General features: G+C 46.8%; 2 protein-coding genes across 13 annotated transcripts; one reads left to right on the top strand and one right to left on the bottom strand.

Moving 5' to 3' along the window:
- Positions 1 to 53,010: 53,010 nt before the first annotated feature.
- On the bottom strand, positions 53,011 to 67,915 carry THAP12 (THAP domain containing 12). 2 transcript variants are annotated; one of them, XR_009155421.1, is made up of 6 exons: positions 67,742 to 67,915; positions 62,661 to 62,781; positions 62,308 to 62,415; positions 58,962 to 58,998; positions 54,177 to 56,563; positions 53,011 to 54,103 (listed from the first exon to the last, which is right to left on the bottom strand). XR_009155421.1 is itself a non-coding variant. In XM_058185971.1 (5 exons), exons 1-5 carry the CDS (start codon positions 67,828 to 67,830, stop codon positions 54,621 to 54,623), a joined length of 2,298 nt encoding a protein of 765 aa, XP_058041954.1. In that variant the 5' UTR covers positions 67,831 to 67,915; the 3' UTR covers positions 54,131 to 54,620. The 2 variants fall into 2 exon arrangements, 1 of the variants encoding a protein (XP_058041954.1); XM_058185971.1 differs by lacking the exon at positions 53,011 to 54,103 and having other exon boundaries at positions 54,131 to 56,563.
- A 13,796-nt stretch (positions 67,916 to 81,711) lies between these two features.
- On the top strand, positions 81,712 to 133,687 carry EMSY (EMSY transcriptional repressor, BRCA2 interacting). 11 transcript variants are annotated; one of them, XM_058185964.1, is made up of 23 exons: positions 81,712 to 81,841; positions 93,982 to 94,090; positions 95,871 to 95,970; positions 98,876 to 98,950; positions 100,258 to 100,433; positions 101,175 to 101,324; positions 103,030 to 103,292; positions 105,990 to 106,287; positions 107,031 to 107,246; positions 108,433 to 108,582; positions 110,044 to 110,094; positions 110,315 to 110,488; positions 112,237 to 112,272; positions 114,285 to 114,421; positions 115,193 to 115,366; positions 116,799 to 116,997; positions 119,977 to 120,141; positions 121,995 to 122,150; positions 123,638 to 123,697; positions 125,039 to 125,193; positions 127,282 to 127,824; positions 129,729 to 130,211; positions 131,964 to 133,687. In XM_058185964.1, exons 2-23 carry the CDS (start codon positions 94,021 to 94,023, stop codon positions 132,153 to 132,155), a joined length of 4,023 nt encoding a protein of 1,340 aa, XP_058041947.1. In that variant the 5' UTR covers positions 81,712 to 81,841; positions 93,982 to 94,020; the 3' UTR covers positions 132,156 to 133,687. The 11 variants fall into 11 exon arrangements, with proteins under 11 accessions (XP_058041947.1, XP_058041946.1, XP_058041945.1 ...); XM_058185963.1 differs by having other exon boundaries at positions 101,172 to 101,324; XM_058185962.1 differs by having other exon boundaries at positions 100,258 to 100,439.
- Positions 133,688 to 142,319: the final 8,632 nt, after the last annotated feature.

The following is a 142,319-nucleotide window of genomic DNA, read 5'->3' as shown; positions in this document are numbered from 1 at the left end:
AGCCTCGAGATCCCACCTTCGTCGCCAATGTTAAGTTCGGGAAGTAACGAGGCTGGAGACCAGGGTAGTGACAACAGCTCTTTAATATAGGGTGAACCCAGCAACAGGCTGGGGGAAAAACCTCTCCTTTTATACAGTTCTGCTGGAGGCTTCGTCCAATCAGCAACGTGCTGATTTCCCGCTCAAATATTTAAAGGCACAACTGTTAATACATAACACCTTCCTTCCTTTCTTCCTTTATTTTCCTTCTCTTTCTCCCTCTGCTTCCTTCCTTCCTTCCTTCCTTCCTTCCTTCCTTCCTTCCTTCCTTCCTTCCTTCCTTCCTTCCTTGTCCCTCCCTGTCTTCCTCTTTTCCCTGAAACATATCCCAGCACTTTCCCACAACCGCTAAGGGAAACTACTTCAGGACTCCACGTTTCAGGAGTTTCCCCTGATAGTTTCCCCAGGAGCAAAGAACGCAACCCTGCCTATCATCTACCCACCTTCAGTCTGTGTGGTATTTCCTCTCCCCAATCTGAAAACAGGCGTGCTCTGCCTGCAGAGACTCTTCTAAAGAATAATCAGGATTCCCTCCACCTGTCCATCGACCTGAGGGTTTCAGGCCCGACCGAGTGGCACCTGACTAATGAACATCAGAACCCTTCATAAAATAACTCCCCCGGGAGCGTTCGACGTTTGGGAATTGTCAGAAGTCCTTGGCTTCTTCCAGAGGATGAGTTGGCACCGGTTGGTCCTGTCAGGAAACATGGGAGCCTTCCAACACGCAATGATTCATCGTTTTTTAAATGCCTGAAAATTCGATTAATAGCCCGTCAAGCTCCCTTCTACCTGCCAAAATTCTGGAGTGGATTCACGGAGTCTGTTTTCCTTCATAGGAAGAGAAACTCGGGAGCAGCAGCTGGCTGGCCCGTGCTCCTTGTGGCCTGATTTAGGCATGAGAAGCACTGAACAGAAAGGGAGGAAGCGTTGACCTGCGTTCAATCCAAAGGGCTCTTTCCCAACTTTAGCCGTTTTAAGATGGGGGGGACTCGAACTCCCAGCCAGCCTTGGTATCGCTTTCTTCTCTGGATTACCTTGAAAAGGTGACGCGATAGCATCTTCCAATCTTTGAGGGGCTGTCTTCCTTCCTTCTTTCCTTCCTTCCTTCCTTCCTTCCTTCCTTCCTTCCTTCCTTCCTCCCTCACTCCCTCCCTCCCCTCACTCCCTCTGTTATGTATCTTTAAATGTTTTGGCGGGAAACAAGCACGTTGCTGATTGGTTGAAGCCGCCGGTTAAACAGTATATAAGGAGAGGTTTTTCCCCAGCCAGTTTGCTGGGTTCACCCTATATTAAAGAGCTGTTGTCACTATCCTGGTCTCCAGCCTCGTTACTTCCCGAACTTAACACTGGCGACGAGGATGGGATCTCGAGGCTAAGGAGCACCAGAACCGAGCTGAAGCACGGAAGAACCGAACCCAGCAAACCCAGGGCAGAAACGCGGAGATGGCCAGTTACACTCCGCGTTTTGCTTGACCAGCCAGAGAAATGGGAACGACATGACCCGTTTCGAAAGCTTCCTAGAAGCAAACGAACTGCAAGGAGTTCCAGACAACCGCAAAAGGGCATATTTCTTGAGCCACTGCGGTCCCGAGGTCATTGACATTGCGGAAGCCCTGGCAGAGCCAACGCCGATACAATCGGTATCGTGGCCAACTCTGCAAACCCTGCTAAAAAACCATTTCGCGCCAACGCCGTCCAAATACGTGCGGCGTTTTGAATTTGGAGAGCGCCGACAGCTAGAAGGCGAATCCATCAGCGACTACATGGCCGCCCTGCGGAAAGCCTCCAAAGACTGTGGGTACCGAGACCTGGACGAGGCGCTGCTAGAGCAACTCATCCGTGGGGTCAGAGACATGCGTTTGCGGGCGGCTGCTATCAAAAGCAATCTAGCGCAGCAAACGCCTCTGACGGCCAGGCGCATGAAATCCACCCAAGCGGCAGAGACCCCTGCAAAGCCACGCGGCAGCTTCAAAGCAACCGTGCACCAAGAAGAGATCAGACCGATCAGGCGAGGATGAGGAAGGGTTTGTACCGAGACGTGGCAAAGAAGACCGGGAGGAATGCGGAAGTTGGGAGGACAACACCAACAATGCAAATTCAAGGACGCTACATGTCGGTGCGAGAAGAAGGGGCACCTGGCTCAAGTCTGTCGAGCACCCCAACCTTCCATGAAAATTCAAACCGACCAATCAGAGCGCTGGATCGGCCAGGCGACCCGTGATTGGCTCAAACAAAAAGGCGAACTTGAATCGAACGACCGTGATCATAGGCACAGCAACCAAGGTGGAGAAGAAAATCTTCACCAAACCCAAAATAGAAGGAGTGCCGTGCCGACTAGAAGTGGACACCGGTCAGCGATCACAATCATGTCCTGGGACACTCTTAAAGCTGCCAACAGTAGCAAAAAGCGACACCTGCAAACACAATGGCTACGAGTCCACGACTATCAAGGGAATCGCATCCCTGTTCAAGGACCACCTCCGTCCGAGTCGATACGGACCACAAGAAGACCCTGCCCATCACGATCAAGGACCCTGCCAAGTTTGTTGGGACTAGACTGGTTCTGTGCATTGGGCATGGGAGTGACTGGCATCTACAAGACTTAACCTAAAGATGCACTCAGGAGTGAATTCAAGATGTGTTCAAGGACTGCCTGGGCAAGGGGACCCCTATTTCTTCAACTAGACCCCAGGTAGCCCCTATCCGGTTAAAAGCAAGGAGGTCCTTTGCCCTTCCCAAAATTGATAAGGAAATAGACATTAATAATCAGGGATACTGGTGCCAGTCGACATGCCAATGGGAGACGCCAATCGTCACCCCAGTGAAACCAGATGGGTCAGTTAGAATTGCGCTGATTACAAGGCAACGTTAAACAAAGCCTTGAAAAGCGCCACCAGTTCCGTGGTGCAACACTTGCTGCACTCACTGGGCAGAGTTTTGCAAATTAGATTTGGCCAAGCCTATCAACAACTGCCTGTAGACGCCAGAAGCCCAAACGACAACTCAGGGGCTTTCATGTACCCGTTACAGTTTGGGGTGAGTGTGGCAGGTCTATTTCAAAATTAATGGAGCGACTGCAAGGGCTGGGTAGTCCTACTGATGATGTTTTCGGCAGAAAATTTAGAGGAATTGGGGAGCGTTGAGAAAAGTTTTGGGCATTTTCCGTCAGCCGGTCTAAAGGTTAAAGTGAACAAATGCCAAATAGGGTAGAATCAGAGAATTCTTGGGCTACAGAATAGACAAGAGGAATTCACCCCACTGAGAGCAAGGTCAAGGCATAAGAAAGGCTCCAGCGCCCAAAACAAAACAGAGCTACAGGCATTCCTGTTTAGTGAACTTTACGCGTTTTTAAAAATAAGGCAACGATTGGAACTACATAAGTTGGGAAAGAATACTGTGGTCTTGGGGAAAGTCGGAAGAAGGCTTTCAAGCAGTAAAAACCTGCTCGAGCAATAGCTGCTAATCCAGTATCACAGCAATGCCATTGGTTCTAGTTTGTGACGCCCCTTACGGAGTGGGGGCAGTGCTCAGCCACAGACTCAAATGGCACAGAAGCCCCAATAGCCTTCTATTCCAGAACGATGTCCTCAAGAGGAACTATAGCCAGTTGGAGAAGCCAGCTATAGTGTCAGGGTAAAATTTCATGTTTGGCAGAAACTTTGAAATTGTACAGACCACAGACCGTTAGTTACTGGCTGGCGATCGCCCAACGCCTGTGGCACTTTCACCCGATTGACCGATGGACTATCTTTTGGCCGCCACTACAAACTGCTGCATCACCAGGAAAAGAGTTGGGGCATGCAGACGATACAGATGCCCACTACCAGGCAATCGAGACCCCACTCCGGGACGCCCATTATTAATTGACTTTTCTGGCCCAGTCACATCTAAGGAAGTGGCTCGGCATCTTACCGACATTATCTTGAGAACTGTACTGGTTGGGTACAAAGAGGGTGCTGCGCCGGTGAGCTTTTTAAGGAATTTGTAAGAACGGGAACTCGCTCAAGGTGCTATGGGGATCGAGTGATCCCGGAGAAATTGAGGAAAGGTATTGGACCTCCACGAGGGTCACCCAGGATCGAAGGATGAAGGCTAGCAAGTGTGGTGGCTAATGGACTCAGAAATTGCTGAGAGGGTAGGGAAATGCCAGGCCTGCCAAGAGTCCAGATACCCCCAACGCCCCAGTCAGAATGGGAAACCCCAAGGGCCCTGGTCTAGAATCCACATTGATTTTGCTGGCCCTTCCACGGCCAAACCTTCCTAGTGGTAGTCGACGCTTCTAAATGGCTGGAAATCATTCTCATGAGATCCATGACAGCCGAGGCTGTAATCGCAGCCCCACGGCACCTGTTTGCAACCCACGGCTGCCCACGCTAGTATCCGATAACGGCCCGCACCACGGCAACCCAGTTTGAGGAATACTTGGCAGATGAGGGCATCCGACATGCCCTCTCTGCGCCTTTCCACCCTGCGCGAATGGCCTTGCAGAGCGCTCCGTCCGGAGCGCTAAAGAGGCATTGTCCAGACTCAAGCCAGGCGACTGGCAAACAAAGATAGATTTCTTCTGGCTGCTCAGCATAGAACCCCAAGCACTGCACAGGCAGAAGCCCAGCCGAATTATTGATGGGACAAGCTCCGTGCCCACTGACCGCTTAAATCAACACACCAGAGGGTTACAGAACTGAAAAACAGAGAAATGGGCATAGGCAATCGAGTGTGGGCCCGAACTATACGGCCCAAGTTGGCTGGCAGGGCAAATCATAAAAACAGTCCAAAGTCATACTTGTTGAGTTACAAGACAACCGAGTATGGAGGCGCCACATAGATCAAATAAGAAAACGATACCGAACAAGAGCTAAATGAAACAGACCATGACCATATTATTTGAACCCACAGCTGACCAAACCCGGGAGGCGCAAGACTTAGCTGAGTCCCAGGAGGTCCAGCGACGCCATCAGGTTCCCTTGAAACAGCAGGGACGACTCTGCAGTAATCCAAGGCCGGATGGCCTAGAAAAGAGTCTGGTAATCCAGGGCCGGATGGCTAGCAAAAGAGCTGGGAGGAGCAACAGCCCCTCCGACCAGCTCAACCCACTCCAGGACTGAACCGCGCGGGTCCGAAAGAATCAGGAGGCAGGTTATTTGCGTGACTACGTCGAAAAATAACATGTAAATAATATGTAAATATAGGTAAAGTGTTTTCTGGGAGGGGAGGAGTGTTATGTATCTTTAAATGTTTTGGCGGGAAACAAGCACGTTGCTGATTGGTCGAAGCCTCCAGCAGAACTGTATAAAAGGAGAGGTTTTTCCCCAGCCAGTTTGCTGGGTTCACCCTATATTAAAGAGCTGTTGTCACTACCCTGGTCTCCAGCCTCGTTACTTCCCGAACTTAACACCCTCCTTCTTTCCTTCACCTCTCCCTCCCTCCCTTCCTTCTTTCCTTACTTACTTCTCTCCTCCCTCCCCTCCTTACTTCCTTCTTTCCTTCACCCCCCCTCCCTCCCTCCCTTCTTTCTTCCTTCCTTCACCCCTTCCTTCCTCCCTCCCTTCCCTCTACTTCCTTCCTTCCTTCCTTCCTTCTTTCCTTCCTTACTTCTCTCCTTCCTTCCTTCCTCCTCCCTTTCTTCCTCCTCCTCCTTACTTCCTTCTTTCCTTCACCCCTCCCTCCTCCTCCTCCTTCTCTTCTCTTCCTTCCTTCATCCCTTCCTTCCTCCTCCTTCCTCTACTTCCTTCTTTCCTTACTTCCTTCCTTCTCTCCTCCTCCTTCCTCCCTTTCTTCCTCCCTCCTCCCTCTTTCCTTCCTTCCTTCCTTCCTCCTTCCTTCCTCACTCCCTCCTCCCTCATTCCTCCTTCTTTCCTTCACCTCTCCTCCTCCTTCCTTCTTTCCTTACTTACTTCTCTCCTCCCTCCTCCCTTTCTTCCTCCCTCTCTCCCTCCTTACTTCCTTCTTTCCTTCCTTCCTTCTCTCCTCCTCCTTCCTCCTTCCTTCCTCCCTCCCTCCCTCCCTCCCTTCCTTCCTTCCTTCCTTCCTTCTCTCCTCCCTCCCTCTCCCCCTCCTTGCCTCCTTCTTTCCTTTACCCCTCCCTCCCTTCCTTCCTTCACCTCTTCCTTCTTCGTTCCCTCCCTCCCTCCTTCCCTTCCTTCTTTCCTTACTTACTTCTCTCCTTCCTCCCTCCCTCCTTCTTTTCTTCATTCATTCATTCCAATATCTATGGGGTTACCACCAAGAAGAGGGGGTCAAGCTAGTCACCAAAGTACCTGAAGGCAGGACAAGAAGCAATGGATGGAAACTCATCAAGGAGAGAAGCAACCTGGAACTAAGGAGAAATTTGTGAGAACAATTAATCCAGTGAAATAACTTGCCACCGGAAGTCGAGGCTGCTTCATCACTGGCGGTTTTTAAGAAGAGATCGGACAACCATTTGTCTGAAATGGAATAGGGTATTCTGCCTGAGCAGGGGGTTGGACTAGAAGACCTCCAAGGTCCCTTCTAACTCTGATATTCTGTTATTGGGTATGTCTAGTTTAATGAAAAGAAGGACTAGGGGAGACATGATAGCAGTGTTCCAATATCTCAGGGGTTGCCACAAAGAAGAGGGAGTCGGGCTGTTCTCCAAAGCACCTGAGGGTAGAACAAGAAGCAGTGGATGGAAACTAATCAAGGAAGGAAGGAAGGAAGGAAGGAAGGAAGGAGGAGGAGGAGGAGGAGGAGGAGGAGGAGGAGGAAGGAAAGACGGAAAGAAAGAAGAAAAAAGAAGGAAGGAAGGAAGGAAGGAAGGAAGGAAGGAATCTACCATTTTTATCTATCCATAGTTTAATGAAAAGAAGGACTAGGGGAGACATGATAGCATCTTCCAATATCTCAGGGGCTGCCCCAAAGAAGAGGGAGTCAAGCTATTCTCCAAAGCACCTGAGGGCAGAACAAGAAGCAATGGGTGGAAACTAATCTAGGAGAGAAGCAACCTGGAACTAAGGAGAAATTTCTTTTCAGCAAGAACCAAAACGAGAGAGTGGAGAATATGGTACCAGTATTTTCCTGATTTTCTCCTGAAAATGTTCAGGCACGAATGAGCACCAGAAAGGCAAGGAGCAAATCTCTCACTCAGTGCCCATTTGCAATTAAATTCGCCAGTATTGAATCAATAAAACCTCAGCGCTGGACCAGCTCTGAAAATGAGTCATTGGCAGCTTCCAGGAAATGTAACGTATGAGGCTTTGGAGGGGGACCCATTTTTCTTTGTTTTTCTCCATTTGTACATGGAACTTTTTTGGGGGAAGAGGTGGGGGATGGATTCATTTGGAAGAAGGGAAAGAAGCAGCGATTAGTTGAAAGAAAACCAAACGCTGATGGGAATTGTCCCTAATTCTTCCTGGAAGCCATTAACACCTCCGCTGAAAAATTACAATATTTGTGTTGCGGAGCTGCGGTTTCTACAGGATGTTTCAGCAGTTCTGAGAAGGCTTCACACCAGTCATGGAATCCAATTTTTTTTACTACTGGTTCTGTCTTGGGCTGTGGCTTGTAGTGGCGGGGAAGGTATGAATATTCCTCCCACTCCAGGGAAGAATGATGCAAAATTCTTCCCACTCAGGGAAGGATGTTGCAAAATCCCCATTCCTCCCACTCCAGGGAAGGATATTGCAAAATCTCCATTCCACCCCACTCAGAGGGAAGGATACTGCAAAATCCCCATTCCTCCCACTCCAGGGAAGAATGATGCAAAATCCCATTCCTCCCACTCCAGGGAAGAATGATGCAAAATCCCATTCCTCCCACTCCAGGAAGGATATTGCAAAATCTCCATTCCACCCCACTCCAGAGGAAGGATACTGCAAAATCCCCATTCCTCCCACTCCAGGGAAGAATGATGCAAAATCCCCATTCCTCCCACTCCAGGGAAGAATGATGCAAAATCCCATTCCTCCCACTCCAGGGAAGGATATTGCAAAATCTCCATTCCTCCCCACTGGGGAAGGATGTTGCAAAATCCCCATTCCACCCCACTCCAGGAAGTTGCAAAATCCCATTCCACCCCACTCCAGGAAAGATATTGCAAAATCTCCATTCCGCTTCTCCAGGAAGGATACTGCAAAATCTCCATTCCTCCCACTCCTGGAGGAGGATACTGCAAAATCCCATCTGACTCCAGGAAAGATATTGCAAAATCTGCATTCTTTGGGAAAGGATACTGCAAAATCTCCATTCTCTCCCCAATCCTGGGACCAGCCAGAGGAGATATTTGTCAGTTCTCTGAACTATTCATTGCCACCGGTTCTCCAGAACCTGCTGGATTTCACCCTGCTCCACACCCATTTGCGCCACTCAGGTGACCTTGATCACAGACCGGTAGCCTCCCCACTCTTCAGGCAGCAATTTGGATTGGCTGTCTGAACCCCCAGCCAGCAAAGCTGGCTGGGGAATTCTGGGAGTTGAAGTCCGCCAGGCTTAAAGTTGCCAAGGTTGGAGACCACTGCTCTACAAAAATCTGAGGACCCAGATTGTTGGGGGGGCAATAAGTTGACTTTGTAAATATACAAATAGAATGAGACTATTTCCTTATACACTGTAAGCCGCCCTGAGTCTTCGGAGAAGGGCGGGATATAAATGTAAATAAATAAATAAATAAAAAACCCGATGCAAATGACCAGCTGTCTGCAAGGAATATCAATCCTTCCGTTCCCCACCATCCAGTCAGAGTTGAAGAAGCTTCTCGGATGAGAAGCGAAACGTCTTCAAAGACAAAAAAAACCCACCAGAATGTCCAGTTGCCTCTTGTAACAAAAGCACTTTTGGGACTAACTAGCTTGTGCCTTTTTTCTTTAAAACAAAATGAAGAGGAAACCAGGAGAAGAGGGGGGGGAAGAAAAAGGAATAAATTGAGGGGCACATTTGAAGAGGCTGTTTTTATTTCCGGAGAAAGAAGAACGTTGTTTCGCGGGGCACGAAAACATGCAGCTCGATCACGTTTGGCTGCTCCAAGCTGGCGTCCAGATGCTGTAGCCGGACTCCAGATTCCGCTTTCTTGAGGGATGTTTGATCAGAAATAAAGCCGAGTGGAAAGTCGAATACAAGGCCACCCAGGGAGAACGCCGGACAGTGAAATCTTATTCATCATCGTCCTCGACTTACGGCCACAATCAGCAGTGAGTTTCACATATTTTTACCACCGGTTCACACCGCTCGTGCACGCTTGTTTCGCTCATGGGCGTGTGCCAGTAGTAGGTTTCAATTTTGTGTTTTTTTTAATACAAGTTTTTATTAGGTAGGTTTCAATTTTGGTCGCTATTTTGGTTCACTCACAGGAGTGTGCTCACTTGTGCATGTGATGCTTCTGTGCATGAGCAGAGATGTCCGGACGGATCACTCCCACCGCTGCCGATTCGCCTGATCCGGGGTGGACCGGTAGCAACGCATCACTGGCGTAAGCCTTCTGCACATGTACCCAGCCTTCCGCATTGTTCTGTTTCCCTCCCCCAATACTCCCAACAAAGAGTCAGTCAAAGGCCTTCTCTTCTAATTTATTTACATAGATAAATGTTCTGCATTTCTGCAGCCTGCCAAGTCTCTGGAGATAACGAGGAAATTATAGATAAGGCCAGAGTTACTCACGAATATATTCTTCCCTCCATTGAAACAGTTTGCCCGCGCAAATTCACTGCTTTGTCCAAGACAAAAAATCAGGAAGTCCCGCCTCCTTTTTATAGTCTCTGCAGATGTCACTGCATGACCATCATTCTTTGGCTTTGTCCCAACGCTTCCTCTGCTGCGCGCGCCAGTCACGTCTGCGCAGTCTTGCATCACTCCAAAACTGTTCTTGGGGCGTTGCCAAATCAGAAGAAGGCTCGAGAGAATCAGGCCTTGCCGGCCCCTCCTCCTCCCTTTGGGTGGGTGCCAGGGAGGGAGAGGGCCCAGGAGAAGCAGGCCTTGCCAGGTCTTCTCCCTCACTTTCTGAATCATCCGAGTCCAGGAGTCCGAGTCCAGGAACCTGGGTCACAACACGCATGCTCACTGCACCCAGTCTTCCTTGCATGTGCTTTGCTCATGCGCACACCTTCTGCGCATACACCCGGCCTTAAAAACGTGGCGCCCAGATCGGACGAACCGGTAGCAACCCACCACTGGCGTCCACCTTCCACACATGGACCCGGTCTTCCTTCTACACGCTTTGCTCTCACACACGCCTTCCGCGCATACGCCCGGCCTCAAAAACATGGCTAAACAGAGCGGCATTACCTCCGGGCAGACCGGTTCGGGTAAACTGGCTGAATACCACCTCTGACCATAACTGAGTCCAAAATTTCTACTGCTAAGCAAGACAGTTCTTAAGTAAGCTTTGGCCCTTTTTTTACAACCTTCCTTGCCACGGCTGTTAAGTGAATCACCGCCGTTGTTGAATGAGCAAAATGGTCATTAAGTGAATCCTGCCTCCTCGTTGATGTTGCTTGTCTGAATGTCTAAATGCATTTTAATTATAGTTTATACATTTTAAAGGGTTTTATGTCGGTCTTGACCGTTTTAGTAAATCGGCCAATTAAATATTCATTTTAAATGTGTTTTAAATTTGTTATTTATATTATGTGTACTCTTGTGTTCTTAATAGGGCCTCTGGTGGCTCAACAGGCTAATGCAGCCTGTTATTAACAGCAACTGCTTGCAATTACTGCAGGTTCAAGTCCCACCAGGCCCAAGGTTGACTCAGCCTTCCATCCTTTATAAGGTAGGTAAAATGAGGACCCAGATTGTTGGGGGGGCAATAAGTTGACTTTGTAAAAATATACAAATAGAATGAGACTATTGCCTTATACACTGTAAGCCACCCTGAGTCTTCGGAGAAGGGCGGGATATAAATGCAAATAAAATAAATAAATAAATAAATAAATAAATAAAATACAGCTGTAAACCGCCCTGAGTCCTTCGGGAGAAGGGCGTATAGAAATTGGATTATAAATAAATAAATAAATAAAATAAAATGTCGCAAAAGTGGATCGCGTGTCCCAGGGACACTGCGACCATCCTAAAGAGGAGCCGATGGCCCAGCGTCTGAATTTTGATCGCCGTTTTGGCCGTGGGTACGTTGCAACGGTCGTAAGGGTGAAAAACGGTCTAAGATCTCATCCAACTCTGTTATTCTGTTATTTCGATAAGGTCTGTGTTAAGGAAAGTTTTTTTTTTAAAAAAATTATTTTTAAACCAACTCATTTTTTTTAAAAACAAAAAAGAAAACCTGAACTCTCCTGCAATTGCACAGATGTGTTTGCCATCTGGTGCAAGACCTTAAGTAGAGAGCGATGATTTAGAAATAGAAATTTAGTACGTCGGAGCAAAAATTCCCTCTGCGTTTTGTCCTTTCTCAGCTACCTAACTGACAACGGTCAGGTCTGTCTGTCCCTCTGCTCAGTCTAGACACCCTTTTTAAAAAAATCCCCAATACGGTTAGTCCTCGATTTACAACCAAAATTGGGACCTGAATTTCTGTTGCTAAGCACGACCGTTGTGAGGTGAGCTTTTGCCCCATTTTTACGACCTTTCTTGCCATCGTTGTTAAGTGAAACATTGCAGTTGTTAAGTTAGTAACGCATTTATTAAGTGGAAATGGGCTTTTTGCCACGGTTGTTACGCCAATCCTTGCGGCTGTTAAGCGAATCATCTGGTCGTTAAGTGAATCTGGCTCCCCCCCTCCACGTTGACTTTGCTTGTTGAAGGTCGCAAGTGGTGATCGCAAACCTTCCTTTGTGTGTCCTCGACTTACGACCGATCACTTAGCGAGCGTTCGAAGCTACAACTTATCTGAAAAAGAGGAGCTACAACGTGGATCCGAAGCTACGACGGTCACGCTCCCTCGGCAGTCATGTGACCACACTTTGGGTGGTTGGCAACACGCAGTTATATTTATGGCTGTTTGCGGCGTCTGCGGTCACGTGAAATCATGGGTTTTACCACGGTTTGGCTGAAAACCGGCACTTCCGGTTTCCTGCCAAACCACGTCCATCGCAAGCAGTGGGTTTGTTCTGTCTCCTTCCCCATTTCAGACCCATGAGCTGGCCTTCAGCCAGTGGATTCACAGCTCTTATCAGTCCTGGCAGAGAAATCGCAGCTGCCTGCCAAAGTTCAAACAAATGACTCACGTAGCAAGACTTTCAGCTCTTTTTGAAACGGTTCAGCTAAACTTTGCTTCCCGTGGAGTGAGAGCCCCTTATATATCCTGTGGGGTGGTGCTCCTGCCCCACCCTTCCTTTTGATGATGCCGCCTCTCTAATCTTCTGAAGCACGGGTCAATCCAAGCTTGATTATTATTATCAGCTGGGTCTGAAGGCGTAGCCTGGGGAAGGGAGGAATCAGGGGATGACGGCCTCATTACGTCCTCCGACTGGTCTGGTTCTGGCTCCTGGAGCCGAGCCAAAGGAATTGGTGCTCCCGAGGTAAGCCTTACCGGCCCTTCCCCCTTCACTCTCGGAGTCACTTTCAGGCATGGGGCCAGGTCTGGGGGCTGGAGTCACAGCAGCTTTGCAGTTACGACCACTGTGTTCACTTAACAACCGCTGCATTTGCTTAGCGACTGCTGCAAAAAATACATATATCATAAAATAAACAAACCATGGCTTATTCGGTAAACCTCATTCGGCTGGGCATGAAGCCCTTTTGTGGTCCATCTCTGTGGAAATTCAACGACATAGCTTCCCTCTAAACAAGTCGTAATACAGGTAGCCCTGGACTTACGACCACAACTGAGCCCAGCATTTCTGTTGCTAATTAAGAAATCGATTAAGGGAGTTTTGCCCCATTTTAGAACCTTTCTTGGTGCGGTTGTTAAGTGAATCGCTGCGGTTGTTAAGTTAGTCACACGGTTCATAAGTGAACCCGGCTTCCCCATTGGCTTGGCTTGTCAGAAGTTCGCAAAACGGGATCGCGTGGCCCTGGGAGATTGCAACTGTCATAAGTACATGCCAGTTGCCAAACATCTGAATTTGGATCACGTGATTGAAAAAATGGCAAGACAAGGAGCAAGGCTATCAATGTTGTTTTCCGACAAAGAGCCCAAACGCCGTTGCTGGTCTTTTAAGCCTTATGGGAGGGGCCAATCATCTCTTGGCCCTATTCCCGAGTCGTCCTCTTTGCTTGAGCTGCTCTTGCCTTCTGGCAGCTCTTCTCATGCGTGCATTAGGAACAGGCTCCTCCTGTTCCTCTGCCTCACTACTGTCAGCCTCTGGAGGCTCTGGAGTCCGCACGTCACTCCCCGATGGCCCTGGCCCCATCTCTGCCTCTGATGCAGAGCCCGCATCCGGGCCCAGCCTCCAGGACTGGCCCACGCTCTTCCTCAGCCTCATCACTGTCTGACTCAGTTGCCAGCTCCAAGCATCTGGATGTTCGGGAGATGTCGGCAGATCAGAAAATGAAGAGATCGGGTCAGCGGTTCCCGGAGCGTGCGGTTAACACAGCCGGCTTCGGGGGGGGAGAATAACAGGATAACAGACTTGGCAGGGACTCAAGTCACTCAACAGTGCTTCCATGCTCACTGTAACAGTCCAGCAATACTTGGAAGGGACCTTAGAGGTCAACTAGTCTGACCCTGTGCTCAAACAGGAGGCCCTTTACCCATGATGGCGAACCTATGGCAGGCGTGCCACAGGTGGCCTGCAGAGCCCTCTCTGCGGCACGCGAGCCGTCGCCCCAGCTCAGCTTCACCACGCATGCGCGCGCCTCTCACCGGCCAGCTGTTTTTCGGCTCTCTGCCGCGCATGCGCAGGGGGTGGCGGGGCGCATGTGGGAGGGGCTACACGCGGGTGGGGGTTGCATGCGCATTGCATTATGGGTTATAATTGCAAGGAGGTGTACTAGGCCCAAAACTGGCCGCGGAGAGGTGGGGGCACCACAGCCCCCCCCTGCGGCCCGTTTTTGCTCCCAGGAGGCTGCAGGAAGGCTTACTAGGCCTAAAACGGGGTCTGGGGGAGCGCAGGTGGAGGGGGCAGTGCACATGCACGGGGGGCAGGGGAAGTGTGGGGGGTTGTCCATGCAACAGTCATAACTGCGAACAACAGTCGTAAGTCACTTTGTGCTGTTGTCACTTTGAATGGTCACTAAGTGAACTGTTGTAAGTCGAGATTGAAGTGTCCTGGGGTCGTGTGATCACCTTTTGCAGCTTTCCGAGAAGCAAAGTCCAGAAAAAGAACCGGAAATAAGGTAGTAGACCCTCCCCCCCAAAAAAAATTAAGGTAATATATTCAAAGAAAAATTCAATAGAAATGTACTTTACATCAAAACCCTTCACTCTAACTTAATTCCTGACTTAACAATGAGGAGATTTGCTTAACAATCGCGGCAAGAAAGGGAGTAAAATGGGGCAAAAACTCACTTACCGTACATACTCGAATATAAGCCGATCCGAGTATAAGCCGAGGTCCCCAATTTTACCCCAAAAACTGGGGTAAACTGGGGACTCGAGTATAAGCCGAGGGTGGGAAATGAGGCAGCTACCGGTCGGGGAAACCCTCCCTCCCTCAGCTGAGAAGGCTGGCGGCTCCCCCGCCCCGCCCTCTCACTGCACCGGCAGGGCTTCCCCGCGCTAATGCAAAAGCCCGCCAAGTTTGCGCCGTCCGGTATAATGTGAAAAAAAGAAGAAGAAAAAAAACTCGAGTATAAGCCGTATATACTCGAGTATAAGCCGTATATACTCGAGTATAAGCCGAGGGGATGTTTTTCAGCACAAAAAACGTGCTGAAAAACTCGGCTTATACTCGAGTATATACGGTAATCATTGTCTTGCTTAGCAACAGAACTTTTGGGCTCCGTTCTGGTCCTAAGCCGAGGACTTTTTATATATATTTCAGGGCTGATCGAAAACCTCAACATATAACAATGCATTTGCAACGTGTTTTTAACCGGCTGGTTCTTTTGCAGCCAGCTAGCTTCATATTTTAATGGGATTCACCTTTGCCAAGTTTTGGGCATATCTGAACCAATCGAAAAGCGGGAACGGCTCTCTGGGCTGCAAATGCACTTGGCATTCAAATGGCTAAAAGCCTGGTATTGCATTTAAAGCCACTAATAAAATAAGCACCTTTGATTTATGAGTTTTTGAGTCTTTGGGAACATTTGAGTGGTGACGGGATCCTTCGGCTGTTGGAAAAAAATGTTTTTTAAGAAGAGATTAAGGACTAGGGAGCTTGCATGCTTTCAATATTTGAGGGGCTGCCCCAAAGAAGAGGGGGGAATCAATCTATTCTCCAAAGCCTATGAAGGCAGGACAAGAAGCAACAGATGGAAACTCATCAAGGAGAGAATCAAGCTGGAATTAAGGAGAGATTTCCTGGCGCTCGCTTAACAATTGCAGTGATTCACTTAACAACGGTGGCAAGAAAGGTCGTAAAACGGGGCAAAACTCACGGAACGACTGTCTCGCTGAGCAACGGAAAGTTCGTGGGCTCAATGTGTAGTTTTCAAGTCGGGAACTACCTGTGCTCGTTCTGCAAACCACTCAAATTGTGAATTGTTATGAACTCGGATGATGTCCACGTGCGCGGCGCAACGATTACGATATTTGGTGCGTGAATATACCATATACACAGCAGAAACTACGGCCATGCGGCTTGCCTTTTTTGTTCCCACACCCGTGCGCACAGTTGCACGGCATGGGGAGGTTTAATGGCTTTTGTGGGACGTAGCAAAACGAAGCCGTTCCTGCCTTGAGCTTCAGGAATTTGCCTGAAATTCCGGGTTTTAGCACCCAGGGGCGAGAGAATATAATACTAGCTATCAAGTCGCATTAAATGCAGATCCAGCTGTTCGTGACCGGGGCTGCAAGTCAGAAATCACAACGGTCCATTGCCTCTCACAACAGCCATCCTCGACTGCCACAGTTGTGCATTGGGTGGATGGCCATCTTGTAATTTTAGGAAGGCTCCTTTGAAGCAACGGATGGAAACTCACAAAGGAGAGAAGCAACCCGGAACTAAGGCAAAATTTCCTAACATTGAGGGTAATTTTACCAGTGGTTTACAGAGGTTTGTAAGAAGAGATTGGACAATGGCTGGTCTGAGATGGTATAGGCCAGGGATGGCTAAACTTTTTTGCCATCGCATACCAAAAGTGTGGGGAGCACGGAGGTCGTCATGTGGGTGCGTGCCCACACCCATAATTCCATGCATCCCGCCCCCCATGCATGTGTGCGTGACCCCCTCCCCCGTGCTCCCCCCGCTTTTGGCACGCGATGGCCTGGTAGGCCTGTTTTTTGCATTCCCCAGGCTCCAGAGCCTCTCTAGGAGCCTGGGGAGGGCAAAAACAGCCTTCCCCACCCCACTGGAGGCCCTCCGGAGGCCGGAAACAGCCTGTTTCCCAACTTCCGATGGGACCAGAAATCAGCAAGTGGGCCATTTTTGCCCTCCCCTGGCTCCTAGAGAGGCTCTGGAGGCTGGGGAGAGCAAAAAACGGGCCTTCCCCCACCCCTCCAGAGGCAGGAAACGAGCTGTTTGCCAACTTCATGGTGGCCTGGAAGGCCCGAAAATCAGCTGGCCGGAGCTGAGTTCACGTGGCCACCCCTATTTGAAAATTCCAATATGGTTATCAACAATAGAAGCGTTGATAAAATAGAATAGAATAGAATAGAATTTTTATTGGCCAAGTGTGATTGGACACACAAGGAATTTGTCTTAGTGCATATGCTCTGAGTGTACATAAAAGAAAAGATACCTCCATCAAGGTACAACATTTACAACACAATTGATGGTCAATATATCAATATAAATCATAAGGATTGCCAGCAACAAGTTATAGTCATACAGTCATAAATGGAAAGAGATTGGTGATGGGAACTATGAGACGATTAATAGTAGTGCAGATTCAGTAAATAGTTTGACAGTGTTGATGGAATTATTTGTTTAGCAGAGTGATGGCCCTCGGGAAAAAACTGTTCGTGTGTTGTTTTTTTAAAGTTTTATTTTTACAATCATATGAAATAATTCATCCAATGTACAGTTATATACAATTAGTCGGGCTTGCCCAGTCACCACCCCCCTATGTTTTAAAGTTTTTGATGTTTTAAAGTTCGGTCACTAAATGAACGGTTGTACAGTAGTGGCCAAAATTGTGGAAACCTTTTGGGAAAAGTGTATTTTTGAGGTTTGATGGCTAATAACACCACTTTTTTTTTTCTGGAGTTTCAAGAGAATCCTATTCCACTGCTGGAATGGCCTGGGAATAGCCCAGACCTTCACCCAATGGAAAATCTATGGAGCCAATTAAAGAAACTGGTTAGTCAGAAGCGACCCAGCAATAAAACCCAGTTAATAGAAGCCATCCTTCAATCTTGGTTTCACATTCGAACAGCTGCAGAACTCAAAGACTTGGTTCGCTCCATGGGAAGACGTTGTAAGGCCATCATTCATGCTAAAGGTTACCCAACGAAGTATTAACTGACATGGGGATCATTTTTGTATATCTCATTTTTTCTACGTGTTTCCCTTTTCTTCTTTATACTGTAACTGCTCTTCCAATAGCAAATCCTTCATCAAAGTTATTGCATGACATTCTTGATTAAATTGATATATAATTTCATGGTACTACCCCCCCCCCAAATGTGGTGTTATTAGCCAGTTTTAGAAAATACACTTTTCCCAAACAGTTTCCACAATTTTGGCCCACTATTGTAAGTCGAGGACTACCTGTAAGACTATAGCACGCTAGCGCTATTTCCAGATGTGGGAGCTTCACAGGGGTTAGAAGAAGAGCAACAGGTTGAGGATGGCAGCCCTGAGAGAAATCAAATGATGAATTGGTAGCTCCTTGAAGTTCCAGGTGTTCCTTCTTGGCCCGGCCAAGAAATTGATGGAAACACAGATAACCACCATATCTTCAAGGAGAAAGAACATTCCTAACCGAGCGTTGTCCAAGAAATGTCTTTGAATCGCTTTCCAAGTTGGCCAGAGTGGCTTGATAACATCTGGGCTGACATGGATCATGGAGCTGATAAGCTGAAACAATTCCTCTTTTCCCAGATGTTAGAGACGGCCCTACCTGCAGTTCATTAGAGAAAAAGGAGATTCCGTTAAGAGATATGCCAGCCTGCACTGGAAAGTGTGACTCTCCAAAATAAGAATTTATGACTTCTTTTCTCCTCTAACCGAAATGAGCGAGCCTCCTCCTTTCTTCCAGATGCTCATGAGAAAAATTGGACTTTCTCTCTCCCTTTTTTTGGTATATTTTTTTTTACACAAACAAATACATAATATATCAATCCTTCCGTGTGTCATCTTGGTGTTTTTTCAGTAACTTCTTCTTCTTTTTAATTACTCCTCCTATCTTCATTTCTTCCTTTATAGTTTCCATTTCTCTATTACAATATTTCCCCCCCCCAAATTCAATTCATTTAATATAATGTTCTCCTATTTCGTTATCAAAATCTTTATTTATTTCTCTTTTCTAACTAATCATAAAATGTCCCCCCTATCTTAAAATATTCCGTATCTTCTCTCTCTTTAATCGTCAAGGTTAGTCTATTCATTTCTGCACAGTCTAATTTTTTTTTTAATTACTTCCCCTTCCGAAGGAATTTTCTCTGCTTTCCATCGTTGTGCAAATACTATCCTCGCTGCAGTTATTATATAAATAATCAAACATACATTTTCTTTATTAATTTTCTCTGGTAGGACACCCAGTAGGAACAACTCCGGTTTTAAATCAATATGTTGTCGCGTCATTTTCTCTGAAAAGGTAAAGGTTCCCCTCGCACATATGTGCTAGTCGTTCCTGACTCTAGGGGGCGGTGCTCATCTCCGTTTCAAAGCCGAAGAGCCAGCGCTGTCTGAAGACGTCTCAGTGGTCATGTGGCCGGCATGACTCAACGCCAAAGGCGCACGGAACGCTGTTCCCTTCCCACCAAAGGTGGTCCCTATTTTTTCTACTTGCATTTTTTACTTGCTTTCGAACTGCTAGGTTGGCAGAAGCTGGGACAAGTCACGGGAGCTCACCCCGTTACATGGCGGCACTAGGGATTCGAACCACCGAACTGCCCACCTTTCGATCGACAAGCTCAGCATCTTAGCCACTGAGCCTTTTCCTCTAGCCAAATCTTAATTCTGTTCCAATAAATTCTAGCTTCTGAACATGTCCACCATATATGATAATAAGATCCTGGTATTTGGTGGCATTTCTAACATTTAGCTGATACGTCTTTAAACATTTTTGCCAATTTTTCAGAGGGCATATGCCATCTATAAAACATTTGATATTGATTCTCTTTCTATGCAGTGGGCATTGTTAATTTATAGTTCCTTTCCCATAACTGTTGTCATCTACCGAGCTCAATTGAGTATCCACAATTTTTTGCCCAAAAGTCATTGTTTCTTTTACTTGTTCTTTTTCTAATTCCACACTAAGTAGAAGATTATAATTTTTTTAAAAATTATTTTTATCATCTGTTCCCGTGAATATCCTATCCAGCGCTCTCATTTCTAAATAAAAAGCATATAATCTTAGATCTTGTTCATATCTTGCTTGTATTTGCAAATAAATATACCAGTCTATCACAATCCCTTGTTCTTCCAGTTCTTGTTTCCCTTTCAGTTCCCCCTTATCTGTAAGTAAATCTTCATATCTAAAAACCTTTCCAAAATTAACCATATTTGGGTGTGATCTCAAATGGACAGCTAACATCAAAAACATCATTAAAAAAGGACAACAAAGAATGTTCTTTCTGCACCAACTCAGTAAGCTCAAACTGCCCAAGGAGCTGCTGATTCAGTTCTACAGAGGAATTATTGAGTCTGTCATTTGCACCTCTATAACTGTCTGGTTCGGTTCTGCAACCCAACAAGAAAAACACAGACGTCAGAGGATAATTAGAACTGCAGAAAAAATAATTGCTACCAACCTGCCTTCCATTGAGGACCTGTATACTGCACGAGTCAAAAAGAGGGCCGTGAAAATATTTGCAGATCCCTCGCATCCTGGACATAAACTGTTTCAACTACTACCCTCAAAACGACGCTATAGAGCACTGCACAACAGAACAACTAGACACAAGAACAGTTTTTTCCCGAGGGCCATCACTCTGCTAAACAAATAATTCCATCAACACTGTCAAACTATTTACTGAATCTGCACTACTATTAATCTTCTCATAGTTCCCATCACCAATCTCTTTCCATTTATGACTGTATGACTATAACTTGTTGCTGGCAATCCTTATGATTTATATTGATATATTGACCATCAATTGTGTTGTAAATGTTGTACCTTGATGAACGTATCTTTTCTTTTATGTACACTGAGAGCATATGCACCAAGACAAATTCCTTGTGTGTCCAATCACACTTGGCCAATAAAAAATAAAAAATTCTATTCTATTCTATTCTAAATGTATTTGACGGACCGAGGGCAGATACTCCTGGACTTAACAAACTTTGGTTTATTGGCCATCAGGGTTTGTGTTCCCCAAAGACAGGGATCTTGGGACCGAGGGAGGGGGGTGGAAATGATTGAAGGGCTTGTCAGCATGAATGCCCAAGACTTTGGCATCCTGAAGTTTTTCCAACTTGCAGACAAGACGGGTCGGGGAAGGGAAAACCCGCGAGCAGCATGGGGGAGAACAGTGTGTTTATAATCATTAACGGCTTTGCCCTTTGCAAAGGACAAATGGAATATACATTGACATGCGCCAAGGGACCGCCTGGCCTTCGCCGAGTTATTTATACGCAGCCCTGCAGATGGCATTTCTTTCAACGGCCTCCGAGAAATTTTATTTTACGGGGCTCGGCTGGTGCGGAGATGCCGCCGAAAATCTTTCGTTGATGTCTTCCAGGTGTCTGAGAGACAATTTTAAAATTAAAAAAAAAATCTCTTCCAGGACCATCAAGTTGATAAGGTGGACATTTTAAATGGTCTCCAGGGTTGTTAATGAAAAGGAGGACTAGGGGAGACGTGATAGCAGTGTTCCAATATCTCAGGGGCTGCCACAAAGAAGAGGGAGTCAAGCTATTCTCCAAAGCACCTGAAGGCAGGACAAGAAGCAACGGATGGAAACTCATCAAGGAGAGAAGCAACTTAGAACTAAGGAGAAATTTCCTGACAGTTAGAACAATTAATCAACGGAACTACTTGCCACCAGAAGTTGTGTATTCTCCAACAATGGAAGTTTTTAAGAAAATGTTGGATAACCATTTGTCTGAAGTGGTGTAGGGTTGGACTAGAAGATCTCCAAGGTCCCTTCCAACTCTGTTATTGTTGTTGTTGTTGTTGTTGTTGTTTCATCTTCTCTTTTAGGAAAGCTGGAAGGTTTTTAACGAAGTTGGCAAGAAAAGATAGATACCGGTAGATACCGATACGTGCCTGAAGTCAAGTAGTCCCTGACTTAACAAACATTCATTTAGAGACCATGATTAATATTCTAACACTTGGCAACTGACTCGTATTCATGACGGTCGCAGTGTGTGTCGGGCAGAGCTGGGATTCCCATTCTGCAGCAACCGATTCACCCAGCGCCAGAAAGGTGAGCGCGCATATGCACGAGCTCGCTTCACTCGCACACACGCCGTCCGCACATGCGTGCGGCGTCGCAAAACACCACAATTCGCTCACGCGTGCCATCTGCGCCTGCCTGCGACATCAAACAACACAGCAATTCTCGCTCGCGCGCCATTCCCACACATCAAAAACACAGCAATATAAGATGGGATTGCGCTCACCCACAGGTCAGCTCTACCAGTTCGCTTGAACCCGTAGAGCCGAACCGGCTGAATGCCATCCCCTTTTGCGACTTTCTGACAAGCAAAATCAATGGGGAAGCTTAACAACCGTGTTGCTAACTTCAAAACTGCCGTGATTCCTTTAGCAACCGTGGTAAGGAAGGTCGCAAAGTGGGGGGGGAGCAAAACTCACTTAACAACCATCTTGCTTAGCAATGGAAGGCTTGGGCTCAATTGTGGTCGTAAGTCGAGGACTATCTCTATTCCTGGAGGATCAGATCCCCCTTTGGTCTAAAGAGGCAGACAGCTTTGACAAGAAATGAGGTCATACAATGGGGTCAAATTCACTTAACCACTGTCTCGCTTAGTGACAGAAATGTGGGTCTCACATGCTGTCATAGGCTGGCTGGGGGATTCTGGCAGTTGATGTCCACACATCCTAATAACACAATAAAATGAACATCAGAGTTGGAAGGGACCTTGGCGGTCTTCTAATCCAACCCCCTGCTCAGGCAGGAAACCCTGTAACAATTCAGACAAACGGCTGTCCGGTCTCTTCTCAAAAACCTCCAGGATTGGAGCATCCAGAACTTCTGGAGGCAACGTTGATGGAAAAGATCTGTTTTAAACTTTTAAACTTTTTAACGGGTCTGGATGGGGAGAAACAGGCTCAAGCTCAATCCCTCCAAGACTGAGTGGCTGTGGATGCCGGCGTCCCGGTACAGTCAGCTGAGTCCTCGGCTGACTGTTGGGGGCGAGTCACTGGCCCCGATGGAGAGGGTGCGCAACTTAGGCATCCTCCTGGATGAACGGCTGTCTTTTGAAGACCACCTGACGGCCGTCTCCAGGAGAGCTTTCCACCAGGTTCGCCTGGTGCGCCAGTTGCGCCCCTTTCTAGACCGGGATGCCTTATGCACGGTCACTCACGCCCTCGTGACGTCTCGTCTGGATTACTCCAATGCCCTTGAGGGGCATCCGGAGGCTCCAGTTAGTCCAGAATGCGGCTGCGCGGGTGATAGAGGGAGCCCCTCGTGGCTCCCACGTGACACCTATCCTGCGCAGACTGCACTGGCTACCTGTAGCCTTCCGGGTGCGCTTCAAGGTTTTGGTGACAATCTTTAAAGCGCTCCATGGCATAGGGCCGGGTTACTTACGGGACCGCCTGCTGCTACCAAATACCTCTCACCGACCCGTCCGCTCTCACAGAGAGGGACTCCTCAGGGTGCCGTCGGCTAGGCAGTGCCGTCTGGCGACACCCAGGGGAAGGGCCTTCTCTGTGGGGCTCCCACCTCTGGAACGAACTCCTCCAGGACTTCGTCAACTTCGGACCTCCGAACCTTTCGTCATGAGCTCAAAACACACCTATTTATTTGCGCGGGGCTGGGTTAGTTTTTTTAATTTATTGGTTTTAATGGGGTTTTTAGTATTTATATTGTTTTAATAATGTGGCTATTGAATAAGTTTTTTATGTGTTATTTTAAATTGTATTTATATGTTTGCTTTTAATTGCCTGTGAACCGCCCTGAGTCCCTAGGGAGATAGGGCGGTATATAAATCTGAAAAATAAATAAAAATAAAATAAAAAAAATCCTCATTTTGGTGGGGGGTTGTTTCTCTCTCTCTGTTTTGAAGTCCAGCAAATGCTCCTGGAATTATTTGCTGATCTTTGCAAGCTTGGGACTAGTTTCCCCCACCCCACCCCGCCCCCGCTTAGATCATCTTGGGTAGTTTGGGCTTCTCGTAGGATGGGAACTCAGCAAACTAAGAAGAAGATGCTTTGGAAAGCTTTCAATGAATGGAGGCCACACAAATTCCCGAATTGCCTTAGATCTTCAGAGTGTCCCGTCAATGCCAGAGGGAGGACACAAGAGTTGTGACCTAGCTTGGCTTTCGTGCCTACCCCAAAGTGATGCAAATCACTTTGCATATTGTCTGTTTCGTTCCAGCTGGGCAGGGTCCGCTTTTGCAGCTCAAAAAAACCACAGTTTGTTCATCCTTCGGCTCCGGAGCGGTTGAAAGTAACGACGACGTCGCGGCTTCAATGTGGCTTTTGTCCTTTCTTCATCTTTTCTCTCTCTTTTTTTTTTCTTCCTTTTTTCCAAAGGGGGCCTGGTATCAAAGGGACCGGGCGGGAGATGTGTACCCTGTGTGTTTGTGTGTATATGTGTAGTGTGCGTGTGAGCAAGCAGAAGCCAAAAACGGAATTCATTTGAAGGCGATGCCAACCTCCTGGGCCGCTTGGCAAATCGGCTGCCCTCCCTGCGATGCAACAGGGGCCGCCGTAGGGAGGAGGGGGGGAGGGGGAAGAGACCTTGGGTGGGCCCAAATGGGTTGAATCAGAACAGAGGTCTTTCATCTACCCACTAGAATTTTTTTTTTTTTTAAAGGCTGGAGCCAAAAGGGAGTTACGAGAAGAAAAAGTGAAATGTTAAAGAGAGTTCCTGGGAAGCTTGCATTGAAATTAGCAGAGGCCTGGTTGTTGTTAGTTGCGAAGTCGTGTCTGGCCCATCGTGACCCCATGGACCATGTTCCTTCTTGTCCTCTACCATCCTCTGGAGTCCATTGAAGCTCATGCCTACTGCTTCAGTGACTCCATCCAGCCACCTCGTTCTCGGATGTCCCTTCTTCGTTTGCCCTCCATCGTTCCCAGCATTCGGCTCTTCTCCAGGGAGTCCTTCCTTCTCATTAGATGGCCAAAGCATTTGAGTTTCCTCTTCAGGATCTGGCCTTCTAAAGAGCAGTCAGGGTTGATCTCCTCTAGGACTGACCGGTTGGATCACCTTGCAGTCCAAGCTTACATCCTGCGACGAGACCTCTAACACCATCAAACAACCACATTTGCCTCTCCCAGGTCCTTGGGAAGGACTCAGCGGGTGGACAAAAGAGCTAAATCCAGTGTCCACATCTGGTTGACTTTGCTACCAACCATAATAATAACCATCGGCATTGACAAATTCGCCATCGATCAATTGCAAAAGGCAGCTTGATTTGAAACAGCTTACATCCTGCAATGTGACCTCTAACACCATCAAACATCTGCCTCTCCCAGGTCCTTGGGAAGGACTCAGCAGGTAGACAAAAGAGTGTCAACATCTGGTTGACTTTGCCACCAACCATAATCATAACCAATGGCATTGACAAAATTTGCCATCGGTCAATTGCAAAAGGCAGCTTGATTTGAAACAGCTTACATCCTGCAACGAGATTCGATTTGAGAAGTGAATAAAAATGCCGAATCCAATCTGGATGACAAAGAATGATAACGGATGGGGCTGCCTTTCGCTATTGCCCCTTTCCAAGTTCCCTGCTCATTTTAGAGTTCCTGACTTCCCCATGGAGATATTTGCTTTTAATTAAGGGATGCTACGTGAGCTTTCCCAGAAATTCAATCTGGAGCCCAGGAGAAAGCCGCTTTATAAACCAGAGTTCTGTAAGAGAAGATCCTGGCTTGTGATAACATTCATTTGCTCGATAATGATTTATAGCCCAGTAATCAAACACAAGGAGGCCATTCCTTTCTTATTATGTCCATGGTCACAAAGCCGAGCAAAAACCACTGTGTTCCCATCAGAGCTTGCTTTATTAATTGACTGGCCTTGAATACTTTATTTGGCCAAGTGGGATTAGACACACAAGGAATTTGTCTCCGAGACAGAAGACAATCTGTGACCCAACCTATTATTTAACCTGGTTACTAAATGAGCCCTTTTTCTGGCTTCCCACAAAACCCTGGACAGTAAACTCACTTCCTAAGTTAGGTTCCCATAGTGGGCTAAGCCAGAGGTGGAAAAAGGGTGAAAAAAAGGATGTAAAATGGGGCAAAACTCACTTAATGTCTCACTTAGCAACAGAAATGTTGGGCTAAATTGTAGTCATAAGTATCCATCCAGAACTATCCATCTGTCCATCTATCTATCGATCTATCTATCTACCTAGCTAGCTAGCTACCTATCTACCTATTTACCTATCTACCTACTTACCCTGTCATCTATCTATCTATCTATCTATCTATCTATCTATCTATCTATCTATCTATCTATCTATCTATCCATCTGTCCCTGTCCATCTATCTATCTATCTGGTTTATTTATTTATTTATTTATAATTTAATTTCTATACCGCCCTTCTCCCGAAGGACTCAGGGCGGTTTACAGCCATATTAAAACCAACACAGAGTACAAACAACAAATTTAAAAGCAGAATTAAAACCAAATATTAATAGGCCAAATCAAACTAAAACGGTCATAAACCAACATAAAACCCATTTAAAATTTCGATTTAAAATTTCGCTTAGGCCAGTCCCGCGCGATGAAATAATAAGGTCTTAAGTTCGCGTTTGAAGGTCCGGAGGTCGGGGAGTTGGCGCAACACCGGAAGCAGCTCATTCCAAAGGGCCGGTGCCGCCACAGAGAAGGCCCTCCCCCTGGGGCCGCCAACCGACATTGTTTGGTCGACGGCACTCTGAGAAGGCCCACCCTGTGGGAGCGCACAGGTCGATGGGAGGCTATCGGTGGCAGAAGGTGGTCTCGTAAATAGCCCGGTCCTAAGCCATGGAGCACTTTAAAGGTGATAACCAGCACCTTGAATTGCACCCGGAAGGCTACCGGCAGCCAGTGCAGGCCGTGCAGGATAGGTGTTACATGCATTCTGGACTAGCTGGAGCCTCCTGGTGCTCTTCAACCATGTGAGAGCATTGCAATAGTCCAGGTTGTCTGTCTGTCTGCCTGCCTATCATCTATCTATCATCCATCCATCTATCCAATTTCATATAGTTATTTCTTGCCTATGCTTATATATATATGCTTACATATCGTATAGTTATTTCTTGCTTATGCTTATATATACTGTTGTGACAAATAAATAAAAATAAATAAATAAATAAAATAAATAAACACGGTTTGCCTAAGAAAAAAGTTTCTTAGAAAATTTGCCACAAAGAAGTGGGAGTCGGGCTGTTCTCCAAAGCACCTGAGGGTAGAAAAAGAAGCAATGGGTGGAAACTCATCAAGGAGAGAAGCAATTTAGAACTAAGGAGAAATTTCCTGACAGTTGGAACAATTAATCAGTGGAACAACTTGCCTGCAGAAGTTGTGAATGCTCCAACACTGGAAGTTTTTAAGAAGATATTGGATAACCATCTGTCTGAGACGGTGTAGGGTTTCCTGCCTGGGCAGGGGGTTGGACTAGAAGGCCTCCAAGGTCCCTTCCAACTCTGTTGTTGTTGTTATTATTAAAATGCATCCATCGATACGTAAATCAGAGGACGAAGTTTATGTTACAAGAGGTTGCCAATGACAAACAGTAACAAAATTCTTATATATTTTTTTTTTAAAAAATCCATAAAAAATACCCCCTTCCTAATGCAGGGAGTATATCTGCGGTTTGCTTAGTGCCTGCAGCTCTGGAAATTGCAGAATGCCTTCCTGAAAGCGGCCCCAGATAGCCTTCTGCCTTGTTCCTGGCAAAGAATCAAAGGGGCGCGAAACATTAAGACTCAGCTATGGGAAGGGGTGGGGTGGGGGCTTCAAAGGAAATGACCTTGAGGCAGCCAATACTGTTATGGCCTTTGAAAGTATGTAGGCCATCAGCTCTTAGAGGGAGCCAGAGGCTTTGGATGATTAGCTGCGTTTCTGGAGCAAGAGGGTGAATCTGGGTGTGGAAAGAGAAAGGGAAGGAGAGAAAGAGGAAAAGGAAAAGTAGAAGAAGAGCAAAGGGAAAATAGAGGAACAGGGAGGGAGAGAAGGAGGGGAAGGGAAAGGAAGGAGGGAGAGAGGATAGAAGGAAGGAGGGAGCGAGGAGGGACAGAGGGAAGAAGGGAGGAGGGAGGGAGGAAGGAAGGAAGGAAGGAAGGAAGGAAGGAAGGAAGGAAGGAAGGAGGAGGAGGGAGGAGGGAGGGAGGAGGAAGGAAGGAAAGAAGGAGGGAGGAGGAAGGAAGGAAGGAGAAGGGAGGAGGAAGTAGGGAGGAAGGAAGGAAGGAAGGAAGGAAGGAAGGAAGGAAGGAAAAAGAAGGAAGGAAGGAGGAAGGAAGGAAGTGGGAGGAAGAAAGGAAGGAGGAGGGAGGAAGAGGGAGGAAGGAAGGAAGGAAGGAGAAAGGAAAGAAGGAAGGAAGGAAGGAGGAGGAGGGAAGGAAAGGAAGGAGGAAGGAAAGAAAGAAAGAAGGAATAAAAATGGGGAAGGGAGGGAGGGAGGGAAGGAAGGAAAGGAAAGGAAAGGAAAGGAAAGGAAAGGAAAGGAAAGGAAAGGAAAGGAAAGGAAAGGAAAGGAAAGGAAAGGAAAGGAAAGGAAAGATGGACTGAAAGCAAAGGAAAGTAGAGGCAGTATGGATCTGATATTTCTCCCCCTTTCTTCATTCTCCAAAGGAAAGGACGGGAAGGGCATTTTTCCATTCTATTTGAGACTGGCATTTGAGGACTTCAAGAGAAGGATTAGCAGGGAACCATTCATAGTAGTCCCTGCCTCTATCTAGAGATAAAACGTTCTCTGCATTTCTAATTTTAAACAGCCTTTTACCCAACCCTCAGAATCACTTTCAGGATGATGAGGATTATATTGGAGGTGGGGAGGAAAGGGGAGGGGCAGGCCGACGCTGGGGAAACACCATTGCTCAAAGGGGCAAGTGCCAAACAACCATTTGGCTGAAATGCTACAGGGTCCATAGGCCTGAGCAGGGGGCTGGATTAGAAGACCTAGAATAGAACAGAACAGAACAGAACAGAACAGAACAGAACAGAACAGAACAGAACAGAACAGAACAGAACAGAACAGAAAGGAATAGGAAAAGGAATAGGAATAGGAATAGGAATAGAATAGAATAGAATAGAATAGAATAGAATAGAATAGAATAGAATAGAATAGAACAGAATAGAATAGATAATAGGAATAGAATAGAATGGAACGGAACGGAACGGAACGGAACGGAACGGAACGGAACAGAACAGAACAGAATAGAATAGATAATAGGAATAGAATAGAATAGAATAGAATGAAATGGAACGGAACGGAACGGAACAGAACAGAACAGAACAGAACAGAATAGAATAGATAATAGGAATAGAATAGAACAGAACAGAACAGAATAGAATAGAATAGAATAGATAATAAGAATAGAACAGAATAGAACAGAACAGAACAGAATAGAATAGATAATAGGAATAGAACAGAATAGAATAGAACAGAACAGAACAGAATAGAATAGATAATAGGAATAGAATAGAATAGAACAGAACAGAACAGAACAGAACAGAATAGAATAGATAATAGGAATAGAATAGAATAGAACAGAACAGAACAGAACAGAATAGAATAGATAATAGGAATAGAATAGAATAGAATAGAACAGAACAGAACAGAACAGAACAGAATAGATAATAGAAATAGAATAGAATAGAATAGAATAGAATAGAATAGAATAGAATAGAACAGAACAGAACAGAATAGAATAGATAATAGGAATAGAATAGAACAGAACAGAACAGAACAGAATAGAATAGAATAGAATAGATAATAGGAATAGAATAGAACAGAACAGAATAGAATTGTTCTGTCCCCCACCTCAGTCCGGGAGGCACACTCAATTAGCCAGCAACTTAGTCCACGGCAACTATCAGCTCTGGCAGCAAACCAGCGTTCTTCTGCCAAGGATTTCTTTATCTCCTTGATGGCGGTGTCGCAGAGCTCGTTACCGGAGCAACCAGGAAGTCAGGAGCAAACAGCAATTCAGGCCAAATGCTCAGTCAGATATTTCAGCTCAAGTTTTCTCCAGTCAGTTGATTTGTTCGTCACGAAGTAGTATAGCAGCCCCTCCTGCATTTATACCCTGTGGGGTGTGGCTCCGTGACTCAGCACTTTCTAGGCCTGCCCCACCCCTTCTTTTGTTGTTCCCGCCTCTCTTGTCTACGAAACCTGAGATCTAACCAGGGCTGATTGTCCACAGCTGGGTCTGGAAGCATTTCCTGGGCGGGGGGAGATACAGGAGATGGAGGCCCCGTCACCTCCTCCACCTGGCCTGCCTCTGGCTCCTGGAGCTGAGCCAGAGAGGCCGGCCCTGCAGAAGGGAGCCCTGACGGCCCTTCCCCCTCACTCTTTGAGTCACTTTCAGGCAGGGGGCCAGGTCTGGGGTGGAGGGGGGGCTGGAGCCACAACAAGAATAGAATAGAATAGAACAGGAATAGAATAGAGTAGAATAGAGTAGAATAGAGTAGAGTAGAGTAGAGTAGAACAGAACAGAGCAGAGCAGAACAGAACAGAACAGAACAGAACAGAACAGAACAGAACAGAGAATAGAATAGAATAGAATAGAATAGAATAGAATAGAATAGAATAGAATAGAATAGAATAGAATTCTTTATTGGCCAAGTGTGATTGGACACACAAGGAATTTGTCTTCGGTGCATGTGCTCTCATGTGCATAAGGAGAATAAAATACATTCACCAAGAATAAAAAGATGCAATACTTAGTGACAATCAAGGTTACTAATAAGCTATCAAATCATACTAGGAGACAAATAAAAAACAATATAATTTGAAAGATACAAGCAACATGGTTATAGTAATAAGTGGGAAGAGATAGATAGTAGTAAGGAAGAGAAGAAGAATAGTAATACAGTGTTAAATTACATACAGTGAAATGGCGTAGGGTCTCCTGCCTGAGCAGAGGGTTGGACTAGAAGACCTCCAAGGCCCCTTCCAACTCTGTTTATTCTCTTATTCTGTTAACCTATAGACAACATAAGGATAAGAGGAGCCAACCATTCTACAAGGCCGTTCTCTGGCTATCCCTCCCACCTTCCTTCTTGGACCCACACAGCGGGATGCAAATTTTCTCTTTTTCCTTCTTCTTCTTTCAAAATTTCCCCCCAAAATCTGTCTCGTCCGCATGTCAGGCCTCTGACGTGTGAGGGGCCTTGGGTCACCGCCAACAAATATTTTAATCGAAGCCTGCAAAATCCCCATTCCCATCCCACTCCTGGGGGAAGGATACTGCAAAATCCCCATTCCCACCCCACTCCAGGGGAAGGATACTGCAAAATCCCCATTCCCTCCCCACTCCAGGGGAATGATACCGCAAAATTCCCATTCTCACCCCACTCCAGGGGAAGGATACTGCAAAATCCCCATTCCCTCCCCATTCCTGGGGGAAGGATACTGCAAAATCCCCATTCCCACCCCACTCCAGGGGGAAGGATACTGCAAAATCCCCATTCCCTCCCCACTCTGGGGCCAGCCAGAGGTGGTATTTGCCGGTTCTCCAAACTACTCAAAATTTCCGTGACCGGTTCTCCAGAACCTGTCAGAACCTGCTGGATTTCACCCCTGGTTGGAAGTCAATACTAGATGAATCATTGTAAGACGAGGATTACTTTCAAAGTAAACCACCCCTTTCCTATCACTGCTCTCAGGCAGAGGTGGGTTTCATGTTATGTTACTACTGGTTCGCCGTGTGCGCGCCTGGTTCATGCGCACGCCTGCCTTCTGTGCCTGCACCTGGCCTTCTGCACATATGCTTTGCTTATGCTTGTGCAAACGCCTTTCACGCATGTGCCCAGCCTCAAAAACATGCCTAAATAGGATGGCATAGAGCAGTGGTTCTCAACCTTTATAGTGCTGCGACCCCTTTAATACAATTCCCCACGATGTGATGACCCCAACCGTAAAATTATTTTCGTTTTGAATTGATCGCGCCTGGAGCCGTATTGGCTAGCGATCTGAACTGCTTGCGATTGCCTTGAGGACGGAGGCATTAAAGCGGAGACTCCTCCCCTATTAAGTTTATCGCGCCTGAAGCCAGATTAGGCTAGCGATTGGGAGTGATTGCAGCTGGCTTGAGAGGGAGACATCAGAGCAAAGATTTCTCTCTTTTTTAATTCATCGCGCCTGAAGCCGAATTCGGCTAGCGATTTGAAGAGCCTGCAGCTGGCTTGTGGAGTCAACCATTGGAGCGCGATTCTTCGACTCGCAAGTATACTTCCCATATTTCCGATGGTCTTAGGCGACCCCTGGCAAATCGTCATTCGACCCCCAACGGGGTCCCGGCCCACAGGTTGAGAACCGCTGGCATAGAGTCATGATTTCTGCTACCGGTTCGGACGAACCGGTCTTAACCAACTGAATACCACCTCTCATCTCAAGGCACAAATATATATACAACAACCACGTGGAACTGGAACACTGAGACAAAATTCAACTGTTCATTTCAATTCTCAGCCAGAGGAAGGAATTCGACAGAGTTAGAGGTATCTTGTCTATCAGGTTTTTAAAATTCAAATTCCATTAGTAAGAATCTTGAAGAAACCTACGGGGGAGATAAATAAGTTCAACAAGGCCGCGTAGTAGAAACCTCACTGAAATTCTCTCGCCTTCCAGTTCCTGAAAAGTCAGATTAGAGAAACCTAACAGGCCCTTTTCACCTTAAAAAAAAAAAAATATTGTCCTATTTTGAGAACACTCTGGGAGTTTTCAAACCCACTTGGAAACCTCTTCATCCGACGGGTTTTCTGCCATCTTGCCGATAAACCCAGATTTGCAAAGGTGTTTGGACAGTAGGCGATAGAAAAAGGAGGTCAAAGTTACTCTTCACTCCTCTAGCAGATGACAACGCTGAAAACCGGAATTTTCTAAGTCCTTCTGAGGCGTTGCTTCGAAGAGCCACCAGATGGCAGCAAAATGTCGGCATTTGGGATCTCTGTGGTGCCCCCTAATGGTCGTGTGGAATTTTGCAACAGAGTTATTTTAGTTCTTTTGGGATTCATGTCCTCTGCCAAGTTCAGGAAATGTCCCGTTTCTCATCAACTCGATCGCAGGTCATGTATATACCCTGTTTCAGGGGTGAAATGCTCCTGGTTCAGACCGGATCAGCCGATCCGGTGGCGATGGCAGTGAGTGGTTCAGAGAACTGGTAGCAAAAATCCCTGGCCCCTCCCCCCACATCACCCAGTCACCCACTTGCCCACTTGCCCGCTTGCCGCTTCTTTCCGGCTCGCTCGCTTTTCCCGCCCGAATGGTAGGAATAGGTTGTAAAAAATGCTTTTAAAAGGTTAAAAAAAGACTTGCAATCGTCAGAGCCTTTTTTTTTTTACTTTTAAAAGCATTTTTTTACAACCTATTTGGCCGAATAGGCTGTAAAAAAATGCTTTTAAAAGTAAAAAAAAAGATCGCATACCACAGCTGATCACGCCCCCCCCATGGTGTTCTACTTACCCCATGCCTCCTTTTGGCATGGATTGCACCAATTGGTGCATGGTGCGCCTTGTGCATGTGTTGTGTCTGCACCCTCCGAGCCAGGCCTCCTGCCAGAAAGTGACTTGGAGCCGGACCTCCTGCCAGAAAGTGACTTGGAAAGTGAGGGGGAAGGCCCGTCAGGACTTACCTCGGGAGCACCGGCTTCCTTGGCTCAGCTCCAGGAGCCAGAAACAGGCCAGGTGGAAGAGATAATGAGGCCTCCATCCCCTGACTCTTCCCCCCCCCAGGCCACGCCTGCAGACCCAGCTGATGGCAATCAGGCCTGGCTGGACCCTAGGTTTCGTAGTTAGGGGAGGCAGGAACAACAGAAGCAGGGGTAGGGCAGGCCTACGAAGTGCTGAGTCATGGAGCTACAGGATATAAAGACAGCCAGAGCTGCTGTGCCTCTTCGTAGCAGGCAAATCAACTGATTAACTAAGAGCAACCAGCATCGAAGGAGATAACAGAGACACTTGGCAGGCGTTCGTTATTCTGCTGCCAGAGCTGATAGTGCCGGCTAATTAAGCCATCACTTGGATGAAGGCGAAGGAGGACAGAACAGTATGTGTGCATGCAGAATGCATTTGGCGCACAGTGCGCATGAGAAGCTAGCGAACCGGTATTAAACCGGTTCAGATTTCACTACTGTCCTGTTTATCCGAAAATAAGACCCAACCGGAAAATAAATCCTAGCATGATTTTCCAGGATGCTCGTAATATAAGCCCTACTCCCAAAATAAGCCCCAGTCAGCCAGATGGATGCATTTAGCACCATGTTTCCCAAAAAAATAAGCGCTAACCAGAAAATAAGCCCTAATGCATATTTTGGAAGCAAAAATTAATTTAAGACCCGGTTTTATTTTCGGGGAAACACGGAACAATTGAGATCGATTTTAATTTAAATTTTAAGATCAATCCAGTGCAAATGTTTTCCTAAGCGAGGAGGGCTGGTGCCATCTTAATGCTTCCCATAACATGTCAAAGCTGTCAGGTTTTCCACACTTGTCCGGAAACAAATTTAAAACAAATGTTTCATGGCAGAATTTCGTCTCCCGTGACTCAAATTACCAGCCAGTCCAATTCAGCAAATGTTTTCTGCAACATTAATTGCATATTTTTTTCCCCCTTGCAAGGGTTCTGCTCCATTTCTTTCTTTCAGATGAGTGCAGATGAGATTCCTTGTCCGATTAAAGAGCCGTTCAATCGTCTCCTCGGTTGTTCTAAATGTCTGTTTTTGTTCTATCCTCTGGTGGGTGCAGCCTTTGAATATCGATACGCTCTCATTCCCTCAAACTCCATTTTCCTTTGATTCGATGGAAGAGTGTAATAGAGAGCCAGTTTGGCCTAGCTAGTAGTTAAGGCACCAGACCAGAAAGTGGGAGATTGTGTGTTCAAGTCTCGCCTTAGCCATGAAAATCAGAGGTGGGGGGGGGAACTTTGGCCAATTAGAAGTGAGTTCTAGTCCCGCCTTAGGCAGAAAAGCCGGCTGGGTGACTTTGGGCCAGTCACCAGGAGACGGTGAGTTCTAGTCCTGCCATAGGAATGAAAGCCAGCTGGGTGACTTCGAGCCAATAACCAGGAGATGGTGAGTTCTAGTCCCGCCTTAGGGATGAAAGCCAGCTGGGTGACTTTGGGCCAATAACAGGAGATGGTGAGTTCTAGTCCCGCCTTAGCCATGAAAGCCAGCTGGGAGCCTTTTGGCCAATCACCAGGAGACGGTGAGTTCTAGTCCCACCATAGGAATGAAAGCCAGCTGGGTGACTTTGGACCAATCACCAGGAGATGGTGAGTTCTAGTCCAGCCTTAGGGAGGAAAGCCAGCTGGGTGACTTTGGACCAATCACCAGGAGATGGTGAGTTCTAGTCCAGCCTTAGGGAGGAAAGCCAGCTGGGTGACTTTGGGCCAATAACCAGGAGATGGTGAGTTCTAGTCCAGCCTTAGGGAGGAAAGCCAGCTGAGTGACTTTGGGCCAATAACCAGGAGATGGTGAGTTCTAGTCCCGCCATAGGAATGAAAGCCAGCTGGGTGACTTTGAGCCAATAACCAGGAGATGGTGAGTTCTAGTCCAGCCTTAGGGAGGAAAGCCAACTGGGTGACTTTGGACCAATCACCAGGAGGCGGTAAGTTCTAGTCCCGCCATAGGAATGAAAGCCAGCTGGGTGACTTTGAGCCAATAACCAGGAGATGGTGAGTTCTAGTCCTGCCTTAAGCACTAAAGCCAGTTGGGTGAGTTTGGGCCAATCACAAGGAGACCAGGACTTCTAGAGCCAGGAGACAGGGAGTTCTAGTCCCACCTTAGGCATGTAAAGCTGGTTCAGTGACTTTGGGTCAGTCCCTCTCTCTAAACCCAATCGACCTCACATTCCCCATTGTTCTGGGGAAAATAGTACGAAGAAGGACTATTAGATATTATCACCTCCTTGAGTAATTTGTAAAACTAATAAAGGCAGGAGATAGATAGATATATGATAGATAGAGCGAGCGAGCTTCTTGAAGGAGGACATTTACAGGTAATCCTCGACTTACGACCATATTTGAGCCCATCATTTCTGGGTTTTTTTTTCTTTTGCCTCCATTTTACGACCTTTCTTGCCACAGTTAAGTGAATCCCTGCGGCCATCAATTTAATAGCACGGTTATTAAGTGAATCTGGCTTCCCCATTGATTCTGCTTCTCAGAAGGTCACAAAAGGGGATCACGTGACCCCGGGACACTGCAACCGTCATAAATATGAGTCAGTTGCCTCTGAATTTTGATCACGTGACCAAGGGGAGGCTGGCAACGGGCGTTAAGTGTGAAAAAACAATCCCAAGTCAGTTTTCCAGCACCGTGGTAACTCCGAACGGTCGCTAAACGAAGGCCGTAAAGTAAACCACTTGTACCCCCAGCCAGTCTGCAAACATCCCCAAGTTGACTTCCTCGCTTCCCAAAGGATCCGATGGATTTTGATGGGCTCCAGGAGATCTGGGAATCCCAGAAGGGGATCTTCTCAATGACTCCGCCTCTCCACCAGTCATGAGTCAGATCAGAACCAGCCCAAAGCTGAAGAAAGACCCCCAAAATCCCTCTCTGCAGACAGCGGTAGGCTGCTGCCGGTTCGGACCGGTTCGAGCAAACCGGTGATTCAGCTGGCCCCGCCCTCCTGGCCCCGCCCTATCCTGTCCTATATTTCTTTCCTTCTGGCGCAGCTGATTTCCGCGCCTCCGCTGTTCTACTTCCCTGAGCTTCAAATTGCTGTATTTTGAACGCTGCGTGCAAGTGCGTTTGTTGCACGCAAAGCTCACACGTGCGTGCGAAGCGTGCGCCCACCGAACCGGTTGTTAAACCGGTTGTGCGCAGCCCACACCACCGTCTGAAGGCACCAACTGCTAACCCTCCCCCCTGTTTTCTTTTGGATGCCGGTTTTCCGGCAATGGGTAAGGCACAAGAATTAAGCAGAAAATCTGTGATACTCATCAAGGTAGGTTTAGGATTGTGAGCCTCCTTTCCGTCCCCCGCCCCCTTTTGGTCAAACAGTCCGAGCAAAGTGTGAGGGGGAAAGGACCCCTCCCCTGAGAAGGGGCTGGGAGGAAGTGGAAGGGAACCTGATTGAGTTTTAATTGACAAAAGCTGGAAATATGCCGGTTTTCTCGCAGGCAGACCTTACCAAAAGTTGGCAAGGGTCCTCGAACGTGACAAGACAGAGACCCGAGAATGGGTTTTGGGGAGGGGGAGTTGCCAGGTTGGAGAAACCCAGGAATTCTGGGAGTTGAAGTCCACACGTCTTAAGGTTTGAGAGAGACCCAGGAATTCTGGGAATTAAAGTCTACTCGTCTTAAAGTTGCTTAGTTTGAAAAAACCAGGAATTCTGGGAGTTGAAGGCCACACATGTTAAGTTTCCCAAGTTTGAGAAACCCAGGAATTCTGGGAGTTGAAGTCCACACGTCTTAAGGTTGCCAAGTTTCAGAGAGACCCAGGAATTCTGGGAATTGAAGTCCACACGTCTTAAGGTTTGAGAGAGACCCAGGAATTCTGGGAATTAAAGTCCAAACACCTTTACATTGCCAAGTCTGAGAGACGCAGGAATTCTGGGAATTGAAGTCTACTCGTCTTAAAGTTGCTTAGTTTGAAAAAACCAGGAATTCTAGGAGTTGAAGGCCACACATGCTAAGTTTCCCAAGTTTGAGAAACCCAGTAATCCTGGGAGTTGAAGTCCACACGTCTTAAGGTTGCCAAGTTTCAGAGAGACCCAGGAATTCTGGGAATTAAAGTCCAAACACCTTTATATTGCCAAGTCTGAGAGACTCAGGAATTCTGGGAATTGAAGTCCACTCGTCTTAGTTTGAAAAAAACCATGAATTCTGGGAGTTGAAGGCCACACATATTAAATTTCCCAGAGAAACCCAAGAATTCTGGGAGTTGAAGGCCACACAAGTTTGAGAAACCCAGGAATTCTGGGAGTTGAAGGCCACACATGTTAAATTTCCCAAGTCTGAGAAACCCTAGAATTCTGGGAGTTGAAGGCCACACATCTTTAAATTGCTAAGTTTGGAAACCTTGGAACTCTGGGCGTTGGAGGTCCATAAAGTTGCAAAGTTTCAGAAACCAGGGAATTCTGGGAGTTGAAGTCCACACCTCTTAAAGTTGCTAAGTTTGAGAAACTTCGCACTAGGACACCGCTGCCCATGATCCCCAGCCTCCATTAAAGACCTCCTTCGCTGGACTCACCACTTTGGGACAGCCGATTCAAGATGTTCCTCCTGTCATCTAGATTAAAGTGAGTTTCCAGATGGCTTGAACTCCCATTGGCCTAAATCATTCGCTCTTTTGAAGTTAGCGAAGAGCTGAGTATCGGTGGTCCTTGACTTACGGCCAAAATTGGGATCAGGATTTCCACTGCTAATCAAGGCTCGTTGGTTTGTGAAGCGAGTCACTTTTATGACCTTTTGCTCCACCGTTGTTAAGCAAATCCCTTTAATCCTTAAAACTGAATCATATGGTCACTAAGCGAATCTGGCTTTCCCCGTTGAGTTTGCTTGTGGGAGCTGATTGGGAAAGTCACAAACGGTGATTACATGACCCCAGCGCACTGCAAAATGTTGCAAATACATCCTGGTTGCAAGCTTAGAGAGATCCAACTTAGAACGAAGGAGTTCCTGCCACAATTTTTCCTTTTGGGAATTATAACGGATTGTACAGGGATTGAGACTAAATTGATTCTGAATTTAATAACAGCAGCAAGACTGTTGATTGGACAATACTGGAAGAAAGAAGAGGTACCTACAATAGAAGAATGGATACTGAAAGTTATTAATTTGGCTGAGATGGCTAAAATCTCAGCTTTTTTAAAAGACAATACGCAGGAAAGATATTTAATTGAATGGAAAAAATGGATTGATTATCTACAAAATAGATATCAGATTAAGAAATATCAGATTGCCTTTGAATAATTAGAAAGTTATTTTATGTAATGAGGAGGGGGTTGGGAGACGAAAAGCTTTGGATGTGGTTATTTGGATTGGAAGGGAAAATTTTATTCTATGTTTGGTTTATGTATAACAATACCTTGTGATTGATCCGGGGGGGGGGGGAAGGGAGGGGGGAAGGGGGTTTTTTGGGAGGGAGGGGGAAAAAAAGGGGGGTAAATGTTTTTGTTTTTTAAAACTCTTTCAATAAAAAAAAAAAAAAAGAACGAAGGAGAAATTTCCTGACGGTGAGAACAATTAATCAATGGAACTACTTGCCACCAGAAGTTGTTCTAACTCTGGAGGTTTTTAAGAAGAGATTGCACAGCCATTCGGCCAGACTGGTACAGGTAATCCTTGACTTACAATGATTTTGACCATTCGACGGCACTGAAAAATGTGACTTACGACCATTTTTCACACTTAGGACCGTGGGAACATCCTCATGGTCACATGATTAAAATTCAGATGCTTGGCAACTGGCGTGGACGTATGACAGTTGCAGTGTCCCCGGGTCATGTGACCCCCTTTTGCGACCTTCTGACAAGCGAAGTCAACTGGGTAGCCAAATTCACTTGAATACCGTGTGATTCGCTTAACAACTGCAGTGATTCACTTAACGAACGGCGACGAAGGAAGGCGGTAAAATGGGTCAAAACTCACTGAAGAAGTGCCGCAGAAATTCCGAGCTCAGTTGTAGTCGTACGTTGAAGGCTACCTAGCTAACAAAATAAAATTCAATGTAGAGGAAAGTCAAGTCTTACACTTATGGGCCTCTGTGGCTCAGACTGCTAATGCAGTCTGTTATTAAGAGCAGCTGCTTGCAATTCCTGCAGGTTCAAGTCCCACCAGGCCCAAGGTTGACTCAGCCTTCCATCTTTTATAAGGTAGGTAAAATGAGGACCCAGATTGTTGGGGGCAATAAAAGTTGACTTTGTATATAAATATACAAATAGGATGAAGACTATTGCTAACATAGTGTAAGCCGCTGAGTCTTTGGAGAAGGGCGGGATATAAATGCAAATAAAAAAAATAAAAAATAAAAACTTAGGCAAGAAAAACCAAAGTACACATATAAACTGGGTGAAACAAGGCTTACTAGCAGGAACTGGGAGAAAGATCTTGGAGACTTAGCGGACGGCAGGCTAAATATGAGCCAGCAGTGTGTGGCGGCAGCCAAAAAAGCCAATGCAGTTGCATTAACATCTGGATTAAATCAAGCTCACATGAGGTGCTAATACCACTCTGTAAAGCCTTAGTAAGGCCACACCTAGAGTACTGCATCCAGTTTTGGTCACCACACTATAAAAAAGACATTGAGACTCTAGAAAGAGTGCAGAGAAGAGCAACCTGGATGATTAGGGGACCGGAGGCTAAAACAGACGAAGAACGGTTGCAGGAACTGGGCATGGCTGGTCTAGGGAAGAGAAGGACCAGGGGAGACAGGATAGCAGTCTTCCAATATTTGAGGGGCTGCCACAGAGAGGAGGAAGGGGGTCAAGCTATTTTCCAAAGCACCCGAAGGCCAGACAAAGAACAATGGATGGAAACTGACCAGGGAGAGATTTAACCTGGAACTAAGGAGAAATTTTCTGACAGTGAGAACAATCAACCCATGGAACAGAAGTTGTGGGAGCTTTATTCCTGGAGGCTTTCAAGAAAAGACTGGACTGCCCTCTGTCAGAAATGGTGTCGGGTCTCCTGCTTGAGCAAAGGGGGTTGGGCTAGATGACCTCCAAGGTCCCTTCCGACTCTGTTATTCTGCTATTCTGCACTTACTCGTTCCAACTTTCGTTCTCCAAAAGGAAGTAAGGTAGGAAGGCCCGATGCGCAAAGACCCCGTGTCCGTTTTACTTGCTGGGGCTCCCACTTCTACTAGCCCCATTTCACTCGGCTTCCTACCAGGCTGATACGCCGAGAGGCTCCTCCGCGGAGGCCCAGCGAACCGAGTCCGAGCCGCTCCGTATAGAAGGGCAGCAAAATAAAAAGCCATTAACCAACTACGGTGGTTTGGCACATGGGTCAGCCGTCATGTCTGAATCCATGTGCTTGGAAAGCCTGGGGCTAGAAGGGTGATTCCTGCCTCATTGACAAAGCCCGCCTGGCTGAGGCAGGCATTTTGCAACCCATTTACTCCGGGTTGGAAGGTTAAAGCGGAGAAAAAGCTAGCGCACGGGTGAAAGGAATCGGGGACGAGGGTCCTGGGATGGTGGGATACACGGCACGCTTCGTCTGAAAGGCTGCGTCTCTCCTCACAAGTTTTTCGGGTACATTTCCAAGGCTGAGCGAGGAGGCGGCGAAGTGAGGGTTTTTTTTGCTCCGTTTTACGACCCTTCTTGCCACGGTTGTAAAGTGAATCGCTTGCAGTTGTTCCGTTGCTAGGAAGACTGTTACTAAGTGATTCTGGCTTCTTCCCCACTGACTTTGCAAACCAGATGTTCGCAAAATGGCGATCGCATGACCTCGGGACACTGCAACCCGTCATAGAGCACCAAGGACTCTACAGTTGTCTTCCTCCTCCTCCTCCTCCTCCTCCTCCTCCTCCTCCTCCCTGCAAACAGCACGTTCTTCTGATGTTCCCACCAGCACTGATGGTGTTCCCTAGTTGGGTAATGAAATGTCTACAAGAAAACAACCAAGTTCAGAGAGCACCAAGGGCCCCACAGTCTTCTACCACCACCTTTTCCTCCTCCTCCTCCTCCTCCCCCTCCTCCTCCTCCTCCCTGTGTCCTACTCTACCAATCCCACTCCCTCCTAGCCCTGATGATGTTACCTAGCTGGGTAATGAAAGTTCTGCAACAAAACAACCAAGCTCAGAGAGCCTTCCTCCTCCCACGCCACCTCCTTCGAGCACTGATGATGTTACCTAGTTGGATCATGAAACATCCGCAAGAAAACAATCAAGCTCAGAGAGGACCATGGACCCCTCAATTCCTCCTCTTCCTCCTCCTCCTCCACAAACCCTACCTCCTTCTAGCACAGATGACGTTTCCTAGATGGGTCCTGAAACGTCTGCAAGAAAACAACCAAGCTCGGAGAACACCAAGGACCCCACAGTCCTCCTCCTCCTCCCTCTTTCTCTTCCACTTTTCTTCCTCCTCCTCCTCCTTCTTCTCCATCCTCCACTCCTCCTCTTCTTCCCACCATCATCTGTCATTCATTATCTTCCTCCTCCATCCTCCACTCCACAAACTCCATTCCTAGCATTCATGATGTTATCTAGTTGGGTAATGAAATGTCTGGAAGAAAACAACCAACTTCAGAGAGCGCCAAGGACCCTACAGTCCTCCTCCTCCTCCTCCTCCTCCTCCTCCTCCTCCTCCTCCTCCTCCTCCTCCTCCTCCTCCTCCTCCTCCACAGACCCCATCCCCTTCAAGCACTGATGGTGTTGCCTAGTTTGGTCCTGAAATGTCTGCAAGATAACCACCAAGCTCAGAGAGCACCAAGGAGCCCACAGTCTTTTTCCTCCTCCTCCTCCTCCCCCTTCTAGCACTGATGATGGTACCTAGTTGGGTCCTGAAACGTCTCCAAGAAAAGAACCAAGCTGAGAGAGCACCAAGGGCCCCACGGTTCAACCCTGAGCTACCAAAAAAAAAAAAAACCTTATCAGAATTATGCGATTCACTCAGCAACCACAAGAAGAAGGGTGGTAAAACCCGGCGTGACTTGCTTAACGACCGCATCGCTTAGCAACGGAAGTTCCAGCCCCAATTCTGGTCGCCAGTCAAGGACTAACTGCAAGATGGATTTGGAGACGTTGGGTTGATGTCGAAGGGCTGGATTGCTCCGTTTGCTGGAAACGGCGTTTGGCTCCAGGAAAAGCTGGACCGGTGGTGCAGCTTTCCAGCTCCTTGGCTGAAAACCGAGCAGTTCAAATTCTCGGTCCAAATCAGGGGGAGTTGTCCGTGAAACTCCCCCAGCGAATGGCCAGAAAATGAAAGTTTTTTTTCTTCACCCAGAAGCTCGCCAAGTTCCAAAGGCTGCTTTGCGAGACAGAAGAAGAAAAACTAAAAAAAAAATGAGCTTTCACACCCAACAAAAAAGATTATTCTGGCTTAATGCTGTTCTGGTCGGCACCCTTCCAGCCTCTGTGCTCTTCCATCTGGTTCGATCGCATTTTTATAATTCATGTGCAGATGAACAGAGTTGGAAGGGACCTTGTAGGTCATTTAGTCCAACCCACTGCCCAGGCAGGAGACCCTGCACCATTTCTGACAGAGGGCAGTCCGGTCTCTTCTTGAAAGCTTCCAGTGATGAAGCTCCCACAACTTCTGAAGGCAAGTCTTTCCATTGAATGTAGAATAACAGAGTTGGAAGGGACCTTGGAGGTCATCTAATCTAATCCCCCGTCCTAGCAGGAGACCCCCACACCATTTCAGACAGAGGGCAGTCCAGTCTCTTCTTGAAAGCTTCCAGTGATGAAGCTCCCACAACTTCCAAAGGCAACTTCTCTTCCATGGGTTGCTTGTCCTAAAATTTCTGCTTATTTCCAGGTTGAATCTCTCCTTGTTCAGTTTCCATCCATGATTCCTTGTCTGGCCTTCGGGTGCTTTGGAGAATAGCTTGACCCCCGTCCTCCTCTCTGGGGCAGCCCCTCAAATATTGGAAGATGGCTATCCTGTCTCCCCGGGTCCTTCTCTTCCCTAGACCAGCCATGCCCAGTTCCTGCAACAGTTCTTCATATAGTTTAGCTCTTTGTGCGCTTCTTTGCACTCTTTCCAAAATCTCAATGTAACACAATAACAGAGTTATAAGGGATCTTGTAGGTCATCTAGTCCAACCCCCTGCCCAAGCAGGAGACCCCCACACCATTTCAGACAGATGGCAGTCCAGTCTCTTCTTGAAAGCTTCCAGGGATGAAGCTCCCACAACTTCTGAAGGCAACTTCTGTTCCACCGGTTGATTGCTCCTCCTGTTCCTCTACTTCTCTGCTGTCTGCCTCTGGAGGCTCCAGAGTCTGTACATCACTCCCCCGATGGCCCTGGCCCCCTCTCTGCCTCCGACGCAGAGCCCTTGTCCGGGCCTTCCCCTGACTCCAGGACTGGCCCATCTTCCTCCCCAGCTTCCTCCGCTGCCAACTCCGCAGGCTGCTGGCGGACCACAACAATACCCAGATGGGATTCACAGAGCGAGCAACCCAGAAGTTTAACATTGCCGGGAATATTTATCGCATCCCTTCGTTCCCCATGCAACAGCCCAGCTCGTTGATTCGATCCATAAATTTTTATCTCTGCTGACCCTCGGTTTCCAGCCTGCTTTCAGGCGCTTTCCTTTTTCTTTTTTTTCCTTCTTCTTTACCTAAAAAAAAAATAAAATAAAAAATAAAACCCAAGCCCCCTCCACCTCCCTCGACATCTGGGAGAAATCTAGGGCTGTGCCCCCAGCTGCTGCATTGTGATCCAAAATGCCGATCATTGTCGCTGAGAAAAATTGTGCTTCGAGGTGGGTTTTGGGTGTGTGTGTGTGGCGGTTGTGGACGCCGTACAACCTCCGAGGATGAGAATTAGAGAACTGAAGGGTCTTTAGAGGTCATCCAACCCAGCCTCAGGACAGGATCCGCTAAAGCAACTCTAACAGAGGAGCCTCCAGGTTCTGTCTGAAAAATGTAGATCAAAAATGTTAAGAGTCATAATACAATTGAAGCTCTGCCTGGTTTTTAATGTGTGTTGCATAATGATACACACTATGCCACCTTAGTCATGAAAGCTGACTGGGTGACTTTGGGCCAATCACCAGGAGACGGTGAGTTCTAGTTCTACCTTAGACATGGAAACTGGATGGATGACTTTGGGCCAATCACCAGGAGACTGTGAGATCTAGTCCCGCCTTAAACATGGAAGCTGACTGGGTGACTTTGGGCCAAACACCAGGAAACTGTGAGTTCTAGTTCTACCTTAGACATGGAAACTAGATGGATGACTTTGGGCCAATCACCAGGAGACTGTGAGGTCTAGTCCCACCTTAGGCATGAAAGCCAACTGGGTGACTTTGGGCCAATCACCAGGAGATGGTGAGTTCTAGTTCTACCTTAGACATGGAAACTGGATGGATGACTTTGGGCCAATCACCAGGAGACTGTGAGTTCTAGTCCCACCTTAGACATGGAAGCTGGATGGGTGACTTTGGGCCAATCACCAGGAGACTGTGAGTTCTAGTCCCGCCTTAGACATGGAAGCTGACTGGGTGACTTTGGGCCAATCACCAGGAGACTGTGAGTTCTAGTCCCACCTTAGACATGGAAGCTGACTGGGTGACTTTGGGCCAATCACCAGGAGACGGTGAGTTCTAGTTCTACCTTAGACATGGAAGCTGGATGGGTGACTTTGGGCCAATCACCAGGAGACAGTGAGTTCTAGTCCCGCCTTAGACATGGAAGCTGACTGGGTGACTTTGGGCCAATCACCAGGTGATGGTGAGTTCTAATCCTGCCATAGGCATCAAAGCTGGCTGGGTGACTTTGGGCCAGTCTCTTTCTCTCAGCCCAACCCACCTCACAGGGTTCTTGTGGGGAAAACAGGAGGACGAAGGAGTGTTAGGTCTATTCACCACCATGAGTTATCTATAACAATAATAAAGGTGCGACAAAATAAATAGATAAATAAAAATTTTAAAAAATTAAATATCCTTTCAGTTTTCTCTGCTGTGGGAAAAACGTCGTCAAATTTCTCTTTCAAACATGTATTCCTTCCCTGGACCGCTGGAAAGGCCAAAGCTGAATAACAGAATAATGGAAGGGACCTTGGAGGTCTTCTAGTCCAACCCACTGCTCAAGCAGGAGACCTTAAACCATTCCCGACAAATGGCTCTCCAATCTCTTCTTTGAAGCCTCCAGTGATGGACAACCACAACTTCTGGAGTCAAGTTATTCCACTGGTTAATTGTTCTCACTGTCAGGAAATTTCTCCTTAGTTCTAACTTGCTTCCTTGATTAGTTTCCACCCGTTGCTTCTTGTTCTACCCTCAGGTGCTTTGGAGAACAGCCCGACTCCCTCTTCTTTGTGGCAACCCCTGAGATATTGGAACACAGCTATCATGTCTCCCCTAGTCCTTCTTTTCGTTCAACTAGACATACCCAGTTCCTGCAACCGTTCTTCATGTGTTTTAGCCTCCAGTCCCCTAATCCTCTTGGTTGCTCTTCTCTGCACTCTTTGTAGAGTCTCTATACCTTTTTCATATCGTGGTGGCCGAAACCAGATGTAGTTTTGGCCACCATGGTCATCTAACCATTCCTAGCACCGTCGGCTTCTCCCATGAATTTGCACGCATCACATGGCCAAAGTAACTCAGACGTTACTTATGATGATAAATCTTATGATCTACCTAGCTGGTTAATATTATTTTAGAGCAGGGGTCTCCAACCTTGGCAACTTTAAGCCTGGAGGGCTTCAACTCCCAGAATTCCGGATTCTGGGAGTTGAAGTCCGCCAGGCTTAAAGTTGCCAAGGTTGGAGACCCCTGTTAACAGCTGGTTCCGACCAGTTCTGGCGAACTGGTACTGGTGACCTATGGGTGGGCCAGCTCACATGCCCTGGTGCTATGCTATCCTAGCACCAGGAAGGCCGTGCACGTACGCGGAAAGCGCGCACACTCACATTTTTGGTGCGTGGCGAACCGATGGTAAAATTATGTTAAAACCCATTTCTGATTTTCCAATATCCTTTTTCTTTCCTTTTCATCTAAGGTCTTCTAATTTCCACCTAGGATGGAAATACTTCTCTCCCGCAGACCTTCAACATCCCAATTCCCCCAGCATCGCTCTTGGTCACCTTCGATAGGTGTGCGATTTTGCACCCCCTGGATTGACAATCTCGCTTCCTCGCTCTCCGTTTGTAGACATGGGTGGTGGTGGGGGGTGGATTTTGCCAGATTTTTTTTTTTCCCTAGAAACCGAAGCCCCGGACACACTCTGGAATCGGCAGAGGGATTCTTCTTCTTCCTCTTCCTCTTCCTCTTCCTCTTCCTCTTCCTCTTCCTCTTCTTCTGCTTCTTCTTCCTCTTCCTCTTCCTCTTCCTCTTCCTCTTCCTCTTCCTCTTCTTCTGCTTCTTCTTCTTATTATTATTATTATTGAAGTCAGGCTACAATACTTCAGAGGATAATTAGAACTGCAGAAAAAATAATTGCTACCAACCTGCCTTCCATTGAGGACCTGTATACTGCACGAATCAAGAAGAGGGCCGTGAAAATATTTGCAGATCCCTCGCATCCTGGACATAAACTGTTTCAACTCCTACCCTCAAAACGACGCTACAGAGCACTGCACACCAGAACAACTAGACACAAGAACAGTTTTTTCCTGAAGGCCATCACTCTGCTACACAAATAATTCCCTCAACACTGTAAAACTATTTACTGAATCTGCACTACTATTAATCTTCTCATAGTTCCCATCACCAATCTCTTTCCACTTATGACTGTATGACTGTAACTTTGTTGCTGGCAATCCTTATGATTTATATTGATATATTGACCATCAATTGTGTTGTAAATGTTGTACCTTGATGAACGTATCTTTTCTTTTATGTACACTGAGAGCATTTGCACCAAGACAAATTCCTTGTGTTTCCAATCACACTTGGCCAATAAAAAAAAATTCAATTCTATACAATGATTCGGCCAGCATAATAAGACTCCAAGAATGCCCTTTCTGGCTCTCTGCACATCATCCGTGCACGTCATGGATGTACTCCATATAGAACATCATCCATCCATGGTTCCATAACGCTTCACTCTCCTGGTTACGTCAACATCGGTCAGTAATATCATCCGGTCCCATCTGGATTGGACTCTGAAATGTTCGGCGTCCAACGGCCATACCAGAGAGGAACAAAAGTTGTTTTCCATGAAGGAGAAATTTCCGGACAGTGAGAACAATTAATCAAGTGTAACAACTTTGCCTCCAGAGGTTGTGGCTGCTCCAATCACTGGAGGTTTTGAAGAAGAGATTGGAGAACCATTTGTCAGATATGATATTTACGGGACCGCCTGCTGCCACCTCGACCAGTGCGCTCCCACAGAGAGGGCCTCGTCAGGGTGCCGTCGGCCAGACAATGTCGGCTGGCGACCCCCAGGAGGAGGGCCTTCTCTGTGGGGGCCCCAGCCCTCTGGAACGAACTACCTCCAATGTTGCGCCAATTCCCTGACTTCCGGGCCTTCCGGCGTGAGCTGAAGACTCTTTTATTTCACCGGGCAGGACTGGGCTAATTTTTTAATTTTTTAAATTTTTATTTGCATTTATATCCCGCCCTTCTCCGAAGACTCAGGGCGGCTTACACTATGCCAGGCAATAGTCTTCATCCATTTGTATACTATATACAAAGTCAACTTATTGCCCCCCAACAATTTGGGTCCTCATTTTACCTACCTTATAAAGGATGGAAGGCTGAGTCAACCTTGGGCCTGGTGGGACTTGAACCTGCAATATTGCAGGCAGTTGCTGTTAATAACAGGCTGCATTAGCCTGTTGAGCCACCAGAGGCCCATATAGTTTTTTAACAGTTTTAATTAGTTTTTAATGGGGTTTTAGTAGATTTTTAGCATTTCGGCCAATTTAAATTAGTTTCTTTTTTTTTCCATTTTTTTTCTTTTTTATTTACATTTATATCCCGCCCTTCTCCGAAGACTCAGGGCGGCTTACAGTGTGTAAGGCAATAGTCTCATTCTATTTGTATATTTATATACAAAGTCAACTTATTGCCCCCCCAACAATCTGGGTCCTCATTTTACCTACCTTATAAAGGATGGAAGGCTGGGTCAACCTTGGGCCTGGTGGGACTCGAGCCTGCAGTAATTGCAGGCTGCTGTGTTTTAATAACAGGCTATCTTACAACCTGAGCCACCACGGCGTGAGCTGAAGACTCTTTTATTTCACCGGGCAGGACTGGCCTAATAGTTTTTTAACAGTCTTAATTAGTTTTTAATGGGGTTTTAGTAGATTTTTAGCATTTCGGCCAATTTAAATTAGTTTCTTAAAATTGTTCTTAATTTTTGTATTATTTTTTTTACTTGGCTGTAAACCGCCCTGAGTCCTTCGGGAGAAGGGCGGTATAAAAATTGAAATAATAAATAAATAAATAAATAAATAAATAAATAAATAAATAAATAAATAAATAAATAAATAAATAAATAAATAAATAAATAAATAAATAAATAAATAAATAAAAATGATATAAGGTCTTCCCACTCAGTTTAGGTGGACGTCGGCTTACGATTGCAATTTCGGACAAAATTTCTGTTACTAAGTGAGACGTTTGTTAAATGAATTTTGCCCCATTCATAGCCTTTCTTGCCACAGGTGTTAAGTGAATCACTGCAATTGTTTAAGTTAGTAACTTAACTTAGTAGCTTGTTAGTAGCTGTATGCAACGAAATTTCATTTTAATGTATGCCGATTAGTGTACAAAGTGACAATAAAGTTATTATTCTATTCTATTCTATTCTACTCTACTCTACTCTACTCTATTCTATTCATTCTGTATTGTATTGTATTGTATTGTATTGTATTGTATTGTATTGTATTGTATTGTATTGTATTCTATTGTATTGTATTCTATTCTATTCTATTCTATTCTATTCTATTCTATTCTACCCTACCTTATCCTAGTCTGTTCTATTCTATTCTGTTCTGTTCTGTTCTATTCTATTCTATTCTATTTTATTCTATTCATTTTGTATTGTATTGTATTGTATTGTATTGTATTGTATTGTATTGTATTGTATTGTATTCTATTCTATTCTATTCTATTCTATTCTATTCTATTCTATTCTATTCTATTCTATTCTATTCTATTCTATTCTATTCTATTCTACCCTACCTTATCCTAGTCTGTTCTATTCTATTCTGTTCTGTTCTGTTCTGTTCTGTTCTATTCTATTCTATTCTATTCTATTTTATTCTATTCATTTTGTATTGTATTGTATTGTATTGTATTGTTTTCTATTCATTCTGTATTGTATTGTATTGTATTGTAATGTATTCTATTCTATTCCAGGGGTCCCCAACCTTTCGGACCTCAGGGACCACTAAATTCATAATTTTAAATCCCACGGATTTAATAAGATCTGCTTAATGACCAGCTGGGTAGGCGTGGCTAGATGGTCATGTGACTGGGTGGGCGTGGCCAACTCGATGTCACTCACATCAAGGGGCGCCTCACCAGCCTCTACTTGCCCCTCCTCTCTAAGCTAAGCAGCCACCACGAGAGAATTGGCAAAACAGCTTAGTTCAAATTGGATCTGACTGAGGAGGCTCAGCAGAAGCACCTCACTGAGGACTAGGAGCATAGGCTTTCCAAGCAGAGGGAAGACCTGCGGGGAGTGCAAGGCCAGGTACCGGCGCCTGGAGGCTCAACGGGCTGAGATGGTCAGCCAGTTCCAGGCCATGATGCAGTCCCACTGGAACGAGGCTCTCCGGCTCTTCGCCACCAGCAGCACTTCCCTCCAGCCTTTGCCCAAAGCCCCCCACCAGGAGGCTGAAGCAGACCCCAAGTCAGAATTTCTGTCCCCCTCCAACCCACAAAAAAGACCCCGAAGGGGGAGACTCTCTGCAGCAACAAAAGCATTCATTGCACGTATCCAGCCCAGGGACTGTAGTTTGAAGACCCCTGATTTAGTGCAATATAAAAAATGCAAACAATTTTTCTGCGGACCACCAATATTTTCTCGCGGACCACCGGTTGGTAACCGCTGTTCTAGACTAACCCCATGCTCAAGGCAGGAGACTTTATATCATGTTGGTCAAATGGTTGTCCAGTCTGTTTTTTGAAAACCTCCAGCGATGGAACACCTACATCTTCTGGAGGCAAGCTGTTCCACTGGTTAATTGTTCTGTCAGGAAATTCCTCCTTAGTTCTAGGTTGCTTCTCTCATTGATTAGTTTCCATCCATTGTCCTGCCTTCAGGGGCTTTGGAGAATAGGTTGACCCTCTCTTCTCTGGAGCAGCCCCTCACATATTGGAAGATGCTATCATGTCTCCCCTAGTCCTTCTTTTCATTAAATTAGACATCCCCAATTCCTGCAACCCTTCATTGTATGTTTTCGCCTCCAGTCCCCTAATCCTCTTGGTTGCTCTTCTCTGCACTCTTTCTAGCGTCTAAACATGTTCATTATATAATGGCAACCAAAACTGGACCCGTATTCCAAGTATGGTCTCATCAAGGCATTATAAAATGGCACAGGTAGTCCTCATCTTACAACAGTTCATTTAGTGACCGTTTGAAGTTACGGCGCTGAAAAGTGACTTACGACCGTTTTTCACGCTTACAACCACTGCAGCATCCCGATGGTCACGTGATCCAAACTGAGATGCTTTGCAGCTGACTCATATTTATGACGGTCGGTCCCGGGGTTCCTGCGATCTCCTTTTACGACGTTCTGACAAAGACAATGGGGAAGCCGGATTCACTTAACCTCCGTGTGTCTAACTTAACAACTGCAGCGATTCGCTTAAGAACAGTGGCAAGGAGGGTCGTAAAACGGGGCAACGTTCACTTTAACAACCGCCTCACTTAGCCAGAAAAATGTTGGGCTCAATTGTGGGTCGTAAGTCGAGGACTACCTATATTAACACTTTGCGTGATCTTGATCTTATCCTTCCGTTAATGCAACCTAGGACAAGTGAAGTCCAGGGTGTCATGGCGGGTGCAGTGACATCATAGATGTGCAATGACATCATGGGTGGCTCCATACCAGGTGACTCGGACTGTCAATTCTGGTCAACAGAATTAATGTGGAAGTTATTAGGTGCTTTTTAATAGTTCACTCAAAAATCCCCATTGGTGGATTCTAACCACTGTTTCCAATGCAAATTCCAGATAGGGGGCCTACAACTCCCAGAATTCCATAGCCACAAGGCCAACGCTGAGAATTCTGGGAGATCAGATCCACCCGTCGTAGAAATCATTGGGACACATGAAGCTGGCTAGAAACTGGATATTAACAGGCCTTGCAGATGTTGTGAGATGGCAACGCACGGCATCTCGCACCAGAAGCTGGGCCTCGCTGGAACTCCTAATTTACAGTATGGTTGTTCAGACCAGGGGTCTCCAACCTTGGTCCCTTTAAGACTTGTGGACTTCAACTCCCAGGGAGTTGAAATCCACAAGTCTTACAAGGGACCAAGGTTGGAGACCCCTGGTTCAGACGGTCCAGAATGTTCCGCGACTTCTTTGTTTTCCAAAAGTCCACAGAGAAAAATTCATTTAGTCCCGTTTTTCAACATGTTTTTAAATCACTTTGTTTCTCAACCGTGGCCATTTTAAGAAAGGGTGGACTTCAACTCCCAGAATTCCCTATCCATCCATCCATCCATCCATGCTGGCTGGGGAATTCTGGGAGTTGAAGTCCATACTTCATAAAGTGGGCAAGGTTGAGAAATTCTGACCTAGAAATTAAAATTTCCAAGTAAAATCATAATTAAAATCCCAGGACTGAGCAAAGGAGGTTCTTTCAGATATTGGTTGGGTCCTCCATCAATGGAGATCTGGGAGAGGAGGTCTGTACGTTTGAGGGGTGGACTAAGTGATCTCGGTGGCCCCTTCCAACTCCACCAACCTATAATTCAATCGTAAGATGATAACAAAGGGGAAGAAGCTGCATAAACTAATATAAAACAGGAGGGTCGTGGGCGTGACCCATTCCTTGAGATAACAGACGGTTTTTGAGCTAAAATCCCCTTGAAAGTTTTATATCTCACTGGAATTTTCCAAGAAAGGGGATCCAATTAATTTTGCTTGGATTTCCCCCTTGTTATTATGCAACGTCTCCAAATACGGGAACGTAGTGAGCAGAAACCTAGCGGAGGAGAAGAAGAAGGAAAAAAGATTTATTTTATTTAAAACAGAATTTTTTAAAAAATATAGAAATTTACAAAATCAAGCTTGTGAGTTGAGAGATGGTACTCTGGCGCCATCTAGTGGTTCGTTTGATAAAATCAGTATAACAAGAGTTAGAAGGGACCTTGGAGGTCTTCTAGTCCAACCCCCCTGCCCAAGCAGGAAGCCCTAAACCATTTCAGACCGGTGGTTGTCCAATTTCTTTTTTAAAACCTGCAGTGTTGGAGCACCCCCAACTTCTGGAGGCAAGGAGTTCCGCTGATGAATTGTTCTAACTTGTCAGGAAATTTCTCCTTAGTTCTAGGTTGGGTCTGTTTTTAATGATCTTCCACCTCTTACTTCTTGTCCTGCCTTCAGGTGCTTTGGAGCCTTGAAATAGCTTAGATCAGGGGTCTCCAACCTTGGTCCCTTTAAGGAGTTGAAGTCCACAAGCCTTAAAGGGACCAAGGTTGGAGACCCCTGGCTTAGTTTGAGAATGCAAGCTGGCCAGATTGCAGAAAAAGGCTTGATCATTACAAAACATAATAATAATAATCCTCTTGGGGTTGAACGCAACTTCTAAGTGATTTTATGACATCTTTGTTGTTTTGGGGGCAATGATACAGGGAGTCCTCCACTTACGACAGGTTGCTTAGCAACCGTTCAAAATTAAGACGGATCCAAAATGAGGTATCTACAACCCAGATTTGAGGTTCCGTGGCTGAGCACCTCCCCCCACCACCCTATAACCATCTTTTGGTGAGCCACTGAATTAATGACCAAAAATTTATGATCATAGTTCTGGGCTCCATCATGGTCATATGTCAAGGATTATCGATGTGAGCTTGTTGATAAAAAGGTCGGCAGCTCGGCGGTTCGAATCCCTAGTGCTGCCGTGTAATGGGGTGAGCTCCCGTTACTTGTCCCAGTTTCTGACAACCTAGCAGTTCGAAAGCATGTAAAAATGCAAGTAGAAAAAATAGGGACCACCTTGGTGGGAAGGAACAGCGTTCCGTGCACCTTTGGCGTTGAGTCATGCCGGCCACATGACCACGGAGACGTGGGCAGCGCTGGCTCTTCGGCTTTGAAACGGAGATGAGCACCGCCCCCTAGAGTCAGGAACGACTAGCACATATGTGCAAGGGGAACCTATACCTTTACCATTTTATACCAGTTAGGAAATTTTACTTCCAAGATAAACCATGGTCTCCCATCCAGGTGTTAAACGAGCCACGCCCCGGTTTAGCTTCCAAGCCCAATTAGAAAGACAGCGAATCTTTTACCACTACAACCAATGGCTCAGACCACAATAGCAAATTCACATTTTATTTCTGCATGGAAAGAAACTATACCAAAAAAAAAAAAATCATTTTTCCCCTCTTCTTTTTGTTTTGGCCAAAAATATTTCCAAAAAGTTTTTGGTAGCAATTCTACATTTAAAAAAAAAAAAAACTTTCCAAATTTAAGAGCCCATTGTTTGCTCGTTTCTCAAGTTATCGTGGAAATCACTGGTAATTCATCAGAAAAATAAAGAATAAACCTAGCTGGCCATCGGTTTTAGCCGCTTACAAAGCCTTAGTTTTCATAAAAGACATTAATTCATTTGTGGAAGGAGGAAAAAAACAAAACCCACAGTCTCCTGGATGGGTTCAAATCGGTTGGAAAAGGGACCGAGAAGAACAAGTCAACCAAACCCTCGATTAATAAAGGGAGCTGCAATTCTGAAAACAATCCCGGATTCCGGAAATTTCTTTTTCCGAAATAACATGAGAAGCCTCGTAGAAATGATAACTTTAGTTCAGCTAACCGGGTCAGTCCCTAGATTTAAAAAAAACCTCGGTATAGACTAGTGGATGTCCAACCTTAAGTCACTTTTAAGACTTTTGGACTTCCAACTCCCAGACTTAAAGACTGGTGGACTTCAACTCCCAGAATGCCTCAGCCGTGGCTGGGGAATTCTGGGAGTTGAAGTCCACCAGTTCTTAAAGTGACCAAGATTGGACCAAGACCATTCCCCCCCCTCCCCACTCTTAGCAAAGGGTTCAAGAGATGGAAAAGTACACCTCCACAGCATAGCTTAGGTCAAAATTACATCCTTCTTTCTTGGCCTTGGAATTTGGGGACAGAGGGAAGAAATTAACAATCAATACACACTTTTTTTTTTCCTTTTAAGAACTGGCTTTTCTTGGCAATAAACCAAGGAAGGCCTTATAATATGCTCAGAGAACATATAAAGCTCAGCTGCAAAAATAGAACTGGGTAAATTATCTGCGGCTGCTTTCACGACAGGCCTACGACGTTAAGGGGCTCTACGCTGACGTTGTACTTCAAGTGGGAATGCTGAATGGACCCTTATTATTATTATTATTATTGTTTAGAAGGCCAAATGATGTTATCTCAACCATGCCGGTGGTCCACCTTAACCCCTCGTTTCGGTTAAGTCTCTTGGACCTCTTCGGAATTGCGAGGGGGAAGAAACTCCTCTTGAAATTCGGCTTTCTCCGGATAGAGTTTCATATAAGTGTCCACCATCAAATCCAAGTCGTGTTTGATGTCAAAGTTTATGTTCAACAGGGCCAGGTTGTTGGAGCGTTGCTCGGTCACCGTGTTCTTGAGGTAGGCCTTCAGACGCCGCCTGCCGATCTCGAACTTCTCGTTCTCCACTTTCATGATGGGCAGGATGCAAAGGACCTTCAGCAAGGAGTAGACGTTGGGGAAAAACTTGATGTCCGGCAGGTGGAGGGTCTCGTAGATGGTGGTAGGGAGCTCGATGTCCTTCCCGCGGTGTTTCCACTTGATTCTCCAGCAGTGAAGCTCCGCCGACAAGGTATCCGGGTTCGTGAGGTCGTTCTTGTACATATCGGCGTGATGTTCCTCGGAGGTATTGAATTTGAGCTGCCCCATGACCGAAGGCACTAGAGACAAGCACTTGAGGGCCTTCAAGTGCTGTTCTGAGAAGATATCTTTCAACTCTTGGATGATGTGTTCCACCGTCGGGATGCTGAGAGCTTCTTTGTAGTAATTCTCCGGAGTGATCTCAGAATCCATATTTCCCTGTTGGGCTCGACAAAATTTCCCGGGCAATTTAATAGGGAGGTCCAACTTGGAAGCCAAGTTGGTGGCTTCCTCAAACCAGAACTCGTGATACACCTCAATGTTCTCCATCACCTCGTTAAGGGAATGAAGGACGGCGGTCAAGCTGCTGGCCGCGAAGAAAACGTCGGACGTTTGGCCCTGGAGGTTCTTCCCAAAAGCTCTGGTGAACGAGAGAACGTTCTTGATGATGACGACCGTGACCACGAAGTCAAAATTCGCCAGGGCCATGGAGAGGATGTTCGCTTGTCCCACCAGGGAGCTGTTCCACGCCACGGAAGTGTCGTTGACGCCGTCCAAGCAGAGCACCAGAGCTTGGAGAAGGTCAACCACGATCTCAAAGCTGTCGTGGCGTCCCGTCCAGTGAGAACGGGCAATCTCCTTCAGCGAATTCCCTTTCTCCTCGCTGTTGTGAAAGAGGACGGAGAGGATGTTGTCCAACCCGGCTGACATCTGAGAGGACTGCAAGAAGAACAAACAGACCTCCTCCATGGTTCCCAGCGCCACCGAAATGCCCAGAACGGGAACCGATTTGGCTAACCAAATGTTCAAGGCACACGAAGAAGACAACGTGTAAATGGCCTGAGGATACTTTTCCAAAATCCTCGTGGCCACGGTCTTCATTTTAGAAGCAAACCCGCTGGAGACGACGTAGGCCTGACCTCGACAATACTCCATGTTTAAGCCCCACTTTTCGGTAACGGTGGTGTGGAACTTCACCGCTAAGATTTCCGGGTCGGCTTCGTAAGGTAAGAAGCCGACGAATTCTTCTCGCAAGTTGTGAGCGTCGTCCACAAATCTCACCAGGATGGGCAAGTGTTCCTCGCCGGCCAAGTCCACCACTTCGTCGGTGACGATGGAGAAAAACTGAGAGTCCCTGACTTCCCTCAGCATTTCTTCCCGCACGCAATTCTCACAAATCTCCAGCATTTGCTTCTGTTGGGTTTTGGAGCAATAAGCCAGGTTTACGGCCGTGGTCTCGAATTGTTTCCTCAGAACTTCGTCTCCCGAATTGATCCGGAATTCCAAGAGGGCTTGGAAATTATCCGGGGTGAAAATTCCTTCGGGAAGCTCGTCGGCGTTGTGGCCGTCCAGAGGGATGTTTTGTTTGCCCATGAGAATTAAAATCTCAAATAACGACTTGAGGTAATCTTTGTTTTCCCGCTCTTCTTGGGTTAACGGGACGTCGTCGTCGGTTGGCTCCTCTCGGCTTTCTTCTGAGGCTGGGTTCTGGACGTCGTTCTTGGATTCGGAGTTGGTCTTTTCTTGTTCGAAAGTTTCGTCAACTAGGGAAATAAGAAGAAAGAGTTTATTTAATACCGACCCGCTAGGGATACCAAAACATTTTTTTAAAAATTACTGAGATGTTAAAACACTTCAGTTTTTTATTTCGTTTTATCCCACCTTATTACTTTAAAATAACTCAAGGTGGCTAAGACATGCTGTGTTTATTAAGCCTTCCTCCTTTTCCCCACAACAACCTTGTGAGGTGGGCTAGCCTGAGAGAGAGAGAGAAGGGGGGGGGAAGGGAGGGAGATTGGCTGGCTTTCATGCCAAAGGCGGGACTAGAAATTGTCATCTCCTGGGGATTGGCTCAACCAAGAAAGGAGGGAAGTGAAAGAGAGAGAAAAGAGGGGGAGAGAGGAAGGAAGGAAGGAAGGAAGGAAGGAAGGAAGGAAAAGAGGGAGAGAGAGAGGGAAGGGAGGAGGGAAGTGAACGAGAGAGAAAAAGGAAAAGAAAGTAGGAAGAAAGTGAAAGAGAAAAGGGGAAGAAAGAAAGGATGGAAAGTGGGAGGGAGGGCAGAAGGCAGGAAGGGAGAAAGGAAAGGAGGAAGTGAAAGAAAGAGAAAAGAGGGAGAGAGGAAGGAAGGGAGAAAGGAAGGAAGGAAGGAAGAAGGAAGGAAGAAGGAAGGAAAGAAAAGAGGGGAAGGAAGGAAAGAAGGGAGGAAGAGAGAGAAAGGAGGAGGGGAGTGAACGAGAGAAAAAGGGAAAGGAAGGAAGGGAGGAAGGAAGTGAAAGAGAAAAGGGGAAGAAAGAAAGGATGGAAAGCGGGAGGGAGGGCAGAAGGCAGGAAGGGAGAAAGGAAAGGAGGGAAGTGAAAGAAAGAGAAAAGAGCGAGAGAAAGGAAGGAAGATAGGAAGGAAAGAAAAGAGGGGAAGGAAGGAAAGAAGGGAAGGAGAGAGAGAAAGGAGGAGGGGAGTGAACGAGAGAAAAAGGGAAAGGAAGGAAGGGAGGAAGGAAGTGAAAGAGAAAAGGGGAAGGAAGGAAGGATGGATGGAAGAGGCAGGGGGCAGAAGGAAGGAAGGGAGGAAGGAGAGGCTGATGTGAAATCAACTCCACAGGAAGGCTAAAACTAGTTTTAAAGATTGCTTGGAGGTGGGAGATACTTCTAATGTGATCTACTGGATCCCCTGCATGGATTGCTTCCTGTGACTTCTGTCGGACAGGCAGGGAGGAAGCTAAACCACCAGGTTGCAAGAAACACAAGCGAGTGTTTAGATGAGGCGATCAGAACTCATTGGTAGCCTCACATTGCAACGAACAAGGACAGTAGTGGCCAAAATTGTAGAAACCTTTTGGGAAAAGTGTATTTTTGAGGTTTGATAGCTAATAACACCACTTTTTTTCCCTGGAGTTTCAAGAGAATCCTATTCCACAGCTGGAATGGCCTGGGAATAGCCCAGACCTTCACCCAATGGAAAATCTATGGAGCCCACTAAAGAAACTGGTTAGTCAGAAGCGACCCAGCAATAAAACCCAGTTAATAGAAGCCATCATTCCATCTTGGTTTTACATGATAACAGCTGCAGAACTCAAAGACTTGGTTCACTCCACGGGAAGACGTTGTAAGGCCGTCATTCATGCTAATGGTTACCCAACTAAGGATTAACTGACATGGGGATCATTTTTGTATATCTCGTGTTTTTTTAATGGTGATCATCTTTGTATCTCTCGTTTTTTTCTACGTGTTTCCCTTTTCTTCTTTACACTGTAACTGCTATTCTAATAGCAAATCCTCCACAAAAGTTATTGCATAACATTCTTGATTAAATTGTCTTTCCACTGATATATAATTTTATAGTACTACTCCAAAAAAAAAAAAAAGTGGTGTTATTAGCTAGTTTTACAAAATATACTTTTCTCAAAAGGTTTCCACGATTTTGGCCACTGGCGTACATTCAATTTCGCAGCTACTAAGATTGTTGGCCGAGCAGGTACAAAAACAGCCAGGGAAGTGATTGAAACCTGAGAAATGAGTGTGAAAGCTCAGAAGATTAAATTGCTGGTTCCAATTGAATCCTAAATTCTAATCCTAGAATTTATTCTAATTCCAGATTGAATCCTAAAACCATTCTACTGCACATAATGTACTACCCCAGGGGTCTGCAAACTTGGCTCTTTTAAGACTTGTGGACTTCAACTCCCAGAGTTCCTCAGCCAGCAAAGCTTTTTAAGACTTGTGGACTTCAACTCCCAGAGTTCCTCAGCCAGCAAAGCTTTTTAAGACTTGTGGACTTCAACTCCCAGAGTTCCTCAGCCAGCAAAGCTTTTTAAGACTTGTGGACTTCAACTCCCAGAGTTCCGGCTGAGGAACTCTGGGAGTTGAAGTCCACAAGTCTTAAAAGAGCCAAGTTTGCAGACCCCTGTACTACCCAATTCTAAAAAAATAAGTAGTTCAACTTACTCTTTTGCTGTTTTAATGTTCGTATTTCCTCTTCACTCTAGAACAAAAAGGGAGAGGTTTTAAATTGATGCATTGACGAGAGACAGCAAGATTCCAAGAAATCTTGTAGGCGTTTTCTGAACACCGACAGTTTGAATCTTGCCAGGGTTTAAACCTTCAAAACCATAAACTGAATTCCTCCAGAAAAAAGAGCCGATATTATTTTAGAGCACCACACAAACTTTCTGTACAGGTGGGTTTTTAATTAAGTGCCGTTAATGAATCGCACAAAATGGCGGCATTTTTCGAACGGGCACTATTCAAAATGATGTTTCGATGGAAAAAAATAGGATAACGGGTTCCAGCCTGATGGAAGTAAGACCACGAAACATTTTAAACATAGATTTTTATATGCAGGTTAATGAGATATTACCAAAAGGGAGAGAAAGACTATGCTTGTAATTTAAATTTTAAGTTAACGAAGTCACAGAATAGCAAAATTTAACAAAAGTTACACTGACAATAATGTATATATATATATATATATATATATATATTTAATTAACTTCCCCCACCCTCTCTGACAGAATCTTTCTTTTGCTCAAAGAAGATTCTATTAAGAACAGAAACGGAAACACATTTTAATTTCAGGGCTCTCGTCCTTCCCACAGTTCAGCGTAACCCAAAGCCGTCTACTACACCGAGTAAAGGCTGGGTAAACCTATCAAGGAATGTTAGAACAAGGGCGTAGCGAATATAAAATGAACGGGGTCAAAATAATCAGATTTTAAACCTGTGGCAATAATATTGTAACATTATGATATCATGATATTATGTCAAATTATGGCTTATCTATCGAACCATTGATGTGACAGGAGAGATGGCTGTGGTTCCATGGGACAGGAAGGGAGGGAGGGAGGAAGGAGAAATGGAAGGAAAATGTAGGTAGTGGTGAAATCCAAACCGGTTTGCTACCCGGTTCGCTGGCCATGCATGCGCAATGTGCGCCAAAAGGAGGCTTGGGAAGGTTAAGTAGAAGCTGGGGGGGATCAGCTGTGCAGCGCAGTTTAGGAAATCCTGCTTTCTAGCAAAGCTAAACCCCACCGCACAGCTGATCGTCGGAAATACCGGTTCGGAGGAACCAGTAGTTTTTTTTAACTACCGGTTTGCCCGACCCGGTAGCTTTTTAAAATTTTTTTACTACCGGTTCGCCTAAATCGGACTGAACCGGTAACATTCCACCCCTGGTTATGTATGTATGTATGTATATGTATGTATTTGTTTTCTGAGGTTTTCACGGGTGTTTGTATGTAGGTCTTTGGTTGTTCGGGTTTTCTCCCGTGTAAAATTGGAAGTGTCTTGGCGATGTTTTGACGGAGTCTCATTCGTCATCTTCAGGCTTCAGCTTCGTGTTTCTGGGAGCAATGTGTGATCGCAGCTGTTTCTTCGTTTTAACTTTTATGTATGTATGTATAATGGATGGATGGAAGAAAGGGAGGGAGGAGAGATGAGAAGGAAGAAGGAAAAAGAAACAGAAGGAAAATATAGGGAAGAAGGAAGGAAGGGAGGGAGGAAAGGAGGGAGGAAGGAAGGATGTAGAGAGTATGGTGGCATATCAGTTTCCCTTGCACCTGGATGAAACTGTCTATCTAGACCCGTTCCAGTCTGGCTTCCGGCCCGGTTACAGCACTGAGACGGCTTTGGTCGCGTTGGTGGATGATCTCTGGAGGGCCAGGGATAGAGGATGCTCCTCTGCCCTGGTCCTATTAGACCTCTCAGCGGCTTTTGATACCATCGACCATGGTATCCTGCTGCGCCGGTTGGAGGGATTGGGAGTGGGAGGCACCGTTTATCGGTGGTTCTCCTCCTATCTCTCCGATCGGACGCAGACGGTGTTGACAGGGGGGCAGAGGTCGGCCCGAGACACCTCACTTGTGGGTGCCGCAGGGCCGATCCTCTCGCCTTCTGTTCAACATCTATATGAAGCCGCTGGGTGAGATCATCAGTGGCTTCGTGTGAGGTACCAGCTGTACGCTGATGACACCCAGCTGTACTTTTCACACGGGCCACCCCAACGGTTATCAAGTGTTGTCCCGGTGCTTGGAAGCCGACGGGTCTGGATGGGGAGAAACAGGCTCAGGCTCAATCCTCCAAGACAGAGTGGCTGTGGATGCCGGCATCTCGGTACAGTCAGCTGAGTCCTCGCTGACTGTCGGGGCGAGTCATTGGCCCCGATGGAACGGGTGCGCAACCTGGGCGCCCTCCTGATGAACGGCTGTCTTTGAAGATCACTTGACGGCCGCCTCCAGGAGAGCTTTTACCAGGTTCGCCTGGTGCGCCAGTTGCGCCTTTCTAGACCGGGATGCCCTGTGCACGGTCACTCACGCCCTCGTGACGTCTCGCCTGGATTACTGCAATGCTCTCACATGGGGCTCCCTTGAAGGGCATCCGAGGCTTCAGTTAGTCCAGAATGCAGCTGCTGGATAGAGGGAGCCCTCGTGGCTCCCGTGTGACACCTATCCTGCGCAGACTGCACTGGCTGCCTGTGGCCTTCCGGTGCGCTTCAAGGTTTTGGTGAACATCTTCAAAGCGCCCATGGCATAGGGCCGGGTTACTTACGGGACCGCCTACTGCTACCGGATACCTCTCACCGACCAGGCGCCTCACAGAGAGGGACTCCTCAGGGTGCCGTCAGCGAGACAGTGTCGCCTGGCGACACCCAGGGAAGGGCCTTCTGTGGGGCTCCACCCTCTGGAACGAACTCCCCAGGACTTCGCCAACTTCCGGACCTCCGAACCTTCCGTCATGAGCTTAAAACACATTTATTCATCTGCAGGACTGGATTAGTTTTTAAATTCGTGGGTTTTAATGGGTTTTAATGGGTTTTAATGGGTTTTAATGGGTTTTATTATTTGCTAAATTTTAATTATGCCAAATTGAATAAGTTTTTAGTGGTATTTTAATAGTATTTATTTTGTAATAGTACTGTTTATTTTATCTGCCTGTAAACCGCCCTGAGTCCTTCGGGAGAAGGGCGGTATAAAAATTTAAATAATAAATAAATAAATAAATAATAAAGGAAAATGTATGTATGTATGTGAGGGAGGGAGGGAGGGAGGGAGGGAGGGAGGGAAGGAAGGAAGGAAGGAGAGAGGAATGTACAGACAGGGGAGGGAGGGGAGGAGGGAGGGGAGGAAGGACTGATTCTTTGAGACCTTTTAGTTAGAATGAAGAGTTCAACTCTGGGAACTGAAGCCTACACGTCTTAAAATCGCCACATTGGAGAGGGAAAAAATTCGGATTTAGAAGAATAGACGTCCCTTTGACTTCACCGTCCGTGATCTATATATCCTGAGCCAAAACCTACCAGCTCTTTAATCCTTTTGCGGTGCCTGCTGTGTGGGTTATTCAAATGGCTTGTCAGGTCGAATATGGTAGGCACGGCGTTGTCACGTAAAACTGTCCGGTAGGGGCTCTGGAAAAGAAAAGAACAAAGAACAAAGAAAAGGAAAGGAAAGAGGAGAGGAAACGTATAATGAAGGGAAGGAAGGAAAAAAAGAAAGGGAAGAGAGAAGGGAAGGAGGAAGAGAGGGAGGGGAAAAGAAGGGGAAAGAGAAAGGAAGGATGGGGAAAGGTTTTTGGTAATCCGTTATTTTTTATTTGCGCTCTCAATTTCCCTTCTCATTCATGTTATACCGTCAACCGCTGCCTTCCACTTACGCTCCGACATATCATGGAGGTTTCGAAATGCTCTGCGCACAGCCTGTAGTGTTTGTTCAGCTGATCAGGCGTCTTATCTTCCAGATCGACCCTTCGGCAGTTCTCAACCCATCGCTGGCACCTGCCAAAAAAAAAAAAAAAAGAGACAAGAGAATTCACATAAATAAAATATATTTTAGCAGCTCCTTGGAAATTTTGCCGACCAATTTTGCCGACCAACAGCTCCCAAGCTGGATGCAAAAACAGGAGGGTTTATAATTTCGTACGGGGAGTCCTTCACTTACGAACGTTTGCGGAGTGACCCTTCAAAGTAACAACGGCACGGGGGGGGGGGGGGAACCTGACTTACGACCGTTTTTCACACTTTACAACCTTGCAGCATCCCCATGTGGACGTGGTTGTCCGAAAGGCGCCTTTTTTTTCCAGGAGGCAGCTGGACTTGCTGGTTTTTTTCTTTGAAGACGTTTCACTTCCCATCCAAGAAGCTTCTTCAGCTCTGACTGGATGATGGGGAACGGAAGGACTGATACTTCTTGCAGACAGCTGATCATTTGCATCTTTTTTGAAGGTCGTTGAGGACACTTGGAGATTTGTCTGTGTCCTCAGGGTCACCCGGGTAGCGCAAATGAGTTTTTGGAACTGCAGAAGGGATTGTCTGGTGGAGTTCTGCTTTCTGCAGGATATTTCTGCAGTTCCAAGAAGACTCCACAAACTCATTTGAGCCACTCAGGTGACCCTGAGGACAGTGATAAACCTCCAAGGGGCCTCTATGACTCTGTCGTGTCCCACCCCCACTCCGACGAACGAGTCAAGAAAGTCCGTAACCAATTTGGCAATGAAGCCTCTGCAGCTTGCCAAGTTCCTTCGAGGTTTATCAGGGCAGGCAGGAGTCCAAGTTGTGACTTCAGCGATAGGGTCCGATATCAGCAAACTAGATGAGACTTTGCTTGACTCAAGGTTGGAATGCCACAAGCAGGTCCTTTATATAGGCTGTGGGGTGTGGCTCCATGACTCAGCATTTATCCAGGCCTGCCCCTCCCTTCCTTCTGCTGGCGTCACCTCTCAGATCTCCGGAAGCGAGGGTCCTCCCACACTGAATTGTCTTCAGCTGGATCTGCTGGCAGCTTCTGGGAAAGGGAGGGGTCAGAGGGAGTAGGCCTGGGTAATTCCACCACCTGGCTGGCTTCCTGCTCTGACGGCTGAGCCAAAGGAACACACGCTGTATGAGTGAGGTTTATCGGGCTTGTCCTCCCACTCCTTGAATCCTCTCCGGGCATGGGGCCAGGGCCGGGGGCTGGAGGTATGACAGGCCATTCATCTTCATTATCAGACTCGGAGTCTGATAAAAGGCCCAGTTGGAGACGGGAGGGGCCCGGCTGAGGAGAGGAGGGAGGATGAGTCACAACAGACTCCCTAAAAAGATGCAAATGACCAACTGTTCTGCAAGGAGTGTCAATCCTTCCATCCTTCACCATCCAGTCAGAGCCGAAGAAGCTTCTCGGATGAGAAGTGAAATGTCTTCAAAGAAAAACAAAGGAAGTCCAGTTGTCTCTTTGAAAAAAGCAACTTTTGGCTGAGAATCTCCACAGACCTATGGTCACCTGACCAAAGTTCAGACACTTGGCAAGTGACTCATGCTTATGACGGTCGCAGCAGTATCCCAGGCCCATACGATCCCCTTTTATGACTTTCTGACGAGCAAATTCAACGGGAGAAAGCCACTTAACCACCGTTGTCACTAATTTGATTCGTTGTTAAATGATTCACTTGTGGCAAGAAAGATTGTAAAATGGGGACAAATTCACTGAATAACCATCGCGACACCCCGCTGTGGGGAAGCTGCAACGGTTAAGCGCAAAAACCAGGTCGTACGCCACTTTTTTTTTCAGTGCGGCGGTAAGTTCGAACGGTGGCTAAGTCGAGAACTATTTAAAAATACGGGAATTGCTACCACTTTGTTTCATAAACCAGCATGCTAATTTGTCTCCAGTTCTCCAACCTGGTTTCCAGGCAGGTAAAGATTTCTCATGTCCAGTCGTGTCAGACTTTAAGGGATGGCCGACAGAGCCAGCGTTGTCCGAAGACATTTTCCGTGGTCAGGCGGCCAGGACGACTATAGGTGGAGGCGCGCAGAACGCTGTGAACTTCCCGCCAAAAGTGGTACCTATTTATCTAGTCGCATTTGCCTGCTTTCGAACTGCCAGGTGGTGTTCTGTCCCCCGCGCCTCAGTCTGAGCGATGGCTTAATTAGCTGGCACTATCAGCTCTGGCAGCAAACTAGCGAGCGTCTGCCAAGTGTCTCTGTTATCTCCCTTGATGCCGATGAGTCAACAAACAGTACTTCAGCTCTAGTCAAGCAGTTGATTTGCCTGCTACGAAGAGGCATAGCAGCCCTTGCTGCTTTTATATCCTGTGGGGTGTGGCTCCATGACTCAGCACTTCCTAGGCTTGCCCCACACCTGCTTGTGTTGTTCCTGCCTCTCCTGCCTACGAAACCTAGGGTCCAGCCAGGCCTGATTGCCATCAGCTGGGTCTGGAGGCGTGGCCTGGGGGGGGAAGAGTCAGGGGACGGAGGCCTCGTTATCTCCTCCACCTGGCCTGCCTCTGGCTCCTGGAGCTGAGGCAGGGAAGCCAGTACTCCCGAGGTAAGTCCTGACGGCCCTTCCCCCTCACTTTCCAAGTCACTTTCTGGCAGGAGGCTCGGCTTGGGGGGTGCAGACACAACAGGTGGGCAGGAGCTGAGGTTAAGTCCAGGTAGTCTTTGATTTACAACACTTTGTTTAGTGACCGTTCAACGGCAGTGGTAAAAGTGACTTGTGACCGTTTTTCCTCACTTACAACCATGGTTAGCATCCCCATGGTCATGTGATCAGAATTCAGACGCTTGGCAATTGACTCCTATTTATAACCGCTGCAGTGTCCCAAGTCATGCGGTTGTCAGGGTTCCAAGTAATACACTCATAGCAAAGAGGACTCCGAGGCAGGTAGATTCCTCAAAAAATAGTTTTATTGGACGTATCATATTGGCACCTAATTAAAAGTAAAAGTTTCCCTCCCTTTCCCAGACAATCAGTCACATGGTCCAATCAATGTGCCGCCTGGTTGCTTGGTAACTTCACTCCTCCTCTCTATGGCCACCTGTGGGAATGACCTTGGTTCCCAGGAGAAAGTATTTTGTTTTGGCTAGAAACCCCAACTATCTCTATTCCCCCCTCCCTCTCTCTCAGCTCCCACGTGGCAACGCTGAAGCCTCAAAATGGCTTCTTCAAATGGCCCCTTTTGCGACCTTCTGACAAAGCAAATTCAACGGGGAAGCCCGATTCACTCAACAAACCGCGTCACTAATTTAACAACGGCAATGATTCACTTAATGACTGCAGCAAGAAAAGTCAAGTAAAAGGGGCTAGAAGTCACTTAACAAACGTCTCACTTTGCAACATAAATTTTGGGCTCAGTTGCAGTCGTTACGTCGAGGAACTACCTGTCAACCCGTCCTGCAGCACGCGGGACTCGAACGCGCGCTTGTCAACTTTCCGGCGTCTTTAACCACCGAGCTATCTTGCTTCTTTTTGGTTTTGAGATATGTATAAAATAAAAATAATAATTAAAAAATAAATACGTAAATTAAAAAAAAAAATCTTGAAGGGCAGACCCATGGACCACTCGATCTTTTTCTAACACCAGGTTTTTATGTTGGACTACAATGACCATTCCCAGCCTGGTGATATGTACGTGTGCACAATGTCATTGCCTGTGAAAAAGGGAGTAGGGCTTGCACCCCATAGCTGTGCCCTTCATTTCCAGGGATTGCCCCTTTGTAAATGCCCGATTTGACTACAATGCCCATTTCTCCTGTTCCCCATCCTGGCAATTGCTGGATTGTGGACTACAATGCCCATTCTCCAGCCTGGGACCACGACCCATGCCATCTGGGTGAGAAACAGATTTGGGGATCTTGTCAGGAAATGGGCACTGTAGTTCTGGAAAACAATCGGGTAAGGAACAGGGGGAATGGATTATGTGGTCCCAACAGCTCCAGGAAATGCGAGTAGTCCAACAAATGTGGAAATTGCTAGGGTGGAAAATGGACACTGTAGTCCGAAAGGTCTAGTAATTGGGGTAGGCAACGGGGCAGTGTAGTCTGAAAGTTCTGGAAATCGGCAGGGTGGGGAAGATGAGGAATGGACTATGTAGTCCAAGAGGTGTGGGAAAGGAGATTAGGCACTATAGTTCGGCAGACCTGGAAATCTTCAAAGTGGAAAATGGGCATTGTAGTCTGAAATGTCTAAAAATCAGGGTGGCAAATGTACCCTGAAAGTTTTAGAAATCAGCAGGGTGGGGAAGACGAGGAATGGACTATGTAGTCCAACAGCTCTGGGAAATGAGAATGGGCACTGTAGTCCAACAGATCTGCAAACTCATCAGGCTGGGAAACGGCACCATAGCTTAATATATCTGGAAATCAGCAGCGGTGAGCAATGGGCATTGTAGTCGGCCAGCTCTGGACATCATCAGGGTGGGGAACAGGAGGAATGGACTATGTAGTCCAACAGGTGTGGGAAGTGGAAATGGGCAGTGTAGTCCGACAGATCTGCAACCTGTCAGGCAGGGAAAAGGCACTGTATCTGGAAATCAGCGGCGGTGAGCAATGGGCATTGTAGTCGGCCAATGCTGGAAACCATCAGGGCGAAGGATAGGAGGCATGGACTTTGTAGTGCAACACTTCTGGGGGACGGGAACAAGCAGCATGAGCCCGGGAGTCCAAGGCAGCCTTGGCACGTGCATAGGGCGCGGGGAACCCTTTGCAAAAAAAAAAAAGGACTCCGGGCGCTCCGCAGCCCGATGGGCTTTGTAGTCCAACCCCTTTACACCACCCCCACCCTTTGGGGAGAGAGACCCTGCTGGAAAGAAACCCACCCACCCCCCGCTCCACCCGCGCTCGGGCTCCCCCGCGATGCACGCGCGGCAGAGAGCTCGACCCGGGTTTGCAAGCGCGTCACGTGGGAACGCAACCCCGCTTCTTCCTCCGCCGCTCCCCCCCCCCCGCCACTCCCGCAGACGCGTGTGCGCGTTGCACTAACCGGGCGGGGTCCCTGGGGAAACGGAAGAAAGCCAGGTCGCTCTGGGTGCTCTTGCGGGTGCAATTCGGGGCGGCGCAGAAGTTCGGCATCCTCGGGCGCGGCGGAGGCGGCGGCCCCTTTAAGAGCCCGCGCAGCGGCAGCGGCAGCGGCAGCAGCAGGAGGACTCGCCGCCGCCACCGCCTCCTTCCCATCAGGCACCGCGCCCCCCGGCCGCTCCGCCAACCACCATCGAGGCGGAGGCACGCATGCGCCCGTCCCACTCCTCCGCCCCGCCCGCCCCAAGAGGGCGCCCGCGGGCGCCTTTTTTTTAACTTCTCTCGCAGAGGTCTCCAACCTTGGCAACTTTAAGCCTGGCGGACTTCAACTCCCAGAATTCAAGTCCACCAGGCTTAAAGTTGCCAAGGGTGGAGGTCCCTGCTTTAGAATAGAATAGAATAGAATTTTTATTGGCCAAGTGTGATTGGACACACAAGGAATTTGTCTTGGTGCATATGCTCTCAGTGTACATAAAAGAAAAGATACCTTCATCAAGGTACAACATTTACAACACAATTGATGATCAATATATCAATATAAATCATAAGGATTGCCAGCAACAAGTTATAGTCATACAGTCATAAGTGGAAAGAGATTGGTGATGGGAACTATGAGAAGATTAATAGTAGTGCAGATTCAGTAAATAGTCTGACAGTGTTGAGGGAATTATTTGTTTAGCAGAGTGATGGCCTTCGGGAAAAAACTGTTCTTGTGTCTAGTTGTTCTGGTGTGCAGTGCTCTATAGCGTCGTTTTGAGGGTAGGAGTTGAAACAGTTTATGTCCAGGATGCGAGGGATCTGCAAATATTTTCACGGCCCTCTTCTTGATTCGTGCAGTATACAGGTCCTCAATGGAAGGCAAGTTGGTAGCAATTATTTTTTCTGCAGTTCTAATTATCCTCTGAAGTCTGTGTTTTTCTTGTTGGGTTGCAGAACTGAACCAGACAGTTATAGAGGTGCAAATGACAGACTCAATAATTCCTCTGTAGAACTGGATCAGCAGCTCCTTGGGCAGTTTGAGCTTACTGAGTTGGCGCAGAAAGAACATTCTTTGTTGTCCTTTTTTAATGATGTTTTTGATGTTAGCTGTCCATTTGAGATCTTGCGATATGATAGAACCCAGAAATTTGAAGGTTTCTACTGTTGATACTGTGTTGTCAAGTATTGTGAGAGGTGGAAGTATGGAAGGGTTTCTCCTAAAGTCTACCACCATTAGGAGTACAATATTACCAGAGAAGAAGCTAGGCAAGATTACGTTATTAACTCTTAATTGCCTTTTTGGCCATGTTGTTACAGTGGGCTCTGGCTCTTAAGATCTTTAGAAATGAGAACTCCAATGCTCACGTGCTGGCATTGCAGGGTTGCATTGATGCATTCCCTGGCCAAAGAACCTGGATTCACACCACAGCAAAAAAACAAACAAAAAAAGCAACCAAATTTTGCGTGTTGAGTACACGGGTTGCTAAGCCACTGGGTCATCCGGTCGTCTGAACACAGCTTTTCCCAACACCCTTTAACTTGCGTGTATCCTGTAAATCGACTAAAAACACAAAATACGGGGAAAAATCCACGTGCATTCCTTGCCTTCCTCCCCTACCTAGCGACCCGTAGAAGCAGAAGTTTGCAAATGCAAATTTATTTATTTTTTATTTTGCACGGTTAGCGACGGGGAAAAAAAACCCTGGAGAAAGAATTGCACGCGGCGGCTGTCAAAGCTGCGCAGGCGCACTCGCCCCTACGAGTCGAAAGAATGAAAGGCGGGGCTTCTCATCTCCTCTCACTGGGCGGGGGGGAGAGGAGAGTCTGGCGCGCGCCTGCGCCTTCGAGATCACCGAGGCGGGAACGAGCTGCGCATGCGCAAAGCTGCTCCGGCGAGTTTAAAAGAGCCACGTGGGAATTATGGGAGTTGAAGTTCACACATCAACGCTACCAGACTTGGCAGTGTTGATGTATGGACTTCATCTCCCAGAACTCCAAGGTTTCTCAGATTTGGTAGCGTTGATGTGCGGACTTCAAATCCCAGAATTCCAGTGTTTCTCAGACTTGACAACTTTAAGATGTGTGGACTTTAAGTCCCAGAATTCCCCAAGCAAAATTTCCAAGTTTGAGAAACACTGGGATTCTGGGAGTTGAAGTCCAAATATCTTAGACTGCTGCCCAGAGTTGTTTCGTTAGCAAATAAAGTTAATTCAATTAACTTTTCATTTAAATGTAAATTAAATAAAGTATTATTATTTTTTAAAAAATGCTGCGATTGAGAAGCACTGACTTAGTGGACGTAAACTGGCAACGTAAACCTAGGCTGTTGTGCATGCAAATAGCTGTGGTGAGGAGTTGGTTTAGCAAAGAATAAAAATAATATCTTTGTAAGTCGAACTTGATCTGAGATAACTTGAGGGACAAGCCCCGAATGATTTTTTTTCAACCTTTCAGTCTCTGTGTGATCGCCTGGTGGTCTCCTATCCAAGTGTCCCTGTCCAGCTTTGTGCAATCAGTCAAAATCAGATGATCCTGTCTTTCAGGTCAGGTGGTCTCCAACCTTGGTCCCTTTCTGACTTGTGGACTTCAACTCCCAGAGCAAAGCTGGCTGAGGAACTCTGGGAGTTGAAGTCCACAAGTCTTAAAGGGACCAAGGTTGGAGACTCCTGCTTCAGGTGGGCTAAGAAAAGACATTGGACGTTATTAAAAAATTGAATTAATGAACTAAAGTAGTAGGGTCCAGTGCTTAAACCCCTCCAATCTGTCCCAAAAGCACAAGTTTGTAATTTGCATTACAGTAAGTAAAGGTAAAGGTTTCCTTGGCACATATGTGCCAGTCGTTCTCCGACTCTAGGGGGCGGTGCTCATCTCTGTTTCAAAGCCGAAGAGCCAGCGCTGTCCGAAGACGTCTCCGTGGTCATGTGGCCGGCAGGACTCAACGCCAAAGGCGCACGGAACGCTGTGACCTTCCCACCGAAGGTGGTCCCTATTTTTCTACTTGCATTTTTTTTTACGTGCTTTCGAACTGCTAGGTTGGCAGAAGCTGGGACAAGGAACAGGAGCTCACCCCGTTACACGGCAGCACTAGGGATTCGAGCCGCTGAACTGCCGATCTTTCGAGCGTCAAGCTCAGCATCTTAGCCACTGAGCCACTGTATCCCTACTAATACTAATATATTATTATATAATATATTATCATATAATATATTTTTTTTAAATTTTTATTTTATCACAACAGTATACGTAAAGATCGACATAAAACAACAACACATCATAAAAGAAAAACATATATATAAGTAAAATATTAATTAATGTAATACTATTGCATTACAGTAGTAACATTATTTATACTGCATCCTTCTCAACAAAACAGGCCAAAAGGAACACAGCTAGTCCTCGACTTGCACAACTGTTTCATTTAGTGACCATCCAATCTTAACGACAACACTGATAAAAGTGACTTTTTAATCTCGTACTAATGTATTTTCATTGTTTATTTCCTTGCTCATTGTCTGGTTTCTAGGTTGCTAGTTATGGTTACACTTTTCATTTCTTTGTTTTTACTGCCTGACGGTGAATTTCTCAATGCCAATGGGGTTGTTATTATATTATGCGTAATCAACCAGATGTTTAGACTGGATTTGCTATTTTATCCGCCTCTCGAATCCTTCTCAGGCACCTTAGATAGGCAGATGTGAATGTCTGATGGTGATATACCGTTGTTGTTTTATATTGAGTGTTTTTATTGCGCTTTAAAAAAATAAAATCCAGCCATTTTGCTTCCGGAGATGCCAGTGTAAATAAACCCCGTTCTCCAGGTGGAATTTAGTTCTTCATAAATAACACAGAATTGCATTATTGGCGACAATAGGAAGCGCCATGAAATACACAATTGGATGCAGGCCTCTAGACTCGTTGTTCTCTCTTTTTTAATTAACTGCCAGGGAAAATGAAATCACTCTCCCCAATCCAGTGGGTGGGTTAAATGTTCCCCCCCCCCTCTCTTTCTCCCTGGCTAGGATTTGCCTGCAAGGTAAGTTTTAATTAATTTCCAGGATGAATAACTGCTCAAGAAGCTTGGGCATTTTAATTAGGCCATGACACGCAAAAAGAAAGGAAGGAAGGAAGGAAGGAAGGAAAGAAGGAAGGAAGGAAGGAAGGAAGGAAGGAAGGAAGGAAGGAAGGAAGGAGAGATGGAGAGGGAGAGAGAGAGGGAGGAGGGAAAGGAAAGGGAAGGGAAGGGAAGGTAGGAAGGGAAAGGAAAGGAAAGGAAAGGAAGGAAGGAAGGAAGGAAGGAAGGAAGGAAGGAAGGAAGGAAGGAAGGAAGGAGAGAGGGAGAGAGAGAGAGGAGGAGGAAGGAAGGAGGAAGGAAGGAAGGAAGGAAGGAAGAAGGAAGGAGAGGAGAGGGAGGAGGAAGGAAGGAAGGAAGGAAGGTAGGAAGGAAGGAAGGAAAGGAAAGGAAGGAAGGAAGGAAGGAAGGAAGGAAGGAAGGAAGGAAGGTAGGTGAGGAGAGGGAGGGAGGAAGGAAGGAAGGAGGAAGGAAGGAAGGAAGGAAGGAGAGAGGAGAGAGAGGAGGGAAAGGAAGGAAGGAAGGAAGGAAGGGAAGGAAGGAAGGAAGGAAGGAAGGAGAGAGGAGGAGGAAGGAAGGAAGGAAGGAAGGGAGGAAGGAAGAAAGAAAGAAAGAAAGAAAGAACTCTTCTTAATACGCTCTTGATCGTAATTGGGAGACCTTGAGAATATGATTTAAAAAGGAAATATAAAACAACAACACATCATAAAAGAAAACATATATATAAGTAAAATATTAATTAATGTAATACTACTGCATTACAGTAGTAACATTATTTATACTGCATCCATCTCAACAAAACTGGCCAAAAGGAACACAGCTAGTCCTCGACTTACACAACTGTTTCATTTAGTGACCATCCAATCTTGACGACACTGATAAAAGTGACTTTTTAATCTCGTACTAATGTATTTTCATTGTTTATTTCCTTGCTCATTGTCTGGTTTCTAGGTTGCTAGTTATGGTTACACTTTTCATTTCTTTGTTTTTACTGCCTGACAGTGAATTTCTCAATGCCAATGGGGTTGTTATTATATTATGCGTAATCAACCAGATGTTTAGACTGGATTTGCTATTTTATCCGCCTCTCGAATCCTTCTCAGGCACCTTAGATAGGCAGATGTGAATGTCTGATGGTGATATACCGTTGTTGTTTTATATTGAGTGTTTTTATTGCGCTTTAAAAAAATAAAATCCAGCCATTTTGCTTCCGGAGATGCCAATGTAAATAAACCCCGTTCTCCAGGTGGAATTTAGTTCTTCATAAATAACACAGAATTGCATTATTGGCGACAATAGGAAGCGCCATGAAATACACAATTGAATGCAGGCCTCTAGACTCGTTGTTCTCTCTTTTTTAATTAACTGCCAGGGAAAATGAAATCACTCTCCCCAATCCAGTGGGTGGGTTAAATGTTTCCCCCCCCCTCTCTCTTTCTCCCTGGCTAGGATTTGCCTGCAAGGTAAGTTTTAATTAATTTCCAGGATGAATAACTGCTCAAGAAGCTTGGGCATTTTAATTAGGCCATGACACGCAAAAAAGAAAGGAAGGAAGGAAGGAAGGAAGGAAGGAAGGAAGGAAGGAAGGAAGGAAGGAAGGAAGGAAGGAAGGAGGAAGGAAGGAGAGGAGAGAGAGAGGAGGAGGGAAAGGAAGGAAGGAAGGAAGGTAGGAAGGGAAAGGAAAGGAAAGGAAAGGAAAGGAAAGGAAGGAAGGAAGGAAGGAAGGAAGGAAGGAAGGAAGGAAGGAAGGAAGGAGAGAGGAGAGGAGAGAGAGAGGAGGAGGAGGAAGGAAGGAAGGAAGGAAGGAAGGAAGGAAGGAGAGGAGAGGAGAGTAGAATAGAAGGAAGGAAGGAAGGAAGGAAGGAAGGAAGGAAGGAAGGAAGGAAGGAAGGAAGGAAGGAAGGAAGGAAGGAAGGAAGGAAGAAAGAAAGAAAGAAAGAAAGAACTCTTCTTAATATGCTCCTGATTGTAATTGGGAGACCTTGAGAATATGATTTAAAAAGGAAATATAAAACAAAACTTGGCCTTCTTAAGTATTAAATTTGTCATTGTAAGTAAAAAATTCTACTTGGTTGGATTCACGTCTGTCCCATAAAGCCAAATAAATAATTATGATGTTTCAACAAATCATAATAGAGGTAGTCCTTGACTTATATCTGTTCATTTAGTGACCATTTGAAGTTTCAATGGCTCTGAAAAAAATGTATTACGACCGTATTTCACACTTACGACCGTTGCAGCATCCCAAAATTCAGATGCTTGACAACTGACTCATATTTATGACGGTCGCAGTGTCTCCCTGGGGTCACGTGATCCCCTTTTGCGACCTTCTGACAAGCAGTTTCACTTAACAACCACGTTATAAACTGAACAACTGCAGCAATTCACTTAACGACTGGGGCCAGAAAAGTCGTAAAATGGGGCAAAATTCACTTAACAAATGTCTCACTTAGCAGCAGCAATGTTGAGCTCGCTCGCGGTCGTACGTCGAGGACAACCTGTACAGGTAATCCTCGAGTTACGACCATTTGTTTTGACAATGGTTCAAAGTTACAACAGTCTTGGGAAATGAAACTTACGACGGATCCTCGGAGTTACAACCTTCATTCCGCCCTCATGATCATCTGATTGCAATTTGGGTATTTGGTAACCAGCTAGTAGTTATGACCATGGCAGCTTCTTACGGTGACCTGATCATGGTTTGCAACCTTCCTAACCGGCTTCTGACAAACCAAACAAATTGCAGAAGCTGGATTTGCTCAGTGACCACATGATTCGCTTAATAACCTGGTGAGTCGCTTAATGATAATGCACCTCCATAACTGTCTGGTTTGGTTCTGCAACCCAACAAGACAGACACAGACTTCAGAGGATATTAAACTTAATGACCTGTTGAGTCGCAATAAAAAACGATTGTAAAATTGCATCCAGCTTCACAACTGCAATGCAATTTCCTTCCTCCCTTTTTCCCTTCTAGTTTCCCCTTCCTCCTTTTTATCTTTCTAGCTTCCCCTTCCCCTGACTGCATCTCAAACGATCCATCTGTTAAACTACTGAAGTTCGCAGATGACACAACAGTGATTGGTCTCATTCGAGACAATGATGAATCCGCATATAGACGAGAGGTCGAAGGACTAGCCTTGTGGTGCGACCAGAACAATCTGGAACTGAACACACTCAAAACCGTAGAAATGATGGTAGACTTTAGGAGAAACCCTTCCATACTTCCACCTCTCACAACACTAGACAACACAGTATCAACAGTAGAAACCTTCAAATTTCTGGGTTCTATCATATCGCAAGATCTAAAATGGACAGCTAACATCAAAAACACCATTAAAAAAGGACAACAAAGACTGTTCTTTCTGCGCCAACTCAGTCAGCTCAAACTGCCCAAGGAGCTGCTGATCCAGTTCTACAGAGGAATGATTGAGTCTGTCATTTGCACCTCTATAACTGTCTGGTTTGGTTCTGCAACCCAACAAGAAAGACACAGACTTCAGAGATAATTAGAACTGCAGAAAAAATAATATTTATTTATTTTATTTTTTTATTTTTATTTTTATTTTTTAGATTTTTATACCGCCCTTCTCCCGAAGGACTCAACCTGCTACCTTCCATTGAGGACCTGTATACTGCACGAATCAAGAAGGGGGCCCTGAAAATATTTACAGACCCTTCGCATCCAGGACATAAACTGTTTCAACTCCTACCCTCCAAATGACGCTATAGAGCACTGCACACCAGAACAACTAGACACATCAATTGTGTTGTAAATGTTGTACCTTGATGAACGTTATCTTTTCTTTTATGTACACTGAGAGCATATGCACCAAGACAAATTCCTTGTGTGTCCAATCACACTTGGCCAATAAAAATTCTATTCTATTCTATTCAAGGACAGCTTTTTCCCAAAGGCCATCACTCTGCTAAACAAATAATTCCCTCAACACTGTCAAACTATTTACCGAATCTGCACTACTATTAATCTTCTCATCGTTCCCATCACCAATCTCTTTCCACTTATGACTGTATGACTATAACTTTGTTGCTGGTATCCTTATGATTTATATGGACTGTTTCCTAATATGATTTGATTGTTTATTTGTTCCCTATGACTATCATTAAGTGTTGCAAGTGTTGTACCTTGAAGAAGGTATCTTTTCTTTTATGTACACTGAGAGCGTATGCACCAAGACAAATTCCTCGTGTGTCCAATCACACTTGGCCAATAAAAAATTCTATTCTATTCTATTCTATTCTATTCTATTCTATTCTATTCTATTCTATTCTATTCCATTCCATTCCATTCCATTCCATTCCCATTATTCTATTCTATTTTTGCTTTTCTAGTTTCCCCTTCCCCTTAGTGATAAAAATTCTGTTGAGGACATCCTGTACGCCTTGGTAGGATATCCTGCTTTAAACTACGGGGAAAAGCAATGCCTGCTTTCCCACAGAATGCTACATACCTAACATTGTATGTTTATTTATTACCCTGTCTTTATTACTTTATAAATAACTCAAGATAGGGAACGTACCTCCTCTTTTTTTTCTCCTCACAACAACGATCCTGTGAGGTGGTTTGGGCTAAGAGTGAATGACTTCCCTAAAGTCACACAGCCGGCTTTTGTGCCTAAGGCAGGACTATAACTCACCATCTCCTGGTGATTGGCCAAAAGTCACCCAGCCGGCTTTCGTGCCTAAGGCAGAACTAGAACTCACCGTCTCCTGGTGATTGGCCCAAAGTCACCCAGTCAGCTTTCATGCCTAGGGCAGGACTAGAACTCACCGTCTCCTGGCCCAAAGTAACCCAGTCGGCATTCATGCCTAGGGCAGGACTAGAACTCACCGTCTCCTGGTGATTGGCCCAAAGTCACCCAGTCGGCTTTCATGCCTAAGGCGGGACTAGAACTCACTGTCTCCTGGTGATTGGCCCAAAGTCACCCAGTCGGCTTTCATGCCTAAGACTAGAACTCCCAGTCTCCTGGTTTCTAGCCATTACACCAAACTGGCTTTCACGTTACACACTGTTTTTCAAATTTGGAAAAGCTTAAGATGGCTTGACGTCAACTCCCAGCATGCTGAATGGGGAATTCTGGGAGTTGAAATCCACCCATCTTAGATGTCTGTGAAGATTCTCCGTCTTCCAGGTCCTGGTTGTTCCAAAGGTGTTTTTTTCAAGAGGCAACTGGACTTCCTTGGTTTTTTCCTTGAAGACGTTTCGCTTCTCATCCAAGAAGCTTCTTCAGCTCTGACTGGATGGTGAAGGATGGAAGGACTGAAATTTCCTTGCGGTCCTCTGGTGGTTAGTACTCTTTCTGAATAGAATAGAATAGAATAGAATAGAATAGAATAGAATAGAATAGAATAGAATAGAATAGAATAGAATAGAATAGAATTTTTTATTGGCCAAGTGTGATTGGAAACACAAGGAATTTGTCTTGGTGCATATGCTCTCAGTGTACATAAAAGAAAAGATACGTTCATCAAGGTACAACATTTACAACACAATTGATGGTCAATATATCAATATAAATCATAAGGATTGCCAGCAACAAGTTATAGTCATACAGTCATAAGTGGAAAGAGATTGGTGATGGGAACTATGAAACGATTAATAGTAGTGCAGATTCAGTAAATAGTCTGACAGTGTTGAGGGAATTATTTGTTTAGCAGAGTGATGGCCTTCGGGAAACAAGACACTGTTCTTGTGTCTAGTTGTTCTGGTGTGCAGTGCTCTATAGCGTCGTTTTGAGGGTAGGAGTTGAAACAGTTTATGTCCAGGATGCGAGGGATCTGCAAATATTTTCACGGCCCTCTTCTTGATTCGTGCAGTATACAGGTCCTCAATGGAAGGCAGGTTGGTAGCAATTATTTTTTCTGCAGTTCTAATTATCCTCTGAAGTCTGTGTTTTTCTTGTTGGGTTGCAGAACCGAACCAGACAGTTATAGAGGTGCAAATGACAGACTCAGTAATTCCTCTGTAGAATTGGATCAGCAGCTCCTTGGGCAGTTTGAGCTTACTGAGTTGGCGCAGAAAGAACATTCTTTGTTGTCCTTTTTTAATGATGTTTTTGATGTTAGCTGTCCATTTGAGATCTTGAGAGTCGTTGAGGCCACTTGGAGGTTGGTCTGTGTCCTCGGGGTCACCTGAGTGGTGCAAATGGGTGTGGAGCCTTCTTGGAACTGCAGAAAGAACTATGTTGTAGTCCTTTTAGTATAAATCCTTCCATTTCCCACCATCCAGTCAGAGCTGAAGAAGCTTCTTGGATGAGAAGCGAAACGTTTTCGAAGAAAAAAACCAGAAAGTCCAGTTGCCTCCTGAACAAAAAAGTACCTTTGGGACAACCGTGACCTGAATGAAGGAGAAGCTCCATAGCAGGGGTGAAATCCAGCAGGTTTTGACAGGTTCTAGAGAACTGGTAGTGGAAATTTTGAGCAGTTCGGAGAACCGGCAAATGCCACCTGTGGGTGGCCCCAGGAGTGGGGATTTTGCAGTATCCTTCCCCCTGGAGCAGGGTGGGAATGGAGATTTTGCAGTATCCTTCCCCTAGAGCGGGGTGGGAATGGAGATTTTGCAGTATCCTTCCCCTGGAGAGGAATGGGAATGGAGATTTTGCAGTATCCTTCCCCTAGAGCGGGGTGGGAATGGAGATTTTGCAGTATTCTTCCCCTGGAGAGGAGTGTGAATTAGGATTTTGCAGTATCTTTCCCCCTGGAGAGGAGTGGGAATGGAGATTTTGCAGTATCCTTCCCCTGGAGCGGGGTGGGAATGGAGATATTGCAGTATCCTTCCCCTAGAGCGGGGTGGGAATTAGGATTTTGCAGTATCCTTCCCCCTGGAGCGGGGTGGGAATGGAGATTTTGCAGTATCCTTCCCCTGGAGTGGGGTGGGAATGGAGATTTTGCAGTATCCTTCCCCTGGAGAGGGGTGGGAATGGAGATATTGCAGTATCCTTCCCCTAGAGCGGGGTGGGAATGGAGATATTGCAGTATCCTTCCCCTAGAGCGGGGTGGGAATGGAGATATTACAGTATCCTTCCCCTAGAGCGGGGTGGGAATGGAGATTTTGCAGTATCCTTCCCCTAGAGCGGGGTGGGAATGGAGATTTTGCAGTATCCTTCCCCTAGAGCGGGGTGGGAATGGAGATATTGCAGTATCCTTCCCCTACAGCGGGGTGGGAATGGAGATTTTGCAGTATCCTTCCCCTGGAGAGGGCTGGGAATGGAGATATTGCAGGATCCTTCCCCTAGAGCGGGTGGGAATGGAGATATTGCAGGATCCTTCCCCTAGAGCGGGGTGGGAATGGAGATTTTGCAGTATCCTTCCCCTAGAGCGGGGTGGGAATGGAGATTTTGCAGTATCCTTCTACTGGATTGAGGAGGGAATGGAGATTTTGCAGTATCCTTCCCCTAGAGCGGGGTGGGAATGGAGATATTGCAGTATCCTTCCCCTAGAGCGGGGTGGGAATGGAGATATTGCAGTATCCTTCCCCTAGAGCGGGGTGGGAATGGAGATTTTGCAGTATCCTTCCCCTAGAGCGGGGTGGGAATGGAGATTTTGCAGCATCCTTCCCCTAGAGCGGGGTGGGGAGGAAATGTTGATTTTGCAGTATCCTTCCCCTGGAGCGGGGTGGGAATGGAGATTTTGCAGTATCCTTCTACTGGATTGAGGAGGGAATGGAGATTTTGCAGTATCCTTCCCCTAGAGCGGGGTGGGAATGGAGATATTGCAGTATCCTTCCCCTAGAGCGGGGTGGGAATGGGGATTTTGCAGTATCCTGCCCCTAGAGTGGGGTGGGAACGGAGATTTTGCAGTATACTTCCCCTAGAGCGGGGTGGGAATGGGGATTTTGCAGTATACTTCCCCTGTAGAGGGGTGGGAACGGAGATTCTGCAGTATCCTTCCCCTAGAGCGGGCTGGGAACGGAGATATTGCAGGATCCTTCCCCTAGAGCGGGGTGGGAATGGAGATATTGCAGTATCCTTCCCCTAGAGCGGGGTGGGAATGGGGATTTTGCAGTATCCTGCCCCTAGAGTGGGGTGGGAACGGAGATTTTGCAGTATACTTCCCCTAGAGCGGGGTGGGAATGGGGATTTTGCAGTATACTTCCCCTGTAGAGGGGTGGGAACGGAGATTCTGCAGTATCCTTCCCCTAGAGCGGGCTGGGAACGGAGATATTGCAGGATCCTTCCCCTAGAGCGGGGTGGGAATGGAGATTTTGCAGTATCCTTCCCCTGGAGAGGGGTGGGAATGGAGATTTTGCAGTATCCTTCCCCTGGAGAGGGATGGGAATGGAGATTTTGCAGTATCCTTCCCCTGGAATGGGGTGGGAATGGAGATTTTGCAGTATGCTTTCCCTGCCACGCCCACTGAACCCGTAGTAAAAAAAAATTGGATTTCACCACTGCTCCATAGAGACTTCTTCTCTACCATTCTGTCAGAACTGAAGAAGCTTCTTGGATGAGAAGCGAAATGTCTTCAAGGAATAACAAAGCAAGGCCAGTCGCCTCTTGAAAAAGCACTTTTGGGACATGTTAAATTTCCAAGTTTGAAAGTTTTCTAGTTTAGCAGGTAACAGAAATCCCGATTTATTTATAGGGTCTGTTGGTTCTGTGCCGCAATACGCCACGCGGCCACTAGATGGCAGGAAAGACTTGCATTTTTCCCCACCTCGCACTCTAATTTGGCTCCTACACGTGTTCTCTCTTCCCATTGAACAAAGAAATCCTTTATATTAATCCAATATTTTGTTTTCTGCCGGAAATTTTTCCAGCAGCGCTTCTTCCTTCCTCTCCTCCTCTTTTTCTTTAAAACAGTGGCCGGAAAAAGAAGGAAAAAAAATGATAGTTCATCATCTCATTCTTTGCAACGATTCTGACCATTGCCATTCACTCGCAATGGTTTTCTTTTCCTTTTAAATGAAGCAGAATCGCGTGCATTGCAAGGAACAAAGAGCTGAGTTTGGACAACGCGCGTGCGTTTCACTCATTTTGGTTTGGGCTGATTATTTTTTTTTAAAAAACTGGGTTTTGCAAAAAAAGCAAACAGAAAAAAAGTGCTCCTTAGGAAACTAGTTTAACTCAAACGAGGTTTATTTATGACATAAAAGCAAACGAATCTCCCAGGGGTTGGAATTCCATCCAATTCCCTCCTTGCTTCTTTGTTTTAAAAGCGCCTCTTTTTAATCCCCTGGAGCCAGAACTCCAAACGCGAAGAGAAGCCCCGTGTCCCTCTTGGCTGGCCGTACCTCGCGTTTTTCGCCTGATCTGACCCCAAGAGGTAAAGCCTTGCACGTTCTCGTCCTTGATTTCCGGTGGCAGAATTTTTCTACCTGCAGCAGATGCCCTATGAAAGGCAATAAGGAGGCCAAAGTTAACTGGTTTGCTTTAGCGTAGCTTGAAGATCCAACTAGGGGGTGGTGATGCATATTATTCATAGAATCATTACAGCCATTGGATCAGAGAAAGCTGACAGCTGAATAACCCATTGGGGGGGGTGAGGGTGGTTTTGCAGATCCCCCTTTCCTTCATTTTTCACGTTCGGCTATAAAACCACTCGGCGCGGATGAGGATTCGCTTGGCTCCCTTTCAGTTCTGTGAATCAAAAGCTTCCTGGCTGTGGATTTCGTTCGGGTTGCCCCATTCCATCCATCCATCCATCCTTCCTGCCCCGCACGCCGGAGCTGCGATGGGGAACCGGAAGTGTTAGACGCTTCCATCCGATCGCTTCTCTATACACATACACACACACAAAAAATCCTCTCCTCCCACCCAGCCCTTTGCTTTGGAGACGAGGCTCCTCCTCCCTGCCTTCCTGCAGCGAGAAGGCCGACGGGGGCGGGACTACATCCCCCGGCATGCCCCGGGCGCCGCCGCGCAGGCGTACTGCCCGCGCTCCCCTGCCATCTTGGCTGCTTCCGCGGGAGCCGCCAAACAAACGCGAAGGTGCCCCGAAGCCCATCGGCCGCCGCGGGGCGGAGGGGTCGATGGTGGCGCCGGGGAGGGCTGGCAGGTGGGTCCGGCGGGGGCCTGGCGGTAGGGACGGGGACGGCGGGAGCATGACGGGGACGGTGGTGGTTGGTGCAAAGGAGGACTGCAAAGCCCATCATCCCCCACCCCGGGTGGGGAAGGGAGGGATGCCTCCCCCCCTCCACACTCCTCAGCCGCCGCCGCCAGCGCCTCAGCTGACACGCCGCCCACAGGCTCCTTTCTCCTCTAATCACCCTCCTGAGGAGAAGGACCACCGGCCCCATCATCCCCGCCCGACCCGCTCTCGTCGTCGTCGTCGTCATCCCCCCCAGCCCCACCATCCCCTGCCTCTGGGAGCGGGGTTGAGAATTCCATGGAAAGTGTGTGTCTGTGTGTGTGTGTGAGGGAGGGAGCGACTACAACTCCCATGCTCCACAGCCGGTGGAGAGTGTGGGGTGCTGCCTGGATTTGTGGGGGGTGCCAGAGAGAATAACTTGTGTGTGTGTGTGGGGGTTGTTGTCCTCCTTTGGGTGAGGAGATTATGGGGGTGTTTTGAGGGGAAAAAATAGGAAAAGTGGGTGGTCTTTCTCTCCTCCCACCCAGCCCTTTGCTTTGGAGACGAGGCTCCTCCTCCCTGCCTTCCTGCAGCGAGAAGGCCGACGGGGGCGGGACTACATCCCCCGGCATGCCCCGGGCGGCGCCGCGCAGGCGTACTGCCCGCGCTCCCCTGCCATCTTGGGTGCTTCCGCGGGAGCCGCCAAACAAACGCGAAGGTGCCCGAAGCCCATCGCCCGCCGGGGGGCGGGGGGGTCGATGGTGGGGCCGGGGAGGGCTGGCAGGTGGGTCCGGCGGGGGCCCGGCGGTAGGGACGGGGACGGCGGGAGCATGACGGGGACGGTGGTGGTTGGTGCAAAGGAGGACTGCAAAGCCCATCATCCCCCACCCCGGGTGGGGAAGGGAGGGATGCCTCCCCCCCTCCACACTCCTCAGCCGCCGCCGCCGCCATCGCCTCAGCTGACACGCCGCCCACAGGCTCCTTTCTCCTCTAATCACCCTCCTGAGGAGAAGGACCACCGGCCCCATCATCCCCGCCCGACCCGCTCTCGTCGTCGTCGTCGTCATCCCCCCCAGCCCCATCATCCCCTGCCTCTGGGAGCGGGGTTGAGAATTCCATGGAAAGTGTGTGTCTGTGTGTGTGTGTGAGGGAGGGAGCGACTACAACTCCCATGCTCCACAGCCGGTGGAGAGTGTGGGGTGCTGCCTGGATTTGTGGGGGGGGGGAGTGCCAGAGAGGAATAACTTGTGTGTGTGTGTGGGGGGGTTGTTGTCCTCCTTTGGGTGAGGAGATTATGGGGGTGTTTTGAGGGGAAAAAATAGGAAAAGTGGGTGGTCTTTCTCTCCTCCCCTTTTTATGGGAGGGGAGGGGTCTTACTCCCCTTTATTTTTGCAGGGCCCTGATTGGTTTCCATCTCTACCCCCCACCCCCACTGTGGAAGGCGGGGTGGGGGGTGGGGTGGGTTGCATCTCTTCCTCTAGTTTCCCCTCCCCCCCATTTTTTTTCCTCTTCTTTTCTCCCCTCCCTTCCTTTTTTTGCATCTAATTTTCCCTTCCCTCCTTTTTTCTATCCAAATTCCCCCTCCCTTCCTTTTTTTGCATCTCTTGCTCTAGTTCCTCCTTTTTATCCCATTGGTTTCCCCTTCCTCCCTTTTTTTGTATCCCTTTTATTTTTCCCTCCCCTCCCCCCTTTCTTTCTGGTTTGCTCTTCCTCTGCCCCCCTTTTTTTGCATCTCTCCCTCTAGTTTTCTTTCCCCTCCTTCTTTTTTTTCCCCTTCTGGCTTGCCTTTCTCCTCTTTTTTGGAATCTCTTCCTCTAATTTCCTCTTCCCCCGTTTTTCCAGTTTCTCCTTCCTCCCTTTTTTCCTTCCAGTTTCCCCTTCCTCTTCTTCTCCTTCCAGTTTCACTTCCCCTTCTTTCCTTCCAATTTCTCCTTCTTTCTCTTTTTCCTTCCAATTTCCCCTTCCTCCTCTTCGCCTTCCAATTTCCTCTTCCTCCTCTCCTTCCAATTTCACTCCCCCCTTTTTTCTTTCCTATTTCTTCTTCCTTCCCTTTTCCTTCCAGTTTCCCCTTCCTCCTCTTCTCCTTCCAGTTTCACTTCCCCCTTCTTTCCTTCCAATTTCCTTTTCCTTCCAATTTCTCCTTCCTCCTCTTCTTCCAGTTTCACTTCCCCTTCTTTCCTTCCAATTTCTCCTTCCTCCTCTTCTCCTTCCAGTTTCACTTCCCCTTCTTTCCTTCCAATTTCCCCTTCCTTCCCTTGTTCCTTCCAATTTCCCCTTCCTCATCTTCTCCTTCCAGTTCACTTCCCCCTTCTTTCCTTCCAATTTCCCCTTCCTTCCCTTGTTCCTTCCAGTTTCACTTCCCCCTTCTTCTTTCCTATTTCTTCTTCCTTCCCTTTTCCTTCCAGTTTCCCCTTCCTCCTCTTCTCCTTCCAGTTTCACTTCCCCCTTCTTTCCTTCCAATTTCCCCTTCCCTTTTCCTTCCAATTTCTCCTTCCTCCTCTTCTTCCAGTTTCACTTCCCCTTCTTTCCTTCCAATTTCCCCTTCCTCCTCTTCTCCTTCCAGTTCACTTCCCCCTTCTTTCCTTCCAATTTCCCCTTCCTTCCCTTGTTCCTTCCAATTTCCCCTTCCTCATCTTCTCCTTCCAGTTCACTTCCCCCTTCTTTCCTTCCAATTTCCCCTTCCTTCCTTGTTCCTTCCAGTTTCACTTCCCCCTTCTTCCAATTTCTCCTTCCTTCCCTTTTTCCTTCCAATTTCCCCTTCCTCATCTTCTCCTTCCAGTTTCACTTCCCCTTCTTCCAATTTCTCCTTCCTTCCCTTTTTCCTTCCAATTTCCCCTTCCTCATCTTCTCCTTCCAGTTCACTTCCCCCTTCTTTCCTTCCAATTTCCCCTTCCTTCCCTTGTTCCTTCCAGTTTCACTTCCCCCTTCTTCCAATTTCTCCTTCCTTCCCTTTTTCCTTCCAATTTCCCCTTCCTCATCTTCTCCTTCCAGTTTCACTTCCCCTTCTTCCAATTTCTCCTTCCTTCCCTTTTTCCTTCCAATTTCCCCTTCCTCATCTTCTCCTTCCAGTTCACTTCCCCCTTCTTTCCTTCCAATTTCCCCTTCCTTCCCTTGTTCCTTCCAGTTTCACTTCCCCTTCTTCCAATTTCTCCTTCCTTCCCTTTTCCTTCCAATTTCCCCTTCCTCCTCTTCTCCTTCCAGTTTCACTTCCCCCTTCTTTCCTTCCAATTTCCCCTTCCCTTTTCCTTCGAATTTCTCCTTCCTCCTCTTCTTCCAGTTTCACTTCCCCTTCTTCCAATTTCTCCTTCCTTCTCTTTTTCCTTCCAATTTCCCCTTCCTCGTCTTCTCCTTCCAGTTCACTTCCCCCTTCTTTCCTTCCAATTTCTCCTTCCTTCCCTTTTTCCTTCCAATTTCTCCTTCTCTCCTTCCCAATTTCCCCTTCCCCCACTTTTCCTTCCCAATTTCCCCTTCCTTCTTTTTTCTTTCCAGTTTCCCCTTCCTCCCTTTTATCCCTCTAGCATCCCCTTCCTCTTTTTTGCTTTTCTAATTTCCCCTTCCCCTTATTTTTAGCCTCTCTCTCTCACTCTCTCTGGTTTTCCCCTTTTTTTGGGCGGTGGGAAAGGCAGTTGTAGCGGTGGGGGTCATTTTTGATGCTTACTTTTTCCACAGGTGAGTTTTTCCTTCCCCTGTCCTAGGCTTCTCCCCCTCCCCCATTTTAAATCATTTTGAAGGGCAGGAAAGTAAAATTGGCTTCTTGTTTTTCAAACTTCCTTCTGGCTGAGATTTTTTCTGGTGTGTGTGTGCTCTCTTGGCAGCCCACATTCCCCTTTTAAAGGCAAATAGAAGCCATTTCTCTCTTTTCCTCCCCCCTGGAGTTTCTTACCTGCCCCCCTCCTTTCCCCCCATTGTCTTTTCTATCTTTTTTTTTGCGGGGGGGGGGGTGTCTTAGCTTTTGTTGGGGGATAGGCCCATCTCCTATGGAGCAATACTGGCCTTACTCATGTCTACTCATTGGTGAGAATCCAAAGCAGCGGTGAAATGCTACCGGTTCGTTCCAGTTTAGGCGAACTGGTAGCGGCGGTGGCACGTGGTTTGGCGAACCGGTAGCAGCAGCGGCTCGAAGCTCCGCCCACCCACTCAGACATTGTTATTACCTGTTTTTGACCCTCTGCGCACACACTTTTGAAGCGGTAGGGAAGGTAAGTAGATTTCACCCCTGATCCAAAGGGGTATTTTTTGGGTTGTGGAAGGACCGGGGTGACATGATAGCATCTTCCAATATTTGAGGGGTTGTCCCCAAAGAAGAGCAGGGGGTCAACCTATTCTCCAAAGCACCTGAAGGCCAGACAAGAAGTAACAGATGGAAACTAATTAAGGAGAGAAGCATATTTCCTGACAGTGAGAACGATGAATCAGTGGAACTACTTGCCACTAGAAGTTGTGGGTGCTCCAACACTGGAGGTTTTGAAGAAGAGATTGGGCAACTGTTTGTCTGACATGGTGTAGGGTCTCCTGCTTGAGCAGAGGGTTGGACTGGAAGACCTCCAAGGTCCCTCCCAACTCTATATTATTCTGTTCTGTTTATCTTTCAGTATTTCCCTTGTTAAAGAGGGTTTTGAATAGTGATGGATTGAGTTAGCTGTATATTATTTCTTTACTTCATGTTTTATCCCTTTTGTTGGTTTTTTAAAAGGTTTTTGTCTATGCGCAATATATTTTACAGCTTTTAAATTATTGTTGCATTTCTGCTCTTCTTAGTGCTGGTCTGTGACTGCAAGTCAAGATTTTATTGGATTTGAGAAGGCGGAAGGTTTGAAAGCCCAGTCCTTCTCAAACCAATTTGGTTTTTAGGATGTGTGGGTTTTAATAGGGATTGATGCAAACAAATTCCGTCTTGATCTGGTTCTTTACAATTGTCCATTGTCTTGTAATGCCCTCTGTTGCGTATATTTGCCCCTAAATCTTGCCACATCTAGCCTGGGGCAATTCAACCTCCCCAGAAGTCTTCTAGGAAACTGGAATTAGGAAGCTGTGGTTGATGTGTCCTTGGATGACCCAACTCCCTTGCATGCAGGCACAACTTCTTTGTGTGTAATTGCCAGTTGCTAAGCCTTTGCACTGTGGGTCCCTCCGCTGTGACTTTCCCTCCCTCCCATCTATGTGTATTTCAACTGCTCATCTGGACCATTTGAAGCTTTTTAAGGTCCGCTGTCTGTTGACTGATCCTAATTTTGGCCCGCTCTGCCTACTTACCCATTGGAAGAGTTGTATGTCTGACGGGTATTGAATTTCCTGCCTAAGCAGGGGGTTGGACTAGAAGACCTCCAGTGTCCCTCCCAACTCCTAGTCTACTCTACTCTACTCTATTTATTCTGTATTCTCGTCTCTTCTGTTTTATTCTACTCTATTCTGTTCTATTCCATTCCACTGTTCTGTTCTGTTCTGTTCTACTCTACTCTACTCTACTCATTCTGTATTCTCTTCTCTTCTCTTTTCTTCCCTTCTGTTCTATTCTATTCTATTTTACATGCTATTTTAGTCAAACTATTCTATTCTATTCATTCTGTAATCTCTCTCTTCCTGTATTTCTCTTCCCTTCCCTTCTCTTGTCTTGTCTTGTCTTGTCTTCTCTTCCCTTCCCTTCCCTTCCCTTCCCTTCCCTTCTCTGTCTCTATTCTATTCTATTCTATTCTATTCTATTCTATTCTATTCTATTCTATTCTATTCTATTCTATTCTATTCTATTCTATTCCTACTCCTATTCTCATTCTTACTGTATTCCTATTCTAGAATAGAATAGAATAGAATTTTTTTTTTATTGGCCAAGTGTGATTGGACACACAAGGAATTTGTCTTTGGTGCATATGCTCTCAGTGTACATAAAAGAAAAGATACCTTCATCAAGGTACAACATTTACAACACAATTGATGATCAATATATCAATATAAATCATAAGGATTGCCAGCAACAAGTTATAGTCATACAGTCATAAGTGGAAAGAGATTGGTGATGGGAACTATGAGAAGATTAATAGTAGTGCAGATTCAGTAAATAGTCTGACAGTGTTGAGGGAATTATTTGTTTAGCAGAGTGATGGCCTTCGGGAAAAAACTGTTCTTGTGTCTAGTTGTTCTGGTGTGCAGTTTTGAGGGTAGGAGTTGATGCGAGGGATCTGCAAATATTTTCACGGCCCTCTTCTTGATTCGTGCACTATACAGGTCCTCAATGGAAGGCAGGTTGGTAGCAATTATTTTTTCTGCAATTCTAATGATCCTCTGAAGTCTGTGTTTTTCTTGTTGGGTTGCAGAATAGAATAGAATAGAATTATATTCTATTAATATAAGGTTTACTTCTGACCTCCTAGTAGATCTGAATGAGGATTTAGGGGATTCCCAAAGGATTCTGGGAACGAAATTGCCAGATAAACCAGGATTTGTCTATTGTCTATTGACGGATCATAAATGTTGACCAAATCTATGTAGTTACCCATTGGAGCAGGACTGTGCATGATGGATATTAAATGCATCCACAGGCGACATTAGAGATATTGATGAGAATTTAGGGGATTTCCAAAGGATTCTGGGAACAAAACTGTCAGATCAACGTTTGTCTATTAACTGATTATAATTTTGGCCAAGTTGTGTCTAGTAACCCATTGGGGCAGGATGTTGTGTGTCAGTTATTGAATGTAACCTCAGGTGACATTCTGAGGCGGTACAAGTAATCCTCGACTTATGACCATGAGAGAGCCCAACATACCTGTTGCTAAGAGAGGCATTTATAGAGTTTTGCCTCTCCTTTTACAATCTTTCTTGCCACGGTTGTTCAGTGAATCGCTGCCGTTCATCAGTCACACGGTCGTTGAGTGAATCCCATTGGCTCTACTTGTTCGGAAGGTCGATCACACGGATCCCGGAACGCTGCCACGGTCATAAGTATGAACCCGTTGCCAAGCATCTCAGTTTTGATCACATGACCAGGGGGATGCTACGCCCAAGGTCGGTAAGGGTGAAAAGAGGTCCTAAGTCGCCTTTTTTCCCGGCGCCTTTGTAATGGTGAACGGTCGCTAAATGAACTGCCATAAATCGAGGACTACGTGTGGATGGTTTTTAGCGGGGTTCCCAAAAGAATTTAGGAACAATTCATGCAAAGGGCCTGCAGGGGGGCCTATTAGGAGGGCATGGAATAAAGAGATTCTCAGGTTTTGTGAACCAACATCTGCTTGCCTTTTGTGATAGACACACACACACACACACACACACACACACACACACACACACACGGACGGACTACCCTTCAGCTAAGTGTGTGGAAAATGTAGCACAGTTTCTGGGAAATGCAGGAAGGTGCTCGGATACAAGGATCCAGCTATTCTCAGGGTGGTCCAGTAATTTTAAATGGATTTTCCCGAACAGGAAGTGGTTTGTGGTTTACTGCTGAATGACAATCACACCACCCCTGGAAGTGCTGGATTCACATTCCTTCCCTGGAGCATGCTTGCACTTGCTGAAGCTCGGCGCTCAACCTCTAAGGAAGGCATTTATTTATTTATGTATTTATTGGTTGATTTATTTGTATCTATTCTTTTTTACAAATAACTCGAGGCAGCAACTCGACGCCTCCTATTTCCCCCACAACAACAGCAACCCTGTGAAGTGGGTTGGACTGAGAGCGGTAGACTGGTTCAAAGACAGAGAACTCACCATCTCCTGGGGATTGGCCCAAAGTCACCCAGCTGGCTTTCATGCCTAAGGCAGGACTAGAACTCTCCATCTCCTGGTGATTGGCCCAAAGTCACCCAGCTGGCTTTCATGCCTAAGGCGGGACTAGAACTCTCCATCTCCTGGTGATTGGCCCAAAGTCACCCAGCTGGCTTTCATGCCTAAGGCGGGACTAGAACTCTCCATCTCCTGGTGATTGGCCCAAAGTCACCCAGCCAGGTTTCATGCCTAAGGCGGGACTAGAACTCTCCCTTTCCTGGGGATTGGCCCAAAGTCACCCAGCTGGCTTTCATGCCTAAGGCAGGACTAGAACTCTCCATCTCCTGGTGTTTGGCCCAAAGTCACCCAGCTGGCTTTCATGCCTAAGGCAGGACTAGAACTCTCCATCTCCTGGTGATTGGCCCAAAGTCACCCAGCTGGCTTTCATGCCTAAGGCAGGACTAGAACTCACCATCTCCTGGTGTTTGGCCCAAAGTCACCCAGCTGGCTTTCATGCCTAAGGCGGGACTAGAACTCTCCATCTCCTGGTGATTGGCCCAAAGTCACCCAGCCAGGTTTCATGCCTAAGGCAGGACTAGAACTCTCCCTTTCCTGGGGATTGACCCAAAGTCACCCAGCTGGCTTTCATGCCTAAGGCGGGACTAGAACTCTCCCTCTGTAGCCTGGTGCCTTAACCCCTGGACCAAACTAGTTCTTTGCAGAACTCACCAAAGGGTGAGGTCTCCTCATATCCCATGGCTGCAGGTACCAACGAGCAATTGAGAGACCCCTCTGAGCTTCTCTGGAAAGGAGAAGTCCTTGGGGCTTGTTGGACAGATAATCTGGGAGTTGTGGAAGTCCACAAGTCTCACAGTTCCCTAGTTTGGAGTCCCCTCGTCTTGAGCATCACAACTGTTGTTGTTTGCTACTAAAATGATTGACGTATTTTTCGCTCCATAAGAGACACTTTTGTGTCTTTCAAAAGTGGGTGGAAATGTCTGTGTGTCTTATGGAGCGAATAGTGCCGAAGCCTCGCCCACCCACTGGCCCCCACCCTTCAGCCATTTTCTGCCTCCGCTGGTCCCAGTTTTGGCCTCCACGCATCCCAGTTTTGGCCTGTGCGTGCCCCATTGTTATTCTCCATGTGTCCCATTTTTGGCCTCCATGCATCCCATTTTTGGCCTTCTTGCGTCCCATTTTCAGCCTCTGTGTCCCTTTTTCGGCCTCCAAGCGTCCCTTTTTCAGCCTCCATGTGTCCCTTTTTCGGCCTCCGTGTGTCCCTTTTTCGGCCTCCGTGCGTCCCTTTTTCGGCCTCCAAGCGTCCCATTTTCAGCCTCCGTGCGTCCCTTTTTCAGCCTCCATGTGTCCCGTTTTTGGCCTCCATGCGTTCCATTTTCAGCCTCTGTGTCCCATTTTCAGCCTCCGTGCGTCCATTTTTCAGCCTCCGTGCGTCCCATTTTCAGCCTCCGTGCGTCCCATTTTCGGCTTCCAAGTGTCCCATTTTTGACCTCCACAAAGGAAGCCGAAAACAGGATGCGCAGTGGCCGAAAATGGAAGTGCGTCTTATGGAGTGAAAAATATGGTAGTTGACCAACTCTCCGTGATCACAGAAGACCAGACTGCAAGATTCAGATTGATTATATTTCTAGCCTCCAGCAAAATTCTAGCAAAACTCACTTAACCAATGTCTTGCTTAACAACAGAAATTTTGGGCTCAGTTGTCATAAGTCGAGGACTACCCGTAAACACCCCCCCCCCCGTTGCTATAGTTATGAATCGGAGGAGAAAACTTTCGGCCTCTTCGCCTCCTTCCACGTGTCGAAAAGGAGCCTCTGGAAACTGGCGAGGTGTGTCTTGACTTGCAGTTGCCGCTCTGTGGATGCCAGCCCATTGCCTAAAACAACAACAACAACAACCTTTTTTGTGTGAGTGGGTGAAGAAGTGCGCTTGGAACCTTCCTGGTTTCCGAGCTCTTTCATTTCCTGCAATTACCGTGTTTGGGAGGTGCCAGTTCCTCTCCTTACATATCCGTGCCCTCAGGGGGTTGTGTGTGCAACTCTTTTGCGATTGCCCTATGCAACCCGGATTGAGTCACACTTGTAGGCTCTCTGGAGGTGTGGCTGGGTGCCTTTTGGTGCTGGGAGGGTCGGAATTGAGAGTTTGCAATAGTTGTGGTGAATTTGCACCAGCGGCTTTTAAAAAAAAAATAAATCAGAGAATTTCCATTGCCAGCTTATAAAAACGAAGCGTCTTCGTATTAAAAATTTGCAGGTCGTTTTAAGATGTAGGTCGGTCCTCAAGCTGCTTTTTTTTTTTCCAAAAGGCAAGCGGACTTTGTCTTTCCTGGAAGACGTTTCGCTTCTCCTCCAAGAAGCTTCCTCAGTTCTTCACTTCAGAACCGGAAGAAGCTCCTTGGATTGAGAAGCGAAACGTCTTCAAAGGAATTTTAAAAAAAAGAAGAAGAAGAAAGCCCACTCGCCTTTTTGGAAAAGACATCTTTTTGACAGCGGTGGGTTCTACCGGTTTGCCCTGCGCATGCGCCTTTTGTGCATGCTCCTGTCGTTCGTGCATGTGCCCAGCCTTCCGCGCATGCGCCCGGCCTCCTGCGCATGCGCCCGGCCTCGAAAACATGGCTAAATAGGGTGGCATTACGGCCACCCTCAGTCGCTGCTACCGGTTCACCCGAATCTGTTCGAACCGGCTGAATACCAAATTCTGCTTTCGGATAACCATGACCTGTGTGACTGAGAATCTTCATAGACATTTGGGGTGCAGGCCTTAACCAGGACAGCATATCAGAATTTCTGCATCCAAACGTTAAAAAAAAAAAGACACACCTTATTCAAATTTGCTCCATTTTGAAATACAGCTACTCCTCCATTTACGACCGCAATGGAGCCCAACATTTAAGTGAGACATCGGTTAAGTGAGTTTTGCCCCCATTTTACGGCTTTTCTCGCTGCAGCTGTTAAGCGAATCAATGCCTTTGCTAAGTGAATCGCCCGGTGGTGAAGTGAATCTTGCTTCCCCATTGATTTTGCCTGTCAAGAAAGTCACAAAAGGGGATCACGTGACACACACACACCCCCGGGGGGACGCTGCCACGGTCATAAGTATGAAGTATGATCTCTCAATATACGTTCATAAGTGATCCTCCGTTTACGAGCTTAATGGAGGCCGGAATGTTGGCTGTGGAATTCTGGGAAGTTGAAGTCTGCAGATGTTCAGATCACCAAGGTGGAAAATCAATTGCTTTAACAGCAATTAATTGCTAGGTCTCTGTGTATGCCCAGGCCCTTCTAAATCACATGAAATATTAGTATTAGTTTATAAAGCCTTAGTAAAACCACACTTGGAATACTGCATCCAGTTTTGGCCACCACAATATATTTAAAAACATTGAGATTCTGGAAAGAGTGCAGAGAAGAGCAACCAAGAGGATTAGGGGACTGGAGGCTAAAACATGAAGAACGGTTGCAGGAACTGAGTATGTCTAGTTTAATAAAAAGAAGAACTAGGGGAGACATGATAGCAGTGTTCCAATATCTCAGGGGTTGCCACAAAGAAGAGGGAGTCAAGCTATTCTCCAAAGCACCTGAGGGTAGAACAAGAAGCAATGGGTGGAAACTCATCAAGGAGAGAAGCAACCTAGAACTAAGGAGAAATTTCCTCACAGTAGGAACAATTAATCCAGTGAAACGACTTGCCACTAGAAGTTGCTCCATCACTGAAGGTTTTTAAGAATTTTGCCAATCATTTGTCTGAAATGGTATAGGGCCGTGATAGTGAACCTTTGACGTTCCCGCGTGCCAGCCTGTGTGCCGGAAGTGGCACGCGAAACCATCCCGCGAGGTATGCACGGCCCCGCTGGTGCGCGCAGGAGCACCAATACCCGGATGAGCGGTGGTCCATCGCGCATGCGTGAGCCGGCACCCAAACTCCCGGATACTGGCCTGGAAGTGCGCCCAACGAACAGCTGGCCCTCATGCATGCGCGCAACGTCAACCCAGAATCTTGGGTGCCGGCCTGCGCATGTGTGCCAGAACGCCACTCTTCCGGGTTCTGCTGCCCCCCGCAGATGACGGCCAGCTGACTGGCGCGTGTGTTATCACAGGAACGCAGAAAAGGAGCCAGTGAGGCTGCGCATTCTTCGTGGGATGGTTTCGCGTGCTGTTTCCGGCACACATGCCATAGTTCACCGACACTGGTATAGGGTCTCCTCCTTGAGCAGGGGGGGTTGGACTGGAAGACCTCCAAGGTCCCTTCCCACTCTGTTTTCCTGGGTTGTTGTTGTTGATTTTTTTGGGAAGGTTTCGTTCTGCCTCCAGAGGGGGTACAAGGACCCAGAACGGTTGGCGGGCACAGCATGGCGTTCAAAAGGTTGCGCAGAAAGTCGTTCTCCCCTAACGCGCTCTGTGGCTTTGCAGGGAGGCTGAGCTCTGCGGGAGCCGACTGACGGAGGAACGATGCCGGTGGTGTGGCCAACACTTCTGGACCTCAGCAGGGATGAATGCAAAAGGGTGCTCCGCAAATTGGGTAAGTGCAGCCTGGGAGGGAAGGACAAGATCCTAGACCTCAAGGTGGAAAGCAGGTACGATGTGGGTATGAAGTAACCGGAGGCCGGCTTCACATAATTTAACAACTGGTTCACCCAGCGCCGAAAATGTGCGCACCCGCTTTCCGTGCATGCGTGCGGCTTTTGACAGTTTGCGAGCATGCGCACGGTTTAAAAAAACGTGGCTAAATAGGACGGCATAGAGCTGGGGCGGGTGGGCGGGCCTACCCGCAGGTCGCAACTATCGATTTGCCCGCTGGTCCGAACCGGCTGAATCCCACTGGATTCAGCCGGTTCGCTGGAAGTAACACATACTAAAGCACCAAGAGGAGGAGGGTAAAAGTATGGGAGATCTTATTGGTCAGGGCTTTGAGGGACAACCCCCCCCCCCCAATCTATCGTAAGATTTAATGTATCAAATGATCCGTCTCTTGATTCCAGTGATTTTATGCAGTTCCAAATGGTTTTTTTTTATCATATTAAGAATTTATTTATTTATTATTTATATTTTTATACCGCCCTTCTCCGAAGACTCAGGGCGGTATACAGCCAGAATAAAACAGTAACACAACAATTAAAACAATGCCCATCTCTCTTATAGAAGGACTCTGGGTGGTGTACAATAAAGAGGGGTGTGTTGGGAGCAGAGGGGAGGGGGAATCTGCTGTCAATCTAGCAGCCCCCTCCAGAGTAAAACTACCCCATTGGTCGTCAGATCAATGTTCTGACCCAGCTCCCCAAACACGACAAACCCTCTTGAAGTTAACGCAAAGATTCCTTTATTAGGAGCGCCAGCAGCCCTGGCAAAAAGTTTCTCACCACAGGCTAACAAGTCCGTCCGTCCAAAAGATGAATAGTTGTCTGCCACACCTATTCATCTCTGCTCCCTGCCTTTCATCCCCAGAGCTAGGGTGGGGCTTCGCTAGCAGCAGTGGCTCTTCCGTCCCAAGGACCGGCCCATAGATTTCCACTGCTCTCCTCTCCTCTGCTTTCTGCGCATCCACACGTCAGGCACTGGGCCCAGCTGTTCCTCCTCTTCCTCATCAGCCACCTCCAGACCTGGGGGGCTGTTGACTCTCCATCTGAGGGCTGACGGACGGCCCAGGCCCCATCTCCATCTCCATCTCTCTCTCTCTCTCTCTCTCTCTCTCTCTCTATCTCTCTCTCTCTCTCTCTCTCTGCCAGCTCCATTCCCGCTTCCCCCTCGGAGCTCTCAGGTTGCCTTGATGCTGACCTTGACTCCCACGCCCCCTCCTCCTCCTCCTCCTCCTCCTTTGATTTAGCTGCTGGAGGGGTCTGGGGTCAGACAGGCCACAGCAATATATTTCCAGAAACAGGTTGTTAGGCTCTTATGGACAGAAAAGGAAGTTGGGGCCAGATCTTAACCTGGAGATGTTCCAGTGGGCGAGCGTTGCAGCATCAAAGGCTCTTTTGAGTCCCGATAGTCAACTGATGGGATCTGCAGTAGACCCCACCCCCCTTTCTCTAATGGCCAGGAGCAATTTGAAGTCTGAATCCTGCACTTTTACCGAAAGCCAGAATACCTTGACCTAGCTGGTCTCTTTCATTTTCCCCTTGGCCAGAAATATTCCCCAGATCTTTCCTTGCGGTATTCTTAAAGGGAGAGGTGGCAAGACGTCCAGTTGATCCCTTGATCGTCATCCCGTCCCTTGATCGTTTCCTGCAACTTCCTGTGAATCTCATCCTCTTCTTTCCTTCCTCTTTTGCCCTGTTCCCCCTCTCTTCCCCCCCCACCGCTAGAACTGGAAGCCTACGCCGGAGTGATCAGTGCCTTGAGGGCCCAGGGAGATCTGACCAAGGAGAAGCGGGATCTTCTGGGGGAACTTTCCAGAGTGCTGAGGTAAATCCCGGTTAGCCTGGATCGGGTGGTTGTTGTTTTTTTCTCTTTTGTTCTGTCTCCTTCCCCACTTCAGACCCACGAGCTGGCCTTCAGCCAGTGGATTCACGGCTCTTATCAGTCCTGGCAGAGAAATCGCAGCTGCCTGCCAAAGTTCAAACAAATGACTCACAGAGTAAGACTTTCAGCTCTCTTTGAAACGGATCAGCTAAACTTTGCTTCCCGTGGAGTGAGAGCAGTTCCAAAACTCCTCATTTATCCTGTGGGGTGGGGCACGAGCCCCACCCCTTCCTTTTGATGACGCCGCCTCTCTAATCTTCTGAAGCGTGGGTCAAGCCAAGCTTGATTATTATTATTATCAGCTGGGTCTGAAGGCGTAGCCTGGGGAAGGGAGGAATCGGGATGACGGCCTCATTACATCCTCCGACTGGTCTGGTTCTGGCTCCTGGAGCCGAGCCAGAGGAATCGGTGCTCCTGAGGTAAGCCTTACCAGCCCTTCCCCCTCACTCTCGGAGTCACTTTCGGGCATGGGGCCAGGTTCGGGGGCTGGAGTCACAACATCTTTGCTCGGGAAGGCTGAGTCCTCAATGAGCACTGCCGCGCCTGCTGTCGTTTATGATGGCCCAGTGCTGCGACATTGTGTTTTATGACCATGTCGTTTAGCGACAGTTGCCGGTCCCAGTTCCCGTCACGAAGTGAGGACTACCTGTAGTCTTGCTTCTTTTAAATGTCCCGCTCACGCAACACACACACACACACACACACACACACACACACACACACACACACCTGCGGTTTAGTGGGTTTATTAATATTCCCCCACAACTCCCTTCACCAAAAACTCAGAACTGTCCCAATGAAGTCCAGCCAAAGCAGACCGAGGCTAGTCCACAGTGCGATGGCCAGTGAGTCCACCAGGCACTTGAAAGTTTCCCAGTCAAAATAAAACCACCAAACAAAATAGAATAGAATAGAACAGAACAGATTTTTTTATTGGCCAAGTGTGATTGGACACACAAGGAATTTGTCTTCGTGCATACGCACTCAGTATACATAAAAGAAAAGATACGTTCATCAAGAATTCTAAGGTACAACACTTAATGATAGTCAAATAAGGGTACAAATAAGCAGTCAGGAAACAATCAATATCGGTATAAACTGTAAGGATACCAGCAACAAAGTTACAGTCATGTGGGAGGAGATGGGTGATGGGAACGATGAGAAGATTAATAGTAGTGCAGATTTAGCCAATAGTTTAGACAGTGTTGAGGGAATTAGCTGTTTAGCAGAGTGATGGCATTGGGGAAGAAACTGTCCTTGTGTCTAGTAGTTCTGGTGTGCAGTGCTCTATAGCGTCGTTTTGAGGGTAGGAATTGAAACAGTTTATGTCGAGGATGCGAGGGGTCTGTAGATATTTTCCCAGCCCTCTTTTTGACTCCTGCAGTATACAGGTCCTTCACAGAAGGCTGGTCGGTAGCCATTGTTTTTTATGCAGTTCTAATTATCCTCTGAAGTCTTTAAATTAAATCCACAATACAAGAAGGTTCACGAGGCAAGAAAAATCACAAGGCATAATTCAAGTCAAGGCACGGTGTCAATCCAAAGCAAGACAGAAATCACAATGACTAGAAAACACACAGCTAGGAAATCAACACATTGTTCCCAGCATCGCTTCCCTCTCTCTGCTGGGCTAAATAGCCAGCTTCTGGTGTAGATCATTGGGCGAGGCTGCCTACTCGCGAGTATCCTGGCTGACCTTCTCTGCTCCTGCCTTTTCTCTGCCCAGTGTGTTCTTGGATCAGGTACAGAAGTCAGTTCCTCTTCCTCATCATTGACCGGCTCCAGTTGCACACTTTCGCCACCTGAAGCCTTCGGGCTGCCATGCTACAGCTGTGCTTGAGCCAACTCCCTCTCAGATGGCTGCTTGGAGCCGTTGAACCAGGGGTATCAAACTCAAGACCTGTGGGCCGGATGCAGCCACCCCTGGAAACTGGTGCAGCCCTCATGAGTCCCATTTTTGGCTGCAATGACCTCCTGCAGCCCTCTACCACAAAAAATGGAGCTTGTGCGTGCCTCCCCCCCCAGCTCCATTTTTACTGGCAAAGGGCTGTAGGAGGCTGTTGCGGCCGAAAATACCCACCTCCCGACATGAGTGACATCAAGCTGGCCATGCCTAACCTGGCCACGCCTACCCCAGCCATGCTCCCCCACCCTGGCACCCCCTGTGGTCAAGCACAACCCTGATGCAGCCCTCGATGAAATCGAGTTTGACACCCCTGCATTAAACCAACTCCCTTCCAAACGTGCCTGGAACCGATTCATTTTTCGGCTAGCTGACCTCAGGAGAGATAACAGGGGAAGCATCTGGAGGAGTTATCACAAAAACTGAAGTTAGCAATAGCAATAGCAAGCAATTGCACTTAGACTTATATACCGCTTCACAGTGCTTTTACAGCCCTGTATAAGCATTTTACAGAGTCAGCCTCTTGCCCCCGAACATCTGGGTCCTTGTTTTGCCAACCTCGGAAGGATGGAAGGCCGAGTCAAACTTAAGCCATTGAGGATCGAACTCCTGGCTGTGGGCAGAGTCAACCTGCAATACTGCATTCTCAACCACTGCGCCACCACGGCTTAGATAGCAGTAGCACTTAGACTTATATATACCGCTTCATAGTGCTTTACAGCCCTCTCTCCAAGCGGTTTACAGTCAGCTTATCGCCCCCAACAATCTGGGTCCTCATTTTACCCACCTCGGAAGGATGGAAGGCGGAGTCCACCTTGAGCCGGTGAGATTTGAGCTGCCGAATTGTAGCTAGCAGTCAGCTGAAGTAGCCTCCAGTACTGCACTTTAACCACTGCGCCACCTCGTCTCTTAAAGTTAAATTTAATCCGCGTCTTTTTTCAACAGCATTTCAACGGAAAGACACCGGGCGGAAGTTCGGAGGGCGGTCAACGATGAACGCCTGACAACCATCGCACATAAGTAAGATGGCAGCCTTACGAACATTTTCTAACCAGATCTCACACAGCCAACATTTCCGAGTGTCTCTTTTGCCTTTAGGGCCCCCGTGTCCGGTACATGGTTGAGACTAGTAATTTCTTTCTTGCTTTTATTAAATTTTTTACCCTGCCTCAGTCCAACAGACCTTTTTAACACTTTACGAATATGGTCAGACTAAAGCAGGATGGCTAAAATCCTAAAACCATGTTCGACCGAGAGGCTTTGCGATCCAAACGTTTCCCAGGGCGGCTTATTCTCAGCGTTTTTTCAGAACGTGGCCAAGTTGAGAGCAGATCTAACCTCAAACAAGAGATGGTGACAATGCCGCCATTGAGAAGCAATACTTGAGCATTGCTCCCCCCCCTCCCCGCAAAAAAAGTGGGGAGCAGTAGGCTGTTTCTCTTTTGTTGTAAAAGTTGGGCAGCCCACAAGTAGATAGCAATAGCACTTATATACCATTTCATGAGGTTTGCGGTGGCTCAGTGGGTAAGACACTGAGTTTGTTGATCGAAAGGTCGGCAATTCAGCTGTTCGAATCCCTAGTGCGGTGTAATAGAGAGAGCTCCCAGTCCTTGTCCCAGCTTCTGCCAACCTAGCAGTTCGAAAGCACGTAAAAAATGCAAGTAGAAAAATAGGGACCATCTTTGGTGGGAAGAGAGCAACGTTCGGTGCGCCTTTGGCGTTGAGTCATGCCGGCCACATGACCACAGAGACGTCTTAGACAGCGCTGGTTCTTCGGCTTTGAAACGGAGATGAGCACCACCCCCTAGAGTCAGGAACAAGTAGCACATATGTGTGAGGGGAACCTTTACCGTTTCATATTGCTTTCCAGCCCTCTCTAAGTAGTTTTAAGAGTCAGCCTCTTGCCCCCAGCAATATGGGTCCTCATTTTACGGGACCTTGGAAGGATGGAAGGATGGGTCAACTTTGAGCCGGTTAGGATCGACCTCCTGGCAGCGGGCAGAATCAGCCTGCAATACTGCACTTTAACTACCATGCCACCACGACCCTTAAAATGTGTGTATTTTAGCTGCCCTCTGTTTTTTTTTAACACGGGTATTTCCAGAGTAACAGAGTTGGAAGGGACCTTGGAGGTCTTCTAGTCCAACCCCCTGCTCAAGCAGGAAACCCTGTTGCCGTTTCAGACAAATGGTTGTCCAATCTCTTCTTAAAAGCCTCCAGTGTTGGAGCACTCATGATTTCTGGAGACAAGTTGTGATTAGGGAAAGCGTAAGTAATGCAGGTGGAAAGCAAACAGGCTGTTTTTAAACTTGCGGGTTTCCCTTCAGCATGTCAGGGCCGAACAGCTCTTCAGAGTGGTCCATCGAAGGCCGCCGGTTGGTTCCTCTGATGCCCCGGTTGGTTCCACAAACAGCCTTCACCGTCACGGCCAACGCGGTGGCCAACGCAGCTCTCCAGCACAACGCGTCTCTCCCTTCCCCTGCAGAAACAGGAAGCAAAGAAGGTGAGGGTAAGTGGCCTTTATATTCTTACAACATGGGGCTTGGGAAGAAGGGAGATACATCTGTGGGAGTTTTCTGCCATCTAGGTCAGGAGTTGGCAACCCGCGGCTCTGGAGCCGCATGTGGCTCTTTCATCCCTCTGCTGTGGCTCCCTATCGCCAGTCAGCTCCACAATTGATAGGACTTTCAGTTAGGACACATAGAGGAAAAAGGATGCCATGCTAGGAGGAAACTCTTTGGTGGGGGAACGGGACTTCCGGTTGGCTCCAGAATTGAACGGGGTGCTTCCGGTTAGGACTTTTGTGGCTCTTTGAGTGTTTAAGGTTGCCGACCCCTGATCTAAATCAAAGTCATCCCAAAGGTGCTTTTTCAGGAGACAACCGGACTTTCTTTTGTTTTTTCCTTGAAGACATTTCGCTTCTCATCCAAGAAGCTTCTTCAATTCTGACTCTGACTCCTCCTCCATCACTTCGTCTGAACCTGAAGAAGCCTCTTAGATGAGAAGCGGAAACATCTTCAAGGAAAAACAAAGAAAGTCCGGTTGCCTGCTGAAAATGCAGAGAACAGAGAGAGAGAGTGAGTTTTCATATTCGGAAAGAACAAGCCTTGAATTGGGGTTTGGCACACTTTGAAGGCAGGGGGATGATCTTGTGTGACTCTGTGGGGCCCAGAAATGATTCAAGAAAGCAGAATTTGTTTTGAAAACCCAACTAAAACTTCTGCTTTGACTTCCTCTTCAGTAGTGGTTTGTTACTCCTACACAACTACTACCTCTACCCCGACGTCCACTCCCGTACCGAGCGGTAGCGTTGCAACGGTTAAGTCCCCCAGACCTGCCAGCCCAGCTTCCAACGTTGTCGTTCTCCCAAGCGGAAGTGCCGTTTACGTTAAAAGTAAGTGTGTTTATCAGCCAAAATGGAAGATCTGGAAAGAGTTTAAGAGATGATCATTACATGTTGGTTATGACCTCAAAGCAGGCTGCTTGAATCCAGGTGCAGTTGGAGTGGCAAATTCAACTAGCTCATTTTGAAGTTAAGACTATTTCCGGTCCTCTTGGAAAAGATCGTTTCAAAGCGGCAGGTTAGAACGTTTTGATTGCACAGATAGATAGTCCTCATTTAGGGATCACAACTGGAGTTGGCAGCTTGGTTGCTAAGTGGAAAATCAGATGATCCAGAGTGCGCTTATAATTTTACTTCAGCTTTCCGTTTCCTTCTCTCCCCCATCCTTTGGAATGCACACTCCAGTACTGGGGTAATGAACAAGAAGGGGAGTGATGTTTACATTCCTTGGAGAGAAAGGGATTGCAAGAGAGTAAGCAAGAATACAACGGAGAATATAGGTAGTCCTTGACTTACAGCAGTTCATTTAGTGACCCTGCGAAGTTATAACGGCACTGAAAAAAAATGACTTGTGATCCCTTTCCACACATGACCATTGCAGTGTCCCCATGTGTTGAAAATTCAGACGCTTGGCAAGTGACTTGTATATATGATGGTTGCAGCGTCCTGGGATCATGTAATCACCTTTTGCGACCTGACAAAGTAAATGGGGAAGCCAGATTTGTTTTAACAACTGTGTTACTTAGCAACTGCAGTGTTTCATTTAACAACTCTGGCAAGAAAGGTTGTAAAACAAGACAAAGTCCACTTAATAAATGTCTCAGCAGTAGAAATGTTGGGCTTGATTGTGATCCTAAGCGAGCACTATCTGTACCCATTGAAAGGAATGTAACCACACTAGCTGTTTGTGTAATATGCTGGCTGGGAGCCTAGAACTGTTTAGGAAGTCACCAAAAATCCAAAAATGTGACTCTTGTCAGTTACAGGCAGCAGTTTGGAGATGGCTAATTAAGGTGTGGGGCTAGGCTTGTTAACTTGTGATTGGCACCTATTGTGGAAGTGCTGGGAAGCCAACAAAATCCAAAGATGTGACACTGATTAAAGTCTTGTCAGTTACAGGCAGCAGCCTAGAGCTGGCTAATTAAAATGTAAGGCTCAGCTTGTTAACTTGTGGTTGGCACCTATTGTGGAAGTGCTGGGAAACCAACAAAATTCAAGGATGTGACTCTGATTAAAGTCTTGTCAGTTACAGGCAGCAGCTTGGAGCTGGCTAATTAAAATGGTTTTCTCTATTTTTCTTTCTATATTCACTTTAAGAATTTTCTGTATTAAGATATGAATCCTACTCCAATATTTCTTTGCTTTATCACATGTTCACCCTAAATGATAAAAAGTCCCTTCTTTACGTTTACATTTCCAACATTCATTTGAAATACCTTGATATATTCTTGACAACTTATCTGGAGTTAAGTACCAATGATACATCATCTTACAGAAATTTTCTTTTAAATTGTAGCTTAATGTAAATTTTAAACCTTGATTCCACATATCCTCCCACGCTGTTCAAGCATTACATCATATCCAAAGTTCCTTGCCCACCGAATCATACGATGCTTTTTACCTGTTCATTTTCCAGATTTAAATTCCACAACACTTCATACACTTTGGCAATAATATGCTCATCGCTATACACACAGTAAAATTTCCGATTCATTCAATGGAACGAGAACCCCAAAATCTGTGCTCTTCGTTGCAGGCGTGAGTTGTTCGGATGAGGACGAGAAGCCCCGCAAGAGGCGGCGCACCAACTCTTCCAGCTCCTCCCCGGTGCTCCTGAAAGAGGTCCCCAAAGCCATCCCGCCGGTCACCAAGACCATCACGGTGCCCGTGGGGGGCAGCCCCAAGATGAGCAGCATCATGCAGAGCATCGCCAACTCCCTGCCACCCCACATGTCCCCCGTGAAGATCACCTTCACCAAGCCCTCCTCCACTCAAACCACCAACACCAACACCCAAAAGGTCCGAGATGGGATCAGGGTGGTTTGGGGGAAAGCTTCTCCTACTCTACCAAAGGGTTTGGGCAGCAATCGGCAACCTGCAGCTCTGGAGCCGCATGTGGCTCTTTCATCCCTCTGCTGCGGTTCCCTGTCGCTGATTGGCGCCACGGTTTTGAGAGGAGCTTTCCGGTTTGGGGGGGGAAGCACAGGGTGCCAGGAGGAAACTCCTATGGCAAAGGGTGGGTTTGGCTCCACAATTGATAGGGCTTTCAGGTAGGACAGGTAGAGGAAAAAGGACGTCGCGGTAAGGAGGAGACTATGGTAGGGGAACCGGACTTCCGGTTGGCTCCAGAATTGAACGGGGCGCTTCCGGTGAGGACCTTTGTGGCTCTTTGAGTGTTTAAGGTTGCCGACCCCTCAGTTTGGGTTAAAGCAGGGATCCCCAACCGCTGGGCCGTGCACCGCCAACGGGTCGCGACATGCCAAAAACTGGGCAAGCGAAGCCCCATCTGCAGGATGCAGGCAGCATGCAAAACCACGCCACGTCCGGTCCACGGAAAAAACTTCTCTCCACAGAACCGATCCCTGGTGCCCAAAAGGTTGGGGGCCACTAATCTAGAACCCGGCAGTACACTCTATATCGTCGGCACACTGACCGAAAAAGAAGGGTCACCCACCTCCACAAGCAGCAAGCCATAAACTCATACATACTCATGCTATACAACTATGAACAACTATGGCAATTTGATGACCTTTGGTGTTCATGCTGGCTCTGGAGTTCTGGGAGTTGGAAGTCCACAGGTCCTCCAGTTGCCATAGTTGCCCACTCCTGCTATACAGGTAGCCCTCGACTTACGACCACAATGGAGCCCACAATTTTCCATTGCCAAGCAAGACAGTTGTTAAGTGAGTTTTGCTCCATTTTACGATGTTTCTTGCCATGGTTGTTGAAAAACGCCTCTCCACGGAACCAGTCCCTGGTCCCCAAAAGGTGGGGGAGGGGCTGGGTTAAAGTCTTATGGGGGATGAGCCACCCTGGCTACAGGTAGTCCTCAACTTACAACCACAATTGAGCCCGACGTTCAGGTTACCAAGAGCGTCTTGATGCCGCCGCATTTTCTATAGGCACTTCTTGCCTCGCCTCTGTTCGTTTAGCGACCGTTCGAAGTTACAACGGTGCTGAAAATTTTTATTTTTTTATTTACATTTATATCCCGCCCTTCTCCGAAGACTCAGGGCGGCTTACAGTGTGTAAGGCAATAATCTCATTCTATTTGTATATTTACAAAGTCAACTTATTGGCCCCCCAACAATCTGGGTCCTCATTTTACCTACCTTATAAAGGATGGAAGGCTGAGTCAACCTTGGACCTGGTGGGACTAGAACCTGCAGTAATTGCAGGCAGCTGTGTTTTAATAACAGGCTTCTTACAGCCTGAGCTATTACGGCCCTTATGGGACTCGTGATCGTTTTTCACACTTACCAACCGTCGCAACGTCTGTATGGTCCCGGGATCCAACTTCAGATTGGGTGGGCAGCGGTCTCACATTTAATGACAGTTGTGGTGCCCTGGGATTGTGCGATCACCTTTTGTGACATTTTGACAAAGCAAAGTCAATAGATGAAACCAACTCACATAGCCACCGCGTTGCTAACTTAACAACTGCAAACGTTCGCTTAACAACCGTGACCAGAAAGGTGGTAGAATGGGGCAAAACTATAAAGAAATGTCTCAGTTAGCGACATACATTTTGAGCTCAATTGTTGTCGTACGTCGAGGACTACCTGTATATTCTGGATGGAAAGCGCCCAAATTTGGATCACGTGACCATGGTTTTGCAGTGGTTGCTAAGTGCATGGCTGGTGGTAAATCTCTTTTTTCACTAATTTCCAGCAGCCACTAAACGAATGATTGTAAATCGAGGACTACCTGTGTTAGGTGAGCCACGGTGGCACAGTGGTTAGAGTGCAGTACTGCAGGCTACTTCTGCTGATCACCGGCTGCCAGCAGTTTGGTAGATTAAATCTCACTAGGCTCAAGGTTGACTCAGCTTTCCGTCCTTCCGAGGTCGGTAAAATGAGGACCCAGATTGTTGGGGGCAAAAGGCTGACTCTTTAAATCGCTTAGAGAGGGCTGGAAAGGACTATGAAGTGGTATATAAGTCTAAGTATTACTGCTATTTCTTCCTACCCTTTCCCCTTCCCCTCTTCCCTTCCTTTCTCCTTCTCCTTCCTCTTCCACTTTGTCTTCCTCTCTCTTCCTCTTCCTCCTCCTCTTTTCTTTTCCCTCTTTTGCCTTCATCCTCTTCTTTCCCCCTACCTCTTTCCTTCCTTTCTCTTTCCTCTTCCACTTTTTCCTCTTCCTTCCCCATTTCCTCCTTCTGGTGGCGCAATGGTTAGAATGCAGTATTGCAGGCTAACTCTGCCCACAGCCAGGAAGTTCGATCTTGACCGGCTCAAGGTCAGACTCAGCCTTCCGTCCTTCCATGGTTGGTAAAATGAGGACCCAGATTGTTGGGGGCAAAAAGCTGACTCTGTAAACCGCTTAGAGAGGGCTGTAAAAGCTTGATAAGTTTCATATAAGTCTAAGGGCTCTAAGTCTTAAGTGCTGTTGCTATTGCCGTTCAGATCTGCCCTTCTTGAGCACAGTCCTGGAAACCCAACAGGAAAACGATCCCATCCTGCTGTGGTCCAAAGTGTCTCATATGTGCTCTTCCAGGTAATCATTGTGACCACCTCACCCAGCTCCACCTTCGTCCCCAACATCCTCTCCAAATCCCACAACTACGCAGCCGTCACCAAACTCGTCCCGACGTCGGTGATCGCGTCCACCACCCAGAAGCAACCCGTGGTCATTACGGCTTCCCAGTCCTCCCTGGTTAACAACAGCACCAGCCCCACCACAACTGGCCTCACCGCCGGGAGCTGCGCCACGCCTTCTTCCACGCCCAGCACCGTGGCGGTGACCACTGTGGTATCCTCTACGCCGTCTGTGGTGATGTCGACAGTGGCTCAGGGTAAGAGAAGAGGCCGGCCGATTTGAGGAAGAAGGGAGGGTCCTATAGCAGTGATGGCGAACCCTATGGCACGAGTGCCGGAAGTGGCACGCAGAGCCATTTCTCCGGGCACGCCTGCTGTCGCCTGTTACTCTTCTGGGTTCCGGCGGCCAGGTGGTCTTGGCGCGCGCAGGAGCACCGGAAACTGGAAGACCAATGCATGTCGGGGAACTACTCTTCCGGTTTCTGGCACTCCTGCGCGTGCACGCCGGGGAGCTGCTCTTCCAATTTCCGGTGACTGAAACTGAAACTGACCCCCTCCCATAAGTCTTAAAAGAGGAGCAAAGGCACGTGGGCCCTTTGCAGGAAAGCAACATTGTTAACTCTGTTTCCAGTCGGCATCTCTTGTTTGTTTCTGAACTCCGTGGGGCTTTGCCAAGTAGGTCTTTGGCAGCTTGTCAAGGGAGATAAAAGTTGGCGATTATCCCGAAGGACTTTTTTTTTGCAACTAATTGGGACTCAGCTGTGAACGAACGGAATTCACAGCTCTTGCAATAAAAGAGGTTATTTGGGACCACCTGTGTGTTTTAATGACTCAGGAAGCCTAGGTCACAACAAGTATTCCAGGTGTGGCTTTTACTAAGGCTTTCTAAAGCAGTGCGAATCCTTCGCGTGATTTTGATTCTATGCCCCTGTTTAAACAACCTAGGATCGTGTTAGCTTTTCTCGAGAAAAGGCGCCAATCCCGCCGTCCTCTCTTCCAGGTCTGTGCACCTCAGCGATCAAGGTGGCCGCAGCCCGGCTACCGTCTCCGAAAAGCCTGGTGGGAACGCCCAGCCAGATCCTCGCACAATTTCCCAAGCAGCAGCTGACTTCGGCTCCAGCGGCCGCCCCGGCTCTCTCCCAGCCACCCCCAGCTCCCCAGCAGTCTCCTCTGCCCCCCAACATTAAACCCACCATCCAGATCAAGCAAGAATCAGGTATTGTACAACAGGGAATGTCTCGTCCCGGCGGTGGGGGGAATAGAGGGAGTCCTCGACTTACGGCCACTCTGGAGCTCCAAATTTCCATCGCTAAGCCAAGGGAGAGCTTTGTCCCGTTGTGCGACCTTTCCCGCCAGAGTTGTTAAGGGAATCGCTGCAACTGGGAAGTTAGGAACCCCGGTGGGTAAGTGAATCCGGCTTCCCCCACCCCCCCTCCTTTGGCTTGGCTGGTCAGAAGGGTCACAAAAGGGGATCGCGTGACCCCCGGGGGCCCTGCGACCGTCAGAAGTACGTACATGCCACTTGCCAAATGCCCGAATTTTCATCAGGTGACCATGGGAACGGTACAACGGTCGTAAGTGTGGAAAAACGGTCGGTTTTTCAGTCCCATTGTAACTTCGTTCACTAGACAAGGGGTTGTAAGTCGAGGACTTTTCTGTACTTTAACTATCTCTGAATGCTAACGTTTTGTCAACCTGCTCTAGGATCCTAGCTGTGTTCTTAAACTTTCTCTAATTTTCTGTCTTCTCTCCCTCCCTCCCTTCCTTCCTTCCTCTCTCCCTCCCTCCCTCCTTCCCCTTTCTTCCTTCCTCCCTCCCTCCTTCCCCTTCTTTCCTCTCTCCCTCCCTCCTTCTCTCCCTTCCTCTCTTCCTCCCTCCCTCCTTCCCCTTTCTTTCTTCCTCCCTCCCTCCTTCCCCTTCTTTCCTCTCTCCCTCCCTCCCTTCCTTCCTCTCTCCCTCCCTCCTTCTCTCCCTTCCTCTCTTCCTCCCTCCCTCCTTCCCCTTTCTTTCTTCCTTCTTTCCTCCTCCGTCCCTCCTTCCTTCCTTCCTTCCTCCTCCTTCCTCCTCCTCCTCTCCTCTCTCCCTCCTGTCTCCCTCCCTGTTTTCTTTCCTCCTTAACCCTCCTTCCTCCTTTCCTCCCTTCACCTTCCCTCCCTCCTCCCTGACCCTCCCACCCCACCCCACCCCTTCCTTCCTCCCTCCCTCCCTCCTCCCTCCCATCCTTCTTTCCTCCCTCCCTGCTTTCCTTCCTCCTTTCATCCCTCCACCTTTCCTCCCTCACCCTCCCACCCCTCCCCTTCCTTCCCTCCCTCCCTGCTTTCCTTCCTTCCTCCTTCCCTTCTTGCTCCCTCCCTCCCTCCCCCTGTCTTGCCCCTGTCGGTTCACTATCTCCTCCACCCCAGGTGTCAAAATCATCACCCAGCAGGTGCAGCCCAGCAAAATCCTCCCCAAACCCGTCACGGCGACCCTGCCCAGCAGCAGCAATTCTCCCATTATGGTGGTGAGCAGCAACGGGACCATCATGACGACCAAACTGGTCACGGCTCCTGCCGGTGAGTCCACCTCTCCATCCTGGCCCGTTTCCGTGGCGGGCGGAAGGGGGAGGGGCAAGCAAGCGTTCCTATCGCAGGCGGTCCCTCCTGCTGGGAGAGCAGCGGGGCTGGTAGCGCCAGGCTGCCAGCTCACGAACCGATCTTCACGGGGGCAGAGCAAGCGATATATTTTTCTATGTCTTTTATTTATTTTTTTAAAAAAAAACAAAAAACGGACCGGTTACAAGTAGTCCTTGATTTATGAAGCCACAATTGGGACCCCAGTTTCCATAGCTGAGCACGGCGGTTGTTAAGCGAGCCGTGCCCAATTTTACAACCTTTTTTTTTTTTGCCCCGGTTGTTAAGCGAATCATTGCCCGTCATTAAGCGGATCCAGATTGTCCCATTCACTTCGCTGGTCTGAAGCTGGCTGGGAAGGTTGCGAATGGGAGATCACGTGAGGATGCGGCAATTATTGTAAACACACGGCAGTTGCCAAGTGCCCAGATTTGTTCATGTTACCATGGGGATGCTGCTTAAGGGCATGGACCAATTGTAAGTCATTTTCTTCAGTGCCACTGTATACTTTGAACGGTCACTAAATGAATGACTGTAAGTTCAGGACTGCCTGTAGCCTGGGATGTTTTCAACCTCTTTTCATAGACTTAAAATAGGAGCCTCTTTGGAGATATATAACTTAATCTAACTTAATGTCTAACTTAATATCTAACTTAACGTCTCAAGTCGATTGGCCCAAAGTCACTCAGCCAGCTTTCATGCCTAAGGCGGGACTAGAACTCCCCGTCTCCTGGTGATTGGCCCAAAGTCACTCAGCCGGCTTTCATGCCTAAGGCGGGACTAGAACTCCCCGTCTCCTGGTGATTGGCCCAAAGTCACTCAGCCGGCTTTCATGCCTAAGGCGGGACTAGAACTCTCCATCTCCTGGTGATTGGCCCAAAGTCACACAGCTGGCTTTCCATGCCTAAGGCGGGACTAGAACTCCCCGTCTCCTGGTGATTGGCCCAAAGTCACTCAGCCGGCTTTCATGCCTAAGGCGGGACTAGAACTCCCCGTCTCCTGGTGATTGGCCCAAAGTCACTCAGCCGGCTTTCATGCCTAAGGCGGGACTAGAACTCCCCATCTCCTGGTGATTGGCCCAAAGTCACTCAGCCGGCTTTCATGCCTAAGGCGGGACTAGAACTCCCCGTCTCCTGGTGATTGGCCCAAAGTCACTCAGCCGGCTTTCATGCCTAAGGCGGGACTAAAACTCCCCATCTCCTGGTGATTGGCCCAAAGTCACTCAGCCGGCTTTCATGCCTAAGGCGGGACTAGAACTCCCCGTCTCCTGGTGATTGGCCCAAAGTCACTCAGCCGCCTTTCATGCCTAAGGCGGGACTAGAACTCACCCCTCTCCCAATATCTAGAGTGGTGCCTTAACCAAACTGGACCAAACTGGAAAATTATGAAAGTTCTCTTCTGCAGCCCACACTGATGAAGGACCTGCCATCTCTCCATCCTTGCGACTTTGGCTAGGTGAGGAATTCTGGGAGTTGGAGTCCGCAAGTCTCAAAGCTGCCAAGTCCTGAGTCCCCTGGGCCACCTTAATGGCTTGGATTGGAAAGAACTCACATCATTTGCAAGTTTTAGCCACTCCCTTCTCCTCCTGGCTTTCCCACGTGACATATGCAAAAATCAGACCATAAACGGATATCTTACTCTGTTGTTGTTGTTGTTGTTTTCCCTCTTAAACCAGGGACCCAAGCGACTTACACCCGTCCGACCGTGAGTCCTTCCATCGGGGCACGGGTGACGGGCACGCCCGGGGCCGCCACCTACGTGAAAACCACTAGCGGTAGCATCATCACGGTGGTCCCCAAATCGCTCGCCACGCTGGGAGGCAAGATTATCAGCAGCAACCTTGTTTCTGGTAGGTGTCCCCATGTCGCTGTTTAATTGGAAGGGAAGAAAAAAAAATTAGAGATGCACCCAGCTTAGTTTGCTGTTTCAGCCGTAATAGACCCTTCAAAGGAAAGCCGTAGGAACCAGTGGGTGCTGTAGAGACCGAGGACTGGGAATAGGAAGAAGGAATAGAAAGGGGAACTTATCAAATTTGCAGATGACGTTTTGCTGGCTGAGGAATTCTGGGAGTTGAAGTTCACAGGTCTTAAAGTTGCCAAGGTTGGAGACCCCTGCCCCAGAAGACGAGCTCAGGATCCAAAAAGATCTTGACAGGCTTGAACAAGGGGCCCTATCCAACAAAATGAAACTCAGTGTAGATAAAAATAAGGTTTTACGCTTGGGCAAGGAAATGTATCGATACAGACTAGGTGAAATATGGCTTAATGCCAGTAACTGTGAGAGGGATCTTGGAGTCCTAGAGGACAATCATTTAAATAGGAGCCAGCCATGTGCAGCAGCTGCCAAAAAAGCCAGCACAGTTCTGGGCGGCATAAACAGAGGGATAGAATCAAGATCACGTGAAGTGTTAGTGCCACTTTATAATCCCTTGGTAAGGCCACACTTGGAATATTGCATTCAGTTTTGGTTGCCACGATGTAAAAAAAAAATGTTGAGACTCTAGAAAGAGTGCAGAGAAGAGCAACAAAGAGGATTAGGGGACTGAAGGCTAAAACATATGAAGAACAGTTGCAGGAACTCGGTATTTCTAGTTTAATGAAAAGAAGGACTAGGGGAGACATGCTGGCAGTCTTCCAATATCTCAGGGGCTGCCACAAAGAAGAGGGAGTCCAGCTATTCTCCAAAGCACCTGAGGGCAGGACAAGAAGCAATGGGTGGAAACTAATCAAGGAAAGAAGCAACTCAGAACTAAGGAGAAATTTCCTGACAGTTAGAACAATCAATAAGTAAAACAACTTGCCTGCAGAAGTTGTGAATGCTCCAACACTGGAAATTTTTAAGTAAATGTTGGATAACCATTTGTCTGAAGTGGTGTGGGTTTTCCTGCCTGGGCAGGGGGTAGGACTAGAAGACCTCCAAGGTCCCTTCCAACTCTGCTATTATTAAATATGAGCCAGCATATTTGTTGTTCTGATTTGCTCTCCTCTCTCTCTCTCTCTCTCTCTCTCTCTCTCTCTTCCCTTTTTTTCCTTTCTTTTTGGTGGATGACACAATTAGAAGTTAGGATAGGCAGAAACAGTTTCTTAACAAAACGTGATACGATTAAAAGCTAGAATAAGTGATAGAAACAAGAGGAGGGGGAAATATGAGTGTATACTCTTTATAATAAAGAGTACATTACAAGATACAACACAGAATAATTGAATGATGATGGATTGTTGTCTAATATAAATATGTTATTACTGCTGGAAATACATGAATTGATTTAATGTAATAGTTATGATTAATTTCATTAGTTCTATTTGTATTAGAATGTGGGACACCCAGGTGCCACACTGTTCATGCATCGATTTGATACATTTTTTTTAAACAATGAAAGAAATGAAAAACTTTTTTTAAAAAAGAAATGGAAACTTCCTATCCTAAGTTTCCTGAGTAAATTACACTGTAGATCAGAGGTCTTCAAATTTTGCAGCTTTAAGACGTGTGGATGTCAACTCCCAGAATTCTGGGAGTTGAAGTCCACACGTCTTAAAGCTGCCATGTTTGAGGACCCCTGCTGTAGATCAACCTATTTTGTTTTCACTTTTCTTTAAGGTAATTCCTTGATGAAGACCTACTTTCAACAGAAAGGTACTCAACTGTGCTCTAAGACAGGGGTCTCCAACCTTAGCAACTTTACAACTTGTGGACTTCAACTCCCAGAATTCCTCAGCCAGCGAAACTTCACTGGCTGAGGAATTCTGGGAGTTGAAGTTCACATGTTGTAAAGTTGCTAAGGTTGGAGACCCCTGCTCTAATTAAACTATTTGTCTGATTTCTTTCCGAGGGTCTTGGGGTTTTTCATCTCCTCAGTACAGGTGGTCTTTGGCCTTACAGCACTTCGTTTACCGACCGCCCAAAGTGGCCGCGGTGCTGAGAAGCAACTTGTAACTGTTTCTACGACCTTTGTAGAACGGTCCCCATTGTCGCGTGATCAAAATTCAAATGCTTGGCCTACTGATTCCTACTTCTGACGGTCGTGGAGCCCTCCCGGGGTCACGTGATCCCCTTTGGCGACCTCCTGACAAGCAAAGTGTCAACGGGGATGCCCGATTCATTTAACAACCGTGTTACTAATTGAGACAAGCGCGGTGATTCGCTTAACAGCAACTGTGGCAAGGAAGGTTGTAAAACGGGGCAAAATTAACTTAAAGGTTTCATTTAGCCACAGAAAGTTTGGGCTGGCTTGTGGTTGTAAGGCGAGAACTACCTGTATTGTTATATATTACATTTATTGGCTGCCCATTTTAGCCCAATGTAATCCTGGTTTGCAGTATTAAAAAGGTGAAATTTTACAACACCTATTACACAGTAGGAACGAAATAATAAAAACATAAATACGCAATAGCAATAGCACTTCCATTGAGGACCTGTATACTGCACGAATCAAGAAGAGGGCCATGAAAATATTTACAGATCCCTCGCATCCAGGACATAAACTGTTTCAACTCCTACCCTCAAAACGACGCTATAGAGCACTGCACACCAGAACAACTAGACACAAGAACAGTTTTTCCCCGAAGGCCATCACTCTGCTAAACAAATAATTCCATCAACACTGTCAGACTATTTACTGAATCTGCACCACTATTAATCTTCTCATAGTTCCCATCACCCATCTCTTTCCACTTATGACTGTATGACTATAACTTGTTGCTGACAATCCTTATGATTTATATTGATATATTGATCATCAATTGTGTTGTAAATGTTGTACCTTGATGAAGGTATCTTTTCTTTTATGTACACTGAGAGCGTATGCACCAAGACAAATTCCTTGTGTGTCCAATCACACTTGGCCAATAAAATTCTATTCTATTCTATTCTATTTACCAGTATATACAGCTTCACACTGCTTTTCCAGCTCTCTCTAAGCCAGGGGGTCCAAACTTGGCCCCTTGAAGAGTGGTGGACTTCAACTCCCAGAATTCCCCAGCCAGTATGAACTATAAATATGAGCAAGTTGCTGGCTGGGGAATACTGGGAGTTGAAGGGGTCTCATTGATGGGTTTCCCTGTCCCCAGATTAAGGAAAGAAAATGGTGTGATTGCCCCTCTACAGGTGGTCCTCGACTTAACGGCCATTCTTTTAAGGGACCCTTCGAAGTTACAACGGCACTAAACGAAGTGACTTTGCCACCAGTTTTCACACTTAACGACCTTCGCAGCGTCCCCCACATGGTCACGAGATCCAAATTCAGATGCTTGATAATTGACTCGTATTTACCATAGTTCCTGGGGTCATGTGATCCTCTTTTGTGACCTTCTCACAAGCAAAGTCACCTGATTCCCTTGGGCGACCTTCTGACGAGCCAAAATCAAATGGGAGAAAGGCGGATTCGTTTCACAACCGTGTCGCTAACTCAACCACCGCGGCGATTCGCTTTAACAACGGTGGCAAGACAGGTTGTAAAAAAACGGGGCAACATTCACTCTACAGCTATCTTCCGAGCAATGCTCCTGACTAGTTTGCTTAACAACGGAAATTTAGGGCTCCCGTTATGGTCGTAAGTCGAGGACTCCCTGTCATGCGCCTGGGATGAAACGGTGAGGCGTGGCTCCTCCTTCAAATCCGTGACCCTCGCTGTTTTCCTTCCCCTCAAGGAACCACCACAAAGATCACCACGATCCCGGTGACGTCGAAGCCCAACGTCATCGTCGTGCAGAAAACGGCGGGAAAAGGCACCACCATTCAAGGACTTCCGGGCAAAAATGTGGTGACGACGTTGCTGAATGCAGGAGTAAGTCCACATCCACCCGAGAATAGCAACGCCAGCCTCTGGTGGCCCCTCCAAGGACCGTGTGTGTTCAGAGGGTCTTAATTAGCCTTGTTTACAGTCATGGCCCACAGTGGCTCAGGGGCTAAGACGCTGAGCTTCTCGATCGAAGATCGGCAGTTCGGCGGTTCGAATCCCTAGTGCTGCCGTGTAACGGGGTGAGCTCCCATGACTTGTCCCAGCTTCTGCCAACCTAGCAGTTTGAAAACACGTAAAAAATGCAAGTAGAAAAAATAGGGACCACCTTTGGTGGGAAGGGAACAGCGTTCCGTGCGCCTTTGGCGTTGAGTCATGCCGGCCACATGACCACGGAGACTTCTTCGGACAGCTCTTCGGCTTTGAAACGGAGATGAGCACCACCCCCTAGAGTCGGCAACGACGAGCACGTATGTGCGAGGGGAACCTTTACCTTTACCTTTACAGTCGTGGCCAAAATTGTGGAAACCGTTTTGGGAAAAGTGTATTTATAAGGTTTGATGGCTAACACCACCACTTTTTTACTTTTTTTCTGGAGTTTCAAGATAATCCTATTCCACTGCTGGAATGGCCTAGGAATAGCCCAGATCTTTTCGCAAAAACGGGGTGCGCAGAGGGTTTGGGAGGCCTGCAGAGTGCTCCTGGGGGCCGGGGAGGGCAAAAACGGGTTTTGTTTTTTTTTCCTTGTTTATCTCTTCAAAATCTTGGTGTGTCTTATAGTCCGAAAAAAATGCAGTAAATTGTGGTTGTCGTTTTCAGGGAGAGAAAACGATCCAAGCCGTTCCAGCCGGTGCTAAACCAGCCATCATCACTGCCACCCGGCCCATTACGAAAATGATCGTCACGCAGCCGAAAGGAATCGGCTCCGGCATCCAGCCGGCGACCAAAATCATCCCCACCAAAATTGTATACGGACAGCAAGGGAAAACTCAGGTAAGCCTGTTTTTTTATTATTATTAGTCTTGGGATGAGAAAAAAGTCAACATCAAGGGTGGGCCATTAATTTTCCCAAGGGGGTTGCATGAAAAAATATGAAGAACGGTGTTGTGGCCCGTCAGCGGCCAACAGAGCCAGCAGCAGATTTGGACAGTAAGGAGGCTAGTGGTTAAACGAGGCAAAAGTCCCTTAATAAAGGTCTCACTTAGCAGCCAAAAATTTGGACTCCATTGTGGTCGTAAATCGAGGATTACCTGTACAGGAAAACCCATTACATCATTAAAACTAGAGAAGTTCAGGGCATCCACCCCATTCAATAGTGTTCTTCTCCATTTATGAATAGAATAGAGGAGAGGAGAGGAAAGAATAATTAGCATAGCATAGCATAGAAGCAGAAAGAAGAATGGAATAGAGGAGAGTAGAATGGAATGGAATAGAATACAGAAAGAATAGAATAGAATAGAATAGAATAGAATAGAATAGAATAGAATAGAATAGAATAGAATAGAATAGAATAGAATCAGAAAGAAGAATAGAGTAGAATGGAATGGAATAGAATACAGAAAGAATAGAGTAGAATAGAACAGAGCAGAAGCAGAAGCAGAAAGAAGAATAGAGTGGAATGGAATGGAATGGAATGGAATGGAATGGAATGGAATGGAATAGAATAGAATAGAATAGAAGCAGAAAGAAGAATAGAGTGGAATGGAAGAGAATGGAAGAGAAGAGAAGCAGAAAGAAGAATAGAGTGGAATGGAATGGAATGGAATGGAATAGAAGCAGAAAGAAGAATAGAATAGAATAGAATAGAATAGAATAGAATAGAATAGAATAGAATAGAATCAGAAAGAAGAATAGAGTGGAATGGAATAGAATAGAATAGAATAGAATAGAATAGAATAGAATCAGAAAGAAGAATAGAGTAGAATGGAATAGAATAGAATAGAATAGAATCAGAAAGAAGAATAGAGTGGAATGGAATGGAATGGAATAGAATAACAGAGTTGGAAGGGACCTTGGAGGTCTTCTAGTCCAACTCCCTGCTCAGGCAGGAAACTCTATACCATTTCAGATAAATGGTTATCCAACTTCATAAAAACTTCCAGTGTTGGAGCACCCGCAACTTTTGGAGACAAGTTGTTCCACTGATTGATTGTTCTAACTGTCAGAAAATTTCTCCTTAGTTCTAGGTTGCTTCTCTCCTTCATTTAGTTTCCACCCATTGCTTCTTGTCCTGCCTTCAGGTGCTTTGGAAAATAGTTTGACCCCCTCTTCTTGCTGACAAACCCCTGTTGTAAGCAGGGAACTGCTAATGGAGCACAGCTTCTGGGGGCCCTTTCTCCCACCTCCTACTCCCCCCTTCCCCCACTGGCTATTGGAAAGATGTCCTTGTGGGTCCTGAAGCCAGAACCCTTTGCTTCCCTTGTAGGTCCTCATCAAACCCAAGCCGGTGACCTTCCAGGCCACGGTGGTCAGCGAGCAGGCAAGGCAGCTGGTGACAGAGACCCTCCAGCAGGCCTCTCGCGTGGTGGAAACCAGCAACGCTTTCCTGCCAGAGGTGAAGGAAGAGCCCCTGGTCTACACCGACAGCAGTTCCTCTTCGGTTGAGTCCATCCAAAGTTCCCAAGGTGATCGGCGTAGAGATTTGACTTGGGGGAATCTACTGGGGTTGGGATTTGCTGGAGAGGTCCTTTTAGGTCCCCTCGGAGCATTTTTGTCAGTCTCTCCAGGGAGAGAAAAGTCCTAGCCTGGGGATCTCCAAGCTTGGCCGCTTTTAAGACTTGTGGACTTCAACTCCCAGAATTCTCATGGTCGGCTGGGGGAATTCTGGGAGTCAAAGTCCACAAGTCTTAAAGTGGCCGTGTTTGGAGACCCGAGCTCTAGCTTAGGGGTGTCAAACTTGATTTTCATTGAGGGCTGCATCAGGGTTGTGTTTGACCTCAGGGGGCTGGGGTAGACATGGTTAGGGTGGGCGTGGCCAGCTCAACGTCACTCGGGGGTGGGGAGCTCTTTGCCAGCGAAAACAGGCTCCCTGAATAATAAAGAGAGAGAGAAAGAAGAGAAGAACGGAATGGAAGAATCGAAGAGGAGTGGAGAGGAGAAGAGAAGAGAAAATGGAAGGGAGAAGAGAAAATGGAATGGAATAGAATAGAAGGGAAGGGAAGGAAGAAGAGAAGAGAAAAGAAGAAAAAAGGGAAGGGAAGGGAGAGGAGAGGAGAGAAGAGAAAATGGAATAGAATGGAAGGGAAGGGAAGGGAAAATGGAAGGGAAGGGAAGAAAAGAAAAAAGGGAAGGGAGAGGAGAGGAGAAGAGAAGAGAAAATGGAATGGAATAGAAGGGAAGGGAAGGAAGAAGAGAATAGAATAGAATAGAATAGAATAGAATAGAATAGAATAGAATAGAATAGAATAGAATTTTATTGGCCAAGTGTGATTGGACACACAAGGAATTTGTCTTGGTGCAGATGCTCTCAGTGTACATAAAAGAAAAGATACGTTCATCAAGGTACAACATTTACAACACAATTGATGATCAATATATCAATATAAATCATAAGGATTGCCAGCAACAAGTTATAGTCATACAGTCATAAGTGGAAAGAGATTGGTGATGGGAACTATGAAACGATTAATAGTAGTGCAGATTCAGTAAATAGTCTGACAGTGTTGAGGGAATTATTTGTTTAGCAGAGTGATGGCCTTCGGGAAAAAACTGTTCTTGTGTCTAGTTGTTCTGGTGTGCAGTGCTCTATAGCGTCGTTTTGAGGGTAGGAGTTGAAACAGTTTATGTCCAGGATGCGAGGGTCTGTAAATATTTTCACGGCCTCTTCTTGATTCGTGCAGTATACAGGTCCTCAATGGAAGGAAGGTTGGTAGCAATTATTTTTCTGCAGTTCTAATTATCCTCTGAAGTCTGTGTTTTCTTGTTGGGTTGCAGAACCGAACCAGACAGTTATAGAGGTGCAAATGACAGACTCAATAATTCCTCTGTAGAATTGGATCAGCAGCTCCTTGGGCAGTTTGAGCTTACTGAGTTGGCGCAGAAAGAACATTCTTTGTTGTCCTTTTTTAATGATGTTTTTGATGTTAGCTGTCCATTTGAGATCTTGCGATATGATAGAACCCAGAAATTTGAAGGTTTCTACTGTTGATACTGTGTTGTCAAGTATTGTGAGAGGTGGAAGTATGGAAGGGTTTTTCCTAAAGTCTACCACCATTTCTACAGTTTTGAGTGTGTTCAGTTCCAGATTGTTTTGGTTGCACCACAAGGCTAGTCGTTCGACCTCTCGTCTATATGCGGATTCGTCATTGTCTCGAATGAGACCAATCACTGTTGTGTCATCTGCGAACTTCAGTAGCTTAACAAATGGATCATTGGAGATGCAGTCATTGGAGAAGAGAAGAGAAGAAAAAAGGGAAGGGAGAGGAGAGGAGAGAAGAGAAGAGAAAAGAAAATGGAATAGAATGGAAGGGAAGGGAAGGGAAGGGAAGGGAAGGGAAAATGGAAGGGAAGGGAAGAAAAGAAAAAAATGAAAGGGAAGGGAAGGGAGAGGAGAGGAGAGGAGAAAAGAAAATGGAATAGAATAGAATGGAAGGGAAGGGAAGGAAGAAGAGAAGAAAAAGGAAGGAGAGGAGGAGAGAAAAGAAAATGGAATGGAATAGAATAGAATAGAATAGAATAGAACAGAATAGAAGGAAGGAAGGGAAGGAAGAGAAATGGAAGGAAGGAAGAAAAGAAGAAAAAGGAAGGAAGGGAGAGGAGAGGAGAAGAGAAATGGAATAGAATGGAAGGGAAGGGAAGAGAAAATGGAAGGAAAGGGAAGAAAAGAAAAAAATAAAAGGGAAGGGAGAGGAGAGGAGAAGAGAAAAAATGGAATGGAAGAGAATGGAAGAGAAGAGAAAAGAAAATGGAATAGAATGGCAGGGAAAGGAAGGGAAGAGAAGAGAAGAGAAAGGATGGAATGAGAGAGAAGGGAAGGAAGAGAGAGAAGAAAAAAAAATGAAAGGGAAGGGAAGGGAGAGGAGAGAAGAGAAAAGAAAATGGAATGGAATAGAATGGAAGGAAGGAAGGAAGAAGAGAAGAGAAGAAAAAGGGAAGGAGAGGAGAGGAGGAGAAAAGAAAATGGAATGGAATAGAATAGAATAGAATAGAATAGAACAGAATAGAAGGGAAGGGAAGGAAGGAAGAGAAATGGAAGGAAGGAAGAAAAGAAAAAATAAAAGGGAAGGAGAGAGAGAGAGAAGAAAATGGAATGGAAGAGAATGGAAGAGAAGAGAAAAGAAAATGGAATAGAATGGCAGGGAAAGGAAGGGAAGAGAAGAGAAGAGAAAGGATGGAATGAGAGAGAAGGGAACAGAGGAAGAGAAAAAGAGAAGAGATGGAATGGAATGAGAAGATAAGAGCAGGACAGAACAGAACAGAATCTCTGCTGGACTAGCATCCTTCATAACAAATTAGTTTTGGTTTCCTCCCATGTCCGTATGTTAACATGAAGCATGGCCAGCCACAAGCATAACAGAAGGACATGGCTGTGGAGACGCCATAAAGGACCTTATTGTGTAGAGAGAAGTCGATTTTGGTTGATCCCTCTTTTTCTTTTGTTTCAGATTCCCAGCCCGTGGTCCACGTCATTGCTTCCCGGAGCCAGGATTGGTCGGAACATGAAATCTCTGTGGATTCCAGTCCCACCATCATCTATCAAGACGTCTCTGGCGAAGCTCAGTCGGCGACGTCGACCATTAAAGCCTTGTTGGAGCTCCAGCAGACGACAGGTGAATATCCTCAAAAACATTCAAGTTTCCCCCCAATTGCCTTGTGGAAAACTCTTTGGAATTTTGTCTTTTCTGTATTATTATTATCAGACCTGGTTGGATTTGTGATGCCACTTCCCATTATTTCCTTGTTAGGATTTCGGGCAAGCCTGTGAGCTTCAGTGTTAACTCTAGAAGGTTGGGCAGATGCCTTCAAGTTAATCAGTTGCTGTTCTGTCCCCCCTCGCCTCCGTCCGAGCGATGGCTTAATTAGCCGGCACTATCAGCTCTGGCAGCAAACTAGCGAGCGTATGCCAAGTGTCTCTGTTATCTCCCTCGACGCCGATGAGTCACCCAGGAACAAACAGTACTTCAGCTCTTAGTTAAGCAGTTGATTTGCCTGCTATGAAGAGGCATAGCAGCCCTCGCTGCTTTTATATCCTGTGGGGTGTGGCTCCATGACTCAGCGCTTCCTAGGCCTGCCCCACCCCTGTTTCTGTTGTTCCCTCCTCTCCTGCCTACAAAACCTAGGGTCCAGCCAGGCCTGATTGCCATCAGCTGGGTCTGGAGGCGTGGCTTCCAAAGTCCCTTCCAATCCTAAGGGTCTATGACTCTATGATCTCCCAAGTAACTCTAGGAGTCTATAACTCTATGTTCTCCAAGGTCCCTTCCAATCCAAAGAATCAATGATCCTATCCTCTTTAAAGTCCCTTCCAGCCCTAGACGTCTATGGTTCTGTGATCATATATGATCATATATATATATGTTTGTATGTATGTATGTATATATATATATCTCCCATTGGACAAGAGCACCAGCATATCCCATTGGCATAAGAGCACCAGCGTGCCTACTGCCCCTGTCCTAATGTTCCCTTTAATTGTATTCATTTTATGTATTCAATTCATGCTTATACTTATATATATTATCTAATACATTCTTGACAAATAAATAAATAAAAATAAAAATAAAAGGTCCCTTCCAACTCTTGGAATCTATGCTTCTGTCACCTCCAAGATCCCTTCCAACCAGTGGTGAAATTCAATTTTTTTTACTGCCAGTTTTGTGGACGTGGCTTGGTGGGCGTGGTGTGGCTTGGTGGGCGTGGCAGGGGAAGGATACTGCAAAATCTCCATTCCCACCCCACACGGGCCAGCCGGAGGTGGTATTTGCCGGTTCTCCGAACTGCTCAAAATTTCCGCTACCGGTTCTCCAGAACCTGCTGGATTTCACCCCTAGGGTAGGGCTTACATTAATGAGCATCCTGAAAAATGCTTATTTTCCAGTTGGGTCTTATTTTCAGGGAAACAGGGTGAGAACCATCGAGTTGGCCACTAGAAACCCAAGAGTGGACTAAGAGGAGCTTCAACAGGGCTAGTCTTATATTCCCAGTGCCCCAACCCTATCCATCCAATGGATTTTCTGAACTGTTCATTGGCCGTCCAGTTGGGTTGGAGCAGTGGTCTCCAACCTTGGCAACTTTAAGACTTGTGGACTTCAACTCCCAGAATTCCTCAGCCAGCAAAGCTGGCTGGGGAATTCTGGGAGTTGAAGTCCACAAGTCTTAAAGTTGCCAAGGTTGGAGACCCCTGGGTTGGAGGACTTCTTCCAGCCTAGTGGTTTGAAGAATCCTTGAAACAAAATAAAGACAGGAGTGTCCTTCGGGCATGGTGTCTCCCCCACCACCACCCAAAAAAATCAAGATAGCAGATCACAATGATACATTCGGCACACCGCCCGTGTTTTAGATGCGTTGTGGCCGCCATCTTGACTTTGTGGAGCACACCTTGGGGACAACCCCTGTAGACAATCAACATCCCCCCCCCCAACTTCCAGGCCTGTTACTTCACCCCCCTTCGTTTTTGCCGCCACAGTCAAAGAGAAGTTGGAAACCAAGCCTCGCCAGGCTACCATCGACCTCAGCCAAATGGCCGTCCCGATCCAGATGACCCAGGAGAAGCAGCATTCTCCCGAAAGTCCGTCAATTGCCGTGGTTGAATCCGAGCTGGTGGCAGAATACATCACCACTGGTGAGTCTCTGCGGGAGACGGGCGCGCGAGAAGACCCCCGCCAGGTGGCTTTCAAGTGGTCTGTCTGCATGCAAACAATTATTATTATTATTATTATTATTATTATTATTATTATTATTATTATTATTATTATTATTATTATTATTATTTCTATACCGCCCCTCTCCCAAAGGACTCGGGGTGGTTTACAGCCAGCTAAAAACAACAGTAAATAATACAATGTACAATTAAAACCAATTTTAAAAAACCTATTCAATTTGGCCCATAATATAAAAATACATAAAAAACCATATAAAACCCCATTAAAATTAATAATACTAATGGTATTATGCCAGCCCTGCTCAGAAGAATAAATACGTCTTCAGCTCACGGCGAAAGGTCCGGAGGTCCGAAAGTTGTCGAAGTCCTGGGGGAAGCTCATTCCAGAGGGTAGGTGCCCCCACAGAGAAGGCCCTCCCCCTGGGGGTCGCCAGCCGACATTGTTTGGCTGACGGCACCCTGAGGAGTCCCTCCCTGTGGGAGGGCACAGGTCGGTGGGAGGCTATTGGTGGCAGTAGGCGGTCCCGTAAATAACCTGATCCTAAGCCATGGAGCGCTTTAAAGGTGGTAACCAACACCTTGAATTGCACCCAGAAGATCACAGGTAGCCAGTGCAGCTTGCGCAGGAGAGGTGTTATATGGGAGCCACGAGTGGCTCCCTCTATCACCCGCGCAGCCGCATTTTGGACCAACTGGAGCCTCCGGATGCCCTTCAAGGGGAACCCCATGTAGAGAGCATTGCAAAGAGGAAAGAAGGAGATCCCCTCACCTGGATCCACTTACCTGTCCCTTTGGCTCCCGGTATCAGAACTTCAGAGGTTTGAGATGGGGTAGAAGTCCTTCCAAACAGAATAAAGCTTTCGGAAGGTCTCCTTTGCCATTAGAAAGGATAGATAGATGTGTTTTTTTTCTCCTCTATTTGATCTGCTGTCAAATCCAAAAGTTTCTGACTAGCAGACCCACCAACAAACCGTCAGGAGAAAGTCTGGTAGCACCTTCATTAAAAAAAAAAAAAAGTATATGGAAAATAATGTGGAGGTGTACCACAAATGTGGTACATTTCACTCTTAAGTCCGTTTTTTCATGTGTCTCTTAGCAAACTGTGAGAGTTTTACAGAATTGGTGATTTTTTTTTTATCATAGATTGATTGATTTATTGGTGGGAGAGAGAGTGAGGGAGAAAGAGTGAAGGAGAAAGAGAGAGAAAGAGAAAGGGAGGAGAGAGAGAGAGAAAGAGAGAAAGAGTGAAGGAGAAAGAGATGGAGAGGGAGAAATAGAGAGAGAAAGGGAGGGAGGCAGAGAGATAAAGTGAGAGAGGGAAAGAGAGAGTGTATCCCTGGTTCGGGTTGCAATGCTCTCCAGTCTAGGACACCTGGTTTGGAAACAGCTGCTAATGAGCTGCACCGCTTGCTTCCTCTCTTAATTCTAATCCTTTTGTCAATCTGCAGACTCTGGAAGGCTTCACTGTGTTCCTTCGCATTCAGAGGAGTATCTTCAGAACCACATTGGTTAGATATTTTATTTTTATGTTACAGACGAGGGATTAAGAGATGTTGTGGGGGTTGGGTTGGGTTGGGTTGGATTAGGTTGAGTTGGGTTGGTTGAGTTGGGTTGGATTGAGTTAGGCTGGATTGGGTTGGATTGAGTGAAGTTGGGCTGGGTTGAGATAGGTTGTTGGGTTGGATTGAATTAGGTTGGGTTGAGTTGGGTTGGGTTGAGAAGTTGGCTTGGTTTGACTAGGATTGGGTTGGGTTGGGTTGGTTGAATTAAGTTGGCTTGAATTGGCTGGGATTGAGTTGGGTTGGATTGAATTAGGTTGGGTTTTGGATTGGATTGGGTTGAGTTAAGTTGGCTTGGCTTGGCTTGAATTGGTTTGGTTTGGTTCAGTTAAGGTGCCTTGGCTTGGGTTGAATTAGGTTGGGTTGGGTTGGGTTGAATTAGGTTGGGTTGATTGAGTTAAATTGGCTTGGCTTGGCTGGGCTGGGCTGGGCTGGGCTGGGCTGGGTTGGGTTGGGTTGGGTTGGGTTGGGTTGGGTTGGGTTGGGTTGGATTGGCAAAAATACTGATATTGACAACTCTGGGAGGCAGATTCACTCATGCATTGTCTGAAGGACCTCAATGACAGCATTGTCTGTTCCTCCTAACAGTTGCTACTATCAGGATAACTTTATGTTAGAAGAGACCCGAAAGTTGCAATCACTTTTTGCCTCTCTGGGCCAAGATGGGTAACATGGCTTGAAATTGGCCCGGAACTATAAGAGAACCAGGTTAATGTCCCTTAATCACGACATCAAAGCTGCTCTCTTATAGAATTTTATACTGTCTTACTTCTGTAACAAGGCTAACCCTGTTGGCAGATGCAATCAGAGGCACTTTAGATCAGGGGTCTCCAACCTTGGCAACTTTAAGACTTGTGGACTTCAATTCCCAGAGCTCCTCAGTTTTGCTAGCTGGGGAACTCTGGGAGTTGAAGTCCACAAGTCTTAAAGTTGCCAAGGTTGGAGTCTCCTGCTTTAGAGGTTTTCTGTCCCATCCCCTTCCATTCTTTTATTATTCCCTCTCTTGAACATCTGTTTCAGGCATCTTCTCCCTTTCATCTATGCTGTATTTGACTTCAAGCCATTCAACCAGGCAGGTGTCTACTTAGCAATGTTTCTCAACTTTGCCACATTAAAATGGGTGGACTTCATCTCCCAGAATGCTGTCTCTCACCATGCTGTCCGGGGAATTCTGGGAGTTGAAGTCCACCCATCTTCAAGCAATCAAGGTTGAGAAACTCTGCTTGACGGTGTTCCTTAAATGAGTGACTTCTAACTGCCCTTTTCATTTTCTTCTCCTTCTTCTTCCAGTGAGCCACCGGTCCCAGTCCCACCAGCCATCCTCCGAGCCCCACCGGACGTTGCTTCAACACGTGGCCCAATCCCAGACGGCGACGCAAACCTCGGTCGTGGTGAAATCCATCCCCACCTCTTCTGCCGGCGCCATCACGCACATTATGCAGCAGGTGGGCTGTGTTCCATGGAAGGTTGACGGACTTGCCGGCATTGAACAAGTGTCTGGGGTATTACCGTGTGCGGTTGGTTGTTTTCTTGCAGACATTTCATTACCAAACTAGGTGATCTCATCAGTGCTGAAAGGAGGTGGGGTTTGCTCTCTTCATTACCGAACTAAGTAACATCACCAGGGCTAGAAGAGACTGGGGCTTAATCCTCTACAAGCAAGCTACCTGTATATAAACCAAAGACTTAAACTTAACTTTATTGTCACTTTGAATGTACACTAATCGACATACATTAAAATGAAACGTCATTGCATACAGTTCACAAAATAAATAAATACATACATACATACATTATTATTATTATTATTATTATTTATTATATTTGTATACCGCCCATCTCCCGAAGGACTCAGGGCGGTTCACAGTCAAAAAACAACAGAAAACATATAATAGATAAAAAACAGCTAAAAGAATAGATAGTTAAATTCAATTGATGCTCTAACTTTTAAATACAAATTTAAAACCCCATTTAAACCCCTTTTTAAAAAATCCCAATTTAAAACTACATTCAAGCTAGTCCTGCTCTTCGAAACAGCAACGTCTTCAGCTCGCAGCGGAAGGACTTGAGATCGGGGAGTTGACGAAGCCCCAGAGGGAGCTCGTTCCAGAGGGAGCTCGTTCCACATACATACATACATACATACAAAATTACACATATACTCACATATATTATATGACACAACATAGAGAAACAACATAGTTTAATCTGGATGTATACATGTATATGGCAAGAAAAATGAATCTTGCAAGTTTCCCAGACAGAAGGCCTAGGGAAAAAAGCTGTTAAAGAATCTGCTAGAAATACTTTGAAACCTCCTCCCAGAAGGGAGCGACAGAAACAGACCATAAAGTGGGTGTGTGGGATCTCTAACAAGGCTTTGAGTTCTAAGCACATAGCGCTCATAAGCAGTATCTTGAATAACAGGAAGCGAGCCTCCTATAATCTCCACTGTCCTCACCACTCTCTGTAGGGACTTTCTGTCTGAGGCGCTGCGGCCACCAAACCAAACAGGGATGCAGTTTGTTAAAACTCTCTCAATCGTGCCTCTGTAAAAAAGTGGCCAGGAGGAAGATATGCTCTCCTCATCCGATGCAGGAAATGCAGGCGTTGGTTTGCACGCTTCACTGAGGATGACGTGTGGAGAGACCAGTTCAGATTGGTAGTTATCTGCACCTCCAGATACTTAATACTGTTGACCCCCCCTTCAGCTGCATCCTTGATCCTGAGTGGAGTATGACCATGCAGGCTCCCTCTAAAATCAAAGACCAAACCCCACTCCCCTTTCTGCACTGATGAGGTTACCTAGTTTGGTAATGAAACGTCTCCACAAGAAAGCAACCAAGGTCAGAGAGCATCAAGGACCCCTTAGATCACGTTGGGCCAAGGGATTTGATTACACCTATCCATTAGCCCCACCAGTGAGGTTCTAGGGCAGGGGTCTCCAACCTTGGCAACTTTAAGACTTGTGGACTTCAACTCCCAGAGTTCCTCAGCGTGGCTGAGGAACTCTGGGAGTTGAAGTCCACAAGTCTTAAAGTTGCCAAGGTTGGAGACCTCTATTCTAAGGTATGCTGGCTACAAATGATCCGAATGGTAAATGAGAAAATTCTCAGGACTCCAGGATGGTTCAAACCAGTGGTTACTACCGGTTCTGTGGGCGTGGCTTAGTATGGTGGTAATGTGACTGGGTGGGCGTGGCTAACTTTTTTTTTTTACTTTTAAAAGCATTTTTTCTACAACCTCTTCGGCCGAAGTGGGAAAAATGCTTTTAAAAGGCTCTGGCGATCCCAGCTGAGCCGCGCGATCATCAGAGGCTTTTTTTTTTCTTTTAAAAGTAAAAAAAAAACAAAAAACCTCTGATGATCGCGCGGCTCAGCTGGGCATCGGGGGGGCAGGGATTTTTGCTACCAGTTCTCCGAACCACCCGCCACCATCGCTATCGGATCAGGCGATCCGATCCGAACCGGGAGCATTTCAGCGCTGGTTCAAACCCTACTTTCGATCGGTGTCTTCTCTCTCCTGCCTCCCAGGCCTTGAGCAGTCACACGGCTTTCACCAAGCACAGCGAGCAGCTGGGCACCGAGGAAGGGGAAGTAGAAGACACCCTGGACCCGCAGACCGGGCTCTTCTACCGGTCGGCCCTGACCCAGGTGCAAAAACAGCAGAAGCTGAGCCAAGCCCAACTGGAACAAACCCAACTTCAAGTCAAGACCTTGCAGTGCTTCCAAGCCAAGCAGAAGCAGACCATCCACCTCCAGACGGAGCAGCTGGCCGCCAAGCTGCCCCAGCTGCCCCAACTCTCCATCCGGCACCAGAAACTCGCTCCCCTCCAGCAAGATCTGGGCGTCGCCAAGCTGGACTTGCAGCAGGCTGGCGCCCCTTCCATCACCCGCGAGAGGCAGCTGCCCACTTTGGTCGCCCAACCCCAACAGACTGTGGTTCAGGTGCTGGCGGTCAAAACCACCCAGCAGCTGCCTAAACTTCAGCAGGCTCCCACAGCGCAGAAGATCTACGTCCAGCCCCACAGCCAGCTGCAGCTCCCTGCTGCGCCCGAGAAGCAGCCCACAAGCCAGGTGAGACCCACGAGAGGACAGGGGGCGGGAAATGTGGACCCAGGGCTATGACCTGGCGCTCGAATCCCACCTTGGCTTATTTGGAAGTGTGCTGCCCCCACTCACCCCCACGTCAGGGTTGGTGTTGTGTCCTCCTCGCCTCCGTCCGAACGATGGCTTAATTAGCCGGCTCTTATCAACTCTGGCAGCAAAAGAATCAGCGTCTGCCAAGAGCCCTCGATAGCTGCCAAGACGCTGGTGAGTCACAACCTTCAGCTCTAGTCAATCCGTGGATTTGCCTGATACAAAGAGACACACCAGCTCTTGCTGCCATTTATATCCTGTGGGGTGTGGCTCCATGACTCAGCACTTCTTAGGCCTGCCCCACCCCTGCTGTTGTTCCCGCCTCTCCTGCCTACGAAACCTGGGATTGAGCCAAGCCTGATTGCTGTCAGCTGGGTCTGCAGGCGTGGCCTGGGGGGGGAAAGAGTCAGGAGAAGGAGGCCTCGCTTGGCCTCCTTCTGGCTCCTGGAGCTGATCCAGGGAAGCCGGTGCTCCCGAGGTAAGTCCTGATGGCCCTTCCCCCTCACTGTCCAAGTCACTTTCTGGCAGGGGGCCCGGTTCCGAGTCACTTTCTGGCATGGGGCCAGGTTCGGGGGCTGGAGCCACAACAGTTGGTGTCGAGAGCTTTATTCAGTCTGTTTCCCCCAACAGTTCTCTTTCGGGTTTTCAGCTAAACTATGACTCATAGTTACGACGGTCGCAGTGTCCCAGGAAGTCACACGATCCCCTTTGGCGACCTTCTGACAAGCAAAGTCAATGGGGAAACCAGACTCACTTAACAACCCGTTTTGCTAATTCAACAGCCGCAGCGATGCTGCTTAACAACCGTGGCAAGAAAGGTTGCGAAATGGGGCAAAATTTGCTTAACAACTGTCTCATTTAGCAACATAAACATTGGGCTCAATTATGGTCGGAATTCGAGGACTACCTGTAATTTACTTACGTACGAGTAATCTATCCAACCTAAAAAGATAGAAGATAAAATGTGTGTATAATGTGTATACCGCGCACAAAATGTGCATGTGTACACAAAATGTGTGTACACACACCAGACACTCCATGGGTTCGCCCTGACGACCTCCGCATTCACTTAATGACTGTGGCATTCTCATCATCGTCGTCTTTTTTTTTTTGCAATTTTTTTTTATTTTTTACAAACATAATAGTAAAAAACATTACTGTGAACAGGTTGTCAGTCAGGTACATCCTTAAACCTATTTCAAATTTCATACTCTATACAATATATTTCCTTCTCCTTCGTTCAAATTAATAATTATTGCACATCTCTAGTAAAAATTGTGTTCCATGCCATTAAAGTTTAAATGAAGTCTAGTCCCCATATTTAAATTCCCCAAAACCTCATTAATAATTCTTCTATTAATTTCTTCAATTCCACAAATTTAAACATATCTAAATTACTTTTAATCAGAGGTCAGACCATCTAAAAACCCTTTCATAATCGTCATTGTCTTTTAATGACCCCATAATGCTTTGCAGGGTGGAGTCTGGGCAACTGAATGGAGCTGAGTGTTTACTGGCGGGATGCCTTCCTGTCACCGATGAGGAGTTTTGTTCAGCAGATAAATATTCTCAGTCTGCCCAGAGAGAGAAATATCGGCCTCTACCTAGGATCGAACTCACAGCCTCCTGATTGTAACTGTGCCATAACCATGGCAAAAAGCATAAAACGCTTAACACATTTGCACTTAACAATCATTGTGAACATTTTTCACTTAGGTTGTGATGGTCGTTTTGCGACCATCACAACCCAGCAGGCTCCACGACGGGTCGTATCTCGAGGACTAGCTATGATGTGAATTTACCCCGCTTGTAACGGTGTGCCATCTCCCTTTGATTTTCAGGTGCACCAGCCCATCATCACCCAAGGATCTTCTGTTACAAAGATCACCTTCGAAGGACATCAGCCCCCCACGGTCTCCAAGGTGACCCCTCCCCTCCCGACGCTGTTTCCCGGCCAGCTGGCCACCAAGACGGCCGTGGCGGACATTTTGAAGATGTCCATGATGGAGGCCCAGATCGAGCCGAGCGCCGGAGGCGATGCTGCACGCAAGACCTGCCCCCCGGCCCGCCCTCCGGGCGAGGCAGACCCGACCCCCACCTCCCTGTTGAAGGCAGCCCCGGGAGGGGCACCCGCATTGGGAACGGCTTCCGTCTTGCAGCAGGTGAAAACCTTGGACTCGAACTCAAGCCCTCCTGGCACGGGGCTGCCTCTCCAGGAGAGGAAGCTGAACCCCCCGGCTCCCCCCACCGCCAGCCAATTCATCCGGATCCAGAACGTCATGGCCCCCAAAGCCGAGGAACTGGCGGCTGAAATCCTGATCCAGGTAAGGCAGGAACGGGGCCCTTTGGCTCCGGAGTGTTCCGCCGATCTCTTGTGTTTTGTTTTGTTATTTTATTTTGTTTTTAATATTTTTTTAAATTTCATTTTATTATTTATATTTTATTTTATAGTTTACCGTGTTTCCCCGAAAATAAGACCGAGTCTAGGTCACTAGGTCACTAGGACAGGGGTCTGCAAACTTGGCTCTTTTAAGACTTGTGGACTTCAACTCCCAGAATTCCTGCACCAGGAAAGCTGGGAGTTGAAGTCCACAGGTCTTAAAGTGGCCAAGGTTGGAGACCCCTGCTTGAAGATCTCTGGACTTCCATTCCCAGAATTCCCAGCTTTGCTGGCTGAGGAACTCTGGGAGTTGGAAATCCACAAGTCTTAAAAGAGCCAAGTTTGCAGACTCCTGCACTAGGGCATCGTTTTCTAGTTAGGTCTTATTTTGGGGAAAATACAGTACTAAATGCACCCTGACAGTCTTAACTGGGGCTTATTTTGGGGGTAGGGCTTATATTATGAGCATCCTGAAAAACCATGCTAGGATTTATTTTTCAGTCAGGTCTTATTTTCAGGGAAATGGTATTTTATTACTTTATTTCTTTTATTCTATTTTCTGTTTTTTTTTTATTTTGAATTTATTTGATGTATATCCCGCCTGTATTGTTTTTACAAGTACCTTAAGGTAATGAACGTAGCCAGCATACCTCCTTTCTCCAGTTTTTCCCATAACACCCAACTCTTACGTAGTAGGTTGGGCTGAGAGAGACGGGTTAATCCAAAATTACCCACCTAGTTTTCGTGGCTAAGGCGGGACTAGAACTCACAGTCTCCTGGTGATTGGCCCAAGGTCATCCAGCAGGTGGGATTAGGACCCTCAGTCTCCTGGTGATTGGCCCAGAGTCACACAGCTGACTTTCATGGCTAGGATAGAAATAGAAGTGAATGGTCTCTTGCTTTCTAGCCCAGCGCCTTAACCACTAGACCAGTAATGGTTAACCTTTTTGGTGTTATGTGCCCAAAGTGCATGTGTGCTAATGCACACATGCATGCACGAAACCCCCCCCCCAAAATGCAATGCGAGTGAACTCTGCGCATGCGCCCCGCCTCCCATGTGCCCCATTTTGGCTTTCAGGTTGGTGCAGGAGGCTTCATTGTACGGTTTTGCCGCCAGACCCCTTATTCTAGAGCAGTGGTTCTCAACCTGTGGGTTGCGACCCCGTTGGGGGTCGAATGACTATTTGCCAGGGGTCGCCTAAGACCATCGGAAATATGGGAAGTATACTTGCGAGTCGAAGAATCGCGCTGCAATGGTTGACTCCACAAGCCAGCTGCAGGCTCTTCAAATCGCTAGCCGAATTTGGCTTTAGGCGCGATGAATTAAAAAAGAGAGAAATCTTTGCTCTGATGTCTCCCTCTCAAGCCAGCTGCAATCACTCCCAACCGCTAGCCTAAACTGGCTTCAGGCGCGATAAACTTAATAGGGGAGGAGTCTCCGCTTTAATGCCTCCGTCCTCAAGGCAATCGCAAGCAGTTCAGATTGCTAGCCAATATGGCTTCAGGCGCGATAAATTCAAAAGGAAAATAATTTTACGGTTGGGGTCGCCACATCGTGGGGAATTGTATTAAAGAAGTTGCCACATCGTGGGGAATAGTATTAAATGGGTCGCAGCACCATAAAGGTTGAGAACCACTGTTCTAGAGGGTTCTTTTGCCCAAAGGCTTCCTAATGTAATTTCGTCCCTCTTTCCAGACAATCCCGCAGTATTCGGTGGCCTGCCATTCCACCTCCAACGTGGTAGTCGAGCCCAGCGGCCTTCTGGAGATGAACAACTTCACCAGTCAACGTCTCGACGAGGAAGACACCGTCATGGAACAGGACATGGACAGCAGCAACGAAGACGGGACGGAGCCCAGCCCGATGCAGAGTTCGGAACAGACCTAGCGCGTTTCGGAGGCTGCGACGCACTTTAAGGCAACCGCCGAAGGCCTGCCTGGCTGTTGGTATCCCGGAAAGCTCTTATGTCGGTTGTCAGAAGCACTTTGTCTATCCGAGGTCTTCGAACAGGCCGACATCCAGCCTTGTTCCCGGCGACAGTATTGGCGAGACCGGGATCGCAAAACGGTTTGGGCAAGCGAGGCCTCACATCCGGTCTGAGGCAACCTGGCGACAGTAGAATGTATTTTCATTGAAGGCAAGAAAGCAAAAAGGACATGCAGTGATTTTTTAATTATTATTATTATTATTATATTATTATTATTATTTCCCATTATGGTATATTGAAGTTTCGTTTGCTACGACGTTCTGGATTTTCTATTGAAATATTGTGGTGTTTTTTTAAAAAAAGAAACAATGGCCACCGAGCGAACCTTCTTTATTCTCTCCCGAAGCCACAAAACGGAGTTTGCCGGTGAACGCATTTTCCTCACAACGAGCGATTTTGTTTTAAAGGCCTCGCTTGTTTCTCTTAAAACCAATCACAGGGAGCGTTCAGACATGCTGTTTTACGCAGGGAGGGAGAAGCAGAGAAAAATGCTGCTTCTCATTTTTTGGTTTCGAAGTCAATCTCAAAATATTAGCCTTTAAAATAAAACGGAAATCAATTTTGAAATATTAGCCTTCAAAACAAAACGGAAGTCGATTTCAAAATATCATCCTTTAAAACAAAACGGAAGTCGATTTCAAAATATCATCTTTTAAAACAAGACGGAAGTCGATTTCAAAATATTTAGCCTTTAAAACAAAACACACGGTCCCAAAAATCTCAAATTTTGGATGCCACACTCGATGCTTGTCTTCCCTTAATTTTCACAGGTTATTATTTTTTTCCCCTCTTTTTATGAACCACAGAGGAAACTTTTCACAAAGCCCCGTATTAAACCTGCTTTTATTTATCGAGAATATTTCAATTTCCCACTCCTGGTCTGTATAACAGAGCCAGGACCAGTTCGGTATCTTTTTATTTTTAAGCTGTGAAACGAGAATTGGTCTAACGTTGGAGGACATCGGACGTCTGAGATGAGAATTCGGGTGCGAGCGTAAAGATTCGGACTCGTCTTTACTTCTTTAAAGGCATTTTTTTAAAAAAAAAGAAAAGAAAGAAAAACAACCACACAATTTTTCATACAATTGACGCGGGAGACTTTAAAAATGTACATTTTGGCCTTTTTAATAATTTTGTTTGGACTGTATTTAAATCCTTCGAATGAATAGTTTTAGTTTGCACAGGAAATAACATTGGGAGTTTTACCGCGACTCAAAAGCCCAGGTTAAAAAGAAAACAAGGAAAAACAAAAACGAAAACAAATCTTAATAATGAAGACACCGCTTTTATACAGAGGTGTGTGTGTGTGTGTGTGTGTGTGTGTGTGTTTATGTGAGAGGGAGAGCAAGAGAATGTGTAGCCACACAAAAACTGTACATAGGAAGTTTTTATCGCTTTTGTATAGATTTCATTATAAATAAGCATTTTACGATTTTTGGAAGCTATCTTGTATATAACTACCCTTCCGCTGAACTGCTGTTTGTTTTATTCGGCTCGGTTCTCGTTCTGATCTTTTTTTTTCTCCCCTCGTTCTGTTTGGGGGTTTTCTTTTTTTTTGTTCGTTTTGTTCGTTTGTTCGTTCGTTTCGGTGCTGAAGGACTACTTTAAGTAGGCGCTTCTCGACAGCTCTAATACGATTTTGTGTCGATATTTTTATATTGTGATTTTAGTGTTTTGTATAATTAAACCACCAGTAGACAGAATGCGCCACTGGCTGAAGTTTGAAACCCCCCCTCCCAAAAAAAAAAAAAATTCTGTTTGAAGTGTCATGTCTTGGTTCTCGCTGCAGAGGGCGCCGTTGGATGGGCTTCGCTGCCTCTCGCTCTGATACAAATTCAGATATAAAACCTTGCAGAATATTCTTTTTTTTTTTCTTTCCTTTGAAGTGATTTCTAGCTGCTGCTGCTTAAAGTCCTGGAAATGATTTCGTGTCTCTTAAAGATCACCAAGGCGCCTGCGTTGGTTGCAAAATTGCTTTTGAGTCCAATTCAAGGGACGTGGTGGCTAAGACGCTGAGCTGGTCGATCGAAAGGTCGGCAGTTCAGTGGTTCGAATCCCTAGTGCTGCCGTGTAACGGGGTGAGCTCCCGTGACTTGCCCCAGTTTCTGCCAACCTAGCAGTTCGAAAGCAGGTTAAAAAAATGCAAGTAGAAAAATAGGGACCACCTTTGGTGGGAAGGGAACAGCGTTCCGTGCGCCTTTGGCGTTGAGTCATGCCGGCCACATGACCACGGAGACATCTTCGGACAGCGCTGGCTCTTCGGCTTTGAAACGGAGATGAGCACCGCCCCCTAGAGTCGGGAACGACTAGCACATATTGGTAATTTACCTTTACCAATTCAAAGCCATGAAAGCCATTCATGGCAAAGGACCAGGTTTATTTATTTATTGAAGAAAATGTATATAGTGCTCGACGTTAACCGCCCAGAGTTTTGGTTACTAAACGGGACAGTAGTTAAGTGAATTTTGCCCTGTTTTGCAACTTTTCTTGCCCCGGTTGTTTAAAGTGAATCGCCGCCGTTGTTCAGTTAGCAAGACGGTCGTTAAAGCAAAATCTGGCTTTTCCGTCGACATGGCTTGTCGGAAGGTCGCCAGAGGGGATTGAATGACCACGGGATGCTGCAACAACCGTCGTAACTACGAGTCGGTTGCCAAGCGTCTGAATTTCGATTACGTGACCATGGGGATGCTGCAACGGTTGCAAGTGTGAAAAATGGCCATCAATCACTTTTTTCGGTGCCGTTGTAACTTCGAACAGTCACTCAACGAACTGCTGTAAATTGGGAACTACCTATAGTCCAGGATTGGAAGGAACTGCAGGGCCTGCTCTGCAGAGGTCCGTTGCTACCATGTGTCTACCAGAGGAAGGTCTCTCTATAACTTCGAACGACCACAAGGCAAACTGTTGTAACTCAAAGACTGCTTGTCATCCACTCTTAGAAAAGCTGACGTCAGAGGCGTAGAAAACAGGGGTCTCCAACCCTGGCAACTTTAAGATTTATGGATTTATGGATTTCAACTCCCAGAGTTCAAAGGGGCCTCTGTGGCTCAGACTGCTAATGCAGTCTGTTATTAACAGCAGCTGCCTGCAATTACTGCAGGTTCTAGTCCCACCAGGCCCAAGGTTGACTCAGCCTCCCATCCTTTATAAGGTAGGTAAAATGAGGACCCAGATTGTTGGGGGCAATAAGTTGAGTTTGTATGTAAATATACAAATAGAATGAAGACTATTGCTAGTGTAAGCCGCCCTGAGTCTTCGGAGAAGGGCGGGATATAAATGCAAATTAAAAAAAAACTCAACTCAGCTTTGCTGATTGAGGATCTCTGGGACTTGATCTCTGGGATCTCTTAAAGTTGCCAAGGTTGAGGTATTCTGGGAGTTGAGGTCCACAAGTCTTAAAAGTTGCCAAGGTTGAGGATCTCTGGGAGTTGAAGTCCACAAGTCCTAAAGTTGCCAAGGTTGAGGAATTCTGGGCATTGGAAGTCCACGAGTCTTAAAAGTTGCCAAGGTTGAGGAATTCTGGGTGTTGAAGTCCACAAGTCTTAAAGTTGCCAAGGTTGAGGAATTCTGGGCGTTGAAGTCCACAAGTCTTAAAGTTGCCAAGATTGAGGAATTCTGGGCGTTGAAGTCCACCAGTTTTAAAGTTGCCAAGGTTGGAGACCCCTGGCATAGGTTACAGACGAGGCGAGGAGATTATCTGATCACGAACAGCAGCTGTCGACTGTAAAACAACGTATTTATAAAAGGCAAAAAAACCGGGGGCCCAACAGCTGGCTGGCTTCTGCCAAAACATGTCTTCTGTCTGGAAGCTGATTTGGTTTTAAGCCGAAGCACAAACTCTGGCACAAGCACAGATTAGTAGTTGGGTAACTTCACGGTTAAGCCAAGAAAGCTGGGAAGAAAACTCTCCCACATCTGTAGTTTTCAGATTGTTTTCCAAAAGGCTTCCCCCTCCCCGCCCCCCGAAATGTAGGACTTTTTCTTCATCCAGATGATCGGTCATGGTGGATCAGCTGTCCAGAAAGTACATAGACCATATAATCATAGGGTGGAAAGGGACTTGGAGATCTTCCAGTCCAACCCCCTGCTCAAGCACAATAAAAAGGAAAAGATTTCCTTGTCCAGTTGCGTCCGACTTTAGGACACGGTGCTCACCTCCGTTTCTTGGCCGAGAGCCAGCGTTGTCAGAAGACATTTTCCGTGGTCAGGTGGCCAGCATGACTATATGCCAAAAATGCACGAAAAACTGTGACCTTCCCACCAGAGTGGTACCTATTGATCTACTTGCATTTACATGCTTTCAAACTGCTAGGTGGGCAGGAGCTGGAACAAGGAACGGAAATTCAATAAATACTAAATACTAAACTCACCCCCGTTGCGTTGTGCTCGGGTCTCGAACCTTGACTGTCGGCTTTACAGCTACCAAAACCAGGATCTTTAACCACTGAGCCATCACACCACTTTTACTTTTTAACTGCGAGGTGGGCAGGAGCTGGAGCAAGGGACGGGGGCTCACCCCCCTCAATGAGCGCTCGGGACTCAAACTTCAACTGTCAACTTTCCAACTGACAAGCTCAGCATCTTAACCGCTCAGGCATCGCCCCCCCCCCTTCCTGCTCAAGCAGGAAACCCTATAGCAGTGAAGGCTAACCTTTTTGCCATCGCATGCCAAAAGTGAGGGGAGCGCGGGGGGCGTGCCCACACCCGTAATTAAATGTACCATGCACCCGCGACCCACCGCGCTCGCCCTGCTTTTGGCACACGATGGCCCGGTAGGCCCGTTTTTCGCCCTCCCCAGGCCCCAGGTTTTCTTGGGGCAAAAATGGCCTTCCCCACTGCCCCGGAGGCCCTCCAGAGGCCCGAATCGGAATCCTGTTTCCTGACTTCCGGTGGGCCCGAAAGACTTGAAAATCAGCTAGCTGGCACACCGGAGCTGAGCTAGAGCAACGCTCACATGCCCATCAATATGGCTCCACATGCCATCGGTTCGCCATCACGACCCTATAGCATTTCAGACAAATGGCTGTCCAATCTCTTCCTAAAGACCTCCAGTACAACTTCTGGAGTCAACTTCCATTCTACTGGTTATTTTTTGTCGCTGTTAGGAAGTTTCTCCTTAATTGCAGGTTGCTTCTCTCCTTGATGAGTTTCCATCCATTGTTTCTCATCCTGCCTTCTGGTACTTTGAGGAACAGGTTGACTCCCCTCTTTTCTGTGACAGCCCCTCAAATATTGGAAGTCTGCTATATTATGTCTCCCCTCACTCTTCCCTTCGTCAGGCTAAACCTTACCTTAGCCGTTCGTCATACGATTTAGCCCCCAGTCCCGACACTCCGTCAGGTTTCCTGTCTAAGCAAGGGGGTTGGACTAGAACGGGTGTCAGCAACCTGCAGCTCCAGAGCCGCACGTGGCTCTTTGGGCCCTCTGTTGTGTCTCCCTGTAGGTCAGCGGTTCTCAATCTGTGGGTCGCGACCCCGTTGGGGGTCGAATGACGATTTGCCTGGGGTCGCCTAAGACCATCGGAAATATGGGAAGTATACTTGCGAGTCGAAGAATCGCGCTCCAATGGTTGACTCCACAAGCCAGCTGCAGGCTCTTCAAATCGCTAGCCGAATTCGGCTTCAGGCGCGATGAATTAAAAAAAGAGAGAAATCTTTGCTCTGATGTCTCCCTCTCAAGCCAGCTGCAATCACTCCCAATCGCTAGCCTAACCTGGCTTCAGGCGCCATAAACTTAATAGGGGAGGAGTCTCCGCTTTAATGCCTCCGTCCTCAAGGCAATCGCAAGCAGTTCAGATCGCTAGCCAATACGGCTTCAGGCGCGATCAATTCAAAACGAAAATAATTTTACGGTTGGGGTCACCACATCGTGGGGAATTGCATTAAAGGGGTCGCAGCACTATAAAGGTTGAGAACCACTGCTGTAGGTGATCCCACCACGGGCTGGCCCTGCCCCTGCCCCTCCCCTCCCAGTCACTCCTCCTGAGTGCAACCTGAGGGCAACTGCGCGGGATGGAGAAGCGGCCAGGGCAGAGACAGAGATACAAAGAAGTGGGGGGGGGGGGAGAGAAGGCAGGGAGGGAGGAAAGAGAGAAAAATGTCAAAAGGGTTTTGTGGTTCCCAGGTGTTTTTTAACAATCGGTTCTCTGTCCTAAAGACTGACTGGGTAGGTGTGGCTAGGGGGGGTGTCATGTGACTGGTCGAACATTGAGTTGGCCACACCCACCCAGGTTTTGTGGCTCCCGATGTTTTCTTTTCTGTGGGAAATGGGTCCAAATGGCTCTTTGAGTGTTTAAGGTTGCAGACCCCTGGATTAGGAGACCTCCAAGGTCCCTTCCAACTCTGTTATTCTATTCCATTCCATTTCATTCCATTCTATTCTATATTCTATTCCTATTATCTATTCTATTCTATTCTATTCTACATTCTGTTCTGTTTTATTCAATTCCATTCCATTCAATTCTTCTCTTCTTTTTTCTCTTCTCTTCTCTTCTCTTCTACATTCTGTTCTGTTTTATTCAATTCCATTCCATTCCATTCCATTCTTCTCTTCTTTTTTCTCTTCTCTTCTCTTCTCTTCTCTTCTCTTCTCTTCTCTTCTATTCTACATTCTGTTCTGTTTTATTCAATTCCATTCCATTCAATTCTTCTCTATTCTGTTCTATCCTATTCTGCATTCTGTTCTGTTTTATTCAATTCCATTCCATTCTTCTCTTCTCTTCTCTTCTCTTCTACATTCTGTTCTGTTTTATTCAATTCAATTCCATTCCATTCTTCTCTTCTTTTTTCTCTTCTCTTCTCTTCTCTTCTCTTCTATTCTACATTCTGTTCTGTTTTATTCAATTCCATTCCATTCAATTCTTCTCTATTCTGTTCTATCCTATTCTGCATTCTGTTCTGTTTTATTCAATTCCATTCCATTCCATTCTTCTCTTCTCTTCTCTTTTCTCTTCTTTTCTCTTCTACATTCTGTTCTATTCTATTCTATTCTATTCTAGTCCAGTCCAGTCCAGTCCAGTCCAGTTTTCTCTTCTCCTCTCCTCTATTCTATTCTATTCCATTCTTCTATTCTATTCTATTCTTTCTCGCTCTTAAAGCAAGAGACCCATCTTAAGCTGCAATATGCTTCCACAAAGCTGCTCCTTCTGGTGCTGTGTTTTTGATTATCCTGATTGATAGTTGTGTTTTTCCCCCCCACAAGCCATTCATTCAAAATGAGAAACTTGTCAGAAGAACAAAGCCAAACTCCAGCTGTCCCCCATTTACGTTTTTTTAAAGGCATCATTTAACAGGGGACTGAAGTCTTATACTACGAAGAATTGGGATGACCAGCCAGGCACCAGATCATCAAAGGAGAGGCAGATGACAAGAATCTTGATTACATAGGTGGAGACACTTATATACAATGGGAATATATATAGACCAGGGGTCTCCAATCTTGGCAACTTTAAGACTCCAACTCCCAGAGTTCCTCCGCCAACTTTGCTTAAAGTCTTAAAGTCGCTAAAGTTGGAGACCCTTGATATAGACTAACAGAGTTGGAACCCCCTGCTCAGGCAGGAAACCCTACACCGGTGATGGTGAACCTGTGGCACGCAGAGCCCTCTCTGCAGTCACCCCAGCCCAGCTCCACTGCGTATGTGTGCGCACCTCCCACCGGCTAGCTTGTCTTTGGGTTTGCCGTGCATGCGCAGGGGTTGGAGCGCATGCGGGGGAGGACATACAGACGTGGGGGATGGGATGCATGCAGAGGGGGTAGTGCAGTTTAGTGCAAGAGGCTTTCGAGGCCCAAAACGGGGCACGGGGTGCCCTCGTGGTGCCCCCGTACCCCATTTTGGCTTCCATGTTGGTGCAAAACGGGGACCTCCCCCCATTTTGGGCCTGGAAAACCTGCACCAACCTGGAAGCCAATATGGGGCAGAGCGGGGGCTGGGCGCATGTGCATTTTGGGGGTTTGGGCACACATGCTTCAGTGGTGGGTTGCCCCCAGTTCGGACTGGTTCTATAGAACTGGTAGTAAAACCTGCAGGAGGCTCCACCCACTGACCCAAACGTCATCAAAACTCTTCTGCGCCTGCGCGCAAGCACGATGCAAACCGGTAGGAACGGTAAGTAGAACCCACCCCTGACATGCTTATTGTTTTGTCTCCTTCTCCACTTCAGATCCACGAGCTGGCCTTTAGTCAGTGGATTCACGGCTCTTATCAGTCCTGGCAGAGAAATCGCAGCTGCCTGCCAAAATTCAAACAAATGACACACGTAGCAAGACTTTCAGCTCTTTTTGAAACGGATCAGCTAAACTTTTGCTTCCCGTTCAGTGAGAGCAGTCTCAAAGCTCCTTATATATCCTGTTATATTATATATTATATATATATCCCCTTATATTCCTTTTGATGAGGCCGCCTCTCTAATCTTCTGAAGTGCGGGTCAAGCCAAGTTTGATGATTATTATTATCAGCTGGGTCTGAAGGCGTAGCCTGGGGAAGGGAGGAATCGGGGGATGACGGCCTCATTACGTCCTCCGACTGGTCTGGTTCTGGCTCCTGGAGCCGAGCCAAAGGAATCGGTGCTCCCGAGGTAAGCCTTATCGGCCCTTCCCCCTCACTCTTGGAGTCACTTTCGGGCATGGGGCCAGGTTCGGGGGCTGGAGTCACAACACTTACATTTAAACACGCATACGAGCACTTTGGGCATTCGGCACCAAAAAGGTTAACCATCACTGCCCGATACCATTTCAGATAAAACTGTTGCCCAACATCTTAAAAACCTCCAGCGTTGGAGCATTCGCAATTTCTGGTGGCAAGCGGTTCCACTGATTAATTCTTCTGACTGTCAGGAAACTTCTCCTCAGTTCTAGGTTGCTTCTCTCCTTGAGGAGTTTCCATCCGTCAGTTTCTTGTCCTGCTTTCTGTGGCTTTGGAGAACAGAACAGAATAACAAAAAAGAGTCGGAAGGGAACTTGGAGGTTTTCTAGTCCAACCCCGGAGGCTCTGTACCATTTCAGGCAAATGGTTGTCCAATCTCTTCTTTAAAACCTCTGGTGATGGAGCTATCCACCAATTTCTGGAAGCAATTTTGAACGTTCACTAAATGAACTGTTTTAGAATAGAATAGAATAGAATAGAATAGAATAGAATAGAATAGAATAGAATAGAATAGAATAGAATAGAATAGAATTTTTATTGGCCAAGTGTGATTGGACACACAAGGAATTTGTCTTGGTGCATATGCTCTCAGGGTACATAAAAGAAAAGATACCTTCATCAAGGTACAACATTTACAACACAATTGATGGTCAATATATCAATATAAATCATAAGGATTGCCAGCAACAAGTTATAGTCATACAGTCATAAATGGAAAGAGATTGGTGATGGGAACTATGAAACGATTAATAGTAGTGCAGATTCAGTAAATAGTCTGACAGTGTTGAGGGAATTATTTGTTTAGCAGAGTGATGGCCTTCGGGAAAAAACTGTTCTTGTGTCTAGTTGTTCTAGTGTGCAGTGCTCTATAGCGTCGTTTTGAGGGTAGGAGTTGAAACAGATTATGTCCAGGATGCGAGGGATCTGCAAATATTTTCACGGCCCTCTTCTTGATTCGTGCAGTATACAGGTCCTCCATGGAAGGCAGGTTGGTAGCAATTATTTTTTCTGCAGTTCTAATTATCCTCTGAAGTCTGTGTTTTTCTTGTTGGGTTGCAGAACCGAACCAGACAGTTATAGAGGTGCAAATGACAGACTCAATAATTCCTCTGTAGAACTGGATCAGCAGCTCCTTGGGCAGTTTGAGCTTACTGAGTTGCCGCTCAGTTAAGTCAAGGACAGTTGGAGCAGGGCAGAGAGGAGGGTATCAAGAGGTTAATAAGCAAGTCTCACGCTACCGTCATATATTTATGTCATTTTTGTATTACGGATTCCTTCCTTGGGTTCCAGACCATAAAGTATTTCTTCGCTTTTTCCCTGGAGATACGAACCGGAAACTGAATTTTACACACACACACCCTTCCTCCCCCTGCCCCCCCATGCCCTTTTCTTTGCAGCAAAAGCAGCTTTGCACAACTTT

The sequence above is a fragment of the Ahaetulla prasina genome, chromosome 5 (genome assembly GCF_028640845.1).
Source record: "Ahaetulla prasina isolate Xishuangbanna chromosome 5, ASM2864084v1, whole genome shotgun sequence".
In the NCBI taxonomy this organism is placed as follows: domain Eukaryota; kingdom Metazoa; phylum Chordata; class Lepidosauria; order Squamata; family Colubridae; genus Ahaetulla; species Ahaetulla prasina.
The sequence above is the reverse complement of the archived record's forward strand: the minus strand, read 5'-3'. Positions and strand labels throughout refer to the sequence as shown.

What these genes read in the sequence shown, in the direction of transcription:
- THAP12 (XM_058185971.1), bottom strand. Translation starts at nt 67,830, where the DNA reads ATGCCGAACTTCTGCGCCGCCCCGAATTGCACCCGCAAGAGCACCCAG. An exon ending in TTCCCCAGGGACCCCGCCCG is followed by an intron (nt 62,782 to 67,741) that starts GTTAGTGCAACG and finishes TTTTTTTGGCAG; the next exon opens with GTGCCAGCGATGGGTTGAGA. An exon ending in GCAAAAGGATTAAAGAGCTG is followed by an intron (nt 58,999 to 62,307) that starts GTAGGTTTTGGC and finishes TTTTTGTTCTAG; the next exon opens with AGTGAAGAGGAAATACGAAC.
- EMSY (XM_058185958.1), top strand. Translation starts at nt 94,021, where the DNA reads ATGCCGGTGGTGTGGCCAACACTTCTGGACCTCAGCAGGGATGAATGC. An exon ending in GATGTCGACAGTGGCTCAGG is followed by an intron (nt 106,288 to 107,030) that starts GTAAGAGAAGAG and finishes CCTCTCTTCCAG; the next exon opens with GTCTGTGCACCTCAGCGATC. An exon ending in GACAGCAAGGGAAAACTCAG is followed by an intron (nt 115,367 to 116,798) that starts GTAAGCCTGTTT and finishes CTTCCCTTGTAG; the next exon opens with GTCCTCATCAAACCCAAGCC.